The sequence below is a fragment of the Ascidiella aspersa genome, chromosome 3 (genome assembly GCF_963924565.1).
Source record: "Ascidiella aspersa chromosome 3, kaAscAspe10.2, whole genome shotgun sequence".
In the NCBI taxonomy this organism is placed as follows: Eukaryota; Metazoa; Chordata; class Ascidiacea; order Phlebobranchia; family Ascidiidae; genus Ascidiella; species Ascidiella aspersa.
In genome coordinates, this window is record NC_139449.1 from 38936773 (window position 1) to 39049631 (window position 112859).

The 112859-nt window shown below is 36.4% G+C and overlaps 12 protein-coding genes and 2 pseudogenes across 13 annotated transcripts; 5 read left to right on the forward strand and 9 right to left on the reverse strand.

Annotated features, from left to right (window-relative positions):
* Positions 1 to 5121: 5121 nt before the first annotated feature.
* Positions 5122 to 7639, reverse strand: LOC146162918 (microfibril-associated glycoprotein 4-like). The gene is made up of 7 exons (XM_083385335.1): positions 7567 to 7639; positions 7169 to 7314; positions 6701 to 6797; positions 6216 to 6312; positions 6092 to 6156; positions 5568 to 5743; positions 5122 to 5181 (listed from the first exon to the last, which is right to left on the reverse strand). Exons 1-7 carry the CDS (start codon positions 7637 to 7639, stop codon positions 5122 to 5124), a joined length of 714 nt encoding a protein of 237 aa, XP_083241461.1.
* Positions 7640 to 13372: 5733 nt separating this feature from the next.
* On the reverse strand, positions 13373 to 17189 carry LOC146162919 (microfibril-associated glycoprotein 4-like; annotated as a pseudogene).
* A 2959-nt stretch (positions 17190 to 20148) lies between these two features.
* On the reverse strand, positions 20149 to 29542 carry LOC146162920 (uncharacterized). Its single transcript, XM_083384590.1, has 10 exons — positions 29354 to 29542; positions 28906 to 29007; positions 28141 to 28257; positions 27877 to 27934; positions 27660 to 27783; positions 27193 to 27386; positions 26385 to 26548; positions 24275 to 24413; positions 22365 to 22503; positions 20149 to 21090 (listed from the first exon to the last, which is right to left on the reverse strand). Exons 1-10 carry the CDS (start codon positions 29495 to 29497, stop codon positions 20910 to 20912), a joined length of 1362 nt encoding a protein of 453 aa, XP_083240716.1. The 5' UTR covers positions 29498 to 29542; the 3' UTR covers positions 20149 to 20909.
* A 69-nt stretch (positions 29543 to 29611) lies between these two features.
* LOC146162921 (uncharacterized) lies at positions 29612 to 31629 on the reverse strand. Its single transcript, XM_083385731.1, has 4 exons — positions 31387 to 31629; positions 31081 to 31187; positions 30549 to 30888; positions 29612 to 30224 (listed from the first exon to the last, which is right to left on the reverse strand). Exons 1-4 carry the CDS (start codon positions 31616 to 31618, stop codon positions 29848 to 29850), a joined length of 1056 nt encoding a protein of 351 aa, XP_083241857.1. The 5' UTR covers positions 31619 to 31629; the 3' UTR covers positions 29612 to 29847.
* A 3836-nt stretch (positions 31630 to 35465) lies between these two features.
* LOC146162922 (peptide deformylase, mitochondrial-like) lies at positions 35466 to 36770 on the forward strand. Its single transcript, XM_083385549.1, has one exon. It carries the CDS (start codon positions 35551 to 35553, stop codon positions 36241 to 36243), a length of 693 nt encoding a protein of 230 aa, XP_083241675.1. The 5' UTR covers positions 35466 to 35550; the 3' UTR covers positions 36244 to 36770.
* Positions 36771 to 40671: 3901 nt separating this feature from the next.
* LOC146162923 (protein couch potato-like) lies at positions 40672 to 55068 on the reverse strand. Its single transcript, XM_083385478.1, has 11 exons — positions 54985 to 55068; positions 50164 to 50241; positions 48615 to 48668; positions 48482 to 48544; positions 48238 to 48370; positions 47574 to 47619; positions 45862 to 45928; positions 45298 to 45364; positions 44312 to 44447; positions 43711 to 43780; positions 40672 to 40785 (listed from the first exon to the last, which is right to left on the reverse strand). Exons 1-11 carry the CDS (start codon positions 55030 to 55032, stop codon positions 40672 to 40674), a joined length of 876 nt encoding a protein of 291 aa, XP_083241604.1. The 5' UTR covers positions 55033 to 55068.
* Positions 55069 to 69896: 14828 nt separating this feature from the next.
* Positions 69897 to 70049, forward strand: LOC146162924 (U1 spliceosomal RNA; annotated as a pseudogene).
* A 4437-nt stretch (positions 70050 to 74486) lies between these two features.
* Positions 74487 to 81126, forward strand: LOC146162925 (uncharacterized). The gene is made up of 6 exons (XM_083385336.1): positions 74487 to 74491; positions 75087 to 75238; positions 77842 to 78051; positions 78363 to 78456; positions 78622 to 79054; positions 79425 to 81126. The coding sequence occupies exons 1-6, from the start codon at positions 74487 to 74489 to the stop codon at positions 79728 to 79730; spliced, it is 1200 nt and encodes a 399-aa protein (XP_083241462.1). The 3' UTR covers positions 79731 to 81126.
* Positions 81127 to 83328: 2202 nt separating this feature from the next.
* On the forward strand, positions 83329 to 86284 carry LOC146162926 (uncharacterized). Its single transcript, XM_083385680.1, has 3 exons — positions 83329 to 83437; positions 84846 to 84973; positions 86015 to 86284. The coding sequence occupies exons 1-3, from the start codon at positions 83339 to 83341 to the stop codon at positions 86136 to 86138; spliced, it is 351 nt and encodes a 116-aa protein (XP_083241806.1). The 5' UTR covers positions 83329 to 83338; the 3' UTR covers positions 86139 to 86284.
* A 420-nt stretch (positions 86285 to 86704) lies between these two features.
* On the reverse strand, positions 86705 to 91802 carry LOC146162927 (programmed cell death protein 6-like). Of its 2 annotated transcripts, XM_083384601.1 has the most exons (7): positions 91733 to 91802; positions 90200 to 90346; positions 89801 to 89928; positions 88214 to 88363; positions 87447 to 87615; positions 86993 to 87057; positions 86705 to 86934 (listed from the first exon to the last, which is right to left on the reverse strand). In XM_083384601.1, the coding sequence occupies exons 1-6, from the start codon at positions 91745 to 91747 to the stop codon at positions 87010 to 87012; spliced, it is 657 nt and encodes a 218-aa protein (XP_083240727.1). In that variant the 5' UTR covers positions 91748 to 91802; the 3' UTR covers positions 86705 to 86934; positions 86993 to 87009. The 2 variants fall into 2 exon arrangements, with proteins under 2 accessions (XP_083240727.1, XP_083240728.1); XM_083384602.1 differs by lacking the exon at positions 86993 to 87057.
* Positions 91803 to 92042: 240 nt separating this feature from the next.
* Positions 92043 to 97066, reverse strand: LOC146162928 (isochorismatase domain-containing protein 1-like). Its single transcript, XM_083383395.1, has 6 exons — positions 95975 to 97066; positions 95215 to 95375; positions 94482 to 94643; positions 93622 to 93777; positions 92919 to 93035; positions 92043 to 92255 (listed from the first exon to the last, which is right to left on the reverse strand). Exons 1-6 carry the CDS (start codon positions 96036 to 96038, stop codon positions 92103 to 92105), a joined length of 813 nt encoding a protein of 270 aa, XP_083239521.1. The 5' UTR covers positions 96039 to 97066; the 3' UTR covers positions 92043 to 92102.
* LOC146162929 (adaptin ear-binding coat-associated protein 1-like) lies at positions 96051 to 97740 on the reverse strand. Its single transcript, XM_083383396.1, has one exon. It carries the CDS (start codon positions 97720 to 97722, stop codon positions 97072 to 97074), a length of 651 nt encoding a protein of 216 aa, XP_083239522.1. The 5' UTR covers positions 97723 to 97740; the 3' UTR covers positions 96051 to 97071.
* A 3690-nt stretch (positions 97741 to 101430) lies between these two features.
* Positions 101431 to 105491, reverse strand: LOC146162930 (uncharacterized). The gene is made up of 4 exons (XM_083385536.1): positions 105299 to 105491; positions 103129 to 103312; positions 102436 to 102651; positions 101431 to 101649 (listed from the first exon to the last, which is right to left on the reverse strand). The coding sequence occupies exons 1-4, from the start codon at positions 105486 to 105488 to the stop codon at positions 101601 to 101603; spliced, it is 639 nt and encodes a 212-aa protein (XP_083241662.1). The 5' UTR covers positions 105489 to 105491; the 3' UTR covers positions 101431 to 101600.
* A 1284-nt stretch (positions 105492 to 106775) lies between these two features.
* On the forward strand, positions 106776 to 111791 carry LOC146162931 (thioredoxin domain-containing protein 11-like). The gene is made up of 13 exons (XM_083384726.1): positions 106776 to 106944; positions 107242 to 107455; positions 107641 to 107738; positions 107959 to 108091; positions 108402 to 108489; positions 108575 to 108762; positions 108859 to 108969; positions 109785 to 110217; positions 110450 to 110589; positions 110814 to 111010; positions 111092 to 111262; positions 111408 to 111432; positions 111659 to 111791. Exons 1-12 carry the CDS (start codon positions 106841 to 106843, stop codon positions 111412 to 111414), a joined length of 1884 nt encoding a protein of 627 aa, XP_083240852.1. The 5' UTR covers positions 106776 to 106840; the 3' UTR covers positions 111415 to 111432; positions 111659 to 111791.
* The last annotated feature ends 1068 nt before the right edge of the window (positions 111792 to 112859 follow it).

Genomic DNA, 112859 nt, shown 5'->3' on the forward strand with positions numbered 1-112859 from the left:
TTTCTTATATAGCCTACATCGGACAGATGTGAATAATTACTAATTCGTTAGAAAACGCGACACATAACACGACTTAGGGAATCGGCCATTCGATGAACAAATTATAAACAACGCGACGGGAAATTAAAGTGACAGCATGAGCGATTCAGCCGGCAAGCTGTTCATAGAATGGACAGAGTTTACGGGATCACAGAGTTCCAAGGAATTCGCTACAGTTCCAACCAAAATTAACATAAAATAGGATTTTTGATTCACTTATCAAACAGATTCATAAGCAAAGCTGTTAAAAACTTTATAGCTGTCTATTTTTTTTCCAAAATCTCGAGTACAGCTAAGGAATGCAACCTATTTTGGCCCATAGACGAAAGCATTTGGTTCCTTACTATTTAAAGCAGTGGTTCCCAACCTGGGGTCGGACCCCTTGGGGGTTCGTGGGAAAGCATTTGGGGGTCCGTGATTACCTTGATGAATTTTTGGACAAAACGAAAAGCGATCGTTTTACTTTCATTTCTGTCTTTAATTGCACATGCGTCAAGCTTAAGCCAACGCATGTCGATTACTATCCAATCAGAATAGGCTCGTCTATTACGTAATAGAAAGCATGAGATTTACCTCAGGGGTCGGCAACCTACAGTCCGATCCGGCCCGCCGCCTCTTTGACAAACTAGACATGAGCCCATTTCAAATAGGCCTACTTTTTGACTATTTGAACCACGTAAGTGCGAAAAATTTCGCGCTTCGCTCAAATGATCTTTCTACGTCCAGTTCCTTTTCGTTTGATGCTGTCTTTTGAACTAGATTAGCGCTTCTTTGCCGTTGCGCCGTGGAAGGCTCCCCAGTGCGTCGCGAGTAAACGGAAAACGTAGCCTATTTACAAATATTGGGCCTATATTTTTGACCATTTTTTATTATTTATTTTCGGCAATGTAATAAAAACTTGAAATAAATTTAAAGTACACCAAAATAAAATCGTGCTCGCTACGCTCGCCAGGTGCCCCTGGGCATAAAAAGGTTAATAAACACTCACTAATAAAAGTTCTTGTGTTTCCTCAAAGTTAGGCCTACCATATGTCCTCTTTTAATAGGATTTGTCCTCTTAACTCAAGAAATGTGAATGATCCTCCGAGGACGCTCAAAAATGCCAAAATATCCTTTTTTTCGCATTTCGAGTTATTGCTTATACTTTCAACAAGACTTTCAGACAGGATGTTGTATTTATTTCCAAAAAAATATTGTAGCTTTGAAACATGCTGAATTGCTGTTTAAAAAGGGTTTTTCCAACAAATTGCTCTACCAGCCCTACCTTCGTGATTGTTATTGCAAACATTTTGCCTGAAAATGGCAACCGAACCTCACATGTAATAAGCCCAATTAATAAAACAAAAGTGTGTGATGTAGGATTTTAAATCGTCATTTATAGCTCTATTTGTAGCCGCCAACAGCAAAATCTTCGCGCTCGCAACAAATAGATCAATATTTGCGCTCGAGTCGGCCAGTAACACCAAATTTCCTATCGAAAATTAACCCGAGATTCCCAAATCAACCAAACATCCCGAAAATCAGCATAAAACATCATTTAACTCAAAAGTAACAATTCTACTTTCGTTTTACTTGCCGGCAAAAAATGTCCTCTTTTTGGGTGCTGAAAATATGGTAGCCCAACTCAAAGTAGTTTTATTACACTTTTCATTGGTACTATGGATGATGGCGTGTGAACTCGAATTTTAAACAAAAAAAACGCTTTTTTCGTGTTTGCGCCAAAACTTTACTGCCTCCTTAAATGTAATTAAACACGTTTTTTTAAAGTGCAAAAAGATTCGATGCCCAACTGAAGTTATTCTTACATTTCAATAACACAATTCTTAGATAGCATTTTGTGACCTTTCTAAGTTTTATAGACCTTTCTGAGTTTGGTATTGGTCCGCGAATAGAAAAAGGTTGCCGACCCTGGTTTATCTCATATTGGCGGGAACGACACCAGTGCTTGCAGCTGGAGAATACTGTTAGGCCAATAGATATGTACCGGTAAGCATATAGGTGAGTGGTATGCATAGTTAGTTAATATTTGAATGAAAACACCAGGATGTAGTTAAATAGATATGAGGCAGAGGACGAAGATGACATTCGTGTTGCATTGTCAAAAACTCAACCACAGATTAGTCGTTTAGTTCAGGAAAGGCAACAACAGCCCTCTCATTAAATTTGCTTTTCTCATTAAATTTGGACAAAGATGCACCCCTAATACAACAGATAGTTAGAAAACGCAAACACTTATTTTCATTCATAATTTTAAACACTAGAGCTACTTTGCTACTTTTGTTGTTAAATTGGCGTTCTTTTTGCAGTGCATCAAAATTAATCAACTTTCCAGGCAGTGATTTCCAGATCATCTGGGTAATACTAAAGCAAGGTTATTTCTTGAAATTTCCCCAGTAATGACAAACACTTAAAATTGTACCGCTTTCATCAAATTCGTGATATCGAGAAATTAATGTCTGAACAAAATTATTAGTCCCTGAAGCAAATTTGTCGCCTTATTCAAAGTCATTTTGCTATGCAGTGCCGGATTATAGTTGTATAAGACCGCTCCATTACGAATTTTATTTTTATGCAGTCAAGTAAACATTAGAATGCAGTAAAGAATAAGATCAAAATCGTCTGAATAAGCATAAATCTTCTGGTATAATCCTTAAATTTATCGGAAAGGCCTTAATTTCTAAAATAATTCCCGGAACTGTAGGTATAGCTTATGGGATGATCGTGGGCCGTCGGTCGGGCATCGGCCGTTATGGTTTGGACGCCCTAGTTTGACCGGTGCCGTGAGGGCTTCGCTGTTTTAGCACCGGATTTTTGTTTTTGTTTTGGGTTATTGGTGGGTATTGGTTTGGATAATAAAATGGTTTAGGATTATTAGGGAAGTTAGTGATGTATTTAGGGGTGAAGTTTGGGGTTGTTTAGGCCCGATTCTGACCTATATAGGTTTTATTCCGACGGATTTCGGACTTATTTCAATTCAGACTGTAATACGACTATTAAGTATTAGTCTTATTTTGGTCTTATTCCGAACTGTGTTCCATTCCGACGTTGATGTTGTTCTTAACTCGATCTTATTACTGGAGTCCGTGGTGATATCTCTAGAACAGCGGTTTCCAAAAGTAATATAGTACACTAGTGCAGTAACGATTCTTTCTAGAGCAGGGGTCGGCAACCTACGGCCCGCGTGTAATTCATCCGGCCCGCCGCCTCTTTGACAATTTAGACACGAGTTCGTTTCGCGCGACCTCCTTCTCCATCCGGTTTGTTCACGTTTTGATGTTGTTTTTTCACCTATATTAGCGCTTATTTATCGTTGAACAGTGGAAGGCCGCCAAGTGCGTCACGGAAAACGTATTCAAAATGTTGGACGTAAATTGTTAACATTTTATTGTTTATTTTTGGTAATGTAATAAAAACTTGCAAGAATTTAAAAGAAATGCCGGTATAGACCTACCAATAAAATAGCGCTCGCTTCGCTCGCCAGGTGTGCCAACACTAAGCTAGATTAACTTTAAATGTTAGCGCGTTCCCTCAAATTAGTTTTATTACATTTCGTTAATAGTATGTATGACGACGTGTGGACTCGAATTTTAAGCCAAACGCTTTTTTTCGCTCTTTGCGCCAGCACTTTACAGCCTTCTTAAATGTTATTACGATCCCCGGTCTGGCTGAGTCAAAGTTGTTTTAACATGAAAATAACACAATTCTTAGTTATTAATTTGTGTGGCCCGCAGAGATATTTCTGTTTGGTTTTGGCCCGCGACTAGAAAAAGGTTGCCGACCCCTGCGCTAGATGGTGATAAAGAGGTTAAATGTATTAAGTATTTCAGACACTAAACGGGCAAAACGTCATGGATCATTGCCCAACAATAACCACATCTACTTGACTTCCTATAGTAAGTTATATTTTTTGTTCGATTTGCTCTTAACAATCATTTTGTTTTGTTGCAAAGGGCAAGTAGTTTCGATACTGTTAAAAAAGTAAAAGTTATTCAAACCTAATCCATATGAACTATTCCTATGTTTATCGTCTTTGCAATTCTAACCTGATATCGAGGATATAAATGCTATCTTGCCAAGTTTGCCATTTTACCTCAGATAAACCAACGCCTGTTATATATAGGCGTGGATAAACAGCCGACTCAGCTACTTTTAAAGGCTTTAAGCCAGGGGTTCTTAAACTTTTTTCATCGCCGACCACTAAATTTTTTTTGCCTTGCGTGGACCACGGTCGGCAAAAAAAATCCAAAATGACATCATAAATTGACGTCACAGTATAAATAAACTTCATATATCTGCTGAGTTTAGTCCAAAAATATGAAAGTGAAACGAAGTCTAAATAGGATTGAGTGCAAAACCGTTTTATTTTAATCAAACGGTTTTCTTTAAAAAAAAGATTACTTCTTTTATATACACTAATATTTTACGTAGGCCTTTATAGACCCCCTAAAACTAGTTCGCGGACCCCCAAGGGGTCCATGGACCACAGTTTAAGAACCCCCGTTTTAAGCGGAGCAGTATCAATCTGCTGATCCATTAACTTTCTATTACACAGAAGTTGCACTCAGGCTGCAAACTTTTACAAAAGGCAAAGAAAGCACAACCAGGAATTGCTGCTTCCGTGATTCGGCCCTGATAGGAATTAGATAGGTCACGTCCGGCACCGATCCGATATATTTCAGATATGAAATTCAATAAAATGCAATGATTCTATCTTGAAAGTTCAATTGATAAAAAAGGATTACTTAACGACGTGAGGTTACTACACCTCTCAAGTGTGGGACTAACAACAAGATTGCTTTTCAGCTTATGAATTTGTCTATTTTGATTACTTGAGTATAGCAATGACGTCATTTGGTATCGGATCGAGATGGATATCGGAATAAATGCCAAGTATCGGATTTCCCTTACAGGAATTATAGATTTTGAGCTATTTTACGAAATCATCATGAAAACGGCGATAGATCACTCAAAAGGTGACCAAAGCCTCCATTATTCCTTGTTGTTGCACCCTTGTCACAAAATGGCTTACTGTACTTCAAAAGCGTTGATTTGACTTTGCGTTTAAATTTATTTCACATATTATCAAGGCTTTTCCACTTTTAGTTCAACAAGGACCTTAATATTTGGGATTTTTGATAACTCCTAAAACCAATAATTCTGGCTAAATATTTTCTTTAAATAAGATACAAGTGAATTATCCGCACATTTTTATTAGTTCTTAGCACAAATATTCTACAGCAACTACCATTTCAATCAATAGCAATTAAAAGCAGGCCACCACAGTTGGGGAAGGCTTAACATGTATAATAATATAAACACCGAAACCATTTTAACATAGCAATTTCCATAAAATTATGTTAACAACTACAACATTTAAACCAGAGATGGCTGTATTAACCAGCAGGACAATTACGGTTGCTGCTGATCTAATTATTTGAAGCCATTTTGTTTATTTAATATTTTTGTCTAACTTTAAACTCTATTGACTTAAGTGAATACCAAAGGTCATGCCAGGCAAGCCAATTAACACCATTTCCGTGTGAGCATTGTGGCCCACTTAGATACAAGCCGTTAGGGTTAGCGTGGAGACATTCATTATACCACCAACCCCCTTTATATTCCTGTGCACAATTTCGTCCACCAGTATCTTGGTCTTTATCTCTTGTTGAGAACTTCATTCCATTGTGGTAGTTCATGCTATCACCTGAGTTTAGAAAAAATGTGCATTTTTTTAACCGGAATTAGGTGAACGAATTGTTGCAATGTTGTTATTTAAGAAAAAAAGCGGGCAAATAAATTCTAATAATGACAAGATATTTGTATCATTAAATTAATTTTAATTGAGATAATAAAAAGGCTCAAGCTTTATAAATGAGTGTGATAAGTCATCCGAACTATTTTTATACTTAAGGACATGTAATTAAAGGGACACATTTCATGAAATAGCTCATGTGTGAACTGAGAAGTTAATTTTTTGTTTTAAAAATAATAATAAAATTTATTTGTGGGCAATTTATTCATTCTTTAAAGTATAATAATAAGCCAATCCAACCTGCATTGCCGTAATAACCTGACACGTACATTCTATAACCACTCCCTCCCTCCACTCTGAATGAACTAAAACACAAATTTATCACACAAGTGAATATATCTTACCAAATGTTGCGTTAATTCACCTGTACTTGGCGTATCTTGATTGACCTTCAAAATCTAACATGTCGACACGAAGTTCGAACTCTGCTTGTGAAAGTAGTTGGTGAAGGTTTTCAAGACCTTTTGAAGTAAATTAAAACATTAGCAAGATAACGCCTTAAATGTATCATAAGGAACGTCTTAATCAAGATGATGTCGATAAAAAATTAAAACATTAGCAAGATAACGCCACATAATGCTGACGATAAAAGTTCTAAAATTTATTAATAATAGCTTGAGAAGCGCACCGCTCCGAACAAAAATCAGTCAGCAAGGTCTAAAACTTTATTACAAATATGCATTTCGCCTATAAATGGCATCATCAGCAAACTGACATCAGCAAACTGATGATGCCATTTATATGGCGAAATGCATATTTGTATTAAAGTTTTACACCTTGCTGACTGATTTTTGTTCGGAGCGGTGCGCTTCTCAAGCTTTCACACCTAAATTAGTTTAATTTACTCACCAAGCCAATATTCATTATTTTTGTCACCGAAGCCGTTCACATAATCGTTCCAGTATCGATAAAAACCCTCTGAACCATCGGTTCGTTTTTGGAACACCTGGAATATTCAGCAAAGTGGAAAATGAGTTTAAAAATAGCTTTCGAATAAAAGATAAAATATTTAACGCTGATGGGTAGAAACAAATATTGCTTACAAAAACATTTACAAAACACTAATAATGAACTGTGCCAAAAACACATAGCTGTTTTTTCTCGCGATCCATACAGCTTTAAACATTTTATTTATGGTTTAATATTCTGACCTGTGTACATTATCTCCTAAACTGAATATATTTGTAAAAGTAAAATTGAAGAGGCACTATAGTACTGAAAATTGTTCAATCGCAAATTTAACAATTCATAGCGCAATTTTAGTCTACGTTTAATCATTTGTTGTCTGTTTGTTTGATACTGTATTATTTTACTTACAATCCACCCTGTTTGTGCATCACTGGTAAGATCACAAAACACTTCAAGAGGTTTGCATTGATCGGAGAAAGGATAAATTGTGTAAACTCCGTCACTTGTTTCACCGCTATTTAAAACATCTTCGCAGCTTGTGTACTTGAATAGCCCTGAAATAAAAATAAAAAACGATATAGAACGTTTTATTTACTCCTCTAAAAATGTACAAAAATGAACCAAAATAGTTAAAAAGATTAAAACATTTCAGCAACTGAAAATTGTCATTGGGCTATGCTAGATCTTTGAGAAAAGAAAATATGCAGGTAGTGTCTGTCTTGGCACGCAGGAGTGTTAAAAAAACAATAATTTGCAAATCTATTACAATATAGGCTACTGACAAATGTTAAACTCTACCTGAATACATTGAGTCGAGTTGAGTTTTGAGCGTATCATGATTACGTTGAAGGTCATTAAATCTCTTTTGAAGGTCACCATTTTCTTGTTGAAGTTGTTTAACATCCGAACAAGAACAATAGTTGTTAAATATGTTTTCGGGCTGACTCACACCGGGATTGGACGAAATCTCGCAAACTAAGCCAAGAAAAAAACAGGCATGTTGTTGGTTTCAACATATTTCTAATCGACGCTAACTTGTGTTAAATCTTGCAATTCGTTTTGAAGTATGACTTGCTAAACTTTTCTGATGCTATTTATAAGTTGCCCGTTGTAAAAATAACAACACTTGGCAGATGTGTCATGAAATTTACTTATTGCTTCATCTCTCGCAAATACACGATAAAAAAACACAAACACACAGAGAGGGCAACTTTAAACTAATTAAAAACTTTCAAGTGTTCGCTTCCAATGTCTTGGGAATTATCACAGGTGTCACAAGTGTTTAAGTTGTGTTTAAACTTGTGACAAAGGGAAGTTACTTACGAAAGGAGAGCGCTTATCGAGCTATTTCTAATAATTTGAAGGGCTTAGGGCCGAAAACAATGTCTTGGGAATTATCACAGATGTCACAAAATGTTTAAGTTGTGATAAAGGGAAGTCACGAACACACGAAGAGAGCTTATCAAGCTATTTCTAATAATTTGAAGGGCTTAGGGTCGAAAAACAATAGGGAATTATCACAGATGTCACAAGTGTTTAAACTATCGTGACAAACATGCCTTGTAATATAGAGGAGGCAACAAAATAAAACTTAACAAGAAACAATATATAAAGCAGAATAATCTATAATATATAGTATTGAGACCGACGATATAATAAAGCCAAATACGCAGTAATATCTACGACGGAATAAGATCTAAAATCGTCCAATTAATATTTAATCAAAGTTAAAAAAGAACCATATATTTGCCTTTCATAGAATTTTAATTTTTTTAAGGAATCTTGCTCAAATTTAATTTCAATAAATCGAAACTACTGCAGTCGGCGCCCAACAAAATTAAACGGCGGCACAAATTTTGGGTCGCGACCAATCTAGGTTAAGAAAAACACTGATTTAAATACAAATTACTTCCGTTCTATCCGCCAATCTATGTTATGTTGCTAGAATTTTTTATCCCATTTCAGTAAAAGGTTTTAAATCGTGGATCATCCCCTGGCCAGCACGAGTTAACCGATAATTCAAAAATGATTGTAACATAAACATGTCGCCAAAAAGTATCGTTACTGATATAACATCTTCGTCAGAGGGCTAATTACTGCGAAAATATTGTTTAAAATGGCCTAACTTCTTTACTTATGTCTAAACCTTACATGGCGCTAAACGTTTGGTAAATAGAAATTGCATAACGCGTGATCTGTATTTGACGATTTGTTATCAACAGTGAACATGTAGCTTACATTGTTAAACAGAAAAAGCGATGATTGTCCCTTGACTGTTGGCCGCTTATTGTGTCTGAAATGGTTTAACTCCGCCACAATAAGAATATCACCTTATTAGGACACGATCTGTGTAAAAGCAGCAAACAATCCAAACAAGTACCTAATTTCAGTGCCAGATCATTTTCGGAAAGCTTTAATTAAGAATCGCTAACGCAAAACGTCTCCAGTGAAAAAATTGTGACCCGTTTGTAAGTAACATCGTTTATAGGCGACCACAAAAACTCATGATTAGAAACACAATTTGCAAACTAACTTCATGGGAATAAACAGGGAAGCGTGCCCATAACTTACAATTAAGTCGCATAAATCAGCATTTTACCGACTAAATAACAAGTAGAACTGTTGAAATTCGTCGCTTGTTTCTCCATCTTTCCCCGTAGCGAGCATCGCTATTTCTATTAGTGATTTATATCGAGTTTGTTTCGCGCGTGTAGCCTACTCGAAAAGTTTGTTTAAAATTGTTCTCGGTATTTGTATTTTCCGTTTGCATCCAACCTACCGAGGTCGATCATTGACAAGATAATCCTTAACCGATTTGATTTTCCTGCGACGTTAGTTTTATTCGAATTCTGCGACTAGGAACAACGATATGAACGCTTTACTTGCTATAGACGCGTTTTACTGCGCTGAAAGCCATTTTATTAAAAGCGAACTATGCTGAATTATGTGAATGTACAATAAATCTATAAGCGACCTGACAGTATGCACTTTGAAATAGCATTTTATTTAGTTTGAACTTTGTGGAGTTCAGATAGTACGTTGGTCAACTGGTCATGTTTCCACGTTAAAATACCCCCCAACATATGATAAAGGAAGCCACAAAAACACACAGACAACCCTACCAAGCTATTTTAGAACATTTTACAAGTTAGGAGTCAACTTCCAATGTCTTGGTAATTCTCACAGATGTCACAAAGTGCTTAATTTGTGTTTAAACTTGTGACAAAGGGAAGCCACGAACACACGGAGAGAGCTTATCAAGCTATTTCTTATAATTTGAAGAGCTAAAAAATCGATACGGTATATTAACGTCGCACCGAGTTCACCCTTGTTTAGGGTTAGGGGTGTGTGATGGGCGGGGTGGAGCAACCGATATGTGTTTAACGGGACCCTTTTGCTTTGCCTGTTCCGCTGAACCCAAGGTAAACGGACAGACAAAAACGACAGGTTTCTTTTTGTCGATAGTTTCTTGCCCAGGTTATATGGTTGGGGACTCGCTAGATTAATAGTGTGCATAATTAAATAAATTGCTGGGTTATGGGAGTTGTCCAACGATGCAATGCGCTTCACAATTTGACAAATCAAGGGCATGACCCATCCTAAATCACATAAATCATATATCGGATTCTACCTGAAATGATTTAACAAACCTAAATAGGGAATAAGCAGGGAAGACGCGAGCTTGCCTAACTTACAATTAAGTCTTTTGTATTATAGCAACACTTCTCCCAACTAAAGCTTTAACAAAATAAACAAACTCATTGGTGTTCTTCAGATTACTTATATATGACGTCACGCTGAGACGTAATTTGCGTTATGACGTCACGCTTGAAACAGTCATGCCCCTAAACTAAAATCGTGGATCCGCGCCTGGCTAAGACGTCTTAATGCTGGTCTAGCGTCGCAGTAAGCCATAAAATATAAACCTTAAGGTGTAACCAAGTCGAACTACAACTTGGTGCATCCTATAATTTGTGGTCGCCACATTTACACCAAACGTTTTTTAATGAAATCGTACATCAAAATATTGGACGTTATATACGCTAGACATTTTTGTTTATTGTAAATTCAAAAAGATATTTGGCGGGGAGGTGCTACCATGCAGCGTAACAATTGCAGGATATTTCTGGTCATATTCAACGACAGACTGTTTGTTTGATTAAAGCGACAAAACACACATATATTGAGTTTATTGGTGATTGGCGTAGGGCGGTGTTTGGTTGTTGCATGTTCCAACAGGAAACACTGACCACCGGAGACTTTATTGAACCGAGACGAACAACCTGCGTATTGTAAGATTGCGGGTTCGATTTAAACTTTATTAATTTGGGGAATCACGCTTTGTAGGAATAAATTCAACATCGCGGTTCACCGCGTGCCGCATAATTTCCAACAATTGAGTCGAGGATTCCAGTTTAAGTTGCGACTGGGTTAATTCTCCCGAACCCAGCACGACAAACACGTCATAAGCAAACACATACATCGGTCGGTAATGTTTATTTTAATGCTGGTTGTATTAGTATTAGTGAAGAAAGAAACCAGAGAATATTGTCGCAGAAAATAGAGAGAAAGCATATGAGTGAAAAGAAACGAAGTCCTATTAAATAGAAAAGCGTCAGCTATTTAATGTTTTATGAATGATCATTTTCAATGATAGAAACGACATTAGAAAAATTTGAAATTGTAATAGGAATATTACATATAGGAGATTGTGGAGAAAGCATTTAATTGAAAACAAAAAGTAGGTGATAGACAAACTCGATTTCAAGTGATGTAGCTTCCGCTAGATGGTGATAAAGATGTTAAAGGTATTTAAGTATTTCCAACACTAAATAGACAAAACGTTCTGGACTCTAACACTTACTATTTTGCCCAACATTAACCACATCTACTTGACTTCCTATAGGCTGGTAAGTTATAATTTTGGTTAGATTTGATCCTAACAATCATTTTCTTCTGTTGCAAAGGCGTGTAGTTTTGATCTAAGTTTAAGTTATTCATACCTAATCCATATAAACTATCCCTACGTTTATCGTCTTTGCAATTCTAACCTGATATCGAGGATATAATTGGTATCTTGCCAAATTTTGCAAACTTAGATGGACAACCTCAGCTACTTTTAAAGGCTTCAAGCGGGCTAGTAGATATCTGCTGGTCCTTTGACTTTCTCACAGAAGTCGCACTCAGGCGACAAACTCATACACAAGGCAAAGGAAGCACAACCATGTATTTCTACTTCACTAATTTGAATAAGCACTGATAGAACTTAGGGATGTCCGATAATATCGGATCGCAAACGATACCTGATACCAAATGGTAGTATCGGAACTCGTCCGATACTGGGGTGGTATCGGTGCCGATCCGATATCAAATTAATATCGGAATTTCAGATATGAAATTCAATAAAATGCAATGATTCTATCTTGAAAGTTCAATTGATAAAAAATGATTACTTAACGACGTGAGGTTACTACACCTCTCAAGTGTGGGACTCACAACAAGATTGCTTTTCAGCTTATGAATTTGTCTATTTTGATTACTTGAGTATAGTAATGACGTCATTTGTTATCGGATCGCGATGGATATCGGAATAAATGCCAAGTATCGGATTTCCCTTACAGGAATTATAGATTTTGAGTTATTTTACGAAATCATCATGAAAACGGCGATAGATCACTCAAAAGGTAACCAAAGCCTCCATTATTCCTTGTTGTTGCACCCTTGTCACGAAAACAGCGATAGAGGACTTAAAAGGTGCTTTCAATTTGAGAAAATTTATCCGAGCGTCCATTATTATATGGGCCAAAATTTTATTTTTGGGACAGGACATGGCGTAGAGTGGTGGTTTCAGACATGGCGTAGAGTGGTATGAAGGTGTTGTGTAGAGGTTTATGAGGCTGCACCCCTAGGCACCTCCAATTGGGGGACAAAAAACAAAAGTGTTAAGTCATCATTTTAGTTCATAACAGCTATCTACTGCTATCTAGCGGCAAAAAAACTTCAATACAGAATGCTTTCATTCACTTGCTTTATTCAGCTCAAAAAAAAAAAATAAAAATAAAAAAAAAAAAATAAAAAAAAAAAAATAAAAAATAAAAAAAAAAAAATAAAAAAAAAAAAATAAAAAATAAAAAAAAAAAATAAAAAATAAAAAATAAAAAAATAAAAAATAAAAAATAAAAAATAAAAAATAAAAAATAAAAAATAAAAAATAAAATATAAAAAATAAAATTCCACATATTATCATCGCTTTTCCAATTTTAGTTATAAAACAAGAACCTTGATATTTGTGATATTTGATAACTCCCAAAACCAATTATCCTGATTTGATATTTTATTTAAATAGCATACAAGTGAATTATCCGTACATTTTTATTAATGCTTAGCACGGATGTTCCACAGCAACTACCATTTCAATCAATAGCAATTAAAAGCAGCACAAGCACAGTTGGTGAATGCTTAACATGTATAATAATATAAACACCGAAACCATTTTAACATAGCAATTTCCATAAAATTATGTTAACAACTACAACATTTAAACCAGATATGGTTGTATTAACCAGCAGTACAATTATGGTTACAACTGGTGTATTGCCTTAAGTTGAGTAATTAGTTTTGTCTAACTTTAAACTCTATTGACTTTAGTGAATAATGAAATCCAAGCCATGTGTACCAAACAACACCATCTGCATATGAAGAATGTGACCCACTTAGATACAAGCCATTAGGGTTGGTAGCGTGGCAAGCATTATACCACCAAGCGCCTTTATGGCTCTCCGCACAATTTCCATTGTATAAATCTTGGTCTTTATTTCTTGTTGAGAATTCCATTCCATTGTGGGTTGCCATACAGTCACCTGTTTGAGAAGCAGAGTTAAGGCTAAGGCATTCACATACATGTAATTAATTAAGCACAACATGCTTTAATTGGGTCCATACTATCACCTGTGTGAGGGACATGCAGACCGATGTGATACAACTACTTTGTTTAGCAATCACACGATGGCAGCAAAATAAATCCTAATATTAACAAGTTTGTTTTATAAATTACTTTTTTAAACAAGTGAAAATGAAAAAATCGAAGGCCCTGTTGATAGTTTCATATATATTATCTATTAGCTGTAAAAACTCTTTATCTAAAGCAGTGGTTCTTAAACTGGGGGGCGTGTGAGGTTCACAAGGGGGCGCGAAAAATTGACAAACTCTGTATGAATTATGACTAAACTTTAAGGTGAAGTGATCATTGAATGGACAACATCGAATCATATCACATTAGTTTTTTCTGTTATGTAGAATATTTCTGTTGTTTTCATGGCTATCATTTTCGTTTTGTGAGGAGATGATTCCACAAAAACTTTATGCTAACGCAATGATCACGTGATTAAGTTACCCGCTCTGATCGGCCATTCGAGGAAAACATGGTGTGTGCCGCAAGCACGTGCGCGATTTAAAACGATATTTGGTAATACCAAAATTTGTTTAATTTGTTGTACTGTTTAATACAGGGGTCGGCAACCTACGGCCCGCGAGCCGGATCCGGCCTGCCGATGTAATTCATCCGGCCCGCCGCCGCTTTGATGAATTAGAAACGAGTCTATTTCACATACTTTTTGACTATTTTAACTACGTAAGTGCAAACAATTTTCGGGCTTCGCGCGAACCATCATTATACAGCCGGTTTGTTCACGGTTTGATGCTCTGTTTTCACCTATAGATCAGTGCTTCTCTAACGTTGCGCCGTGGAAAACCGAAAAACTTATTCAAAATGTTAGACATATTTTTTTAACATTATTTTTCGACAATGTAATAAAAACTTGCAAGAAATTTGAAACAAATTCCGATATACCCCCAAAAAATCGCGCTTGCTTCGCTCGCCAGGTGTGCCTTCACTTCAAAATGTTAACAAACACTTTGCTAGATTAACTTTAGATGTTATCGCGTTCCTTCAAAGTTGTTTTATTACACTTTTCATTAGTAGTATGGATGACGGCGTGTGGATTTTAAACAAAACAAACGCTTTTTTTCGCGCTATGCGCCAACACTTTACAGCCTCCACGTAATCAAACACGTTTTTAGGTGCAAAAACGATCCGATGCCCGACTGATTCACATTTCTAACCTGAAAATAACACAATTTTTAGTTATCATTTTGTGCGGCCCGCAGAGATCTTTCCTAGTTGGTTTTGGTCTGCGACTAGAAAAAGGTTGCCGACCACTGATTTAATAAATAGCTCAAATATTCACAGAGTAACTCGCGAAGTGTTAACAGTGTTCATTGTTAGAAAATACCTACTGTGGAAACTTACTTGTTTAAAGTCTCTTTTGCCTACAGACAATTTTTTTATCTGGACAAGCTGCTGTTTATTAGCCGAATTGCTATAAAAAACATAATCTCATTAAAAGATCGACCGTAGTTTGGTAAGATCTTAAATTTACTTCTAAGAGAAAATGTAAATTCACGAGTGAAATACAAGTAGAATATCCAAATATCCATGCTTTAGAAATGGTAGAATTTAAATAAGAAGCAGAATGTTTAGTTTACAACCCGGGCACATATCTCAGTAAACAAAGGTAGCGCGAATTTAAAATCGCACATCAGTTCTGATAAACTTAATAAATTATGTAAATGCAAAAGCGCGAAGTCTATGTCTTGTGAAAATCAGAATGCGCCGTGCGTCTCATCGCACCATCAAAAATTAAAATTTGGGCAACTTAACTTAAACTACATACAAAGGCATTTTTCACGCAGCACATTACGTCACGTTGTGAAATAACTGTTCGAGGTCGTTTCCGTTTTTTAAGGTTCCTGATCTGTAGTTGGCCACTGAAACCGCGGTAAATTTGTCACCAATTCCGCGTTTCAAAATATGGCAACCCTATGATAGGCTGGGTTAAAAACAGATACATCCTTCGCATTAACGCAACTTACCTGGAAATAAATTGCTGTTATGCTTAATGTTTTTTTATTTTGAAACAAGGCGGGGCGCGAGTTTGGATATAATTGTAAAAGGGGGGCGTGTCTCAAAAAGTTTAAGAACCACTGATCTAAAGACTGAAATTAAAAGGAGACAATGTGGTTTAATTTGTGTTTTCGAAAAAGATATAAGTACTTTAACACGTGGTATGAAAAACAATTTCTTGTTAATAAAATTGGATCATTTTGTCAAAGTATAAAATCAAATCCAACCTGCATTTCCGCTGTATCCCGACACATACATTCTGTAACCACTCCCTCCCTCCACTCTGAATGAACTAAAACACAAATTTATCACACAAGTGAATATATCTTACCAAATGTTGCGTTAATTCACCTGTACTTGGCGTATCTCGATTGACCTTAAAAATCTGACATGTCGACACGAAGTTCAAACTCTCCTTGTGAAAGTATTTGGTGAAGGTTCTCAAGACCTTTTAAAACAAAATAATTTAATTGGAAACTAAACTTGAAAAGTTTCTATATTTTTGTATTCCTAACTTTTATTAATCACAACTAAACTAGTTTAATTTTAACTGACCAAGCCAATATTCATTATTCTTGTCACCGAAGCCGTTCACATAATCGTTCCAGTATCGATAAAAATCCTCTGAACCATCGGTTCGTTTCTGGAACACCTGGAATTAAAACGAACAGTGGCACGCGGGAGTCATTAAAGATTATATCAATGTTTATTATTTATAACATTTTTTCAGGCATAATCTAATGCGGAAACATTAACTTATATTTTAAACAAACTTAATTGATAAAAGTAATTGAGTGAGGAGCATAGCAAGAAAATCACTTGTTTTATTTCATCCTAAAAACTTTTTTGCTATTTGTACATTTGAGTCAGCTAAGTTATTTTAGAATTTGTCAGTTTTTGTATAATTGTTACTTACAATCCATCCAGGTTTGTCATCACTGGTAAGATCACAAAAAACTTTAAGAGATTTGCTTCGATCGGAGAAAGGATAAATTGTGTAAACTCCGTCACTTGTTTCTCCGCTTTTCCAAACATCTTTGCAACTTGTGTTTTTCAATCGCTCTTATCAATAAAAAGCATAGGTAAAGAGAAATAAACAACTTTTCTTAACAATAGATTAATGACTGCAATCATTAACAAAGCTGTCACTTTGTTGTCACTTTGTTTATATTGACTAACATTTAATTTACCTGAGTACACAGCATTCAGTTGAGTTTCAAGGTCATCATGTTTTTGTTGAAGGTCATCGTGTTCTATTTTAAGGTCATCATGGTTAGTTTGAAGGTCAACCAGCTCTTGTTGAAGTTGTTTAACATCGGGACAAGGACAGAAAGTTTTGTTGATGTTGTCAGGCAAACTCACACCGGGATTGGTCGGTTGGTTGCCGGGGACTTCACATTGCAACCAAACCGAAGAAATCTCACAAACTAAACCAAGAAAAACTAGACCTACGGTAAGTTTCAACATATTTCTAGATGTTGCTAACTTGTGTTAAATCTTGCAACTTGTTCTAAGGTATAATCAGCTAAACTCTTCCAACACTATTTATAAGTTGTTCGTGGTAAACACCTCTTTCTCCCTCTCTAAGTATGTGATAAAAGGCACAAACACATAGAGAGAGGAACGTTAAACTATTTTTAAACTTTGAAGTGTTCAGTAATCGCTCCCTTGTCTTGGGAATGCTCACAGATGTCACAAAATGTTTAAGTTGTGCTTCAACGTGTGATAAAGGGAAGTCACGAACACACGGAAAGCTTATCAAGCCATTTCAATACCTTGAAGAGCTCAGGGGCCGAAAAATAATCTCTTGGGAAATATAACAGATAACAAAATGTTTAAACTATAGACAAAATCGGCATTATAAGAAAGAGTAGGTAAAATGAACACAATAGGACTTATAAATCAACAATATTCAAGGCGGAATTATCTAAAAAAAATAAATTAAAACATGGATTGTCAAGCGTGGCCTTAAATTCCCCTGATGTCCAAATTTCTATGATCCGTTGTTGCAATGTTTTGGGCGATGTCCACGCAACAACCATGAACTACCTTGCTCACAAAATAAATGTTGAAAAATTTGCTTGAAGAGGTTTTGCGCTGAGGAGGCGCCTTTTACAGGGGCAAGTCGTGCATCTCTTACCAGCAGCAGGAAACACAAGCGAAACGCACAGCGGGAATGTTGTTTTGTTCGTTTGTTTTGTAGCCACTTCACTCAAAAACTAAATGGTTGGTTACCACATTAATATTACACACAATAAATAACCAATCTACACTTGGTATATCCGTATTAAAGGCATTCGAACAAAATAAGAAAATTGTTGAAATATTTTCAGAGGACGTTTTGACGTTATACACGAGTAACTTTTTGATTTTCGTAAAACCATTTTAGTTTATTGGAGCCAACGGCAACCAATTGGGCGATCAAAAAAGCGGATCACAAATGTCGCCAACGCTTCCTTCAGGTGAGACAACTTACATCGTTGAACGATCTTTGCATCTAAGATCACCTCATGGTTGCCAGTTAGGATTTTTTATTTACAGCAGTAAGGTTTTCACAGCGCAAATTTTCTTCGTACCAAAAGTCGACTTAGCATGCTTGCTTAACTTAGTAAGGACACATAGGTGTCTTCATAATGTTGCCCCAGATCACCCCAAAGTCTAAAAGGATTAAGTCGTGAGAATAAAATTCTGGAAAATTGTCCGAAAATTTGAAAATTTAGGCTTTTTTGAACCTCTTTGGATTTTATTTTTTCAAAAAAAAATCCAAATGAAATTTGGCTTTTTTAGGCTTTTTTCGTTTTATTCCAAAATGTCATGAGTGTTATGTTAAGAAGAGATCAAACTAACACAGAAAGAGAAAAAAATTCCAAAAAATATCACAAAAAGAGAAAAAATTTCCAAAAAATATCACAAAAAGAGAAAAATTTGCGAAAACAAAAAAAATTGCCAAGAAAAAATTCCAGAAGAGAAAAATATTTGCCGAGTAAGTTTGGCTTTTTTTATTTTTTTCATCTGGCAACCCTGGATCAGCAACAAAAAGTCGAGTTAAGTGTCTTTATATCGGCAAATAAATCTGGTGTTGTTGGTGGAAAAGACTTACCCTAGTTAGCCATTCACGAAATGCAAAACACACACGTAAAAGCAAAATAAATTCAAAATTACCACTTAATTGTTTACATCCCCATAAAAATTACGTAGCGGTTTCAAACACGACCTTTTTTAAAATCTTAAAGCCTATTTTTTTCAACGTCTGTTTGTTGGACTCACACAAAATATCACGATAATCTAAAACACAAATTTGATACACGAGCACCAAGGAAACAAAAAGAAGCAAATATATTTTAATATACTTCTAATTCTTGGAAGGGTTATAGATTCGTTCCAACTATACTCGAAATTATCACAGATGTGACAAAGCTTAGTACTTGGTTTATTACCAGACTCACTGAAGTGTGCAATAATGGCGCTAGGTATTTAAGCGTACGTGTAAGATACAATATTCTATTTGTGATCAGAAATATCTCTTTTGTGAGGTAGCCTACTAACTAGTTCTTCATAACGGTTAATAGTTCTTTTTGCAGAACAACAATGCGATGTTTCTACAAGTTCAGTGCATTTCGTGGACTGGGGTGTACAAGTTCTTCAGTAAACGTAAAAGTACGTGCCGCTTTAAATTAGGTTGACAAGCACTGTATTAAACCACACATGAAAAACTTGTAGTTTAACATGTGACTATAAGTCAAACTTGTTTAAGATCCAAAGTTAATGAATAAATGTTTTTAAACACACCATAAGGTTGTTCATAGTGCTGTTAAAAAAGAAAATTTTCTTTGTTTTAGCAGCACATTGTTTTTTCGATAATTTTTTTTACCTTTTCCCAGTATTTCAAAATATAAAACAATGAGACCTGGAACCTACCTGATTGTCAACAATATTCTTTATCTACATTTCTAGCGTTTAAAACCAACGAATAGACATAAAAGGTTCTTAAGAAACATAAAACACACCTAAAAACTATTGAGGTGAAAATAATGTATTTGGATGATTACAGGTTAGGGCGAAAGTTTTAAGTATGCAAAGATTAAAAAAGATTATTTTAAACTGCCTTAACCATCAAAACGGGGCTGTTTAGAAACTAAATGAACAACAAAAAAGCCTAACAAATTAAATTCGAAAACATGTTTTGGGCATCGCTCTGAAAAGCTGAAAACTATTCATTTGTGCCAACAGAAACGGTGGAGTGTAAAAAAAACTTTGAGAAGCGTTGCATGGAAGGGCAACTCCGTGTAAGGTTAAGCGGGGGTTTTAACAAAGTGCAAACATGGACAGATAAGAATGTGTTAACGAACCGCCCAGACTTCAACTGTTGCAATAAAGCTACAAGTTTGTTGCAATAAAGCGAAAAACAACTTTACCTTTCCACTGTTTATTGCACACGCACAAAATACCACGATAATAAAAACACATACTCCACAAATAACTTCTTAATGACGTCATTGGTTAGTGACGTAACACACGGTCAACAAGGAGACACGAAGAGACCAAGTATGTTTTTGTATTCGTGGACTAGTTAACTAATTAAAATGTTTTAAATGTTACAACAAAGCACTAAGCACCAATAAAACAAACACTTTGAACAAATAAAGTTAAAGGACTTCATTTAATTCACGTTCAACCACAAACAGTTTAGTTTTATTGTAAAAGTGGAATTTCTTTGCGACAAAATACACCAGACAGTGGGAAAAATTATGATGCAGAAATAAACTATATAGGATCGTAAAATAAAAATATATTAATAACATCAAGAAATACCTTTAAAACACTCAAGCGCCATGTTAAAATATACACGATGAGGATGTTTTCATCAATTGTTTGTTTGAACAATAATTCTCGCCGAAGTTTATCACATAAGTCAACATTTTTCAGGAAAGTTAAAACTTCGTATTAATTCCGGTTCGCGATATTTTTGAAAAGGGAGGCCGTCCGACACCAAATGACGTCAACAATGTGGTTAAACAAACAACAATGGTCAATGTATTTCTGATTAGGAAGATTACTTTAATTGTTAAATAACTATCTTCCGACAAATTTGGTTAAAGCAGGCTAAACAAGCTAACCCATTTTGTTTCGACACTCAACAAATTCAAACATCTCTCTCTATATATTTTAAAATTTCTCCAACTAGCTTCACGTGTTTTGTGGGCTGCGCTGCTCCACCAAGTGGTCATAGTTCCACTCGTCGTACCACCGACAACTTCCCGAGTCGAAGCGATCGCACGAAACACGTGGCACAAGGTCGTGTGACCTTGGGGGGACAGGTGGGGGGGAGGTCCGCTGACCCAGGGCCGGGAAGTTCTGGTAGTAGTACCTAGGATAAATTAAACATGGCTGTAGCGCCTAGGATAAGTTGTGCAAAGGTGTAAAAAGTTTTCTTGCTAAAAATACAGAAGCTTTAAACTAGGGATGTCCGATAATATCGGATCGGAACCGATACCCGATGCCAAGTTGTAGTAAAAGTATTTACCCGATAATAGGCTGGTATCGGTGCCGATCTGGTACCAAATTAAGTTGTGTATCTCAACCAAGATTTGCTTTCTAAATGAGCTTATTACATTCAGAAAGGTTTTACAAAAAGCAAACAAGAAATAAAGGTGAAGAAGTTTTCCAGCGCTAAAGCATTTTTTTTGCTCAACAACGACATAAAAACATTTTATTTGCACGAACTTTTTAATTTAATTAAATCATTTGTTTAAAGTTATATTTAAGTATTTTGAAGGGCATTTCCGTGTACAATTCATGAAGAAAATAGTCACTAGAATCAGGCAATATGAACTAAAAGTTTAGTAATATAGAAGAAGCAAAAGCAACCGCCAGTCTGATATTTGTGTTCAGGTGGCTCAAACCGTAACTTTAGCTTGTTGCGCATAGAACATGTCAGCCAAATTTTGATACAATCCTAGTCTAGATTTTTCCCAATTTGAACTTTGCAAATTTTGAAATAAACTATAATTGGGGGGTCGCGCAAGTTTCGGAAACTTAAAAAGGGTGGCGAGAACAGAAAGGTTGCGAACCACCGTATAGTGCGCTGAACATCACGATCGCACCATAAGCATAAGTGTGGTGGTTGTTTGCCAAACACCAACAAAAATTGCTTGTTGTGTAAATGTTAAGTGCGATATAGTGACGTTACAATCTTCGTGTCATGTCATGATATGTTGCAATCTATAAAGAGCCCACTTAAATTAACAATATTGCAAAGAAAACGGAAAAAAATAAATAAGACCAAAATAGCACTAATAACTAATAGTCGTAATAAGGTCCAAATCGGAATAAGTCATACAACCGTCGGAATAAACCTAAATGGTCATAATCAGGCCTAAACAACACTTGCCTAACCCCAAACCCCACCTCTACTCCCCTAATAATGTCAACCCTCACCCAATTTCTAACCACACCAATTCATACTATGGTTTATAGATTTTTCTGCTTTAGGTTTTTAGGTTCTATTGTGTGCTCCCTTCTCAAAGCCCGGTGATTATTTCACTATTTGCTGAAATAAACCGTAGGTTACTGGTTCTTCAAACAGATATTTGTTTTTTTAGCTTAATTTTATACACGAAAGCAAGCAACCATTAACCCCACCATCTTTGTAGAATATATTTCTTCCCTTTCGTAACAATGGCCGCTTGATGATGCGATGTGACGTCACAGTGGCCCTCATTGTCCATATTGTTCCACAACAATGCCATGCCTTTGCGCGGTTTAATCTTCACATCCAAGTCTAAAAAAAGTGGAACTTTAAAACACACACAATGCGAACTGGTTTGGGTTGAGTTTTGTTTTTCGGGGTGAAATATGTGACGTCACTTATGTATGACGTCATATTCCAAAGCACGAGAAACAAACATAAACAATTTTTTTTTTTTTATTTTAAACACCATATTGGCCGGCTGCCGCAATCTGCAGCCTTAACGCTTTCCAATGCAGGTTTTTGTTCGCGGCGACCTAATAAGTTATTTTGTTCGCGGAGTGCATACAAGTGCTACTTAAAGCCGCGCAGCGGAAGCCATTGCACACAAACTATACTTTTTTACAAGCCTTCGTGTTGCTTTTCAAATAAAAAAATTAATTAAATTTCAACATTAAACAATTAAACACGATTGAAAAACACTGACGAGCATTTTAAGGATGAAAAAAATATATATACAACTTTTTAAATACATTAAATCAATCTAAACGACATCTCTTCTAACTGCAGGAAGCATTATGTCCACTCACATGTTATTTACAAATATGAAAAACACTTTATTTACTAACTTTCAACTAATTGACAACAATTGCGAGGTGGCTTTCTATGTTTATTGGCGATCTGTTTGAAGTATTTGGGGCTTAAGTTTGGCTTAAATACACAATGTGGAGCGAATGGCTGTCTTGTGTGCGAACCATGAAACTTATTCCGCCACTCTCAGTTTAGAAAGCTTTGCGCTAGAGCGGTCATGTTCAAATGGCGGATCTCGACCCGGTTCCGGAACTTTTCAGCGTTTTGTGCGGATCTTCTAATAATCTTGAAAAAACAAACTTTCTACAGTGTTCTTATGTGAATACCAATTGTCAGTGTCAATGGATTTTGTAAAAAAATCAAGCATAGAATGAGACTCCCAAATGCTAATCTTTGTGAGCGTTTAAGGATATCAGTCAGCGACAAAAAGCCCCAATTCGATGATATTGTAAGACCCGAAGTATAAAACAGGGGTCGGCAACCTACGGCCCGCGGGCCGGATGCGCCCCGCCAATGTAATTCATTCGGCCCGTCGCCTCTTTGACAAACTAGATAGGAGTCCATTTCAAATACTTTTTGACTATTTTAACTACGTAAATGCGAAAAAATTTTCCCGCTTTGCGCGAATCATCTCTCTAAGCCCGGCTTGTTTACATTTTGATGCGGTATTTTGAACTAGATCAGCGCTTCGTTACCGTTAATAGAAAACGCATTCAAAATATTGGACACAATTTTTTAACATTTTGTATTTTCGGCAATGTAATAAAAACTGGCAAGAAATTTAAAAGAAATATCGTTAAATGTACACACAATATTACACAGTCCACACGTTTTTAAGTAAAAAAAACGATCCGAGGCCCGCCTGATTCACAGTTCTTCTAACATTTTAATCACACAACTCTTAGTTAGCATTTTGTGCGGCCCGCAAAGATCTTTCTGAGTTTGGTTTTGGCCCGCGACTAGAAAAAGGTTGCCGACCCCTGGTTTAAATCAACTCATCATTCTTCTTATTGAAACAATCTTGGTGCTGTAGCACAATTCACTTTTGACTTTTACAAAGTAATCAATATGTTGTAGGGTACATTTACATAAATAAAGCACCATCAAATTAAAGCGTGTCCTATATGTTTACTATTTATATTTGGTGGATCAGCATGTTGTCAGGTTTGGCTGTGGTGGATCATGGCAGAAATCATTTGAACACCCCTGCGCTAGAACATATTCCTCGGGCTCCAGGTGAAACATGGATCGCGTCTGTTGAACGGACACTCACCTGGGAACTCCGTTTCTCCACCTTCCACCACATCGTTCAAATACACCAGGATTGTGGCGAACCTGTCCCTAGGATCATCGCTACCAACTGTACAGTCGGTGTGCAGCTTGTAGCCAACATTAGTCGGGTATGACGTCACCTGTCACGTAATAACATTCGTGAGAGTAAGTTTGTGGTATGACGTCACTTGTGACGTGTTACATGCGGGTGAGAGTCAAACTAAGGATTGGCGAAAACATGATTTGTTTAAGCGTATAATATTGTGTTTAGGGACTTTGTCACCTGGTAATGCTTAAGTTTTTTTATTTTTAAAGTTATATTACTTATTGTTTAACGCTTAAGCTTTCGTATTCGTGCCAAACTGCCTTCAGGGATTCAAGTCGTTTTTAAGCCATAGTTATCGCTCTCTGAGTTAAAACAATATTAACCGAACCAGATTAACTTTTCACTACGTTAATTTATTATTTTGAATAAACAAAAGGTTAATAAATAGTTTTACAAAAAGCTTGGGAGCCAGCAACCATTGAAGCAGATTTATCCGATTATTTCAAGCAAGGCGAAATACTGGTTTCAAGTGAAAACACGTGGAGCCACTAAACAAGGTAATCCACGCCCAAGGCTGATTACAACCACTGATGTCTAAACATTACAAGTCCTTGTTGGTCGGAACAACCACCATTGCAGCCCGGCACTTTAAATGCGTGATTCTTGTATGTTTGCTTCTTGAAGAATATCTTAATATTTACATCCAATGACCCGCAAAATGTGGTTTTCATCGCTAAACCGCAGCTGATAAATTGAAAGCTACACTTGAGGCAGTATGTTATTATTCACATTTTTCAACCCTTGGTTTTACGTTTAAATATAAATCTAACTAGATGCGATCTGGTACCACGGCACTTCCCAAACTTTTCTGACGATGTTGTGTGGTGGACCCTTTGAAAAGATTTTGATATTTCGCGGCCCTATAGAAATTCAATGGTTAATTAATCCATGTTTCTTGTAGTACACTGGTGCAGTCATGATTATTTCGAATGTAACAACTTTCTAACTAATGCCAACGATTAGCTGATAACAGATACTACAGCATAATAGATGCTTTATGGTGTCACAAGAGACATAAAACACGCTATATGATCAAATATAAAGGCACAGCTAAAGATAATAATGATGATAGATAATGTTTAAAACATTGCGTAATGTTGGAAAACTTAATTCTCCTTCCTGAACCTCCAAAACTGCTGTACAGACCTAAGTTTGGCAACAGCTGTGTTAATAAACTAATTTGAGTTTTTAGTTATAAAGTACGATTTAACTTAACTACTGAAAATATAAATAGCTACGTTTATGCAAATTTTGGCCTAAAAAGTAAAAATATTTTCATCGTCCTTATCAATTCGACAAATTCTGCTTGTTAAAGCATGGTGATGACGTCATTTGGAACTTCGTATAAAGCAGGTGTGCTATTCAGGTATGTTTATTGTATCTTTTGCAGCAGCGACCAATGTTACGGGCTTAGGAGCGAGCTTATTTGTTCATTCGTTTTGCGAGTTTTAACGCATAACAGCTCAGTAAGGCACGAGGTGCTTTTCGCAAAAAAAAGTTTCAACTATTATTCTCATTATAAAAATTATCTTGCAGTTTTCAAAGCTACAAACACAACAATAGAGTTTTTGTTTAGTTTTTTTTTTAAGTCAATATGAGTAAAGTAGTATTTTCTAAAAACCACAGAGGTAAATAGGTAAAAATATATAGAAAGTCGCTTATCTAATGAAGACCCACAACAATTTGCCACACAACAAACTTCAAAACCTGGAACTTTTCGCCTATTGAGCAATAGAGTTTAAAAAAATAAGTCAATATGGGTAAAGTAGTATTTTTTCCAAAACCAAAATGGGGAACGAGGTCAATGAATATATAGAAAGCCACTTATCTAATGAAGAACCTTAACAATCTAACATTTCTAAAAATTAAAACCATGAAGTTTCCGTCATTCTTTGGGTGAACAACAAACCCGCTCCCGGTCTACTGTAGCCTTACAACGCAAATAAATACAATGAGCTTGAAAATGCGATTACCCCAACAAATTGTTTATAACCAACTCCCGAACCTGGAACTTTCCACCATTCCTGGGGCTGAGTCCGCTCGCTTTTTCAACCTTCTCGTCATACTGGGTCGAGAAGGGGCTTTCCCCTGGGTAAAACGAGGTGCTTTTGCTCCAAAGAAGTTTTCCGTCAAGTTGCGAAGACATAGACTCGTTCAAACAGAACGTGCCTGCAATAACAGATGAATTTAATGAAATTATTTTTTTGTCCATTCGTTCTGTAATTTTAAAAACAGAAGATATTTACAAAAGAAACAAAATCTGTTAGTTATTAATTTTTTAGGCACAGGGTATTTTGTTTTAAATTAAGAAAAAAAGTAAAAGTATGGTATTTAAAAAAAATAAAGGTACTTTTTTATATTATAGGTGTTTTTTTAACTAAGAATAAAACATTATTACAAGGCGAATATTACCATTAAAAAACGTTTATATAACAAATCAATTCAACTTAAGATAATGTACAAACAAGATTTAAAAGGTTATGGGAAAATACATTGTTATTAATATTTATATCACAACTCGCAGGATGAATATTGCCATCAAGCATTGTAATGGTAACACTCATAACAACTCTATGTAATATCAATAAAACAAGTGCAAAATTAAAATTAATTTGAGAGACAAAAAAAAAAGATATAACATTATATTGTAATTATCATACGTTAATTTTATTAAAAGTTATTAGAACATAAAATATACTGGCATAATAAAAAAGTTTAAAGGACAAATATATCCCAAAACAAAAACTATTTTCAATCCAAACGAAACTTGAGTGAATTTTAAACGAAATAAGAAGACATGAAAACCCAATAACCTGCCGTGAAATCATCCATGGTCACGTGACCAGCCCAGCTGACCCCTGATTGGTGGAGATACAACTTCATGGTTGACTCGCCGCTGAAGCATATGATCGGATGATGCTTTTCATGCTGCTTCACGTGATTCTCGTGAGCTTTCATGAGGCCGTCACATTCACGAGGGGAAAGAAAATTGTCCATTGTAAAAATTCTAATAAAAATTAGTAAAAAAAAATAAAGTTTACAAAAAGGTTAAGACTTCATACAAAACCAAATAAAAACATAAGATCTGACAAAACTTTTATGTTTAACAGTTAAAATAATTGGAGCATAATGGTTGGAGGTTGTTATAAGATGTAGTAAGAATATCAAGCCCATACAGAAGTAGGTATCATTTTGGACGTTTCAAATAACTCCTTATTGATAATATAACAAAGAAATTAACAAATTTTTAATTTTAAACAAATTAATAAATATTCTTTACCTTACTTTTGAAGTTGTGTTATTTTTTGTGTATTTCACCTCCTTCCATTTTTGCGAACCAGATTTTTTTGAAACTTTTTTCAAAGTGAAAGAATTTTGGATGTTTGGTTGAAAGTCTGGGAATCCTGGGACAAAAATATAAATTAATGTGAATATAGAAGCAAAAATCATAGCGAAACAGATATTGGTTGAATACTTTTTGCACAAGTACAACTTACCTTCTGCTGTGTGAGATTGTGTCGGGATTTTTCCCGTAACTTGGTCATCTTTAGCTTTCTATGAATTCACAACAAAAATAATAAATCTTGCAAAATGGGGTAAAATTATATTTATATATATTTTTAAAATCAATACCTGGGAAACACATTTGTCTAAAAAAATGTTTTTTAGGTTATTTAAAATCCATGTTTGCGAAATAAATTAGATTGAAGAGTTAATCGCATGTTCACCTTTACATTAACTATTTTCTGTATTAACAATACCTCTTGATTAATTTTTGGGCTGTTTTTTGCCTCTTTCTTCAAAGTTTTCGGAAGTTCAACTTTTTTGGCATCTTTTGCATAAGTTCCGAGAATTTCGTTTTCAACTTCAGGTGGAATCTGAAATAAATATTTAGAAACATTTTGTCGATAACATATTTATTTTGGTGTAAACCATTGTAAGCAAAGTGCCTTTCTTGTTTTACAACTGAGGTTACACAATTTCCAATCACCACAAAATGCAAACAATCATCAAATAATATAAATTTTTTATGCATGACAAACCAAATAAGAATAGCTTTTTTATACAATGATTGAGTAACAGCTGGAGTTTAAATTTTTATCTTCGGTCATACAAAATTCCCTAAATAACTACAAACTTACAATGCTGACTATTCTATGTTTAATATAAATGTTGTTTGTTGGTTAAATTTGGTATGAGTAATTACATGAAGAGAAAATTTATATAAGTCTTTAAGTGACAACAATGCATTAACATGGTCGCAATGATTCAATCAAAAAGTTATATATTAAACAGTGTATGAGATTAGCCTACATCATCAATTATCTCTAATACAGGTTTTAAATTCATTTGTTTCTGTTTTTTTAGTTTCAAGAAGGCTAAAAAGGTACAAGAACCACTGGTTTATATCAACAACATAAAAAAATAGGGTGATGTTCCAAATATGAACATGAGCTAATGTCATTAAAGTATTTTAATAAAATCTGTACAATAAGGAAAGTATCCAAGTTGCAAATTAAACTTACTTCCTGTGGAGATGAGACTCCTCTCCAGTAAAGAAAAGCTGCTCCGGCCAAAATGTAGATCACGACTGGCCAGAACAACTGGTTGCGGATCCGATTGTGCGCCTACGATACAACATTAGTTTAACACACATGTCATTAGTGGTATGCTTGTATTATATTGGCTGTTTTAAAAGAAAATAAATTTATCACTTTGCTGAAAAATCTCTGTATTTTTAAATTGGGAAACAAAATTAGATTTATGACCTAAAAAATTTACAAATTAAATATTTAAAAATAAACGTATTACTTGTCTAACTTAAAAAAAATATGAATAAACCTATTGCCACTTAAATTGTTTATTGACAAAAAAGATCACATTTGTAATTTTTTTCTCACAACTTATTTCTGTTTAAGTTTATCAGGTTAATTCAAAAAAGTTATTACAACTTATAACTTGAGCAGAGCTCACCGATTCTTGCGCGGCAAGTCCATGAAGTTTCTTGTTTCTTGTGTTTTTCTTTTTATTCACAGGTTTCTGTGTTTCTTTAGGTGCTTCCCCCACGGATGTAGCCCTGCGTGGAGTCGTGTTCTTCCGTTTGTTCAAAGCTGCCATTCTTACAAGTTTATTTTTATTTGTTTAGAACATTATAAGAACCATTCAAACCTAAAAAAAGATTTACAGTCAGTTTACTAAAAAGTTTGCATAAAGAAAACATTAAATGGCAGTAAATAATGCAGAAAGTTCGAAACAGATCAGCATTGGACTTAAAAACAAAAAATATAAACAAAAATGAAAAATAAAACGGTGTTATTTTTCATCCAATGGTAAAAAGACAATTGTAAATTGCATAAAATATTATTAACAACAATTCAAAGAAAGAATAACAAACATATTTGTCATTTAAAAGGTTCCAACAAAAATGTACTTGTATATGTATATAATTCATAAAAATTTTTTTTAATTTAAATTGAAGTTTGAACTTTAAAACTTTTGCTTGAGAGTAATTTTAATCCATCTTCGATGAAACTTTTAGTTTGAAGATTCGACTTTTCTTTCATCAAAGCCCGAAGTTCAAGCACGGAAGGAAATTCATTTTCTGCGCCAAAGTTTTTGTCGTTTACGTTGTCTTTTGTTTCTTTTTTGACGAGCTTGTTGCAGAACGAACAAGGTCCGCTCTGTGAACGACCGGCACAGAATTGTGAACGGTAAGTCGTCTCATATCGAGGTAATTCAGCCGGGGATTCGAAAACGTCGTAGGAATATCGCCGGTGGACTACCGAACAATTCACTGCATCCGAAACTTCATTTACACCACAGCAGACGTTCTTTAAAGATTTTTCTGGCAATAAAAAATAGATCATTTTTTATCAATAATATATTTTTTATAAATGTTGATGATCAGTTAGGATTATTCCTTATAAAATATGTAAAAACAAAATAAAATCTCAGATTCAAGTTTCTATTCACGATCTTTAAAATTTCAGTAATATGAGCTTTATATGTATGTTTTATTTTAAGCATGTGAACTTAATCCACCAAACAATCTTTTCAAGAAAGCGCTTTTTAAAAATAGTGGACTGTAAGCAATTATAACAATAAAAAAAAATACAGCTTAAGCTTCTATAATTTGAAAATAAAAAGTCTCTAAATTACTTAAACTTACCTGCAAAGCTGAGGACAGTTTTGATTTCATTTTTTGCCAGTGATGGCAATCTTGTGTCAAGAAGTAATCCAGCGACTATTATTTTGTACTGCAGGGAATGTTTGATGATTACTTTAATATCAGGGTCTTCAAACAACTTGCTGTAAATCGCAAAACAAATCCAGCCTTTGTATTGGTGCAAGATCCACCCGGAAGTATTACCAAGAACAGAAAAAGCATCAACAATATCCTCAAGTGACGAATAAATCCCACGTCGCTCTTTCAATGACTTCTTGTCAGCATTTAATTTTTTAGTCTTTGCTAAATTTTCCCTTTGTTCAGATTTTTTCTTCTTGGAAGCCTGCAATTAACACAAACAAGTCTACTTGAGATCTTTACCACAAAACATCTGTAATCCAGGATAATTGGTGGTTTAAATTTTAGCGGTGACAGAGTTTTCAAGATATTTGATTATACACTTGAATATCTCACCACACAAAGTGATGCTTATTTATACACGATTTTCCGGCAGTTTTCAGCAAATTTACTTCACCTTCTCTTTCTGTTGGTTTTTCTGGTTAACTTTGCTTAAAACTTGTGCTTTATAAAGTTTTAAAGTTGGCAGAGCTCCAACTTTTAATCTTCGACGTTTAATGACTCCTGCAAGTTTTCAACATTGTTTTACTCGATTTAAAAGAATAAGTAAAAAAAACACACATCACTCAATTTAAAATTATATTTTATAAATATTTAAGTGTTTTTTAGGGTATTTAATACAAAATGTAAAACTCCGATTTGTATAAAGATACTATCACTTTAAGTTTAAATATTTTTATTAACATTAATCATGGGTACGTACCACCCTGGTAGTAAAAGTCTGATTCCTTGAAGTGACGCTCGCAGATTCTTAAAGATTCTTTTTCGAGCAACTTTTTTGCAAACTCGTCACTTCGCAGTGAGAATATAATTTTTTCTAACTTTGTGGCCCATTCTTGTCGGGCAGCTGCGCAAAATCTTTTGTTTGGAACGAGATGAAGCGGACCCTTTTTATAGTGTGCGTTGCATCTTGGGATACAACATCGATTTGGCATTTTTTAGTCACACTGAAGAAACTAAAGTAGATAAAAAAATATTACATTAGCACCGCATTTTTCAGTTTTAATTCTATCTTCCAACTCTGTACTGGAAATTTTCAGTATAAACGCGGCTAAGAGTACAACTAAGAACAAATTTATTAACATACTTCAATCAACTTGTTTTTGAAAATCGATTTAGGACAGATAATGGTGCTGGTCTAGAATCCTACAACTTTTTTACAGTAGCATAAAAAAGTTGTCAAAAAATTCATTTGAAAATAAATATATACATTAATAATACTTGATCCAGCCAAACCAAACACTAAATCGCACCCAAACCCAAATTGTTGGCAATATAACACCCTTGGACAAAAATGTGGTAGGATTCTAGACCAGCGCCAAAATCTTTATATTTAGGTCATGTTACAATCTGATATTGGATTACTTAAACTAACAAAATTATCACAATTTGTTTATAGGGATGTAATAGAAAGCCCCAGTCTGGAAAGTATGGCAGATCTCAACGAGATCTCGCAGGTGCACGGTTGAAAAAGCATCTTGAGTGCACTTTATGATTTTTCGATGCACTCTTTATTGCACCGAAAATGTATGCCGATGCGATAAATATGGGTTTACAAGCGCTTTTTTTTTGGCAGTTCAGATTTTTTTCAGGGTGCACTTGCCATACTTTCCACAGTGGGGTTGCCAAAAAATATTTTCATTAAAACCTGAAGTTTAACTTAAATATTGGTAAAGTGAAATATTATTTTGCTAATGTTAAGAATTGTTGAATCCCTGAAATAGAAGTATTGCATGGCTTATTAGAACAAAACGTTCACTTTAAGCAAATGAATTAACTTGGCTTATAAATACGTGATTAAAATTATTTAAACTTTTGCAAAATACACAACAAACCATTAAATTACAATTCGAAACTTCATAAATTGGAAATTATTGCAATTTTACACTCACAGCATACAAGGACTTAATTACGCGAAATTACCTCAAAATGCAACTTGCAAATAAATAAATGCGCAGATTTTTTAACTTTCTTCCAAAGTTACTTACTTTAAAAAATGCAGCGAACCATGAAATAATAAAATCTATGAAACGACCAATCTTCGCCATAATAATTTTGTTCTTTAGCTATCTTTGTCAAACTTCGTTTTAAAATAAAGTGCTTCAGAGTTATTTTTCGTTATATTCGTATTTATTTAGAACGTAATACCCATCTAAGATTATTACCATCATAAGCGTATTAATAAACAAATTAAAACTACCTTCTGTTAAGACCTCTAAAAATGCACAATTGCTGTTTTCACTAAAACCACTCCGGCTTTCGTGTTTTGTGAAATTCTTTTAAAATAAGAAGAGCTTTCGCAGTAAAACGAAACCGACGTTCAAAGCAAGGCCATAAAGTTAAAATCGTGAAGGAATAAACCACAGACTCGTCAAATATCCTGTCTAGCCTTTTACATGCATGTAAATAAAGCGTGGCATATAGTCGTGGGCTATTTTAACTCCTTAATTGTTCCGCCTTTCTATATTTAACACGCAGAGTAATTCGATAAACGTGACAAGATTTCGTGATCGACCCTCACAATCTATTCGAAACAGCCGCAAAGTTTTCCTTTCGTCCCATTAAATGAAGAAACCAATGCTTAAAATGCATTTTACACTTGGATGATACGATAAAATAAAGAATTAGGGCTTTTATATTTGTTTAGGGCAAAAAATGACAAATTTGCACAAATAATAACGAATATACAACAGTAGATATGTTAATGCTGTAAAACAATTAAAGGTACTAATGAAGTAAATACGTCATATTTCAAAAATAATAGATATCAAGAAAATATATTTATATTGATAGTAGATATCAAGAAAGATATTTATATTGTGAGATATTTTTTTTTGAAATATGACGTATTTTGAAATAACTAATAAAATAAAACAAATATGTATTAAAGTAAAACTAAGTTGGGGATTTCCCTTACTACTAACCTTCCAATCCAAAACTTCATATTACGACAAAAAAATAATTTCAGAGAAAATAAAGTTACTGAAATAAAGGAACAGTTGCATAAAAGATTGCAAAGATATTAAAAAATATCGATTTCATACTAAAATAAAAAATACAGCCAATTTTGCCGAAAGACAAGATACGGTAGCATCCTTCTTACACTCTTCTCTTAACATCCACTAACAACATGCGTGGATTTAAATTCTAGAGAGACTTTGATTTTTAATATTTTGTTGAAATTTAAGTTTAACAAAATAAAATTAACTTCTGTAAGGGTTAAGATAAAATAACGGTAAAGTGGGCGAATCAACAAAACACAACATAAGATTGAAAATTGAAATTTCACTGTTGTTTGCTTTTCTTATGCAAGAATGTGTTTTCAAATATTGCAATTGTTTTGTAATCAGTTAGGAGTTAAATAGCTCTAGTCTAGAGCAATTATATTTAAACTGATAAGTCTTTAAGAAAACCACAATTTTATGTAGTTGATGCCACCCTCTAGCATACATTTAAGAAGAGGCATTTACCCGGACACCAAAATAATTGAAACCATAAATATCACTAACGGGTGCAAAGCGCATAAAGATTATTTAAAAAACTAACAAAAAATTTAAATCAATTTTTGAATAATGCATGGAAATTACGCAAAACTCTGGAATTTAAGTTTATTACTACTAGGGTTCCTCTCCGGGAATGTTTCGACGGGAAATTCCCGGGATTTCCCGCGAATTAACAATCCCGAATCCCGGGATTTATTTTTTTGAATCCCGGTTATTCAGGAACATAGCGAAACTTTAAAAAAGATTGCAAAACTTTGTGGTTTTTGACTGATATTAAGAAAAAAATATGACCAACCATGTTAAAGTCGTTGCCTAAGTTGCTTTATTTTCGCTTACCAGAAGCAAAACTTGATTAAATTTATTCTACCAATAAAAATGCGCCCTGTATGCGTTTTTTTTAAATAAAAACAAATAAGGGTGCTGACTTTAATACGAGTAGGCCTTGTAAGATTGCAGAACCAAGGCTACAGAACATAAATGAGCTTAATTAAATCTTTGGAGCCAATATAAAATAATTTTAAACATCATAATGACGTAATTTTAGGTATAATTTTTTCGTCGGGATTCCCAAGAATTTGCATTTTTCAATCCCGTTTCCCGGGAGTGAAAAAATCCGGGAAAAAGAGGAACCCTAATTACTACCACCACCCCAGCCTGCATTTCATGGTCTTTCACGCCGAGATGTCGGATGTGGAACACCGAATTTGGAGATGTACAGGTGTGCAATCATGTTCTTTTGCACACATTAGGTTGGTAATCCTACCACAATTTTCCTTGTTTTCTAAGTTTAATTGCGCATATACCAATTCTGGTGTGTACACAATTTGCTTCGGAAAAATTATCAGGTGTGCAACTGCCACAGAATGTAGACTGGCCACGACCCAAATCAATAAATAATAACGTATTGGTGCAAGCGTAAAAGAGCGATCCGGTCAAATAACCAATCAAGTTTTTGTTCAGAACTTTTAGAAAGTATATTTTAAATCGCAGTCATCCAGACTTTTTTTATTAAGTGAAATTATATTTTATTGAAATGAGGAATTTTAGATTTAAACTACTACTTTCGGTCATCTTTAATGGAAACATTTTTGATGAAAGATATTTAGTTTGTATTGGTGAGTAAGTCGTGGTGGGATTATGAAAAGTAGGTGCAAAACCTTGACTACACACCTGAACACCTAGAAATTTGTGGCACAGCCAAGATTTCGAGGAAAGTAGTAATTGGGAAAGCATATTTTATTTGCTATATTGTGTGTTTTATTTAAAGGTAAATATTTTCTTCTAATGTGTATGAAAACTTTTTCCACAACTTTGAGAATAAACCTAAAATATAAAATATTCAGTGAGAATATTATTGTTGAAAGATGTTTAAAACGATGCTGTCGACAAATCTTGTCCGGCCACTAACTCGCAGTTTTTACATTTACTCAAAAAATCACAACCGCCGAACAATACTTCAATACATCCGCCGCTTGTGGGCAGCAAAGACCCCTCCATACAAGCACGTCGTCCAGATCGGCGACCCCACACTTCGTATGGTTTGCAGAGAAATCCCAAGAGATGACATCACAAAGCCCGACTGTCAGAAACTTATCGCGCGGATGTTGAAGGTCATGAGGTCGCGGGGGCTCTGGTCGCTTTCGGCTCCGCAAATCGGAGTTCCTAAACAAGTGATTGTTGCGGAACAAACGCCGGATTATGTCAAAGCGAACTCGAAAGCCGATATTGAACGACTGGGTATCCACGAGTTTACGCTGAAAGTCTTCGTCAACCCCAAGTTGGAAGTCCTTGACGACACGGTTGTTGTGGAAACAGAGGGTTGTTACAGTGTGCATAGTTACGCCGCGAGCGTTCCTCGCTACAAAGCTGTCCGAGTTCGTGGCTTCGATGAGAAGAGCAACCCTTGCGAGTGGGTGGCCACCGGATGGCAGGCTCGGGTGGTCCAGCACGAACTCGATCATCTTGACGGGATTCTGTTTGTCGATAAAATGAAGCCGCGGAGTCTCCACGACGAAAAGTGGGCACTTTATAACGACCAGGGAAAATTATTCTGGTGATAAAATTAACTTTTGTTTTTTTGAATTTACTTTTAACAAGTTGTTTTACCAATGTTCCTATCTTGTTTGTTTCTTTTTACTGTTGATGATAGTAAATTACATACAAAGTTAAAATATTATTAAAATACTAACTTATGATGTGAAATAAATTCCATTTATAATACAAGAATTTTTTTCTAAATTTGGATTAATGCAAGTTATTGAGGAATTAATAAAACCTATTTGTAAAGATTAAACTAAGTACAGAACTTAGCAAACCGAAAATCAGTTTGTTTGTATGTTATAAAAAGATAAATATATTTCGCTATAAAGCATCATCAGTATCTTATTCAAATAGAAACCTATTTGCAGGTTTTTTATCTAAAATTTTTGGCTTGTATACAAATAACAACAGCAATATTAAAATAACAAGATTTGTTTTAATGGGTTTAGAATGATTAATTTACTGTGAAGCAATGCCTCTTCTGACAAAATTTATTTTGTATTGAGTATGAAATAAATTATTTTGCTTCTAAGAAATACTGCCATCCCTAAATGACAATTTTCTCTGTTTTAATGCAAAACTATTCTTTTAAATTTTGTGGATCACTATTAAGTTTTCAAAGTAAAAATAACATTTAAAAATGTATTTTTTTCAAATAAAGTTTAATCAGCAACTTATAATGTGACCTTTTCCAGCTAATAAAAGTTATTGAATGTTGGTAAATATTATTAAAAATTCCTGTTTAACTAAAAAAAAGGTTTTGCAGCTGAAACTATTAATAAAAAATTCAAAAAATGGAAGGCATTTCAAAGTGCATACTGTCAGGTCGCTTATAGATTTATTGTACATTCACGTAATTCAGCATAGCTCGCTTTCAATAAAAGAGCTTACAGCGCAGTAAAAACACGTGTTGCCAGTAAGGCGTGCATTGTTGACTGTCTCGCAGTAGAAAGGACACGACTAACGTTGCAGTAAAAGCGAATGCGTTGAGGATTAAAACTGGCCAGTTAACGAGCAGGATGCAGGGAAAGGAAATATACCAGAACGACTTAAACAGGCATTTAGCACACGCACAACGAACACAGTAAATAACAAATACAGACGGTGGGATCTCTACATCATTTCCCTCCCCCTTGGAACTCGAAAAAAGTTCCGAGCAGTTCGTTGGGCCGCGCTTCTTCTTTGAAATCTTCCCAGGATCCGATCACGAGTCGACCAGCAACCGCAGGACATCGGACACTTGTGCAATATCGATCCAGCACGTATTAAAAATCGTGGTATTCAATAGAGCCAAGAGGGGTCGCGAATTCCTTGTCTTGGCGGCCAACGAACAACTCCATGGGTAGCTGATTGTGCGACACGATGTAACGTCTGAAATGGTACCTAAAAGGCACAATAAACAACAATGCAAAACACTTTTGAATAGCCTATAATGCAGAAAATTTATATTATCGTCTTAAAACGCAGATCGAATTTCAAATCGCAAAACTGTAGTTAGTTGCTTAGAGTCTTTTGCTCTAGAATATCAATTAAATGGGGGTAAGATGCTAATCTCAGAAACGTGAAAACAAATTACATCGCCTAGTCTACATTAAATGGGTTCCCTAAATAGCAGACATAATAACCTTGGCGCAAAACAACCTCTGGTCATATCGAACTCCCGACGTCACAAATAATACGTCATAACGTGACGTAGTAACAAAACAGTTGCTTTAACTAGATAATTGGGCAGAGGTTGCATTTTGTAAATAGTTTAACGCTAGGTTGTGGACACAAGGAAAAATTACACAGGAAAATAACTAAAATATATCGGTGAAATAGACAAATCATAATATAAAAGCGAAAATTAGTATATGTACAGTTTGTGGCAGGGCTGCGGACTCGGGAATGGTGTAAGACCACGTAAAACTAACCGAGTCTCGAGTCCGGCGTGCGCATGCGCACTTCAAAGTTTGAAAAAAGATATGGCTGCTAACTGTAAATCGTAAAAGTGTATTAGCAAATGGTGGAATATTTTCCAACAATGTATCGTGAGTGAATGAATTATACGACACCCCTATAAGTGGATTGCTGAATATCCACGTTATTTTAGTTACGTAAATTGGCCGACTCGGTACTCGACGAAATCGCACATTTGATCGAATTCGGGCCGACCCCGTAGTCCTGGTTTGTGGAGTGTCCTCGTGCCACAGCCTGCCTGAAGTGGATGGATGTTGCACTTAATATGTGGTCATAGAAATCATCTTGACCCTTGCAAGATAAATGTCGACCTCAATTCCTGATCAGAAACAGCAAAATAATCTAGCAAAGCTAGCAATTCAGGTCAGACACCATATTGATGTTGATATATATATATATATATAGGCTTTATCGTCAGCAACGGCATCGTCTGCTTATCTTAATTCAACTAGAATGGTTTATTTATTAATCAGTGTTAAAAGCAAAACGCTGGTTGAGAATCCTACCACATTTTCGTCCGGTTTTTGTTGCCAACAATAATTAGGTTAAAGTGCGTGTTAGAGTTTAAGTTTGGGTTTGGGTCAGGTGGTATTATTTATATTTATTCTCTCATATTTATTTTAGTTTGCCTAAAGTATTCTGCTAAAGTGGATTATAGATATCGAACGAATCTGGACTCCACTCAAGTTGTTCGCGACTCTCCTAGCGGATATTTGTTGCAATAAATTTAGTCACTAGGCGGCGCTGTAGCTCCGCGTTTGGACAATATGTGTTGATTCGCGGCTCTTGCTTTTAGCTGCTTTATCTCTCGAGCAGATTACCTTTTTACTATGGAGCACGCAACATTATTGAAGGGAACTTTGAATTGGGGCCATAAACCCATTGGGGGCAATCGGGATATTAGTGGAACGTGAAGATATTGCAGGTGAATGCGGGGATTAGAAAGCAAGCGTAATATTATTGCGCCTTTCGTGAGTTATTCAAATAAATCTAATTTCAATCTTAGCACTGATATGTGCTTAACGCCACTGCACGAGTGCTATCGAATCACTGTTTTTTTATAGAACTTTGAGGGTAACAAGCCCAGATTTCATGGCACTTCACGCCGAGTTTGCGGGTGTTAAGCACCTAATTTTGAGGTATAGAAATGTGTTTTCCTGTTCTTTGCACACCTAGAGAGCGGCGATCTAGCACAACCCAACATTTTTATGAAATTAAAAGTGTGCAAGTTGCTAATTTATAAACAAAAATCACCAGTGTACCTGCCCAGCAGAATAGTGAAGTTAAGGAATTGGGTTAAATCACTTAAATATAACCAAATTAAACTAAATTATTTGTTAGTGATTGGCAAACTGCCCAAAACTGAATATTCAGGTTCGCTGATTTCTGCAGCAAAACGCCAAACTTGTTCGTAACATTCCTGAACGACTTTCGTGGAAACACAATTTCGTCTTAACTCCTTACATTGTTGACGTACAACTAGTTTACAAGCTCCTCGGAATCCTGACGTTTACTCCCACTTTGGATTGACGAGAAAAATTAATTTTTGACCAAATTTTGTGTTTATGGGTTGAACCGGACGCAAAATTTTTGTTTTTCCTAAACTTTTTACTTAATTCGCATGATTAATTTACTTTCTGTGCTAAAGCGCACTTTTAGGTAAATTACATGAAAATTTTACCTCATATAATCTCTACACGTTTTAAGATTGTTTGGTTATATTAATGATGCCGCAATTGGGTAGCGGATATTTTTAGGCAAAATATAGTAATAGAATATTAACTTCCCACATCTTTAACGAGAAACAACTATATCCTGGGATTCTGTTTCCTTTTAAATTTGAGTGTTTTCTAAACAACAATGACCTCACAATTGACATTATCAAACTTTGTTAAAGTCACAATATCTTTGTTGTCGCAGAAAATAACAAGGTTCCGCAGATCTTGGAACTAAAGAATACAAAAAGCACCAACAAAATAATCGGCCGTAGAAAAACGCTCCGCTCATGCGACGAAATAGGCAGCAAGAAAAAAGAAAAAGTTCTTCTTAAATTCGAACAAAAATGAAAAAGCAAATCGTTAATTTTCAACTTCTGTGTAATTCATGCTTGAAAGAATATTTTCCTGAAAATATAAAAGAAAAAAGAAAAGGTTGAAAATTGTGCGAGAGGTTACTAGAGGTTAAAACTAATGGTAAATAATAGCAATAATTGGTAAATAAAACTTGAGTGTTTTAGCGGAAACAAGTGTAACTCATAACAATGTGGAAAAAGACTAAACTACAAATCAAAATTTCAGCACGAATTTTAGTTAAAAATCAAAATAAACTGTGGAACATAATGGTTGGAGGTTGTAGTAAGACGTATAATGAATATTAAAGTCCATACAGAAGGTGGCATTTGGAACGTTTCGAATAACTCTTCATTCATTTTTAACATAAAATAATTTAAAACTCCACCAAAATATTTGAAATATAGGGGAATCACCTCAGTATCCGCCCAGATCTGGAATCGCTCTAGCGAAATCGATCCTCATCGCGCTTCGGTCGGAGAGTCTTGTTCCCTGGAGACTGTGGAGCGCGAAAGAAGCCGTTCCCACGTCCTGGCGTAACAATAAGCGCTTTGTTAACAACAATATAAGGAAATTTGCAATGATAAATGCAAGATACCAGGAGACGAAAACTAGAAAATAAACTAAATATGGTAGAAAATGGTGCAAAAAATGTTTCTCAAAAGGTGGTCCGTTGATATTTTAGGTTCTATGTATTTTTGGACGGCGGCAGTAAAATTAGGTTTTTCTAAAAAATCTTAACTAAAATAAGAAAAAATTAACTAAAGCGAAGATAGTTCACCAACCTTCCCAAACTCTTCATATAATCCTTGTTTTCATTTTTGTATAGAATGTAGGCCGTGGGCCATTAAACTAGGGGCCCCAACATAATTTGAAAAACGTTGATCATTGTAACGTTTTGCCATAATATCTCCGTTTATTTATTTTGAACTGCGAGAAATTTTATTGGGAATTTCCAGGAAAAATTCGTTAGGGCTTCAAGTTCTGCAAGAATTCGGGGATTTTATAAAAAATGGACAATTTTACAATCCCTGAGGAATTTAATAAAATGTCAAACTTTCGACAAAAAGCGAACAAAGTTGATTCAAACCCTGAGTGGATCATAAATGTCGCCAACGGTTTCCTCCTGGTAAGACAACTTACATCGTTTTAAATCCTAACGACATTTGCATCGTAAATCACCATTAATTTGCCATTATGACGACACACCAGTTGGACTGTGACATCACATATCGCGGCGGCAAATATTTATCGATTGTAAATCTTCCCGAGACGCTTATGTCGTCACAATAGCGACTTCGTTTCCACAAAACAAAGGGAGATAAAAGCGATTCGCGGCGCGCATTGAAACGTCACAATGGCTTGATTGAAGACGCTAAATTGCGGTTCTAGAATCCCACCTTTGTCAAACAAACGCGAAGATGGTGTTTGGGTTGTTTTATCTGCTGTGTCGAGGCAAGATAAGACTTGAATTTAAACGCAACTGGAAAATGCCGGTTTGTGGATTAAAGGGAAAGTAAACAGCAGAAAGAAACCCTAGAGACGCGCTTTGAACATTTGTCGCATGTTTAAATACAAGCTTTATTTTCTTACAAAACATCAAATCTAGCTATCAATGAAAATCAAGAAAGCTCGTTTGGCAATATTTTCTTTTTCTTTCTTAGTTTTTATCGAGCTAACCTGAAGTACAAATATTTACCAGAGAAGGTATTTGATTTTCACCAAACATCACGATAATGGAGATTTGTTGGTAAAATACAAACCCCTAAAGTTTAAATTTAAATTTGCAAAATGCTTTATCGTTCATTGTTTTCCAACATGATAACTTTTAAACCGGCAAGCGTTGTTAAGATCTGGCAAATAAATTCACATTTCACCGATGTTTGAAGAAAAAACAATAAAACCTGGATAAATATTTAAACGAACACGGGATTTCAAAGTTAAACTATCTTCAGCTAACGGTCCATTCTTACAGAATACTGTCATTACAATGTCGGTTTACTCTGAGAAGGATCAACGTAGCGGATATGCCTTGCCTCATAGGTCTGCGGTTGTTCTTGTGCAATTTACTCGATCGTTTGTTTTAATGAAATTATTTTACTTTTGAACTTTCTTGGACACATATTTATTTACGACGTAATAATAAAGTTACAAAATAATCACAAGGATTTCCAAAAGTTAATATATGTTTGAAAATTGTTTAATCCGAAATCTGGAAGTCTAGTGACAAGTTGACAAAAGTATTACAAAGCCGACAAACTCCCGCCCAACCGTGCCTTATCTAACACAGCGCTAGTGTATTAAGGCTTCAAGAGTCTTATGTACATTTAAAATACTTACAACACTAACCCTCTCGCAAGTTCAGTATTTATTCGTGAAAGTTATATTATATCATTGAAGCCTTAAATTGACATATAAACTAAAGTCAGCAGCTAACGCTAGAAAATAGTTTTTTAAATTTATTTTTAACTTAAAATTATTAAGACCTATTCATCAAAATGTTTTGTTTTTGAACCAGGTTGATAGCAGCAAGATTTAAATCAAAAAGTGGAAAACTGGCAAAAAGTTGAGAGCCACTGAACCGAAGCAAGCAATGTTTTATTCTCGCTATAAACCTAGGCAAGAAAACGCGGAGGTTCGCAGCAATTTTTGACCTTGGAGCCGGTTCAAGGTCGCCCTCCCACCCACGTCATCAACAATCGGGTTCCTGGAAGGCCTGGGGGAGGCCGCGCGAGTCGGTGTGAGAATAAGCGGTCTTTGGCGAATGGTTTCCGGGAAATTTAAAGGGAGGCAGTTTGTGAGGTTTTTGGGAGCAAAGGTTTGGATTTAAACTTGAATTTGCATCGAATTGTTATTTAAATCAGAACTAAGAATGTTGGCAGTTAGCGAGTGTCAGCAGTCTCTTGTTTTAAAAAAGTTAACTAAAAAGTTTTAATTTTATTTGAGATTTATTTTAGTTAAACACTAAAAAATGTGCCAATGTTGACAAAGTGTATTTCTTACAGTTGATAAGCTTCCGCACCATCGAGCGTTATCAGGTCAAAGCAGGAATAAAACGGTGGAGGCAAGTTCCATTTTGACAACATTGTATTTACTGCACAACTGTGCTTCATCAGCCTGAGTTTCTTACATTCGTCAAAAACGCCGCTTGTTTTTCACTTTTGGACTTTGATTATATTAAAAAGTTGATAATTTGTGGTTCTTTTCTGATATTATTTAAAATGTTTCGGTTTTGCAACAAAAGTTCTTAAGTCAAACAAAGTTCATTCCAGCATCATGGTTTACAATGAAGTAAATATCACATGAAAACTCTCAGGAAACAAGAAAAAAAAAATCCTAATAAGAAAAACATTATTTCAACGTCAGTTGTACAAAAAAATTAGGTCATTTGAAAACAGTGACTGAAGTGCACTTGAGCCTAGTTAATAAGTCATTCCAACACTTTTATCAACTCACTGTAAACTCGACAGCCGCGCAGATCAGCCCGCCTCTGTTGATCAACTTCGCTCTAGCGAAACCGTGGAACCTGGAGCAACAAACAATGTTACGTCACTATCCAACAATTGTGACGTCAAAGTTAAGCACACAGTAGCAAAAATGACTAGTTTTTTAAACTTTACACCAAAAGTATTTTAACTATACCTAATACTTGTGGTTGTATTTAGAGCAAACTTATAATGTAGAAACGTGCCATGATTTAAATTAGGTTCTCAGCTGCAGGACTTCAAAGCTAACAGGATGTCCTTATAAAGGTTCGTTGTTGGGGAGCAATAAAGCTCAGCTTGTTCAAAATCCCTTATGAAGAAATATTATCCAACTAGTAGTTGACCAATAAGCAGGCGCCCTTAGGGACTGTTAATGTTTACGCATGAAGGGTTGGAACCGATGTAGAAGACCCAAGTAATGTGGAACTATGTGAATGTGCAAATTGAAGTCCGTGCGTCTTTTTAATGCTTTGGGTAATTGAGTCCACAGAGTTAACAAAAAGGACAAAAGTGGAGAACTCAATGTTAACAGGGTTTATATTCATCCGCCACGCGCGCAGTGAGACACTGACCTTGAGAATATGTCCTTGAGCTCCTTCTCTGTGGTGGTCGGTCCAAAGTTGCTGATAAGTAGACACGAAGTGGCGGTAGAGGGTGTGCTTGCGCTCGCCATTTGTGTCCCAGCCGCCAGGTTTATCAGGGGGGTACCTGGGGTTCAAAGGGGGGTTAAAAGTGGGGGACTTTCGAATCGGGGCCGACACCCGATGCCAAGTTCCGGTATAGGTGCCGATTCGATACTAAGCACAGGCATTTGATCTGTGTTTGAAAACAAGCAGCGATTTCTACATGAAAGCAATTGATCAAAAATACTGGGGTTAACTTAACACTTGTTGGGAAAGCAAAATTTTGGCCTAACAGGGAAAATTACATTTAACTGTTTAATTTTATAAACAAAATATTTTATATCATCTGAATAATAAGGTATCAGATGAAAAGGCGGTACTTTTCCCGATAACTGAATATCGGAACGCGAAGTATCGGGACACGAAGTATCGGAACACGAAGTATCGGAACACGAAGTATCGGGACACGAAGTATCGGACAAATCACTATTTTATAGAAGTGTGAGCAGTTGTGGGTTGGGGAAGTCCCCGGAAAGATGTGATCGAAGATGGATTAAAAGTTAGCGGCGATGCCTTCTGTGACGTCACACAACAGAAGCGTTACGTCACAACTACAATTATTTGCGTTAAACACAAAACATCTAAAAAGGCGCCAATAATTTTTAAATTGAATGCTATGTTTTTAATGATCGGAAAAGTGTTTTACTAAAATATTTCAGCCACGACAATTGTGACGCGACAGAAGTGCAATATGACGACACAATACAGCGCTCGAGTTAAAATGAGGGACGTAACAACCTTACACACAACACTCGTTGTGACGTCATATTACGACGAGGGGTGACGTAATAATTGTGCAAATCACCTTCGAAACAACAGAGCGACGTGCGATGACGTCATATGGCAGCGTGACGTCATGCTGACGTAATAATTACCTGCTAAGTGCGTGAGAATAGCGCCATGGTGTGGTGAAGGTGCAAGGGGGTGGAAGGTGGGCGTGACCTGTCACGTGGCACACAAAATAAACAAAGTGGATTATGACGTAGTAATTATTAGATAAAGCACGAAACGCATGGCTGCACAAATTCACGCAAGAAGTGAAAATAAATGATTTCCAAAACTTTTATCATTTTTTAAACATTTTAAGTTTAAGTTTGTCGGACATTTGTGTTCCACACATCTGTTTGTAAACTCAACCCTTAAATCCTTTGATAGCTTCGTTTCCAGGCAATAACATTTAAAAAAAAACTGTGTAACTGTTGAGCCATCTTGACCAGGTAGGTTTGTGTGGATTTGTGCTCCAGTAATCTGTATGTCGCCTCTAAATACTTCCACAATTCCGGGAATTCCCCACAAGCGAACATGGTCACAAGAGGGGATTCCCCGCGTGTTCAGCCATGCGTTTCGAGGCTGTTTACTTTTAAATTTACAACAAGAAGTGTTGGATTGTTGCAGAAGAAAGGGTGAGTCGTGCACAATAGCTCTATGACGTCACATACCTGCATCTGTGCTTGCATGTGGGCGTGGGAGGGGTGTGTCTGGAATATCTCGGGCGAGGAAGCCAACCTAAGAATGAGAAAGTTAAAAGGAAATAATAAATTCTCTTACAAATTAAAAATAGTTTAAAGCAGTGGTTCTCAACCGCCGGTCCGCGTCAACTTTCCTGCCGGTCCGACAAATATATTGCAATTTTAAATCTCAACTACAAAATGCAAGATGTTAAAGGCTTGTCCATCAAATTTAAAACTTCGCCAGCTTCGTAATTTGCAACATTGTGACGTAACATAGAGTTAATGGTCTACTTTGGACTTTATAGTACGACACAATGCTGCAAGTGTTGTGCCCAACTGTTTAAAAGTCGGCTACAGATCGTTAAGTCTTAAATTTTAGGACCAGTTGTATGTGAAAAACTTTAATAGAACCATGTATAACACGTATGATATCAAAGAGACAGCAGCAAATTGCTCATTGAATTTAAGTTTCCATTATTTGCTTTTAAGTTGCATGCTTTTGTCATATTTGCATTTTGGGTTGATTTTGATTTTTAAAGGTTCACCGGTCCGCAAAATTTGTTTTGAAATTTTACCGGTCCGTAAGCTAAAAAAGGTTGAGAATCACTGATTTAAAGCACGAAATAAGCTCCGCAAAGCAAATCATGTTTCTACCAAACACCGTGAAAATAATAATTGTTGTCGCGCGCTTTGGTAAATACTGCTTATTTGAAAACACAGTTAGGACAAGTGAGTAGTAATGCTCGATACTTCCCATTTGCAAACCGATATTTGGGCAAAAATATCAACAACGACCCGAAAACAAATGACGTCATCATTATGCTCAAAAACCGAAGATGAAACAATTTTGACTTCGTATTTTGCCTACACTTTAAGACCAAAATGGACTCTGGCGTTCGAAAAGTTTAATCGTTAAATTAAATAATGGGACGATGTGTCGAATTTTAAATATGTTATGCAAATAAATATTTGTAAATTTAATAACATTCTTATTATCTTTAAGATTTATTCCAAAACCCATTTCCAGCATGTTGTTTTAAGGTTGAAATTTAATCTTAAAAATTACGACGCACAGTTTTAAGGGTTTCACTCAATTTTATCACTTTAAGCCTTTCAGAGAACTTTTAAATTTATTTTTTGCTGAAATGTTAAACGCGAGAACGTCATTGTGACCGAACAATCGAAAGTTTAACGACGCTTTGTGAATTTTCCTCCTTTGCCCGTTTGAGCGAAATCACTCAAAACTCTCAGCGGGAATCAATTTACCGAGAACTTTCAATTTAGCGCCGCATCGCGCTACGCCCTGTGACGTCATAATAGATTTCGGCGGGTGGGCCGATTTAATATTCTTGGCAAGGAAAAGATTGAGAACGTCAGCAAAATAATAAAATTTTGAAAACGTACAATTGGTAACAATAAGAGAAAACCTTGAATGTTAATTTAAATGTATTTGTTACGATAATGATTTAACAAAATTAAATGCTGTCAACCTTTAAAAGATAATTGGGTTTTTTTCCTGTGATTTACATTTTATTAAAAATAAGCCTTTCTTTGTTCAATTACCGAGAACATATTTGTTAAATACAATCCTTATCTGTATTTTAACAATAAAACTAGTTTTGTTTGCGTTTAAATTTTTGTTTTTGTTCAAATATTTAGTCAAGGGTTGATGATGAAGTGTATGACGTCACAATACTTACTGTTGCATCCAGAGGTCCCCCTGTAGAAGGCCGGTAGAACCGTATTCTGAAAGATGAAGATAAATGAGCTGAAATTTATTGATTTAAGAAAGTCGATCGTTAGAAGGTTTGATAAGAAATATATGCCGGGGGATGCTGCACGTTAAGCAGGGAGTTTCTTGAAGGTTTTTTTAAGGGGGTTAAGGGGTGTTTTAAGGTGTTAAGGGGTGTGTTAAGGGGTGTTTTAAGGTGTTATGGGGTGTTTTAAGCTGTTAAGGGGTGTTTTAAGGCAGTTAAGGGGTGTTTTAAGGGGTTTTGGCAGTGGTTTCCAGTCAGGGGGTTGTCTTCCATCAAGGTTGCAGAAAATAACTTGGATTATTGTGGTTTCTATATACATGTAAGCTTTTTAAAACAGTCTATCGTAACTATTCTCCCTATTGCGCACAGTTGATGTTTTAGCTTCGTTTTTTTTAAACACACATTATACAACCACTGAGCATAAAGGCTACAAGGATCCTGCATTGAAGTCATGCATGAGCCCATAAAACAAAAGGGCATCTTTGGTCGGTGTCTTTAAACACCAAGTCAATAACACAGACTTAAATTATATTACTCGTGTTTTAGTAAATTTGCCCTCAAGATGCCAACGTTACATTAAAGCTACTTTATTAACCAATCAGCTTACGGTGCGGTAGATATCCGATGATGTGATTGGTCAGGTCTTGGGGCGGGGTCGAGGGGCGTAACTTTACCTTTGTATTTGCTTTAGCGAACTCAAGTCGAAGTGTGTGGGGTAACTCGGGGTCAAACTTGATGCCCTGCAACACAAGGGGTCAAAGGTCAACATTAAGTGGACAAGAGGTTACTCGAGGTCATACATTTAAATACAAATTTAAACAAGCAATGGTTAGTATTGTTACGTCACAAACCTGCAGTGCGTTCTTGGCTTCGTCAGCTTCATTTCTCGAATCAAACGTCACAAAGCCGACGGGCTGCAACAATCGACACATAGTTACGTCACTCTACGTCACAATTAGCTGATATTTCAAGTAGGGTTCTTACCACAGGGGCTTTCCCGGGCTTGGTGGTGGTTCTGACGATTGCTCCTTCGTAACCCTGGCAACAAGAAAAATAAGTTACCCTGGCAACAAGAAAAATAAGTTACCTTGGCAACGAGAAAGGGGGTAAAAATGAAAATGGAGTTAAGAGGGGTCCAGGGTGAAGTATTTAAAAGCCTAAGGGTATTAGTGCTTTGTATAAACAAGGGTGATACCAGGTACAATTCAAAATAGAACAAAGGCCGAAAAACTGTTTTTTGTGGGTTGCGTGCTAACCTTGGTCATTGCAACATGTTTATAATGCGATATGCTCGAAAAAAATAAATCTAAGGTAAAAATGAAACGAACTGCATTAAGCAAAAACATTTGGTGAGATGCAAAAAAATCTTGTTTTTGAGATCCTGAAATACATTTGTCCGCACCTAACCGGACAAATGTTACCTCTGTGGAGTCGGGCTCGGGACCCGAGTAAGAGCACGGAAAACTACCCGAGTCCCGAGTCCGACGTGCGCATGCGCAGTAACCAAATTTTAAAACTGATATGGCCGCCAACTGTAAATTGTAAAGGTGGAATATTCTATAGTGGAATATTTTGAATTATTTGACACTCCTAAAGTGAATTGCTGAATGTCCACGTTATTTTAGTTACGTAAATTGGTGAAATACAGGCTGTAGAGTCAGGGCCGGACTCGGGACTCGGGACTCTGGTTACTTTTACCAGACTCCGCAGCCCTGCCTCTAGGGTCACAATAAAAGGTTTTGTTGGCGCGATTGTTGAAGGGGGTTAGGGGGTAAATTTGGTCCCCTGTTGAAAATGCCACTATCTAACGTTTGCATGTGTACGTTAAAGCACGATACCATAGATTATTATGGTGTAGATGTTAAAGTGAATTAAATTAACAATTTAAATTAATAAATTGTGACTTTGTAGCGCATTGCGTGCAAAGGTGATTGTCCGTCAACGATCGTCATTATGACGCGACTGGTCGTGGGATTAAGCACCTGGCTTCTCTGTGAAAATTTGAGTCAGTAATCCTTGCGATAAAAGCCGGGATTGGCAGTTATTGATGGTCGCAGGTAATTACGGGGCCGGGGGATAATTGGCTTCAACATAAAACCAATGAAATATGTTCCAAGCAACCAATGTATTGTGCGTTGTATGATTGTGGGTGATATTGTTGGCTGACGAGGCCGTTAAGCTTGTTATATTTATTAGATAGCTTTACACAGTGTTTCTTGACCCACGGTCGCGACCCTGAGTTGAGAAACATTACTTACCTGGTGAAACACGGAATGTTGCCGTGGAGTTTAGTTACGGAGAAGCACAAAAAATTGTTCCGCCTGGATATTTGTTGTTTTACGATTTAACTCGAAAACAGATCGATAGTTGTTTGAAAAAAATTTGGGTCCGCCTGAAAATGTTTCCTGCCAAAATTCGGTCCCGATTTTAAACTATAAACGAAACTAATTACCCTAAGGTTGACTGAGCCCTATATATATTACAGGGTGGACTACGGAAAGTGTTGAAACACGGAATATTGTTGCGGACTTACGGAGAATCCGTGGAAGAGGAGATAGAGTTCCCTCTTCTTGGTGTCAGCTGGGAGTCCGCTCACGAACAGAGTTCGAACCTGAGAATGGAAAGTAAGTGGGTAAGGCATCAAAGTCACTTTCAACCAAATATCTGCAGTAACTTCATTTTGCGTAAAATATTGCCGGTCTAGGTACTTTTCTGGCGAATGTATTGCATACTTTTTGAATTTTTAGGAAAAATATTTGTTGTGAATTTTTGGCAGCAAGAAGCTATAGAAATAAAGTGTGCAGTAGCTGGTGATGGTTTCCTCTTTCTGGGGTTAAGGGTAAAGTGCTACGTTGGCTCCCTTTCAGAACGTTAGATTGCGCCGAGTTATTCCACAACAGTAAAAAACTGCCGCCCTTATAAACTATTACAGAGCTACTATGTAAGAGCGTGAAAATAAACTGTTTTGTTGGGTGTTTTTTGGTGAACCTTACTTATTTTTTTGTCAATAGTATTGTGATAGGTTGAGTGTGCTATAAACAAAATGTGGTGGTTTCATTATCCAAAAGATAATTAACAATGAGGTGTGTCCACAGCAACAGTAACTTATGGTTGGTTAAAACAAATGTTTAAAAATGAAAAAAAATATGTTTTATTCTGCCTTATTTTTTAATATCAACACAAAATGTGGGAATTTTGTTAAAAAGCTAACAAAATAAAAAAAAAATAAAGAAATAAACTACAAAGGAGCAGAACTATGGAAAATAATTCGCTGAAACATTCGAGCGACGACTGCTGAATAATTCAGCGTGACGATCACTGAACCGGAACGCCATGATTATTACCTAATAATCCCAAAGCGTGACGTCACAATGGAGGGCAAGCTGCGCGCCGCGGGATTCGCGGAAATGTGTTTGTCGCCTAATAATGGCCGTGACAAGGACGTTTGTTTGTCGCTTATGACGCAATAATCTCGTGGGAGGCGAACGTTAATGAGAAATTGAAAGATCTCGGGGGAAATATTCGAGCAAATATTACACTTTTCTTCCTGGAAGCAAGTTCCGAAGCTCGCGGGTTCGAATCCCGCTCATGATCGAGGTAACTTGCAAAGCACCATATTTTTACGATATATTCGAGGTTAAATTTGCAGATTGCAAAACTATTTTTAAATAGTCATAAAAATACATTGACGAAAATATGCTTCTAGTTCTAACATCAATTTTTTATTTTGCATTTGCATTATATGGTGAAATCTTGTATGAAAAGGAGGTGAAGTGCTGCTCGTGAAGTGACCACCAAAGCAACAGGTTAGTAACAAGAAAAACTATTTAAATCCCCAACCCAACAAACACAGCACGTACAAGGGCGGGACGGTTTAAGCAGAAGCATGGTGGTAGGCTGTGGCCAAACTCGACAAAATTATAAAAAACGATCAGCTGTTTTACAAAGGTTTTGGTCGCAAATCAAAAAAGCGTTTTAAGTACGGGATTGTGTTCTGTTAATGACCAATATCAGCTGGCTGCAAAGAATTAAATGGGATCCGTTGATTCACACAATTCCAAGCAACAAATAATAAATCGGTAGAAATGAACTGAGGTGCTCGGGGAATAACCGTTCAGTCGTTCCAAGGTTTTAGTAAATCACAAAAAAAGCGTTTTAATATGGGATTCTTGTTGAGGCATCGCAATCAGTTGACTGACAAGGATTGAGTGTTTGTTACGTCAGTCAGCAACTCCCTCATCCACCGCAGATGCCCCCCTAAAGTGGGGGAGGGCGATTGTGACGCAATCGGTTATCTGTGAGGCACTTGTGCTTTATCTGGGAGAGACAGTGACTTACAAGAAGCATTCCTTGTGGAGTTCAGATAACTACACAACGTTACTTAACAAATGAGAATGCAGACTTTAAAGGTCGCGAATTAATTCCAAGTAGATGATTAAAACTATATAAACTGTTGCTACCAGGCATAATAATACTAATCTAAAAATAGCTTATCTGGTAATTGTAGTTGTCTAATTTTTTGGCAAACTATTTCTGGTGAAATTAACTCTGTCACCCTGAAAAAGGCGATTTGAAAAAGTGCATAAAACCTAGATATTTAACTAAAATTTGGCATAAGTTTTACAATCTGCATTTTTTAAGCTTTAGCACACTTTACATTATTAAATCGTGATAATATAAACGTTTTACTTGTTTGACCATTTCCAATATCTGTGGGTAGTTGGCGGATTACTTCAGCTCCACTAAAGCACGCTTGGTCATTGCAGGTGTAAAATCGACCAAGTCCCCCCCCCCCCCACAACATACCGGCACCCTGGTGGTCCGGATAGTGTACTGTGGTGGTCCGGATCGCCCCGACCTACTTTCCCGAGCCATCGCGGTTCACAACTATTCAAACAAACCAACCGCAAAACAATACACGGACACTCTCGAGCCAGTGTGAAGATAAAAGGACGCGCAATAAAAATTAATATTGACAAAACCGACGCGGGACTGTTTCGTCACAAAGTGGGCAAACAGAGGCCATTGTTTGCCATCAAACGATCGTTACGCTCACATCTCGACTAACGTCGTAAAAAATCTGCTTTTCGCGAAGAAACCCCGACATTTTACGATTTCCGGCGAAAAACATCTTCGCATTGTTACGACACAGCAGATCGCAAGGAGTGTGACGTCACATTGAGTCGATTGTGACATTTGCTCGGTGGTGTGTGACGCAACAGAGTGGTTTGTTGCAGATAGCGGTGGTATAAATAGGAGAGCGGTGATTAAGTTTGACAGGGAGGGCAAATTGTTGAGAGAACGCAGAAGCTGGGAATGATAAGAGGGGTTGGTCGATACAGGGGGAGGTAAATGGGGGGTTGGGGGGGGGACATTCTGGTGGGAACATACAAAATTAGCGGGGGGTGGGGGGGTACACAGGGGTGTTTGTTACTATCTGCGATCCTGTTAAAATACTTCAGTCCATGGTTATAGATTAGCCACATTTACGCTCCAAACGACTGCACTTAATGTTGTTGCGTTCTTGCTTTTCTGCACAATGACAGTTCTGGCAATATCTTGGTAATTTGGATTCGCTTGTGGAATTTGCTGAAGAACTATGGGTTTGACTTTGAAACATTAAAATTTGTACAAGAACCCTAATTACTACAACATTTATTCTAAGGTGGAAACAAGATTAATATTTTTCACGATTGATTATGACACAAATGTGAAGTGCAAAGCTAAAATTGAAACCAAGTGACATATTTGTGCCAAGATTCCACCCCCACATATTAACCTGCACCACCCGGGGTTCTAAGGGAGTGTTACAGTCCGCCGCCAGACTGGGAGGGAATTCTAGTAATGCTGTGGCGAACAACAGCGCATGAATGTTGCTGTGGGCAAAGTTATATTACATTTGTCTCGTTATACAAAAATATACAAACGGCATGTTTTTATAAGGTTATTGGCGTAAGAGTGTGTAATAAAAGCATTTTAACAGAGATGTTTCTTAAAACAAATCCTTTTAAGCCTAGATTGAGAAATACTAAACAGCAGTTTTTATATAAAATTGCCAAAACTACCTTCAACCGCCCAGCCTTAGCCCGATGAGTGGAATTGTTAAACAGCACAAATGCACTGTCTTGGTCATAATCCATAAATTCAATGTACAACGGTGTTTTTTTCAATATATTATTGGCATAAAAATGCAAAAGCTTGTAAAAAAGCGACTCTTATACAAACATTGATGGAAATGAAATATAGTTTTGTGCATAAATAAAGAACTCAATGCGGTAATTTTCAATTCTCATTAGAGATTGGTTATATTTACCGCGCAGCTGAATAAGTGAAGTAATAAACAGCACAAGATTTATCGTAGAGTCGCAATCAGTGAATCCTAACCTCGGCAAACAAGAAAGACAAACCTTCCCGCCTTTCGTAAATAAACACACCGTCTAAGTGACGTCACAATGCCCAGTATCGTGGTGACTCTGACGAAACACAGCAGGGAATTGTAAAGTGACAGTCAGAATATTGATCTGAGCCCGTTTTGTCGAAACGACTAAATTGAGTTTTAATTGACCATTATGAAGGAACTTTATCGAACGAAGCGCATCGCGCGGCCCATTGTGAGCAGCGACCCCTAACGGTGTCAAAGATTAAAGGTTTAACGTTTTTAAATCGATAATTCCTGGTCGATGAAAAACGCCACCCAATTAAAATAAATGGATGGCATCGCGCCAATTGTCAGGCACAATAAGCTGTGTTACGTAATAAGCGTGTATTGTGCGCACCTGTGGCAGCGGCGCGAGACCTTCCACAAATACGGGGGTCGATATTTGTAATTGGCCGACCGAAAACTGCGCCGAATAATGCGCGAAATCTCCACAAGGCGAGATCAAAGTGCCTCGGCGCTGGGTAAATGCTGGATATTGCTGCGAAGTGAGCCCTACTAGCGACGCATCTATAGCGCAGCAATATTTCCAGGGACGTTTTACATAGTTTTGAAACATAGGCTGAGAAAATTTAAGGCTAACCTACTTTTAAACTGACGCTTTATTCAAACTTAGAGCTATACTTTACATAAGTCAGAAAATGTCTTAAATTACAAATTTAAAAGGTTAGCTTTGACTAAATTCATTTTCACGCAAAATTTAAGTAAGTTTAAAGAAAACCGACTTTACACCTGCGATTTAGTTAAACCTAAAACTTTTATTATTATCTCACAAGCGACAAAAAGCATTGAGCTATTTCTTACGAAACTGCAATTCACCGGAATTTGACTTATTTTAAATTAGGTTTTACTCAAAACAACCAAAAACACTTGAAAAAAATGACAAAAACGCAAAAATTTTACTAGAAAACAACTTACTTCTTCCTCTTTGTCTTGCTGATTGTTATTCGCGTCGGGGTTCATCATCTTTATGACGTCACTATCGCCGATGCTTAGTTTCGATTCTTTCTTTATTTGGTCACAATGCAGTGATTGTTTTCGCTTCCTCGGGTTGCTGAGTTCTGGCATCTGGTTCATCTGGAAATCTCTCCCAGCCTCAACACAGCGAGGAACGTCGTGAAACTGCTCAAACAAACGCCTTCTTTTCGCAACGCGCGCGCTTCTTGCCACGCATGAGTGGGCACGGGGCAGAAGGTGATTGTTACATCACATCACGCCGATTGTTGCCCAACAGATGATAGTGATTTTTGAAAAATGCGATTTAGTTTCGGGCAAGTTGTGCTTGGAGATGTTAAGTGCTGGTTGCTGTTGAGTTACAGCTTGTTCGAATATTGTATTCTTGTATTAAAATGAAGTAACTTAAAAAACAAATGGAACTAACGAGACTCGCGAAATATCTTGGTTTTCAAATGTTGCAAAACACCAATGACTTCCTCAGTGGTGTATTGACTTAAGTCAACGACTTAACTTAAGTGCATTTTAAGTCAATTATTAAATGTAATGAATGTTGGCTTTATGTTCGGTTTTAATTGCTTTTTCAGCAAAATATCGCTCAGAATGAACACGTACATCGATTTTGTAAGTTTATAATTTATATTCGATGGAAATAAAGTGACAAGGACTTCTTGTTATTTATTTCAAAATGACTAAAATACTGGAATTCCTAAAATCAACATTTTCTCGATTGAATTGTAAGCTATTTCACTTACAGATGCTTCTTAAAGAAGCTAAACCGATGGACAAGATGCCTGCTTTTTAGCAGGTCATTTGGGTACGATACAAAAATGTTTTAGGATTAGGCAGTTAAAAGATCGTCTTAATATAAAAATAAAAGAACTATTATTTTTTTCTAATAAACAAGAAATAAATGATGAGTCAGCTAAAACGACGAATTGTTTGTCGTGGTTAAGTTTTAAAACAGGCAACAATAAGTTTGAGTATTGGGAAGTATTTTTGCATTAATAAATTAACGTTATTGATTCCCAACTATGATTACATGAGCCAAGTTATAATGTTTCCTTGCTTTGTTTTTTCAGTGTAAACTTCAACATCAAGGATTTTACAATTGGACTTGCGCCAATGAAGTGCTTTACAGTCAATATTCGTTTGTCAGCGTTTGGACACCAACTTTTTAAATAAAATTTAAAATCTCGTAAAATAAAACTTTGGACATACATAGGTTTTAAATTGTTATTGCGACTATTGAGACGTTTTAATTTTTAATCAGTAAAAGATGCATCTTAAAGAACCACAAAATTTCCAGAGGGTATAAATTGTTCGACAGATCTCCAAAAATAAAGAAATAAAATTGTGATTAGATTAACATTTCACGCTTATGCGACATCGTTAGTTTTGTAACAGCGCCCATTAATAAATTAAGATAAAAATTTTGGAATTTATTAATTATTCATAACCAATGAAAGATACACACATGTATGTGTTCAACAACTGTGATCTAACCATTCCTGAGTCTTTTGGACCAACGATTACGGCTTACGTATCATTAGTACACCGAAAGCCATCGCAGTGTGGTATTTATAACAACTTTCAACTTGATTTTTTTTTAGTTTCAATTGCTAAACACCAAGAATGGCGAATAAAATAGAGACCAACATTTAAACATTATTCCGTTGATGCGTAGATACAAACTTATAGTCCATAAAAGGTTTGATCAAAACCCTTGGGTTTCGACGCAGCTGTTTCAGGGGTTTGGCGAGAACGTCCTCTGAAACGTAAATGCTGTTATTTCAAGCTAAATTCGAATCTTTTATGTGTCAAGGTGGCATGTAACGATATACATTGGAAGTTTGGCCAATTTAACCTATATAAATGCTTATAATTTGATTATGCCCATTGTCCAGTTTCAGCTGCTGTGGGGAGGAAACGAATACTGAGCGAAATTTTGGGGTTCGACGAACGCTTGCAGAATAACATGTGGGTTCGGCAGGTTACCAAAGGTTAAGGACCACTGCTTTAGGTGTTTACAGCGCCACAATATTTGCGCAGATAAATATCTTCTTGCGCTTACGTATTAAAATATCTACTACAATTCACCAATTTGTTCAAAGTTTAAAAAGCACAAAAACAATATTAAGCTAAGTGAATTAAATGCGCCTTTTTCGTAATTCGGTAAAATTTACACGAATTTTAGACGTTCACCAAATATTTATCAACTTAAAATATTCATTCTCACAAAAATAACATTTGCTTAGTGTGGTGATTCTCAGAGTGGGAGCATACAGGCCGAAAATACCCTGAGTTGCATTATTATTTGCTAAAATTGTCGCGAAACAACATTATGATGGGTGGGATTCGAACCCGGGACCCGGAGTTAATTAGCTGGTGAGGTACAGTACAAATTTCACAGAAGGAGCAGTCGCAAAACAATTCTGCTTGAAACAATAGGCTGAATGTTTCGCAGGAACACGAACTTTCGCCCGGAAATTAAATTTAAACTCTGGTAATTTTTACGCAATGTTTAAATAAAAATCGTCGAAATTTTTGCTTAAATATACAAAGATCTACTTTTTGTGGTTAAAATCCTCTACCAAAGTATAATTACGCCCCACTTATCTGCAATGATTGTTTGGCTTCAACCAAACACGAGCCACAAGCCGAAATATTTTCAACAACAATTTGCAGAATCTTAACACACTTTATCGCCACCTAGCGAATAAACCTCCTCTAAAATTTGATCGCTTGAAAAGTTATGACTTAACATTTTAGGTAATTCAACTTACAGTTGTTGTTACGTAATTCAACGGAAATTAGGCACCTTATGACGTCATTAATACGTCACCGAGGTTAAAATGGAATAAAACCGAACATTTTATAACTTTTCGTTTTCTTAAAGTTGCTCTTTTCACATTAGAAGTGGCGTATTGCACAAAATCTATTAATAGTTCACTTATTAAGTTAAGGCGGCGTTTTTCTCGCTGGAAAATTTGTAAACAAGTAAAAAAAAATACATTCAACTTCTTTAAACGGTTGAAAAACTCGTGTTTATGTTTCAAAAAAGTTTTTATTTAATTTTACACTTTAAAAAAAAATATTTACAGTTGATACGCGTTAATTAGAATGCTCTCAATTTCCATTTTATTGCGAGACTAAATGTTTAATGAAGTGTGCCGAGGAAATCACTAGTTTAGGAATTTTATAAAAAACAATAAAGGAAATGATATCTGACCATAAAACACCTGGGAAAGTCCCCAAATGCGGCCACAACAATTTACTTGGCGGAATATTTTCTACCAGATGAACCGGCGTTGCCCAGCTCAAATATAAAGTATTTATAAGTTTACGCTAACTGATAAAAACGATAATGTACGAAGTCTATCTGGATTTTGTCTGGTTAAACAAAATGAAACAGTCTATCAACTGTGGCTCTTTGTAACTATTGCACATTACGTTGTAACATGTTAAACTGCTGGCCTCATGTTATCTACCATAATTGTGAAAAAAGTGTATATTCCCAAAAGGTACTGTAGGAGAGCGTAAGACCCTTGTCAGAGGCATAAATAATGAAAATTCTTATTCAGATTTCATAACAAATTTACCTGTGCCTAAACGTTTGCACAACGTGTCACTAAATGAAAATTTCAAATCATGTGACGTGTTTTTATGTTCTACGCGTAAATCAAAAGGCGTTAGGCGTAAACTGCAAAAAGCAAAGGCGCTGGCCGTCCCTATTCTGTTTTGACGTTAAGTGTGTCTGAAATCGGTTAACCTAATGCTTCCCCACAATCAGAGTAACACCCCACAGCCTGTGTGAAAGCGGCAATAATGCAATGGCGGGTTTAATTATGTGACTTATCTGCGTGGCTCTAAAGATCTAATTCTTGGTCACCGTGAATTCCCATTAATTTTTTCATTTGGTTAAAACAATCTAAAGATAAAAAATTAACGTATATCCTAAAAAGCAGTTTTGTGTCTGAAATAGGTCACTAAAGGAAAGTCGCGAACGCGCTGTGGCCGTATAATTACTAATTCGCGTTCTACCAGCACTGTATAAGCTTGCTGAAGCCGAATGTTATATCCGATGATTTAATAAAATATTTGGGTATGTAACATTAAACCAAATTACAACGTTGTATGTTTTTAAAATGGAGCCACACACAACCTTGGCTAAACACGTCTCGCATATTTTACGTAACGGAAGCCCGTGACATATATCGATCAAAAATCACTAACAAACTGAAAACCTTAAGTCGTAGCAGGATTTTATCAAATTGCGCGAAATTTAAGCAAATACCCGATAGGTAGCATACTGCATCCAACGTAAGATAATCCCGTTTGAAAAGTAAATTTGCTTAGTGTTTAAACCGCTGCAATAAACGCGATATTTTACTAACTCAGTCCAAATGTTGCGTAGTTTATACTCGGTTAGGGTTGCTGTAAGTTGTCTGTGTAAGTGTCTAAATACCTCATAAAAGAATGTTAAGGAAAGCGCTGCAATTAGCGCAATATTTTGCGAACTTAGGCTCCATTTACGTGTTTAAACAAATTGCAAAAAAGCTGTTAATCATGAAAGTAAACTTTGCCGCATGAAATTTTATTTTTACCAAGGCAATGCACTTGACTTGCTTTTTGCGACAAAGAAAAAGACAAAATCGATTTGAATGTTTGCCCCGGTATGACTATGTTTCTAATGGCACGATTGGAGTCAATTAGGTGTTTTAAACTCGGAAATAACCTAGTTTGTATTAAAAAATGTAATGACTTTTTGTTTTTGCCTTCTCTGATTTTCTTTCTCTTGAAAAGTTATGACTTAACATTTTAGGTAATTCAACTTACAGTTGTTGTTACGTAATTCAACGGAAATTAGGCACCTTATGACGTCATTAATACGTCACCGAGGTTAAAATGGACTAAAACCGAACATTTTATAACTTTTCGTTTTCTTAAAGTTGCTCTTTTCACATTAGAAGTGGCGTATTGCACAAAATCTATTAATAGAATAATTCAAAAACTAAAGTTCACTTATTAAGTTAAGGCGGCGTTTTTCTCGCTGGAAAATTTGTAAACAAATAAAAAAAATTACATTTAACTTCTTTAAACGGTTGAAAAACCCGTAATAACCTAGTTTGTATTAAAAAATAATGACTTTTTGTTTTTGCCTTCTCTGATTTTCTTTCTCATACTTTTGTTAAATGTGAGAAGATGGAAAACAAACACCTCATTGTTAAAACACCAACCAGCTATAGCATTACCGCGATAATAATTTTCTGTTTAACCGTCACCTTGTTACAAGCCTCGTTGTTACAAATTGCTCTTCACACGTGCGAGCTTAGTCCCCTACAACTTTGCGGTGAGTAATAATGACCTGTGTTGTTAGATAATAGATTAAAATAAACTTTTAAACCATAGGACAGCTTTTTAATCGCAAAGTTCTAACGATGGTTGCTCCTAACTTATGTACGCTCAGTAAAGTTCAAAATAATCATGTCTATGGTGGAACATTTAAGGAGCTTGCTTGGAGTGGCTCGCTTCTAAAATATGTTTTTTAAGCAAAGCAAAAATGCCATTCATTTAAAATGCTGTTTCATTGATTTTGAACAAAGCTGCGGAGTCGGTTAAAAGTAACCCAAGTCCCACAAAAAAATAATAATCAAGTAGACTCCGGCCAAAAAAAAATGCGACTCCGGCTCCAACTCTACAGTCTGTATATTTCATCCATTCACGTAACTAAATACGATGGATGTACAGCAATCTACTTATAGGGGTGCCATATAATTAATTCACCCGATGAAGCGAGACGTTTCTGTGTTGCTTCAAGTTCGTGTTCCGTGAAAAAGTGAAGACAGTTACACGATGCAGTACAGAGGAAGAGAACGAGATGAAAAAGGCAATATATCCGGTTCGGTGCAGTAATACTGTGTGCGTCGATAAACATAAAGTGCCGCTAAAATATCCACCATATGCTATGCCACAATACATGGTTGGGAAATATCCACCTATGCTATTCCACCTTTGCAATTGGCAGTTTGCGGCCTTACCAGTTTTGAACTCGAGCAATGCGCACGTCGGGCTCGGTGCTCGGATAATTTTGCGCAGCCCTGGTTTTGATGAATATAATTCCCTGGTAGTTCAGTTTGTTCTAAATTGATTATAATATGGCCTTTTTTCATTTTTCAAACTACTAACATATGTTTTGTTAATTAAGGAATGTTATGTCAATGCGGTTTTATGTGTTATTTAGGCTGTTTAGATCCAATTTCTGTTTTAGATATATACCGACAAGGTTAGCTCTCATGCCGTAGATCTTACTGAGTATTCGCTTTCAATATGTCGTTGGCCTTGATACAAATGGAAGTAGGCTATAATTTTGTTGCATTATAGGTCTTGTTGCAGGCCACCCTCTTAATCTTTACTATCTTATAGAAGTAGCCAGCAGTTTTTAACACATATAAGCTACTAGACGAAATACCCGGCGTTTCCCAGGTTAAATAGAATATTTATCAGTTATTTCAACTGGCTAAAAATGAATTACACCTACAATAACCATCATAATGTACGACTTCTACCTGAAATTTGGTTAAACAAAATGAAACAATCCAACATACTGTGGCTCTTTATCACTATTGCACATTACGTTGTAACATGTTGAACTGCTGGCCTCATGTTATAGTCCATGATTATGGAAAATAAATGAGGTAAACAGAATATACCCAAAAGGTAATGTTACGGATAGCGTAAGAACTTCGTGAGGCATAAATAATGCAAACATATTTTTTGTAATGTCATAACAAATTTGCTTGTGCCTAAACGTTTCTACTGCGTGTCACTAAATACAAATTTCAAATTATGTAATGTGTTTCAAACCATGGCATATCGGGTGTCTAAAGTCGGTTAACCTAATGCTTCCCCACAATCAGAGTAACACCCCACAGCCTGTGTGAAAGCGGCATTAATGGAATGGCGTGTTTAATTAAGTGACTTATTTTCGTGGCTCTAAAAATCTAATTCTTTGTCTCCGTGGAATCCCATTAATTTTTGCATTTGGTTAAAACAAAGTAAAATAAAACCTAACGTACAAACTAAAAAGCAGTTTTGTGTTTTGTGTTTGAAATAGGCAACTAAAGGAAAGGCGCGAACGCGCTCTCACCATTTAATTACTAATAACGTATTACCAGCATTGTATAACCTTCTTCCTGAAGCCGCATGTTAGAGCCGATGATTTAAAAAGTATATTTAACTTCAAACCAATTGCAACGTTGTGTTTTTTAAATGGAGCCACTAAACAGACAACCTTAAATACGTCTCGCATATTTTACGTAACGGAAACTCGTGACTTATATCCATCGAAAATCACTAACAAACGTGAAACCTTATGTCGTAGAAGCAATAATTCAAATTGCGCGAAATTCAAGGAAATACGTAATCCCAGTAGGTGGAATTCTGCATCCAACGTAAAAAAAATCCCGTTTGAAAAGTAAATTTGCTTAGTGTTTAAACCGCTGCAACAAACGCGATATCTTGCGAACTTAGTCCAAATGTTGCGTAGTTTATACTCGGTTAGGTTTGCTGTAAGTTGTCTGTGTAAGTGTCTAAATACCTCATAAAAGAATGTTAAGAAAACGCTGCAATGCACGCAATATTATGCGAACTTAGGCTCCATTTACGTGTTAAACAAACTACAAAAAGCTAGAAAACATAAAGGCAATGTACTTGACTTGATTTTCGCGGTCCGCAGGTTATTGCTCTATATATGTTTGGAAACGTTTTACCCTTATACGTCAAGACGTTTTGCGAGAAGTTGCACGCGCGCCCTTTGTATTTAACATGCAACCAAACTGCAATGCTGTGTGATGTTTTTGAAATGGCACGAGTAAATAATCGACTTAGCGCACAACATTTGGCTAAGCATGCAATACATCTTTTAAGTAACGAAACCTTGTAACATTTGTCAATTGAGAATAACTTTCAGACGTAAAACTTTAGGTTGTAGCAATGTAGCAGCAATTGTTTAGATCTGCTTAATAGCGTGATATACGTAATCCCGGTGCTAAACTGTGTCAAACGTGGGAAAAATCCTCATTGAAAATACAAATGCCTACTGTTCTGCTGCAATAAAAAACTCTGCCAAGTATTGCGTGGTTAAACACGTTTGTTGTTGGATGTCCGTGTAGGTTTCCTGATGTTTATTCTTTTATTTAAGTATGTTTGAAAAAAATTTAAAAATGATAAACCTTTGTACAAAACGCCAAATTAAGTTGCGTCCAACGTCAGACAAACCCTTAACCCGTTAAAAATATAAATTGCTTACTGTTCAAACTGCGAAGACAAACGCCATATTGTGCCAACTCTGCCTCAATTTGGCATTGTTCAACTTACGTCTTTACTTGGAACGTTGCACACGTTTGTTAACATGAGTTATAACATGTGATGTGCTTTTTACGTAATTCCGGTACCATACTTCTTCCAACGTAAGTAAAATCTTGCTTACAACTGGGTTACTATTAAAACCGCTGTAAGGATTAAATACCCAACGGCGAAGCACGTCAAACATCAAGTTGAAAACATTAAAATTTATTTTTCACGCGCGCGTCCGTGGAGAAGCGAGCAAACCGCGGGCAGTCGCCGGTCCTTTTGTTAGTCGATGACGACGTTGGTCTGCCAGCTACCGACCGGGCGAACATGTTGCCACATCTCACAAATCTCCTATATTATATATATAAAGATAACCATCCTTGAAATAAGTTTGCCATATTACATTCATCTCTTGTATGTCTTACCTGTCTTAAGTCCCTAAAGTTGTGCTTCCTTACGACAGCAAATTGGAGAACTTTTAATAACATTCGGTGAACGAAACGTGACGCCCTGACAACTGTGCGTTGATTTTTTTGCCCATTTTTTTTGAAACAGCAGCCCAGGTAATTTTGACGATACAAACCGAGGTGAATAATAAACGAAAAATGCCAATAATTTTACCATAAAATTCTTTACGGATTTTAAGAAATAGATAATCTGCTGTTTGGTCGCCAAATTAACGGATCTTGTTTGTAGTAAAGTAAAGCTTAACACAACAATGTCTTGTAAAACAGTATGAATTTGGAGTTCATAGTACATTTTTTTAACCAATTTTAGAATCGACAAAGTTATTTAATGATTACATTTGTTAAGGCACGGCTCTGTTTTAAATACTGGCAAAACACTTCCCGGTAAATAACAAGCATCGATATGCGTCTATAGACAGGAAGCTTTGATTGAAACGTAATTACGTAATTAGGAGTCCCTACTATGCTGGCGTTATGTCTCTGTGTTGAATACAAATGCGCACAATGTTTACATTTTGATTTATCACTACAATGATGGCTGTTGATCAACCTCGCTGTGATAAAATAGCAGTAAACAATGGCTTAAACCAGCGGTAGGCAACCTACGGCCAAACAAAGCAATTCACGCGGCTCGCCATCTTATAAACTGGTTCGAGGCTTTTCCTCGTATTTAACTACAAAGGAGCGAAATTGTTTTGCGTTTTTTTAGAAAAATCGTAGTTATATTCCGTTTCCATTGCAAAACACTCTAGTTTTATCCCCGATTAACAATCGTTGCGGTTGTATATTACGATGAGTAAAGTCTACTCTATACACAGTAAAGATTTAACCCCCGCAGAGACATTTTTAGGTTTGGTTTTGGCCCGCAACTAAAAAAGGTTGCCAACCCCTGGCTTACAGTTCAGTAGTTTTTTCCTATTCCTTGCACAAGGCATGCCAGACATTGAATGAAAATGGTCTTCGTTGAGAATTGTAATGCTTTCACCTTATATTTTTCTATGAGCCTGTGTGAAAAAAATCACAAGATTTTAAAATGTTATATGGTTATATTGTTAAATGCACACATCACACATATTGAATATAAAGGCTGCTACTTAATACAATTCAAACGACAATATTTACAACAAGCTCACTGATAAGCAGAAACATAAAGCGATGGTGAATATATATGCCATCAATTAGCATTGAAGATTTTCCAGTATTTAAATCTGTATGAGTGGTAATTCAGTCAGCTTTTGTGTGTTAATATACTCTCTTAATTCAAATGGTATTCAAGTGACCCATAATTAGTATATTATTTCTATTTCTGGAGTTAAAGTTGACTTTCTGCTATAACATTCCCTTCTTTATTTCTGCTTAAGGCAAATCTTACGTTTTTTAAGTTTCTTCAATCGAACAGTGCATCTGTCTATCAATGTGGAGTAAAGCAAGGGGTTCAATGCACTGTTAATGGGCAGCAAAATACCAGCACTAATAAGATAAACATCATTGGGGAGTGGAACACCAGAAACAACCAAGTAAGCAAGCACACACATTGGGATCCAGCAACAGAAGTCAGTAATAAGCAAGCGAGAAATACGTTTTTGCATTTCGCTATTGGGTTGCTTGTTTCTAGATTTAGCCATTTTGTTACTTCGTATATAAATAAGTATGTAAGCCACAAGCATGAAAATGAACAGCAGGAAGTTGAGTGTGATAAGAAACATAGAATATTGCCAAGAAGCGTCATTTGTAGAGGCGAACAGTCTGGGCATGCAAACACTAGTTTCACCATAATAACCAAATACTCCTTTTATCGGTTGGTTTGGGAAGGTTTTGCTTATTAGCTGAGTGACGTCATGCCAATGAAATGTTATGATATGTGGTTTTAATTTATCGGCTAAATCAACCATCTTCTGTTTAGGGACTTTATCAGTTTTGAAATATCTACTTGAAAACCAAACATGAGAAACAAAATATCCTGAACTGTAATCAAATAAAGGGAGAAGTGAAAATAAAATTGCAAACAGCCAAACACATGCACATGAAATGTAAATCCCCTTTAACTCCATTGTTTGGGTGATAAATGGTTTGTAAACTGTTGCAAGTCTAAACGCTGTCATGACAGCCATAGTACCCGAAGAGGCCATGGTAGCTACAACACACAACACCCCAAGAATGGAACAAGAATAACTAGTACGCCAAAGAGCGTCAAACGAGCAATAATCCCCTGAAAACTGTAAACCCTTTATGCTTATTGCAATTAGATAAATGCCCATGAGAAAATCAGCAGGTGCCAAACTTAGCAAAAATATGTAGGTGCTTTTTGTGAAATTACCTGCGTTATTGTTATTTACAATGTCCCTTATAGTAATAACGACAACCGCTAAATTCCCGATGCCAGCCGCCAACCCCATTAACCAGAAGAAGACTGTGTAAACAGGGTTGGCGATCATTTCCTTTTGATTTGAGAAAGTGGTACTTCGCTTACTTATGGGCGGGCATTCGTCACTTCCGTCCGAACATTGAGGGATTCCATCTTCAACCAAGTTGATGGCGACCGACAGGGGCTTTCCATTGCGACAGTAAAACCTCGTTTCGCTGCATCGCGACGTATTCTCGTCCGATCCGTCGTCGCAGTCTATTGTTCCGTCACAAAGGTTGTTGACATCGATGCTGGTGAACTTTCCACTGGCGCAATCGTGACGCTTGGGGCACAATCCACGTTCGTCGCATGGTGACCATGTCAACTTTACCCCTTTACATACTTCTCCAAACCTGGCTCTCCTACTAATGCACATATCATCGCAGAACTTAGGTCGGGGCTCACAACCTTCGCATTCGTCTTCCATGTTCCAACATTCAGGCCTGCCATCGCATTTCGTGGCACGTGCGGGGAATGATTTGTATTCAGGTCGGCAATACATGCGGTCTACTTCACCATCATCCTGAGCTAGTCCGCAATATTTCGTGCTGGATTCTCCTACACAGCTGACTTCTGTGTTGCAAAGTACTTTGTCCATATCCACGCAGTCTGTTGCACTTTGGCAATGCATTTTGTTGAGTGGGCAAGTGTGTCTAGCGTCGCCCAAGATATCATGGCAAACTGTTTGGTCGTCGCACAAACATTCATCAGAAAGATCATAGCAGTCTGGAACCCCGTCACAAACTTGCTGTTGAGAAACAACCAGTCGTTTGTCCAAACACAAGAAGCAAACAAATTGTCCATCAACGAAGCAAATATCTGACTTGTCAGCGCATTGAGCTTCATCGTCGTAGATGTTTATCTGCGGTAAAACGCAAATTCCTGTTCTGCTTGTTCCGGAACATTTAAATCCCAGCCCGGTTTGGATTTCATCGTCATTGCAATCAATGTGGTTGTCGCAATATTGATGGGTTGGAATGAGATTACCGTTACTGCATCGCGAAACATTTGTGTGCGTTCCCTTCTCACAAACCCACTGTCCATCACAAACCCTGTCTCTCCGCCCTTCACACGGCCCCATAAGATGGCGGCAAGTCGTGTTTCTGTGGATGGCTTCGAACTTGCTTTTGCTTGTCTCGTTAAAACAATGAGTTACCTCATTCCACTTATTATAGCCAACCTCCACAAGCCGATCATCGCAAGGCTCCTTTCGTCCGACGCACTCGATCCTACCGTCAGCCACTTGTTGCCGGCAAGCTTTGCAAAACCACTCGTCGCTACCGTCCGAACAATCGAGAAGACCATTACATATCAACCACTCGCGAACACACTGAAGCCCATCGTTGCAATGCACTGCGTAACTTCCACAACTGCTACAGTTCGTCTCATCACTCCTATCGTCACATTCTATATACCCATTGCACCACCAACTTGCGGGAGCACACTGCCTCCCATCATCGCACATCTTCGCTCCTGGTTTGCAAGTGGTGCAGTTCGTCTCATCGCTCCAATCGTCACAACCCTTTATCCAATTGCACCACTGACTTGCGTGAAGACACCTGCTCCCATCATCGCACATCTTCGCTCCTGGTTTGCAAGTTGTGCAGTTCCTCTCATCATCACCAGACCTACAATCCCTCCGCCCATCGCAAACTTCAGTTTGGTTGACACACCTCCCATCTGGATTCCAATATGATCTGCGACATTCCAACTGATCTTGGTCGCATCTTGCTTTAGCTCCAACGCACAAGGCGAGCAGCGCACAAACAAAAGTAAACATTCCCAACTGCATTTTACCAACTTACAGTGTGCAATATCTTGTTAAACTACGAATGTGCAAATATAGCGGTTTAATCGGGGTATAATATTAACTATAATATCAACAACAATATGACAATACTATCTCTTTGTTTTGTGTCGGGTAGTTTTTCGCATCAACATATTCCAAATTGTTGGAGAAATGAAAAGTAAATATTCAGCTTCCAAAGTCTTTCGAAAAAAAGCAAACATTTTGCGGGAAAAGCTTAATGGATAACCGTCTCTTATCTCATTTCCAAACAAGTTTAAAAATCAATTTATTAATAAATAATGGAACTCGAACTTTAGCTAAACAGAAATAAAAATACAACCTTAACCTGGAACGTTTTCACAAATCACTAATTGTCGTTTTGTAAATATTCATTCCTGACTGCAATTCTAAATGTGGTAAATTACGAACATAGTCGCATTATGAAAAGAGAAGACAGATAACAATTTTATGAAGTACATAGCGGCCAATATACAGGTTTAATTAGTAAATATGCTTAGATTATTTTTGTTATACATTCACTTTATGTTTATCAGCCCATCCTTGCGTAATTTCTTAAGTATAAAAATATAAGCAATAAGCCAAGAGAGAGTAAAATATTACTGCACAATTTTACGAAGTTTATTTTTACCTTATCTTTTTACATTTAAAAATATTATGACATCCATACATAATCTCCAAAGAAACTCATCTAACAATGTACATTATAAATTTAGGAGCAATATCTTATTTCTTGCTTTGTTTGCAAGATGTCAACAACAAACACCTCAGCCCACTAAAGACGCCGTTCAAATTATGGAAGAATGTTGTTCATTGTGACGTCACAAGGAAGTACACCTGTTGTTCCTTTCGCGTTGCGCGCAAGCAAAACGTTTTTTAATTAATTAAAGGAAATGCTGCAAGTCATTGACGTCATGGATTAACTCGGTCTTTAGGTTTATGGAAAGTAGAAGGGAGTTTGTCATAAATATATAAATATAAAAGATAAAATGGATATATATATTTTCTCTTATTTCAAAACCTAACACGTGATTATTTTTCTGCGCCCTCCAGTGCCTTTTGATCGAGTGAAAAGTCCTGAGCCATTCCGGCAGCACATTGCTTGCAGCTTATTGTTGGCCAATTTTAACCGTTACACTTTTACATTTCCTAAAATATACTTTTACTCAATGAAACACATGACGCTGCCCGGGTTAAGAACATTTACCAGTTAAGGGGGTAACCGAGTTGGCTGCAGCAAACACAATAAGTGGTTTACAAAATACCACCAACTCATGTATGCCATCCATCAAGCAACGAACATGCTTTCCCCTACACTTCACTTGTAGCTTGGGGCACGGGGGGATTAGGCTAGACATTAAAAAGCTGAACAGTGAAACAGAATATTACATGTTGGACCATTAGGTGTAAAGGAATAGATCTGGTGGTTTAATATCATTGGCGCGTTTAAATGCATTACTTACAAACAGGACACCATTCCATTAGAACTCGGGCGGTGTAAATAGAAATATGTTTAGTCTACACGAAGTAGGCCAGAAAGAATAAGCTGTTGGAACACACAACCTTAATAAATGTGTCGGATCAATGTTACAATGTAGCATTTAACTGCAATATTACGCGATATTGCCTAATTGACGTCACTATACACGTGACCGGAGTCGGACTCGGGACTCGACGGAGTCAGTTTATTTTGCTGGAGTCGGGTTAAAACTACACGAGTCCCGAGTCCGACGTGCGCATGCGCAGTACCAATTTTTTAAACTGATGTACCCACAAACTGGAAATTGCAATAGTGAAATATTATATGGTGAAATTTTTTCCAACCATTACTGTGAGTGAATGAATTCTACGCCACCTTTAACCGTGATCGCGAAGGCTGTTGGCCCAAGGCAAGGCCATTGCACTTCGGCTTGGTTGACCCTTGCGATTACCCCAAATGCGGGTAACTCGGCCGTATAATTTCTGTTAGCGGGGTGTGCGTTCGCGCAAAACCCCATAAAAAAAAAATTGACTATCCACCGTATTTAGTTCCGTAAATTGGCGGAATACAGACTGGGGAGTCGGAGCCTGACTAAGTTTTATTTTTTTGACCGGATTCGGAATCGGGTTATTTTTACCCGACTCCGCAGCCCTGAACTCTTTCAGCATGCAAAGCGCCAGGAAAAATTAATATAAGCGGTTCAGCAAAAAAAGAAAAAAATCGGCACACTTGATATAAAACAATAATATTCTTTCTTAGTGTTTAGCCTCAATACACAGCAAGGAGGTCGGTAAATAATAGAAATAATATACTAGTGGTAAACACTAAAATGTTATCAGTTCTAATGGAGTGTTCATTTAAGCCTCGTATTTCGCCTGTCTATTTGTGAAATGAATATACGTTATTTTGTAAAATTACAAAGTTTCGCGAAACAGAGTTTGAGAAAAAGTGCTTTAAATGCAAAAATTATTGCAAAATTCAAACTCGTGTAAAAATGCTTGAACACTCCAAAAACAACTTTCTTATGGGATGGGTTTCACCACTAGAGGCGTTGCGTGAGTCAGATAAACAGTCGACAGCTTCATTCTTTTACAATGCTTATCCTTGTTAATTCGTCGCTTTCTGACATGTGTTTTATCCCGCCTCTTTTTCCCATTAGCACTCGCTTTGTTGTGTCGTTATATAATAAGAAAAAACGAAGAAAGATATATATATATCTTTTACAATGGTTATCCGTGGTTTTGAATTACGTATTTTCACGCTTTGTTTTTGTAGAATCTTTTTTGGAGCTGATTGTTTGTTTTGAGCTAACTTTAATTAAGGTAAATAGAGTTCGACCATTGTACTAATTTCGTACCCTGTGTTTTGTTGTATTTGTTCAACGTATGGTGTTCGGGGAGGGATTCGAACTCACAACCTTTGGAATATTTGTTGCACACAACAGTCTAACGTTAAACTTTACGACGTGGCGATATGTTTAAGTTGGCGTATGATTTGCAATTCAATGCTTTCTGCTTTACAAGGTAAAATTTTCAAAACATAAGTTAACGACTGGAGGAAACTTAACTTCTAAACCAGGGGTGGGAAATTACTTTTAGCCGCGGGCCGCATGAGAAACTTACAATGCTGTTGCGGCCCGGGTCAAACACGCAATATGACGTCATACTCCGACGCTATAAAACATAAAGCTAACGAATTTGTTATTACGTTAGGAGTTGTGCGAAAATGTGTAATTTAGGTCGAATTTAGAGAAAGCCACTAGACCTTGCGAATTAATTGCGACTAATTTGTTTTAAGTTTAATTTAGATTTAGAAGGTGACGTGAAGCATTAAGAACAGACAAAAATAGTACATTGCTTGGTACATCGGCGTTTATTAAGTTGTGATACGCGTAGACTAAAAGTTAAGATTGAAATACTTGTTAAGATTGAAATAATTTGTACAAAAAACTTTTTTTTTATTGTTTTTAAAGCTTTAAGTTACCAATATGTTACTTGCGGTACAACGATCATATTGCAAATACGATATGAATCGGAAAAAACACACAACATCACATTAACTAAATTAGCAGGATTTAAAAAGCGGTCGGTATTTCGTTCGTATTTTGGAGATGGAATACATGCGACCGAAGCGCCAAAAATATATAAATATTTGGCTAAGTTTGTTAAACTTTCGTTGGAGATAGTGCCACAGTGCATTGGCTGCTATTTGTCTGTAAAGTTGCTAAAAATCGCGTGGAACATACGAGAAAGACAGGAGAGATTCGCGCAAAGAGCAAAAACAATTTCCGCTTTGGTATTTAAAACAGGCTGAAAATCGAAGTTGGCGAAATCTTGACTAGATCCGTCAACTCGCACTTGTTTTCGCTTAGCTTATGTATTTTAAGGGAAATAAGCCGCGGGCCAGATTAACTTGCTTGGCGGGCCGCGGGTTGCCCAGGTCTGTTCTAAACAGTAAAGCATATTTTAGACAAATACCATGGGAAAATTACCTTAAAACGTTTCAATTTAATCAATTCTAATCGGACTCAAGCAATTGTGCAAATTATGCAAAATTAGATTTTTGTTCCCCTTGAGCCATCTTTCCGCCTTAACTGCTCTAAATAATCGACCACCCCTGATTTATACGATGAGATAACGCTTCTAACAAAAAGCGGTTTTGCGAAAAGTATATCTACGACTCAGGTTTTTACGTGACACGTCCCTAATGCCGCACCAGCATCTCACAAAATGCCCCCGCCAACACAAGAGGGAGGGGGTGTTGGGGAGGGGGGGGGGTGTACGCGAGCAGCCAACAACAATAGCAAACAATCGCGATCGCGCGTGGAAATCAGTTGCAAAAGTTACAAAACTTTCACTTTCATTGATGCGATTAGACGCCCCATACTTTTGGGCTAAACGAGTTCACAAAAAAGGCTCAGAAAATTAAAAACATTATTCGACAGAAGCGAAAAAATATTTGCAGTTACGTAGTTAAAATAGGCAAAAAGCTGGTTGGGGTGAGGTGTACCCCTAGGTCCGCCACAAAAGGTAAACTTCAACCAGCAAAAGTTTTCTCAAAAACAGAGTCCAGAAACTTGTTGTTTATGACGTCATTATTGTTGGCGCCAGACGGCGATTGTTTAATCTGGCGCAAGAATTTTGAAGTTGGCAAACATCGCTTTAATCCGGAGCGCTTGGCTCAGGTTGGGCCCCGGGCTACAGCAGCAACTTACGATTAAGAACGCATAAAGACCATTGTCGCGTCATAATTAACGTGTATTGCAAATGCGAGAAACAGGTTTTTGAAAGATGCACATTATTGGAAACTTTATTAAGCGAGCTGTGCGATATTTTAGTTGTTCCACACTTACTCTTTGTGGATTTTGATTTTTGTCGCCTTTTTTTAATTTATACATTATATGCTTTTAATTTTTTCAACAATATAATCAAAATTTTCTTTCGAATAACTGAATCTGCCTGAATCCGAATTGTGAAAACAAACGATTCTGGTTGCACATTAATTGATAAAGATTAAACTAAGTACAGGACTTAATAAACAGAAAATCAGTTTGTTTGGTTGTTATACGATAAAAATATTCCGCTCCTAAAAGCGTCATCAGTGTCTAAATTCGAATAGAATCAGATACCTTCTTATATACTGATGCCCACAGGAGTGAGATATATTTATAATATAACAACTAAACAAACTGATTTTCGGTTTAAACTACTAAGTTCTGTGCCTAGTTTAATTTTTATTTTGCAATATTTTGTTTTTCTAACAACTATTATTAAGGTGTAGGCGTAGTAAGGATTTGTTAATGCTCAGGGCTATGCACTACTTTGTAGTTTACATGTAAATTGCTTGTATGTTTAGAATACCGCTGAGAAACGTGAAGCGTTGATATAACGACTATCAACAAGAACCCAGTCAATATTGCTGGATGTTGCTTTACAAATAACTAGAAAATTTGAAATTTTGCGTGCTTCAATATTTTTAAAATAAAAGATTCAGTCACATTTTAAGATTATGTTTTTGAAAGAAATAAGGCACAAATTTTTTGAAAATTTGCACAGAAAGAATTTAAATATTTTGACCTAATTAGCCGCATTTAATTCGAAACACCGCTGTTTAATTGTAAAGCGCCGTGTGTGTTTTTTGGAGCTGAATATCGCGGCTTTAGCTGAAGGAATGTTAATGAGCAGATCGACACTTCAACTAGGCTTGGCTCGTTTTAATTAAGTTCGCTGCGACCAAGAGTTTTAGAAATGCTTCTAAGAAAATAAGCGGCGCGTAAGTTGCGAATACGAGCTTGATGGTTGAGCTTGAAAAGTGTGCTTGAAAACATTGCTGGAATACGCTGGTTTTAACGATTTAAACAGATTGAGCGAAACATTAAGCTTAAATATTGAAAAAGTTATCAGACAGGGTGACATATATATAGTTTCATTAGTTGAATGTCAGTAAATATTTCACACACTGTCCGAGCTTTATGTTAAAGCAACTAATGTTTCAGGAAAATATAACTTGAGAATACTTTCGTATGATAAACCCCGGTACCGCGCCCCACATAACTCTATGGATCGTTATGGTCGTGCACTCATATTTGTGTAATGTGGTGGTATCTCTGGGTTGTAAAGTGGGCATTGTGTGGGTATTGTGAGCTTGCAATTTACACATTTCGTGCGCAAGTTAATTTTAGTTGTGCGCAGTATTGTCACTTTGTGTTATTTACTTGCGTCAGTTTGACAAAAGTAGAAGTTTTTGCAAATTTAAAATCACAGCGCATATCCATAGTTTTGCAAACAAGTCAGTTTGAAATCATTTAAGCCCAAGTCTAGTCATTCGTGAAGCAACCTAAGTCGAAGTCAAGTCTTTTAGAGTAAACAAAAAAGTCCCAGTTAAGTTTCAATTATAGCAAGTCATGTCCTTGTAAAACTGGTAATTCGTCCGATTATGAGTAATACTTCAAGTATGAAGTAAAATAAACGAAATTATATTAAAAAAAATAATGCTTAATAAAACACTCCGTTTCAATCCAAGTCATTAACTTTAGTTATTACAACACCGTATAGTCCTAATAAACGTGTTAATCAAACAATAAAATGAATCACTAAATGACGCAAATAAAACCGAATTTACCGAACATACCTTCGCCAGGGCGACCAAATATAACACCACTAAAAAAACTTAGATATATGCGGGTCTACCTAATAGTTACTTGAATAAAGCTGGAAGAAAGCTTCGGAAAATCGGTCGTTTTAAGCAAGACTATCGAGTTGTAGTCGCAGTTTTCGCTTGAGTATACGAGCCGAGAAAGATTATAGTTAGGGCTATCTGAGTCTCGAGTCCGACTTGCGCATGCGCAGTACCAAACCCAAACTGCAGCAAACTTTAAATTGTAAAAGTGAAACATTTTGTTTCCTCGCGGATAATGCTTGGGATAGAGAAATTCCCTTTTTGTTTTGGCCTTTTTTGATTAGGCTTTTCCTATTGAGAAGACTGTTCGTTGAAATTTGAGCTGGTTAAAGCGAATTGCTTGAGCAATTTTAGCCGTTTGTTTTATTGTTTCAGGAATTTATTAGAGATAGAATCGACCAATGATTTGATGCCTTCCCAACCATGCGTGACTGTTGCCATGACAAACCAGATCGCCACTTGCTTGTTGTTACTGTGTTACGTCACAAAGGTCCAGGCTTGGAAGTATTCCTACCAATCAGACGATGGTGAGTTTATGACGTCACAGTATTGAAATGTGACGTAACAACTTCAGTTGAATGAATATGAATCCACCAGGCCAAACGCTCTACACTTTACAATCCATTTGTATATATTTGCAGATTTAAATATACAATTGGTTTGGAAATATACATTTTATAACATAGTTATATTTTTAAAGTTTGGCACTTTATAGTATTAGTAACTAAGGTGTAATTATTTATCAATATGATCCCATCAAAAATCGCTAATAATAATTTTGTGAAGCCTTACTTTTGACTTTTTGTCAGCAGAACCGCTAAATTTGTTTAAATGTTGACACATATCCCTCAGCCCCTGTTCACTTTTATGTACGCAAGGCATAAGTAGGACATTACGAGATCGACAATGTTTGTTTTTTAATATCGACGCAAAATAATTTGCGATACTTTGTAATTTGACAATACCCGATAATTTGACAATAATTATCGCCATCAGCTTTATGAAGAAGCGAATTACAAAACATCCAACAAGTAAAAAGTCTTGTTTCCGAGCTTAAATAATGCGCGTCTTTGTAAATTTCGAACTTGCTTAATTTTCGGCGATTCGTCCAAAGAGTGACGAAGATAATCTTCCGCGAGTAAATGATCAAGATGTTTTATTCCGATAGCCGATATTTGTAGCAACGTTCGTCCGATCCGATATATTATTATCGGTTCGTTCACAAACTTCGGCTAGATTGCCATTGTCTGGTAATAAGTGCCGATACCACCAGTATCGGACGAACGCCGATAATTCATAATAAGCCACCTAGAAGCGATATTATCGGACAATCCGCCTCCGCAGCGCCACCGTGTGGCCACTCGTACCGGCGCTCGTTGCTTAGTAACGAGGTTTGCGAGCCGCACGAACCGGTGTGAAACGCCCCGGGCGTCCCAAGATGGCGACTTTTTGCCGAAACTTGATTTGAACGAACTTTTCGATTAATAATAATGTCGGAACGATGGAAGCGAGACACCAGCACAGATCGCGGTAATTATGACGTCATAATTGTGCTTAATTGTTGCTAACAATCGTTGTTTGTTACTAACAATTGGAGAAAGAACACTCGACAATAAACAGTGGCAATATGTCTTGTAAACAATAATATCAGTGACGTCACAGTGGAACTAATTGTTGGTTGAGTGGACGGTCGGTCGGTCAAAGTCAAGGTCATTTGTTGAGTCAAGGTCACAGAGTAGGTTCTTATTGAAGTTGAAGTTGTTTCAGAGTTTGTTTCAAAGTTGGTTAAACAAACTTTTGATCCTGGTTTTGTAAGGTTTTTGTTTTGTCATAAGTTTTACGTTTTAACGAATGTTTCAAGTTTATGGAACTTTTGTTTTTATTGCTTTTCGCGACTATAAAATTTTAGTTTAAAGTAAAATGGCGCACGGAACAAATGTGAGGCAGGAATCTACAAACAAAGGTAAAGAGATGATTTATTTGCAAATTGAAACAAGAATTCTGTTTTCGAGTTTCGGTTACATTTAATATTTGTGTTCTTTTTGAAAGTTGTCATTCCGTGAATATTAATATTGTCCAAATATGTTTTATAATGTTTGAGCTGTTGATATAACTTTCGTATGCTGGATTAATATGGGAGAATAAGTTTAACATGTAGTATAAAGTGTTAGTTATTCCTCAAATAACAACTATGATTAAAATATTATTTTTTGATTAAAAGTTAATATTCACAAAATAAATTTGAAGCATATTTCCTATATTCACCACATTAAAAGCAAGTTAATGTTACTCATGCGAATAAAATGGAGATTTTTGTTAGGTTTAATAGCGCCATTTTCAAGAAAAGTTTCAAGAAACATAGAAAGTGTAATTTTAAAATGTTTTACGATGTTTTTTTATTGTTAGCACTTCACGTTAAGTTTTTATTGCGTCGTAACAGTGGATTTGTGGTTGAAGTCGATGTTTGAGCGAAATACGCAGCAGTAAAGCTCCACGTAACAATGCTCGTTTGTTACGCCCCGGGCAAAGGCGAGACGTGGCTTACTTGTTACGTCACAATACGTGCTAACAATCAAGAAGAAGCCTACGTAACAATAAATATACGAATGTTGCAAACTTTAGGGAATTCTTGGTGTAAATAAAACGGCGCAATCCATGATCAGCTGGTTTGTCTTGAAACTTTGAATGTTGTGAAATATTGGACGAAGTTGGAAAATGTTGAAAACCGGTTTTTGTTGCGAGTTGATCGTTATCTCCAAACCTCGGTCGCGCGAGGAGTTGCAACATAACGTTCGCCACAGTCCGCTTTAATATTACTTCCCAGCAAAAAACTGACGTCATCATATATCCGGTTGCGCCATAACATCCCACTTCTAACCGAATAAATAATTTTTTTTAGTTTAGATTTATTTTTTTAAGAATCTTGTTTTATTTCTGGTTTTAATATCTTATAAAATGGTTCGGGTAAAATTATCTCGAAACTGTTTCATAAAATCCTCTACTATTCTTCCACAAATTTTCAAGGTTAAATATTCGCCGAACGATTCAAATTCGAAATCACAGTGTTCGATTGTTAACGACGCGATTGTATTGTTACCAACGCGATTGCATTGTTCGTCGATTGTTTCAGACCACAACGTGCTGACGATCTTCCTCCCGATCCTTGCTGTTGCGATCCTCCTCTGCGCGGTCGGATGTTGCTACATGGAGAAGAGGAGGAGGAAGAGGCTCAAGAAGAACGGAGGGGTAATCCCCGAGGTTGACGTCAGCGACACTGAGTCAGTGATGACGACATCAAGTTCAAGATATCGACCTTACCTGCTCCCCAGCACCACCACAGGTATTACGTCGCTTTTGAGTAGTGACGTATTCAGTGTAGAAAGTTTTGCTAAAAAATAATTACTGATAATAAAAAAAAACAAAAAAACATTTGAACTTGAGGCCGATATTTGACCTTGAGTCTGATATTTGCTTTTAATCCAAATATTTAGCCTTGAGCCCTATATTTAACTTTGAGACCCGGATTTAACCTTGAGTCCAATATTTGACCTTGAGTCCCAGATTTAACCTTTAGTCAAATATTTGACCTTGAGTCCCAGATTTAACCTTGAACCTGATGTTCGACCTTGAGCCCGATGTTTGACCTTGCAGGTCGGACTTACCGAAGCTCCTCTCGCACCGGATCAAGCAGAGGCGGTGGAGCGTACGATTTGGAATCCAACTACGGGGAACCCCCTCCTTACAAGTAAGTATAGAAAACAACATTTTTGACCTTAGAATCCAATATTTAACCTTGGGATCCAATACTTGACCTTAGGATCCAATATCTGACCTTGGCATCCAATATTTAATCTTGGAACCTAATACTTGACCTTGGGATCCAATATTTGACCTTAAACATTTGTTTTAGCGGAGCACGTGACTCGATGCACCGTTCCAAGTCGATGCTCGACGTACGTAACAATCAAGCGCCGCAAAATCAACCAATCAGAAGATCGCGTTCCTCGCTCAGCCTCAATCGCTATAATGACGTCACAAACCAGCAGCAGGGGAAGTCCCCCTCACCGGCGATGTCTGAGTGGTCGGTCCGGACCGCGCCCCCAGGGGAATTCCCGCCACGCCCCTCCTCTGTGAGGTCACTTCCTGTTGGCAACCGGAAGTCAAACTTACGTCGAAGCGCGTCACAACCGAACCTCAGCGGGGGGGCGCGGAGGACTGGGACTTACCCGCAGGGGATACTAAAGTCACGACAAATGGAGGATGACGTCAAGGCTACGTCATCGTACAACACATCACACACAGCTACGTCACAGGATTCGGGGATGTACGACAGAGATTACCAGGTGAATTATAAGTGGTAATAACTTGTATCAGAAATAAATGTAACATTTGTAAAACTAGGTCAGCGAAATATTTCAATCTACCAAGAAATAAAAAGCGGAAGATTAATAAATTGAACCTTGGCCAAATCAGTTGTTTTAAAACCTATAAACTAAAGTGTTTAACATCGCAGTTGATAAGCCACAAGTAACTTAATTAGCCTTTTTAACTAACAGATACTTTTTAAATATCTTTTAAGCCGCAAACCATTTAAGAAGCAATTAAACCAAGAGTTGCAAGTTTACAATTTAACCCACCGTAAACCCCCTATTTGTCCAAATATCCAAATATTTTCAATAATTTTGCGCTAAATAAACATTTTTCCGCTTCCAGGATTCGGTTCGTTCCCAATCGCGTCCCCAGTCGGCCTACGGGGGCTCGGGGTATTACCCGGAATCGTACCAGGGTGCTTACCCCCAACCGAGAAACCCCCCTGGGTACGATGACCAGCAGATCTACAGCGTGACCCGGGGCTCAAATTACCCCCCGTACAGCGGTTCCAGGGGTGCAGAGTGGACGGGGGCCTACACGGCCGGGTACGACCCCTACGGATACGGCCAGGGGCAGCCCCAGGGGCATCCCCAGCACGGATACTGGGACGACAGCAACTCTTATGCTTACGGGAGCGCCATCTACTGAGGTTAAAGTGTTTATTGTGGTTTGAGATGATTTTGTGGGTTCTGTGGCGACTTAATATTAGGAAGTGACAAAATATCGCAACCTTAAGCGAAACTAGCAAATATCGCGCACTATATCGGCTTTGGTATCGTTACTTGTCCGATACTTTAGCGGACGATACGATGCCAAAATGTGTCAGTTTCGCTTTGTTAGTGATTCAACGTTCGAATTAAAATACCATCAACTTGCAAACGAATAATTCATTCCACTGATGAAAGGTCTGGGTCCGCTCAGCCAAGGTTATCTACTTGCAACTAGTGATGTCCGATAATATCGGATCAAAGCCGATACCCGATACCATTTGTTAGTATCGGTATTCTTCCGATACTAGGCTGGTATCGGTGCCGAGTTTTATTTTTTGTTTTTTTTAAATGAAAGTAAAATAAGCTTCGTAAAAAAAATTTTGGCCGAATAGAAAACATACTATTACTTGTCCTTAATAATTTAAAAAAGTTTGCTTGTTTGAGAATTGAGCATAGTAATGACGTCATTCGGTACGGATCTCGAATAGCCCCACTGGGGATTATATTTCTTGTCTTAAAACACGTTTAAGCAACCTATTCACTCACCCCGATGAAGGCGGCTTGTAAAGGTTGCCGAAACCTTGGTTAACAATTATAATTACCAGAGGAATTGTTTATGATCAATACTTTTGTGCTTTGTAGCAACAGTTTAAATATGGGGCTTACTTTTGATGAACTGGGATCAAATCAACCTCTATTAACTTGTTGTGGTCATAAACATATGCAAGCGAACAAAACAGAGTCACACAAACATGACTTAAACAAAGAAAATCGAAATGTTTAAGGTTTTTAATCCGCCGATAAACCCCGAACCCAGCAACCACTTTCCCTGCAAATGTATTTCTTAATTGTTTATTTGGTCGTAAGCTTTTACTTCGCCGTCTCTTCTTCCGTTTGTTTGCGCTTCTCTCATCCGCTTTGATTCACATTGCCTGAAAGTTAATAGGAGTTAATTGACCTTGAGCGAATATTTGACCTTGAGCGAACATTTGACCTTGCTGTTGCCAATGATTTGTTCTTACCATCCCATTATTTTATTTAGCAGTAAATAAGAAACACTATTTGAGTATTTTAGTTTATTTGTTTTAATATTTTGGACAATTTTCGTAAACACATATATATAATGAAAATTAGAATAAAAGTGTGAAAAGTTTTTAACTAAACAATTTGCATTCTTCTATACTAATTGCACTTTCCGATATTTTTTATTTCGTTGTCACTCGGCGCTCTACTGACACCAGGCGGCTACGATTTGTAATTACAAGTTTTTGTTGAAACTTCGCATGTTTTTCAATCTCTCGGTGTTTAAATCGTTTGTCGCAATAAACTTTGTAGCAAAACTATATTTTTATTTGAACATAAAGAAATTTCGCGCTGCGTAGTAAGACTATAGTGACGTCACAAAGCAAACTGGACTGCTTATTGTTTTTGTTTCTATGAAACGACGCTGTCCGATAATATGGGGCCGATACAGGAATCCAAGGCACTCGTCCGATACTAGGGTGGCATCTTTGCATTTTTAGAAAATAAAATATTATTAATAAAGTTGACTAAGTTATGTAACGCTAAACCAGGGGTTCCCAAACTTTCTACGATCTCGTACCACTTGGACGCTCTGTAATGCCACGCGTACTTCTTGCAGATCAACTAAATTAATCAAATCATGTTTTTTTCTATTTTAAGCTCACATTTTTAAGCTTATTTTAAGCTACTAGCATTATTCAACGCTTTTTGTAACTTAAGTTACAAAACAGTAGATTATATCTATTAATCGACATGGCCTGTATTTTGAAGATCGCATTGTTTCGAAACAACAGGAATAGTTACGTAACAATAAGAATGGACTTCGCGGAATTTTTTTTATAATAAAACCAGAAAACAAAATATAAAGTTGTGAATCCAGGGTTTTGTGAAAAAAACGGAAGCTACTCTCGTACCACAGGTTAGGAACCCCTGCGCTAAAGCAACAACCCTGAAAACATTACGTTTTTTTTAAGTTTTTATCGCTTATTTGACAGAGTAATGACGTCATTGAGCATCGGGCCGCGATTTTTTTGTCCAAAATATCGGGTGTTGTATCGGAATAAACTCTAGTATCGTACACTCCTTCCATCAACAATTTGACACTGACCACTTTCCTATCGTGGGTGGCGAACTGCATTGTAGTTTTCCAGGGTGTGTTTGCAATAATGAAGCCCACACAAGCGATGTATATGAGCAGGTACAGTAGCAAGAATGTAAACAACATGGAAAGAAGCAAGTTTGGGCCCAAACCAGAACTTTCTATCAGCAGTATAAGTTGGTCGTACTCTATCTAAACAAAGAGGGCTACAGGAAGTTACTCTCAAAACATATAACGGTCTTGATATACCGGTAGTGTAAAAGTAATCAGTTTTTGACATATATAATTGCATTATTAACTGCATCTTTTTAACCTTATAAGACCACACTGAAAATTAAAACAAACTAATGCTAATAAAAGAATGAAAATTGTATTATTATTATTAGAGAAGTCACTAGATTAATTATACCTTTTTTGCACAAAACAGCCAAAATGTCACAAATACAATTATTGCCTAACCATAAAGCTAAACGTCGCCATATTGTTCGTTTACTTTATATGTCAAACCCGTGTTGCCAAAATAATAACTAAATTGACCCAATCTAATAAACAACCGTCGTTCAAATCATTTCAAGTGTTTTTTAGCTTTTAAACATTAACTTTATGAACCTCAAGTTAAATACACGAGACAAAACTTACAGCAGTCGTGTTGGCATTTCTTGTGATGTTTTCAACAAAGTATCCACCATTCATTTTGCTGTTATACTTGGAAATGTTAAAAAAGTTAAAATTTACTTAACTTTTGTGCAAAAACTTTAACCTAAGGTTTATTGAATAATGACGTAATGTTACGAAACAAACGTTTATTGTTACGTTTCGAAACTATTTCAAAGTTTTTAAAAATATATTTACTTGGTATTAAAAGATTTTTAATTCAAACATATGAAATAGCGTAACAACAGTTTGTATTGCAAACCCTGATGTAGCATTATGACAGTCCAAGTCAGTTATATTTCAACTGGAGCTGCGAATAAAAGTTTAGCCATAAACCCAATTTAAAATGGGTAAATTAAATTAAAACAAAGAAAGTGGAACCATTTTAATAAATTTCATAATGTGTTATTTTTCATTCGGACTTTATGTGGTGACGTTTATTGTTTTCAAGTTATTTGTATTGCAAGAATCATTGAATACGATCAATGAACTGTAAATCATAAAAAAACTGCACAAGGCCAAGAATGTTTTTACAAGTGGTGAAGAATAACATCCCCTACTTATTTGTTGCAATCGTTAATAATGGCAAGTTTGCTTCCTGATAATTAGTTATAAACAAGTGTATCGGTTAAACTGCTGTGAAAATTGCCCCTTTTCGAAATAATTTGATCAGTTGACCTTTGACCCTTCGCGTTGGTGGCTTTGGCTTGAGCTAGCTGTCGAGGACAATCGAGCATTGTTACGTGACAGTGGGCGCGCGAGCAGCAACAATGGCTTCCAGTTGCGGACCTTTCCATGCCGAAGCGCTGAGAAGACAAAGAGTGATCGACAAGAAACATGCTGCGAAACTAAGACTGGCTGCAAAACAGGTGGGTCGGGGGTATTTTGGGGGTTAGGGGTTATTAAGGGGGGTGAATGCAACATATGGTTGGAATAATGCACATTTAATTCAAGCAGAGCTTAGTTTGTGTTATTTAGGGGGTGGGGGTCGTTTATTTACAATCATCTTATATTGTCATTGCGCACCTGTTAGTTTACAAGAACTAGGTTTGTTTAAGTTTATTTAATCAGTAAAACACAAATAAATTAAATTATTTCTTAAAGACAAATAAGGTAATTGTATAACATCGGTCGGTTCTATGATACAAGGAGAGAACGACTTACCCAGCAGCAATAATATCACACTTGCGTTAATTTGCCTTATCTACGAATAAAACCTCAAGGTTGAGGGTTGAGTTTATAAATTATTTCTTTTCACTGAAATATTAATTTATCAACCCTTTATTAATGTCAGTTTCCACCCTGACAACAAAACGAACACAACCAGAGCAAGTTGTTTGGAGTTCGATCAAATAACTTTTCACGATTGCCGAAGCCTCTGCCTTTATCATTGTGACGTAATAGTAGAAAACGTATGACGTCACATTGCTATCTTTGTAAATATCATGCTTATTATTGCGCAGCAATTCCCATTTAAGTAAAAAGAAAGCTTTTTTGACAAATTTAAAACAAAATTTAAATCCCAACGCAATTTTAAACAACAATAACATATTCGACGATAACAAAGGGAGACAATGGTTGGTTGTTCGTCGACAATCGAACAATGGAATGCGCGAGAGATTATTGGATAAGTTGTAATGTTATACACCAGCAGTGGCGGATAGGGATTGTTTGTAACAATGAACATTGTTTGCGCAACAATGCTCGTCCTACACATGCCCTCCGACAACATAAGGAACATGGGGGTGTTGTGCGCATGCGCAGCAGAGATAACTAATGGTGACGTCACAATTGCAGCGAATTTTAACAATTTTCATAATTTCCCGATCCGTTTCCTCAATGTTTATTACTTTGTTGTCAACAACTGGTTAAAGCTTCACGCAATATCGAAATAGATTCAAGTTTGTCCGATACCCGATATTTTACTCAGAAAGTATCGCGTCCGATATCAAGTGACGTCATTAATATCGTCAAAGAAAATAATGATTTTTTTTTATATTAACCCAAAATTTGCGTTCAGAAGATTTTTAATTTGGCTTCGATTTGCAATTTACTATTTCTTTAGAAATGCACTTTTCAAAGCAAAAAACGTTAAATCGCAAAACTTTGGGAAGGAACGATACAGCTCTGGTATCGGGCGAGCACCGATACTATCGTTTGCCTTCAGGTATCGGCTCCGATCCGATATTATCGTACACCCATACCTCGTAGAAGGTTTAGTATTTACAATACTCAAAGTATGTGACGTATGTCATGACGTCATTGTTGATGACGCAGGAGGAGGAGTCCCAGATGTTGGAGGAGCGAGTGAAGATGGATGAGGAGATGAGGAAGCGAAGACACGAGGAGAAGATGCAGGAGCTCCAGCAACATCTCAGCTCCGTGAAGGAAGATGGAGGAAGAGGGTGAGAAAGATCATACCGGGAACCAATTGGTTTCGGGAGAAATTATTTTGCCAATTTTTTTGGCCAAAGTGAATTTTATGATGTGTCAGATTTAATGATTTTCACAAACTTTTTCGTGGACTATTATTTATTTTAATGAGGGCTTTACGCGTAATATCGGATTGTTGATTTGGTTAAAAGACAACCTTTTTGGTGTCTATTTTGCAGTGTTGTAAACAAGTTATTTTAAAATAACTTAAGTCCAAGCCAAGTCTTGTTGAACGAATAACAAGTCAAGTCCCAGTCAAGTCATAATTACAGAAAGTCAACTTCAAGTCATGTCCTTGTCATAAAAAATCAAACGTTAAACTACTAGAATTTTTAAACTCGCATGAATATGAACAATAACTGAACTAAAAAATAAGGAAAACGGAACATACAGCAAGTAATTTGTTTTTTGTGCCAAAATTTGAACAAATAGCTAACTTTTATAAATAAAATACTTAAAGAAATGCTTTATTTCAACCCAAGTCATTAGTTCAAACAACTTAAGTGAAGTGAAGTGATTTGTCCGAAAGACTTAAGTCAAGTCAAGTCATTTAAAAACAGTGACTTAAGTTTCAAAAACAGTGACTTAAGTGCAAGTCAAGTCATTGACTTAAGTCATTACAACACTGCTATTTTGCCTCACAAATTTTTTTTTTTTATTTTTTTCTAATTTAATTTTTTTTCAGGCCTTACTTAATGATTTCTTAGATTTAATATTTTTAGCAAACTTTTGCTTTGAAAATCATTCATTAATCATGTCTTTTGGCCGTAAAATCATTTCGTGAACCTTTTGACTTTAACCAGCGAGTCGAACTGAACAGGTCTATATGTCACCATCAGAAGCAAGGTGAAAAGTGTTGAATAATGAAAAGTTGCTCAAATTTACTTAAAACAGGGCCTGAACCAACGCAGCCCGGTGCAGGTTAAGCTATCAGGGCTGTCAATGGTGTTTTGCTTTACTTTAACCGCTGGTCATGTACTTTCGCCCACTTTGACCTTTGACCTACTTTGCAGCTCGAAAGCTTCTGTGATGGGGATTCCCCGTGACGTGTACAAGCAGATGAAGGCGAAAGAAAAAATGTTGAGGAACAACAACCTCAACATCGGCCACCCAAGGGCGCTGTGGGAGGCGCGATGATGACGTCACCAACTGGACGTGACGTCATAATAGAACCGCGGTGCAATGCAACAATGTTCTAAAGTTTTTTGTTTTATTTTATGTAGAAGATATCGTTGTTCATATTTTTGAGTTTTAGAAGAAAATTTCGCAACAATGTTGAGGCGATTTGATTTATTGTTGTGATTATGAGAAACTTATATTTTACTAGACAAAAGATAATTGTGATGACACACATACAGCACTACAGGGTTGCGCAGTAATTTAAAGGTCAATGCTGGACACAAACCATTCAACCCCAGAACAATGGCACATCGGAAAACTTTCGTAGATCGTTAAATTTATAAATATTTGCTCCAATAACTTACAAAAAAAGACGTGGACTGTTTGAGAGAATACCCCTTGTTACTCTCCTAAATAACAAAATGTAGAACACAAAGCGCTGAAGTAAGCAGAATCTCATTATATAAAAAATGATTTCTAAAATGTAAACCTTTTTGAAATCTATAATATAATAACTAACAAAAGACAGCGACTAATTTCTAAAAATACATCGTCACAAAAACCTACTTAAAATAAAATATTCAAAACCTGAAAAACAACGTGGGATATTTTTTTGTTGGTCATAATTTGCGAGGTCAGAAAGTTTATTACATCACAATATTAACGATAATAATTAAAAGGCTACCAGGGAATATACAATAATAGTGCAGCGCTTTATAACAAATAACAAACAATTGCGATCGGAAAAATAAAAGCAACATATTTAGGAGAATTAAACGACGTTGAGTGAATTATCCAGAACCATCTCGAGAAACTGGAAAGCAAAGTTAAGTGTGAGTAGAAGAAAAACAAAATACAACAAGGTTAACTACCTATAGTGGGCTTCTAACTAACTAGACTGTGGATCTTGGAACACATCCAGGGACATCTCCAAAAACTAAAACAAAAATATTATTCAATCTAATTATTTGGTGATCTGGTTGTAAAGAACAAAACTGGAAATTGTGGTTTTACTGCATTAAACATTAGGTAGGTTAATATCTCATGTTGGTAATAAATTTACTTTTTAATTTCATAGAAAATAATTTTATTGCACAAACTAAAAATCGACTGCCTCATCAATAAAAAAATCTTACTAATGTCTGTGAAAACTTTTCTTGTGTAGACTTTTTAAGGGTTAATGAACAAAGTTAAACAAAAACAAAATTCTAATGTTTTTTAGGCATTTTAGTTCGAGTAGCAACAATATGTAAAAACAAACTCAACTCAAAAGGAGCAACAATAATAAAATTATATATGTTTAAGGAAAGTTTGCATTCCACGAACCTGCTCGTACGAAAGCTGGATGTTTCCGTTCTGGTTTGTGTCTTTCGCTCGAAACTTGTCGGTCAACATCCGCAACATCACGCATACTTGGATGAAATCATCAAAATCAATCGAATTCATCGAAGTTTTGTCAAAAACTCGAACGATCATTCGGCAAAAGTCTATCGATCTAAAATCAAACAAAACTTGTCTTTAAGGAAATTAATTACAACAAAAACTGGTATTGGAATTCATAGAAAATGAAAAAAACTCAATGTGATTATGTAGAAAGGTTTGAAAAAGTGTTGTCTGGGGGATGAAGTTACACCAAAGTGATGTATGGAACCCGATGCTGTTTTGCCCATTTTCAACTATAGTCAAACTATTGCCTTTTTGTGATAAGTTACTGAAAACTTAAAAATAAACGCACAAGAAATGTCCAATATCTTGATAAATTCACCGCTTCGAACAACAATCACTCAGCAAGGTCGTAAACTTTTAATACAAAGCTATGCTTTTCGCCGTATATATCAATGGCATAGGAGCACATCTGTACAAATAAATAGTAAAAAATAATAAAAACGTAAAATAAATAAATAAAATAAAAAAAAAGACTGACATGGACAAAGACAAGTTGCATTCAATGCAACCACTTGAGTAAAAAATATTTTTCTTATATCTATTATTAGAAAACCATAAAGTTATAGGACTAGCTGATGTAACAAAACACACATGAAGTAAATAATACTAATAAAGTTTTCCAATACAAATGCTGATGTTTCACTTACAATCTGTATCCGAAAGTGCTGAATGCTTGGTGCAGTTCCTGGTGGTCGATGTTCCCCGATCTATCTCGGTCGAACGAGTCAAAACATTGTCTCCATTGCTGGATATAGTTCCATAATGCTGAGAATTCCTGAAGGTTTATCGTCCCATCCCTGTTCATGCAACATTATTATTTGCGAGGTTTAGGTTGAAAAAATTACAAGCTAAATATTAAAGGAATAATGCAAAAGTATGATACGAACATTACTCACAGAACTATTAGATTTGTGCTCTAAAATCAAATACAAGTTATAATGGACATAATCCTGGAATTAGTACACAGACATGTATTTCCTCTAAAACGTGTATTTTCCTTCTAAAAATTTAACAAATCAGACCTTTTAATTTAAATTAACTTAAGTAGTCAGTACAAAGCATGTTCTTGAACTCCACTAAGGTATTTTTTGTATTAAATGTCACTGCATTTGTCAAGATTTCGCGATGTTTTGTTTTATGAATACGTTGCCCGTGGCCCCCCAGGGGTGGCGAGGACCACAGTTAAGAAACCCTTACATATATTATAACAGGGTGGTCCAAGGTTGACAGCATCGCGGGCCACAAAATTTCTTGCATATTCTTTGTGGGCCGCAAACATAAGGTTACATCCGTATGAGGGCGTGAAATGTTTAAAACTCGACGTCACAAATAATTGGCCAAGACATACAAGTTTCACAAACTTGCTACTATCGTCGAACTTGTGCGCAATGAAATCGTAGGGTATGAGACTGTGGAAAATGGTGCGCGCGAAAATTTTTGTGTATTTGACAATACTTTTCAGTTAGAACACAGCATTTTATAAACCTACAATGTTCACGGAAACAAAAAAAGTAATAGAGATGTCTCATACTACACAATCGCCAAATACAAAGACGTTTTCGTTTTGCACAAAAAGGTATTAACCAGATCATTTTAGCTGAAATTTCATCTTGGAATGGGTCAGCGCGTTAGGGTAAAGGCACAGTGAAAACCACATTTTTAGAAAAGTTTCATATAAGACGCACTGCGACTCAAACCGGTCATTAGTTATAACACATACCAAAATTAGGCATCCGTGCTACTCCCTGCTGCGAATTTGGTGAGCGATAGAAATCTGGTTTATTTCATGGTATAACTGGAAAAATGTAATCATGACCAAACAATTACAGTATTCTTACTGTTCGTTTGTCACTTAGATTCCTTTGAGTAAACAGTCAACGGTACGCATTGCAATAATTCACAGTGCCCGAGGGCCACGAATGGCCCGCGGGCCTGGGTTTGGACTACCCTGTATTATATCATGGCTCTAGTTCAAAGTGTTGGCGTCAAAAATAGATTATGTAGACATAAATTAATTATGTAACAGCAACTTATTACGTACTCGAAGACATCGACTTTTATTTATCAGAATAAAGCTCAAAATCTTCCGCTAAACTTGGTCGTCACTAAATGCCAGATGAAAATTTTACTGAAAGGTTTATTATTTTTATCATTTAGGGGTCTGAGCACCACAAGTTTCTGCTAGGGGTGCTCGGAGCATCGTAAGCACTCAAGAACTCCATTCTTGCACTTACTTGTTGCGGTCGAACATCCCGATCATGAGTCGGCAAGTTTCGTGGTTGAATTGTTTCATCTTATTGTTCATCAGCGCCTTTCGCAGCTCGTTTGCCGTTATTTTGCCTGAGCGATCTTGGTCGACCGACTGAAATAATAATAAAACTTCAAACACTAGATGGGGATAAAGGTTCTGTAAAAATAATTTTTATCAACTTACTGCTAAAGACAAAAATAATTTGGGTGAAATAAATGCTACAAATATTTCCACATATTATTAAAAGTTGGATTTAAAGAATGACAATATTCTGATTAAAGAAGATTTTAAAGCACTTTTATATTTTCCCAAGCAGCAAGTGTATATTTATAGTTTGTACATTTCCTGGCACTTTAAAAGTGCTCAACACAACTTAGTTTACCTGAAACCAGTAAAACACAGTTGGGTCGATTCCAGGGGGGCATGCGGGGGGTTGTTGCTGCTGATAATACCCCCCTTGTTGGGGGGGCGGAGCACCATATTGCTGCTGACCATACGGTTGCTGTTGCTGGCCGTAACCTTGCTGTTGCTGGAAACGAAATATTTTGTTTGAATTGACTAAACAACATCTAGGTAAGAAGGAAAGGAACTGGTGTTAACAAAATTTATGTGACATCGCTAAAAAAGGTTTTAAGATGTTCTCTGGTCTGTTCATTGGATACGGGTTTCGCCCCGGAATTTCCATGAAACCACTTTATACGATTGCAAGCAAAATCTCAACCCTGTTCAATGGTAAGTGTTTGTATAATTCCTAATGCACAATTGGTGGGTTTGGTTGAGAATCCCTGATAGCAGTTTAGTTCAAGTGGATCAAAAAATAACCATAATTCTCTGTTGCTGAGATCTTGGGTTTGTAGCTGAACTTACAGCTGGACCAGTCTGCATTTTATGGTAATTTCACTGAGATGTTAGGTGTGCAGTAAAATATTTGAGTGGTTCAGGTTTGCAATCATGTTTTTTCACACTTCCTGTTTGGAATTTTACAGCAACTCCAACTTTTTTAAAACGTGGGGGTGCAATTTACAAGTGCACAAATATCTTTAACAAAAATTATAGCTATAAACTGGACGCTATATTGGCGAAAATATTGAAAAACTTCGGGTAAAATTTTAAGCACAAACCATATCGGAAACTTTAGACATTGCATGTATATCGGCGATGCACGTCTAAAGTGTTAACAATTTCCCTCAATTACCTTTTCTTTCTCATCTGTCTAATCCTGATCCCTAAGTCAGTCGTTTTTAAATATTTGTGTTTTACAGGGTGCGTTCTGCTTTGCTGTGAATTGTAGTCATTGAAAGCGCAGTTATGAACACGCCTAGCATTCTTACAATATGCACTTTTGTCAAGGTACTTTGTTGAAATTCAGTAGAGCTATAGATAGTATGGTGGTTAATGGCTTCTCTGTTACAGCTTAAGTTCGCTTGGCTGGAAATGTATGAGCACAAGCGAGGTTTTAGGTTTGCGCTGGTTGGTGTTCAACTGTACGGCAGATTTATTGAGGCCTAACTTTTCAATGTTGGACGACAATAAGCTACAGAATGCAGACTGCGTATTGCACATAAACAGTAGAAGAAAATACGGCGCTGGTCTAGAATCCTACCACAGTTCTAAAATCAACGCACAAAATTTGAGTTAGGGTGCGGGTTAGCGTTCGGGTGTGGGTGGAGGTCTACTGCATATTGTACATAAACAGTAGAAGAAAATACTTTCTAACACCACGCCACATTATCCTTTAAAGCTCATTAGCCAGGGACTACAACGAAAACGAACTTATAACGTATTAAGGTGTAACTTTTTGTAGTTTTATTGATGTTCGATGCACACAAATAAATATAAGGTAATTTAAAAAAAAATCGACAACTTTTAATTCATTTGTAAAGAGTCAACATAAATATAACTTAATAACACTCACATAAGGATACGACATCTTTAACTTGTCGCAAAAAATCAAAACATTTCTCTATCAATTTGACCAATATAACGTCAACGACACAAGAAGCTACGCTTGACTGGGTTTTATAGGCTTTAAATACATTTCTAAACTCCCTAGAAACTGAACGTAACTTTTGGTTCATTATTAGCTCTACAGCGGCATCTAGTGACCACTATGACGGCGGATTTCGATTTTTTTCTAAAAACAAACTTTAAATCATTTTGATGACAATGTAGGAATTATTTATAAATAACTCAGCCCACGAAATAGAATCTTGAGACAATAACGTTTCACGATAATTTTATTTTTAAATTGCACAAAAGTAATTAAAAAGTAGGAATTAAGTTGATTAAATGTTGCTTTTCAAGAGGAGCCCGGTTTCTGGGGGGGATTCCCTGATGAGCTTCTGAATTTCTTTGAACTGGGGGTGGTTCTTGTCGGCGACCCACTGGAGCAGAACCGTTTCACATGACGTCACAAACCCACCGAGATGACGTAAGCTCTGCAAAAACAGGAAAAATATTGTGCATGCCACGCCCTGTTTTGCAAAACCACGCCCTCACCAAGTAATAACCCTCTGTAGCAACAATGCGTTGACATTTTAAGTTTGTACTGCGTTAATTGTAGCTAAATGTTAATTATTTTGGTTTAATATTGAGGTAAAAAATGTTTGAACTCTAATGCTTTTGATAGAAGCCTTCATACATTCGTCAAAATCCACATCCCAACATGATCTCAATATTTCTGTTAAGTATCGTGATCACTATGGTAATATCAATGTAACTTCCTGTTACTGCTGGTCCTATCGTCACCATTTATTTTCTTCTTGTTCATTTCTTAATTGACATGAATAAACAAGTTTACACACTTAATGTTTATTTATCCTCCTCAAAAGGATGCTTTTCATGCTGTTGTCATGCTGAAGGTAATCTGCAATCTGGGCAGATTTTGACACTGCAACTTACCGTGTATATATTAAGGTAATGGTTTTCATAAAACATATTCTAAATTGAATTCTAAGTTTGGCGGTAAAGTTTATACATTAACAGATTTAAAAGCGTGCTTTTGTGTTGATGTTTACTTTGTGTAAAATTAATGCAGTCCTCCTAGCACTAATTTTTTGCAAGCCCTGTTTCACTAATAGTACAATATTGTGTGATTTTACCTGGAAAGCAAGATGTCTGTCGGAGAGTGACCTTGATGAAGTTGCATCAGCGACGATGTGGACGTCGAATCCACTCAACATCAGATCGTGAGCTGTTTGTTGGACGCATACATGAGCCTGTTGAGAAATGAAGCAATATGTCAAATTAAGCTTTCTTCTTATTAATTTTCTTAGTTGGACTTTTAAAAATATAATCAACTGAGATATTTGTGTTTTATACCAAGGTAAAAATTCTTAACAAACTGGCATTACATTTGTTGAATAAAATAAAGACCCTAAAAATTACTGATAAAATAGGAAAATTATTAACTTATAAAGGCATTTTATTTTGTAGGTGTCACATTAAGGTTTACAGACTGTTTTTCTAACTGTTTCAGTGGTCGCATAGCCCTTTCTAGTTTTGCAAAATCTATGCGACCAAAAATTTTGTGTATTACACATAATCCAGGTTATAATCATAAGTTGGCAAAATGTACACGTTTCTAGACGGATTGTTTCAAATTTCAGGAAGAATATTAGCATTAATGCCAAAAACATTAGTAAGGCACTTTTCTTCAGTAAACAGTGGTAAAAATATTTGAATATAAAACTTTAGGCTAAATTATAAAAATAAGTTTCAGTTATATGAAAACATAATTAATTTGCTTCTCAACAACTTTAAAGATAAATAAAAGTAGTGGCTAATGAAAGAGTTTGTACAAACCTCGACGCCAAACAGCACAACTGACTTAATATGAGGATTATTCTCGAGGTACGATTCAACTTCCGGCGTTTCCATCGAGAATCGCGTTTTCTCAGCAACCAGTGATGCGTGACTGATGTCAATTTCAGCAACTGTTTTACCGAGACCTTTCGGATACTGGACAATAAATGTACTGATTGTCTGATAGTATTCTGAAACCTAATAGCATTATTTTGGTTTATAATGTGCAAAAGAGAAGCTTTCATTAAAAAGGTCGTTCGAAGTTCTTGATTTTTATTATTGTTCCATTTTCTCTGGTTGTAAAGCAAGACACTATTTGGAGAATGCAGCAGACGTACATTGGATTGAAATTAAATGACATGAAAAAAAGATGAGATATTCTCGGTCAAATATAAACCTGTGTAGTTTTTTCTAGTTTGTAACAAAATAAATCCACTTTCTAGTTTGTAACAAAATAAATCCACTTTTTTATTTGGTAGTTTCAAACGATGCTGGGTAGAAAAAAAAACAATGCTGGGTGAAAATTTAGCAAAATGCATTTAAAACAAATTTAAATATTTCCCATAAAACTTCAAAATAAATTTATTATTGCAATTACTAGCTCTGTGATGTATTCCACTAATTTATTTTCACTAATCAAATCAATCTAATAACCTGTAAAAAGTATGGAAATTATGTGGACTCTTTTATTGACAAACTTAGACAACCAAGCTTATGCAAGTCAAACGAAAAATAAAATGAATAAAAACACACAATGACTTCCTAATTTCCAGATTTAGAATTAAACAAATACGGCTACTAACAAATATTCATAAAAATATCTGACAAGCTTCAGGATCTTGTTTCCTGGTGATGATTACCTGCTCAGTGACAATCAGTGGAATGTTAAGCAACTTTGAAGCTTTAGTGAGCCGATCGCCGACTTGAGAAATTTCATCGAAATATTTGATCGCCGGCTTAAATCGCTCTTGCATGTCGCAGCAAAACACGACGCTCGTTGAAGGGTCCAGGTTTCCAAACGACTGCAACATCAATTACCATTTAACTGACATTCCTAATTACCTCGTCTTTAATTAAGGTTGGCAGTTGTGAAAACTGTCATCGAACAACAAAGTTGAAACAAACTTTTATAAAAAACAATCAAAAATTTTCACTTTTCTAAATAAAATTCTTGAGGTTCCTAAAATCGAATCACTCATCATGTTTTTAGAATTTAAAAAACAAAATACTACAAATGCGTTCGTCAACACAATAACAAATAGTTTAAAGATTGTTAAGCATGACTTAATATTTTTTCAGCATCTATCTATGAAAGGCCGGATATGCAAATTTTTTAGTTGGGTAACTTTAAAAAAATGATAAGCCTAACATTTTTTAAGATGTCTGTATCTAAAACAAGGTTGGGAACCTTTTTGAAGAGGCCAGTTCAGTTTAAGTACTTGTAGATAGCTTGTTTTAATCAAGACTTTTGTATTTATATGAGATCATAAAGGCATGATGTGGTGTTTGCAGCTTCTAATACTTCAGGGATTGAAACCTTATCGATGCAATTCTATTAAATATCTGCTGAGTAACTTTTCAACAACTTTTCACCTTTGGTGCGATTCCTCGCATTTTTGTTGGATTCTGAATCACAAAACTTTTTTCTGCATTAGACCAACATTTCCATTCATTGTCCCATTGTTGTAGAACAGTAATCTGTCTGTTGCAGAACAACCTTTGTAATGTCACAATCACATCATCATAACCACAACCTGCAAGAATTTGAACAATAACAACAATCACCACAGGGAATGTAGGGTTAAGGCCACACTATAAATCCATGATCTCACAAACAAATAACTGAACAATCTAATTGAATAAGTACATTTATTAATGGGCAGATTTAAAAAAAAAATGTGATTTATTTTAAAAGAATTGGATTAATATAAACTAAAACATAGGCAAAAAAACTGATTTATTTAAAGGGTTAAAAGTCATTCTGTTCATAAATACTTTGTTGTTTACTTAACAAAAAATTGAAAACACAACTTAATTGCTTTAATGGAACAGTTTGTCAAATAGCGACAACACACATTGCTGTAATTACATGCTTACAGCATGTTTACTAAACTTTACATTCTGTTTAAATTCAAATCTATTTGTATTTAAACATTAGCAGACAACTAGCAGTGTTTTTTAATATTTTAGACAAATTAGGAAATAATTTAAAAAGCACAACAAATATTACAAAATTACACAACAATTTTGTGTGAAAGTCATTTCTATAACAAAGTTAAAATTGCGAGTTTAAATTATTCAATCTATATATTTAATTTATATAAAGAATAACCAATTCTATATTTAAACAAACCTTGTTTTAGATTGTGTTGATGAGATTGGTCTCCGAACACCAACAAGCATTTCACATCAGACATTATCACATCAAACTTATGTAATGGAAGAAAATACAGTTGGTTATTGTCACAAATATCAACTAAACTAGCATAACGAGGCAAATAATTAGGCTTGGACCAACATCTGGCTACAGTTTGTAGTTAAATTTGTGTTTGAGGAAAGTTATGAAAGGTAGAGAATATATACACTTGAAGTACATAAGTTTTCACAGACTAAACAAATGAATATGAAAACATAATATATTACAAAATATTGGTAAAACAAAAACCCATTACAAATCAACAAATATTCAAGTGTTATTACAAATAATTACGATGGTAATTGCACATGTTTCATGTATATCAACAATACACAATTTACAAATATAGTGGTTTTGATATAATAGGTGAAAAAATATAATTTGATAAGCTGTTCTTTTTAAAAAAATATTGGCAGTTTTAGTTTTGCAATCAAACACGTTTAAAATATTTAAGTTGATGCAAATAAACAGAAAACAATGCAAAGCACTTTCTAAAACAACTACAGTGCAGCTCGTTCATTATTTCGCCATTTTAAACATGTTTTACATAAGTAGATAATAAATTTGTTGTTTTTTAAATCAAACTAACAATTGAATCAATTGAATGCCGGCCAAAATAAAATTCTTCGGAACAACTTTATGTTTTTATTCTTTAATTTTGGCTTCTGTTTAAACAAAGTGTTCATGAAACTATGAGCCTCGAGAGATTCTAAACTATGACGCTTTTTGTAATTGTATAAAATGTAGTTTGGTGTAGAAAAGCAAGCATTCTAGACCTAAATGTACAATATTCATCGGATAACTAATAATATTGTGTTTTTACTTATATTTCTATTGTTGTGTCGATGATTCTGTTTATTATTAAGTTATAGATTGTGATATTATTATTTTGCAAAAACGTGCTGCAAATATTTATTTTGGTGGCCACAAAGTTTGTGAACGCCTTCATTGTGACAAATAAATTGAAGATCGATTCAACCGCGATGTCAACCAACATAGATTGCCTAAAATAAAGTTAAATGTGTCAAACTTTGTTAAAACTGGACCCAGTCGTTTCCCCCCGACGTTGAACTCGAGAATTCTCCCCACTCACTATTGGAAGTTGTTTCCTTGGCAACAGGAGCTGTGCTGCCCCCTACTGGTGGCGGAGGGAGCAGTCCGCCGGGGAGAGGTTTAGCTTTTGTTGCTTTCGGTTTAGACGTCGCAGTGTTCCCAAGTTTAATCTTGAAAGTTTGACCTTCCTTCAGCCCAAGGTCAAGGTTCGGTTGAACTTGCGGTGACCTTTCGATCTCCTCCTCGACCTTTGCCCTCTTGAAGTGATCCTGGAGCGCGACGTTGAAGTCGAACGCGTCGCCCCGGTCTGCAAACCCGGCGCCGATGAAGGCCGACCGACCCGAGGGGTCCTTGATCCTTAGGACGAAGTACCGCGACGAATCGGTGACCGACTCGACGGACACCCCCGGGTGGCTATCGACCGGGGCCCTCGCAAAAAGTTGCCCGCTTCGATCTTCAAGTTTTATCGCGAGATCTTCGTTGACGACGACGACCTTGAGACGACCTGTCCACTGGGGCTTGTCGAGGCCCCAGTCGGCCGCTTTGTACCCCCGGTTGGAGGGTCTTGGGGGGAGCCGGTACACCAAACACTCGTTTTTAACGAGCAGGATTCGCTCGTAACCATCAGTCATTGTTGTTTTGATTAATTATTAGTTCCTTGAAACAAAACATAAATTGAAAACTTATAAAAGACAGAAACAACCCAAACAATAATTTATTTCAAGAAAAATATTTCAGTATAAAATCAAATTTTAAAATGGAAAAGGCCATTAATTCGGATACTAAAGCAGTTTAATCGACATATATATATATATATATATATATATACACTAGGGTTCCTCTCCGCGAATGTCTCGACATCAAATTCCCGGGATTTCCTGCGAAATTGCGAATGCAGGGAAATTTTTTATAATCCTGGGTATTCGGCAACATAGCAAAAAAATTGTCATTTTTAAGTGATATAAAGAAAAAAATATTAAAATCGTTGCCGGAGTTGCTATATTTGCGCTTACCAGCGGGAAAAAACTTAATTATATTTATTCTACCAATAAAAATGCGACCTGCATGCGCTTTTTAAAAAAACAAAAACCAATAAGGGTGAAGCTTTTAATACAAGAAGGTCTTGTAAGATTGCAGAAACAATTTACAAAATGTTTGGACATAAAATAAAATAATTTTAAACACCTTAATGACGACGTAATTAGGTATAATTTTTTCGTCAGGATTTCAGGAATTTTTATTTATCAATCCACTTTTCCGGGAGTGAAAAAATCCGGAAAAAAGAGGAACCCTAATATTCACCAAGGGGTGCAAACGTAAAAGAAAGATCCGGTCAAACAGCCTATAAGCACCTCCTGAAGCTTTCTTATCTTCAAACTTAATTTAACCTGATGGCTTATACCAGTCTGAAAACATTAATTGATTTCCTAATTAGCGCTAGAAGTTTATTTTTCGCCAGAGGAACTTGCTCCAGAGGAACTTGCTTTCATTTTGTTGCAACAACTGGGCGTAATGTATCGGAAAATTGGCGCCATTTTTGGTAAATTACTCGCAACTTGGTCCTGTTTTCATTAAAAAAAATTAAATTGTGATTTTAAAGTGAAAAATGCATTTAGGTAAGAAATTTACGAATAAATTTGTATTCTATTTCTATTTATTTATATATTACACGCAATAATTTTTAAGATTAGGTGTTTTATGATGTAGCTTTGTGACGTCATTCGTTTCACGTAGTGGTTAATAGCTCGTGAAAGAGCATTTTGTTTTGCTAAAAAAAGTTTGCCGACCACTGGCCTATACAGTCACAGATAAATCCTGATAAAAATGCTTTTTAGTAGACCGATATATTTTGTCGATAATTCATTTTAAAGTGTCAAAAATATTAAATAGGGTCGTAGCCATGGGCGCCCGCAGGGGGGGCAAGGGGTGGCACTTGCCCCCCACCCCCCTGGAATTTCAAAATGCGATTATTAGTATTATTTATAAGTGTAATATGTAGCCTATTAAAATATTATCCAATATCCATTGCCCCCATTGGCGTATTCAGGTGGGCGGGAGTTCTTACCCCCTTTTTGTAAGTGATATTATCGTTTTTTGTTCGTTTTTGTCATGGTTTAACAAACTGTTCGAAGCGCGAAACCAAAATCGAGCGCAAAACGCCGTTTTTCGTCTTTTGTTTGGTCGACCGTAAACGCTGGAAGATTTTCTCTTTCTTTATTTGTTTAGGTTGACTGATTAGCAAGTTTGTATTCGACAATTGACAACGCTAAGTCAAGCCTTCTTTCTTTTTTCTCGCTAAAAAACGTCGAGTTATACGCAGTAAGTTCCTCGCTGTTCGGTCTCTGCGCTAATATCCGATGTTGGTGTAACATCGACATTTAACTGAAGCAGATTCTTAAAAGGAGGTATAATGGTGACTGTCGTGCGCGTTTTAAAGTCTCCATTTTTAAGTAATGATGTTTAACGCAAAATTATGCTCTTTTAGCATACTGTACTCTAAGACCACGTGCTAAGTTTGCAATGGACACAACTTATTTCCCCTCAACCGCAGCTTGTAATTTAGCCGACTTTGCACACAGCTCGGCGCAGATGTTGCGCTAATCGTGGCATAATGACACCCGGTAAAAACGATCTTCGTTTAGTATTGCAGGTGGTGAAAGACGTGCTTGTAATTTAGCGCTCGTTCCGTTCATGGAACTTGAAAACTGCGCTGCTGATAGTCGAATAATGTGTGATTCTACCACAATTAATCACACATATTTCACGGTCTTGGTTTGTTTTTTTGCTTGAAGTTAACGATTGCACACTAAGCGGTTTCGCAGCTGGCGGCTGACAGGATTGTCGACGACGCACGTGCTCGCTTTGCTGGACATATTTGGCTGTTTCTGATTAGTTTTCTTATCACGTTTTGCAATCACCATTCTATGACGTCATGCTGTCACTGTTTTATGACGTCATTATTTATAAACGTCAGACGAAAAATAGGGGAATTCCCTAAGTTGAAAATTTAGGACCCCCCCTTTTTTGATTTTCTGGTTACGCCCCTGATTGCCCCCCCCCCCCCTGGAAAATTTTCTGCGGGCGCCTCTGGTCGTAGCCTACTTTCTTTGTTAGATTCTTTACATTAAAAAACGGCCTGCGCTTCCCTTAAACCGGCCTAGCACATTGCAAAAAATAGGGTTCCTGCAACTCCTTAGATCCGAACTCAATAGACGATAGGGAACCGGTTTATTTAACAGAAAAAAAACAATGATAATAAACTAACATTTATTTAACATTCGCCCGTAACATGCGTGTAGCCAGCACATCGGGATTTATAATTATGATTATAACGTGTTTGTTTCGCGTGTGGAAAGGAAACCTTGTTTAAAGCCTACTCACTTATTCTATGTATGGATTCCTGCTTACTTCAGTTGGCAACTGACCAGCTAATCCCAAAATTCTTACTAAACACACGAGACTCTACTATTTTAATTCTATTTCAATACTTCCACGACGTTCTTTGCTGCGCTTTCGTGAACTGTATTCATTGAAAGTGCAGTTAACGCTAAATTTTTCGATTGTAGGCTGCAGTAGCCATACCGATCTGACAATATGCACTTTGATTGGACCGGGCAAATTTTTTTAGTTTGGATTTAGTGGAGTTAGGCTAAATAGTGTGGTGGTCAATAAAGCCTTCCCTGTTGAAATATAATAGTGGGAAAAAGAAAATATAAACAACTGCATGTTAAAATCAACATATTTTTAACGTTTTTTTCAATAAAAATAACTTTTAATTTTTGCGCTGTTAGGACCGTCGGAGATGGAATCCAGTAATCATTCCGTGCTTATTTGATATTTCTAAATACAGCAGTGTTTGTAGAAAAACTAAAGTGCTTATTTCTTAGAAAACTTGCTTATTTTTTAGTTCTGTGTACGTTACTTATTTTGGTTTAGTTATTTTTTTAAATGTTTTTCAACTACTTATCCTATTTATATCAACAAATTATGCCACTGAAACTATTATTTCAAAATTTGTATGTTTTGATAAAAGAGTTGTTAACGCTGGTTGTTTGTTATAAGTTCACCTTTCAAGGTCGATTAAACCGTTGGACCAAACCTCGGCTGTAACTCTGAAACCAAATAAGTATTTAAGATTCTACCCAAGTATCGAATGACTATCGATATTGCCACAGCATCGAGTATCGGCTCCGATCTAAAATTATCGGACAACTTGCCTATTAATTCAATTCAATTTAAATTCTGTTTCAACTTGTTTGAAACTGTTCATGCAAAATGGATCCAAAACCGCTTCATATCCGATTAATGGATCAAACATCAAACTTTCTTCACCACAAATACCAGGTTCATAATTTATTTACATTTGTAAAACCCAAGGTCTTGAGGTGGATTCCAAGTTGTTTAAATGTCCGTGGAGTTAGTATCAAAAGAAGCACATTTTAACGTTTGTTGTTGCAATAGGGTTAAAACAGCAGCATGCTTAACACGCGGTGTGAAGGTCACTTCAAGGTTAGAAGAAGGATTCGCGTTCTTCAGCGACGCCGCCCTTTTTATGGATCCTGGAACAAAAAGGACAAATAAATGCTGAGGTCCCGGGTTCGATCCCCACCGGAGACCATTAGGTACAAGTCAATTTACAAGTGCTCGCAAGTTATGACAAAAATATAAATTATGCAGAGAGTTTCATCGAATTACTGAACGGTTTATCGCGTTATTATCAATAGTTGAGATTTCCCGCTTTAATGAAGTTTCAATTAACCAAGATAGCGGTGACGTCAGATTGAATTGAACGATAATAATGCAAATTACATTCTCCAAGTCTTCGATATTTAATCGTCCGCCGCCTCATTTGTAAAATAGTCACGAGGCAATTTACACCCGATATTTTGTCTATTTCACCAAAACATTCTCGCTTTCATATTTACAATATGGCCAGAATATAAAGTAAGTGACAACCTTCCCGAGTCAAAGCAAGAATTTCAACCTTAACCCTCAGTTTTCATGCTTTACCACAAATCTGTACAAGTTCTGTGCAGCAATACATTTATGGGCCAAACAATTTGTTTTATTTTTTCCAAATACATTTTTCGCTAGCTTTCGACTTTTCTCAAATGCATACAATCATCGCATATTGCTATTTACATTAGATCTCGATTCAAAACGGGCCTGGTCGTTCAATCGCAGTAGCCACGTCCCACCTTATTTTATGCACCTTATATTACACAGCTCAAAAAGAAAAAAATAATAAAAAGAAATACGTCAATAGGGTAGGACCAAATAAACTACTTCGCATTTAGTTTCTATTAAGTGTTCGCATTAACATGCAATAAATCAGTGGAACTTACACTGCGTACATCCCCTCCCTGAAGAGGACAGTGACCCCGTTACTGAGGCCAAGGGCCGCCTGGATCCTCGTCAAGCCCCTCGGTTTAAGGAAGTTTGTGAACTTGGCGTAATCCTTGAGCAACGACCTGGTGCAAGTTGACCTGAACACTCCGCACTCGAAGATCTCCTTCTTGAAGATGAAGTTGGTTCCAATCACCTCCCTGCTCCCGTTCACTCTGCAACAAACTTTGTCTCACAAACTACAAACTGTAAATCCACCAACAACTCACTTTGTTTTTAAAGTCCTTCAACAACTCATTTGTTAACATGCTTTTCATGACTCAAGAAAGTACGTACTTTGGCGCTCTACTAGAATTCTAACACTTTTTGACAGTACCAAAACGAGTTGTCAAAAATAAAATTGCAAGAAAGAAAGAAATTTGTGAGAATAAATATAATAATAATGCTTAAAATCCACCCAAACTCTAACTTTCACCTTAACCCAAACAATGTTAGCAATATAAGACGCCAAGAACAAAAATGGGTTGAGAATCCAGACCAGCGTCTACTTACAAAAAAGTGGCAAATGTGTTTTTCTCAAAATGTTTGAATAATAAACCGGAACTTTATATAAACATAAAGATTAAACAAATCTAGCTGTCTACTTTCTCTTCCCACACTTAACGAACTTTTACAGGGCCGTTAGAACTCACACGCTGAATGCTGCGTCGACTTTACCGGGCCCGTTGACGAACAATTGTTTGACGCCACCCGGAACTTGGTTGAGTGAGTTTCCGCTGAGGTGGAAGATTCGTTTGCCCTTGAAGAAGAAGGTCTCATGGTCGATGTTCTCGATCGGAAGAATGTAGGAAGCTGCTTTCACCTGGCCTTGGTATTCTGCAACAATTTTGAAGCAATATAAGTGATTGTGATGCTGGACGCAAGTAGGGTTTATCAGGTCAGAGGAAGAATGTAAGGCAGTGGTTCTTAAACTGGGGGCGCGGGAAATTGACAAACGTATAAGCTATGACAAAACATTAAGGCAAAGTGGTATTTCCTGCTACTAGCCATCCAATTGAACATTTTTGGTATCCAAAAAACAGTTACATCCTTCGCATTAACGCAACTTACCTGAAAATAAATTGCTGTTCTGCCTAATATTGTTTATTTTGAAACAAGGTGGGCGCGAGTTTTGTTAAAATTGTAAAAGGGGGGCGTGTCTTAAAAAGTTTAACAACCACTGATGAAGGCGATTGTAGGGGCGCAACTGAACAGAGGACATGTTCTAGAAGTTCAACACACACAAGCAACACGTGGGCCGACTCTATCACGTGTGTAGCATGTTCTGGTGCCCACTGGCCAGACCTGGCGTGTGTAACGATGACGGCTGTTGGGTGGATGTCAGCAGACGTTCGTCTGTGGAACTGTGAGTAGTCACAGTGACGTGCTCCATATGGTTAAAGTGACATAGTATTAGAACTTACAATTTAAAACACCAACTTCAACAACGCCTGGTATTTCGTCCATTTATTATTATTTCTTGAACGTCGTTGCTTTTTGTTGGTGTTTTAAGTCGCAATAAATTCAATTTCAATATTAACTCGACCTCATTTGAACCACGCCTTAACCACGCCCCCTTTTCAACCGCCCACCGACCGCTACATTTACTGATCACACAATGTTACTTATGTCACAATGCTGGCGCTATTGGTTTAAAAGAAGTTTTAGACTTTTTTTTTACTAGACCTCTTTTAAAAAGTTGTTTGTCTTCCGACAAACCTAGAGATCGGAATTTCACAGAATTTTACAAATATGTTATTTACATCAAAGCTAATATTCAATTGCTATATTTTTCGTAACAACAACTTGAATGTAGATATCAGGGAATAATAATACCTGTAAGCATTTTTACCCCAATTGTGTTTAGATACGAAACGTAATGATTGTTGGGACGCCAAGTATAGCGACGCACCAAGAACTAAAATCACAACTTGAGAAGTTCCCGTTCCACGAAACGCAAAATTAAATGAACGTGTTTGTTGAACTTTATTGAGTGTTTCTGATTCACAGGAAATCCTTGCTGACCACAAAACCACAAGCCCCGGTTGTGTAAGGCCCCTGCAACTAATTGATACCGTACCTTCAGCAAACCGCCAATCAAGCGCTTGGATCGGTGACCTTGAAGTCACCGGAGCTCTATATTTACCTCGATTTGTTTAACTTATGCACCCGAGGCCAGGTTCCTACAAACACGAGCGGCCTGAGCCCGAGGCAACATCACCGAACCATGTTATCGCACATTATCTCACTTTTCGGCTTCACTTGGTCAAAATTTCACGCAAAACTTGTGTTATAAATTGCCGGGTTGTTATTTAAGCCCGAATTCTCGCCGAACCGGTTCTGTGGGTTTCACACTTCCCTTGAACAAACATGGCCGACATTGCGGGCGAGGGGGTTTAAAACGATGTATTTTCCCCGAGGATTATTATTATTATTTAATGTTGCCATGATATCTTCGCTCCACGACTGAATACAACTGAAAGTTTTGTTCGAACTATAAACCGACGTTTCGGCAGCAGATACCAGCTGACCTCATTAGGGTTAATAATCACCACAAAAATCACCAGAAAAACGCCAGTAGAATCGTAATATTCAACGCGTTCACTTGCCCCTAATCACACTTATAGTTGCTTGACGTTGTAGTTAGACATACAATTAATATCAAAGCCCATACAGAAGTAAGTGTTATTTTGGCCGTTTTAAATAAATGAATAAATATTATTTGAAGCGTTAAACATATTATGGGCTTTGATATTTTTTTTTCTACGCATTAGCAGAAAGAATATGTTTTATTCATTTCTCACTATTTTATTAATCTCTCACTTGTGTCGAAGAAAGTCCTCCTCGGGAATTCCGCGTTCCTCGAGAAAGTTGTTCCGTTGACGTCACAAAGAAGGTTTGTTTCGTTTGTGAAGAAGAAGGCGAGGTCTGGAAGGATTGAGAGGGCTGCCAACAACTCGGCATGAGCCCTGACCACCACAAGCAATATCACGACTATCAACTGCAACTTCATACTGACGCGGTAAAATGACATTGTCGCGTCACAACGCAGCCTTATATGACAAAACAAGCGCCCTGCCTCGGGGCTTTGGGCTATATTTAGGCTGAGGACTTTTTTCGCCGTCGCTTGAGATTTAAAATTTCTGAACAAAACACAGAAAATAAATCACGAGACTTGGGGAAACTACAAACGCTTTGGGTTGAAAACTGTAAATTGAAATCTTAATGTCCTTACGTTTTACAAAGGTTACAAACTTTTGCAAGGAATAAGCAACATTCCACTAAGTTTTAAGCGACATATTCATTTTCATCACATTTATCAACAGAACGCGTAAAGTATGACAATGACCCCTCCTTTAAGCATAAACATCGATATCAATTACCGGTACATATTTTGGTGAACCTGTTTGACTGGAATTTTGTTAACTTTAAATTTGTAAGGTGGTAACCAACGAACACTGTTATGGCCGGTTCCATTTTACCAGCTTGTTCAAATTTGGAAAGTAATTCGCCAACTGAGTTTCTGGGTAGAACCACAAGCATCAAATCGCCAATACAAGACTAACCAATTGTGCTGGTGTCGGTTCGTATCTTGATGGAAAACCTATTTTGCGGCGACAACCCTAGAAACTAAATCCGCCAAGCTCACATCACGGGAATTAAAAAAAGTCAATACAAGGAAATTATGGCCTTAATCGTGCTGGAAAACTTCATTGAATTTGAAGTATTCCTGCTTTTTGCACTTCGTGTGAACTTTTTACCTGATTTTGGTTCAGCCATTCAGGTTGGAGATAATATATAATGCTATTTTTTTTCACGCAACCCTATGCGTCAAGTTTTAAATGTTTTTTCCAACTGAAACCAAATAAACGCTTGCATAATTGCCCACCAGTCTATTCTGGAACAGCTCGCTTCTTTTGGTTACTTGAATTATGACGTAGTTTGTGACGTCATGTCTAATTTTTTATGCAAGCCAAAATAAAATCCTGGATCCGCCCTTGCAGCTTCTGATAAATGAATGAATACCGTTTTGGAATATGAATAGGTTATGACTCGATGTACCTAACGGTCGTTCGCTGCCCCCTGGAAACTCAGACCGTGATTTTTGTAGCCGTGTGTTGTATAATGGTTTAATTTTGAGTTCGAAGTTCCAAATAAATACATCTATCCTATCCATTAAAAATATTTTGAGTCACATATTTTGAGAATTACTGCAAACTCTTGGGAATCCCCTATTGCATGGGATATTTGTGGTTACGTATCAGGGGATTTTATTTTTACGCCACGGTTCAAGTTTTAAGAAACAAAATAAAAAATGTTTTTTTGCAAAATGTATTTTCCTACAAATCCATGACTTGATAAGCGATGAAGCGAGGTATTTTAAAACTATTTGTAATCATGAAGCGTCACCCCGAATCAATTGTCCTCTTCCTCTCTTTTTCTTTGTTATTATTTCGTCTTTGGTCCAGGTAAGATTTAATGAACCTTAAGTTATACTTTCTATATTTATCCCTCGAATTTTTCGGGGCTTAGGGTAGGTTAGGTAATATTATTAAATATAAGCACTAACCGACACCCTAAATGTTGTGCGTTGCTTTAAAAATTGCTTTAATGCTGTGCAGCTGTGCTGGTAGGATTCTAGACCAGGGCTTTTTTTGTTCTTCTTTTAAAAAAAGTTTAAAAGTTCAAACTAATATGCAGTGTAATCAACATAGATAAGCATTATTTGCCATTCTTTAAGTCCACTATTGTTTTTTATCCTCAAGTGCAAACGGTTCTATTACTCGAGCTGCAAAAGTGCCTGAAAGAGTTTCTTCGTCAAAGTTTGTCACCGATATTTTTTCGGGAAGTTTATACGATCGCGACCGTTTGCTCTGGATGTCTGAAGTGTCGCTCGTGTTTTACTACGCTCCTTGGTGCAGAAAATCTATGAAAGCGCTGACTCAATTTGAAGAAACGGCGCAAGAACTTCGCCAACAAGTAAGTCTAAAGTACGTGATCAAGCTACTTCTGATCATTAGCTATCCAGTTATTCTTTCTATAATGAAGCGAGTTGTCAAAATTAAAATTGCAAGGAAGGAGTGAATATCTTATAATACTTGGCCCACCCTAACCAAAATAGGATTGTAGACCAGCGCACAACTTGATTGTATTGTTATTTGCAGGTTTCTTTTATTGCCGTAAATTGCTGGTGGTCTGGCGGCGAATGCAGGGCGGGCAACAAAAACCAACATTTTCCACAAATATTTCTGCACCACAAATTGTGAGTGAAAAAATAAATTGGGTTTTAAGTGATTTTAAAGTAACATTTTAACCATAATTTTTATTGTTTTTGCACAATATTGCAAATAATTTAAATTTATTGTTAATTTGAAATATGTTTTTAAATAATGATAGTTATCATGAGGTGAAACTGTTTTTGACAAGATAAAACTTTAGATGAGTTATTATTGTAATTTGTAGGAACTAATTACATTTCCTAGATATCTGACGCCCGTCTACTACAGCGGTCCTCTACAAGCAAGTTTTATGACAGACTTTGTTCGCAAAAGTGTAACTCCCCTTAGTTACCTGACTACTATCCAACAAGTCCAAGAGTTTTTGAAATCTTCACAAGTAAGTTAACGTTAGTGTTTAAGGCAATATGGAGTATGTTTGTTTTTAACAGTATTTCAAAACTTTACTATGAATTTTAGAATAGCACTGAAACTATTAAAGAAAGTTCTCAATAATGAGTTATTTAATAGAAATATATTTTGCCAATATTCAATATTTAATCACTGAAACTTTACTATAAAGCTCTACAGTGATTGGTCAAGACATTTGAATATACTTAAAATGTTTTTCCTATGAATTTTAAACTTTCAGCCTATAGTACAACAGCCCTTCTGAGCCTTGTATCTCATGTTGTTACTTCTTTTCTCAGATCACGGTTGTCGGTCATTTTATCATCCCTTCTTCAACTTTAATTATGGCAAAGTTCATTCAAATTTATCTCGCACAACTTCAAAATTGTAAGTTTGGGCACAAGCAACCGGGCTTTATATTTGTAGCAGAAATTGTACTATAACTTTTGTATACTCAGCCTTTGTTTTTTAGTTCCATCTGGTCATTGTGAGTTTGGTGTCATCACAAACAGCATTGTTGCATCACAACTTGGTTTGTCGGATGGTTTTGCTTCAAAATACAACCGTCTGTTTGGTGAATTTGTTGAAACCGATTCGATGAATGTAACGAATGCTACGACAGACTCTGCCAAGAATTGGCTGGCCAACGACAATCATAATGTGCGTAGAAATCATAAAAAAAACAAAAAACAATAGATAATGCCAAAGATATTTTAAAAAGTTTTTAAGTAGTTCACATTTTACTATTCTATTCAGGTTGTCACATATCTTCACAAATCTGGTGAAAAGTCAAACGTTATTTACAAAGTGATGCGGAAAGGACCAACCTTGATCGCGATTGTGTCAGAACCAAAGAAAGAAAAAATGGTAGAAATTAAAAATAGCTTCTGCTATCCATGTGTGGTGAATGGTGATTAGAGAGGTCATTTAACTCCGTGGTCGGCAAACGCCGGTCCGCAAGGAGTTGGTTACCGGTCCGTAGCAGGGTTGTAAGATTAAAATTTTGTTGAAAAACAAACTTAAATATCCTTATTTTGAGAAGCTGGTAGGAATATAGGAATTGGTAATTGTGTTATACCAGTGTAATTTAAGAAAAATACATATAAAGTCCTAAAAGTTTTATTGAAATGAGCCGCGTGCTGGTTTAAAGTAAGTTGTTTGGCTGGCCGGATGCCGCTCGCGGGTTTCAGTAAGTTCAATAATTCTTAGATGTGAGCATTTCTTTGCGGCAAAACAAGCATAAAGTTCGCATTGACAGTTGTAATAAATTTCCTTTCCTGAACATTTGTTGTTTTTCAAGGCCGGTCCGCGACAAAATTTTAGTTTTAAACCGGTACGCAGTGCAAAAAAGGTTGCCGACCCCTGATTTAACTGACATGTTATCCTGTTAGTTATACTGAAAAAAAATCAGATACCAAATGATGGGATTATTATGCTTAGACAAGCAAATACATGAAATTAAAATGTCCAAATGTACTTCTATCAGGTTGTTAATTTGATAAGTTTAGTTCCAGTGGTTATCTCATTTACTGGTGAATTGCAAATCACAGCTGACAGCCAAAATCAAATGTGTGTTGAATTGGTATCCGGCCTATTTGATATTATATGCCATACTGTCTAGTGTTGAGTGGGTCACTTTTACACAATGTTCACCAAAGGTTAAAGTGTGAGTGATGTTTCAGGTTGAGGATGCCGCGTTGAAGTTCAACAAACATTGCCACAACCTTCCATTTTGTTGGTCGTTCGATTCTCGACAAATCTGCCTCCGTCCGAACCCACGATCAGCATCCTTCGCACAAACTCACTTCCAAAAGCTCACCGAACATTTTGCACAGCATAGAAATCGCACACATTCTTTCTCCACACAATCATGGTATGACTCAGCACGAACACGACTCAGCATCTTTTACCAGCCAACAAACAATGATTCAGCAAATATTTCAGGACGGGCTTGCCGGGGAAACACGACTTTGCAGTTTCTGGTTCTAAATCGGCAGCAGTTTAGCAACGTTGCCATGGAGATAGGGTTGTTGCGCAATGAGACGGTGGCCATTGTTGATTTAAAAAATGAACGCGAATTCCAAATGACGACAATCTTCAACAAAGATAATTTGGGTAAGTACTTTAAATTCCTTGACCTATTTTCCTCATCACCTAAATATGGTTAATAATAGTTTATCAGTTTTTTTTCGAAGCTTACTACAATTTTTGTTGCATACTTATCTATATTTGCTTCGTTTGATGGCAGTTAAGCTAATAAAGTTTGGTGCAAAATTTAATGAAAACATTTTGTGACAAAAAAGCAACAATTTCGAATTGAATGACTAATGTGATTTCACATCTGTAGAGAACTTCATCGTTGGTTATTTGAACAAATCGTTGGTGCCAAGAAAAACTTTCCAACAACAAACATCGTCGGACGATGAGTTTAAAATTGAAATTCTGGATCCGAGACTCTTGCAAAGTCAGATTATCAACAGTACAAAGGTAATAAACAACCCATTGTGTTGTAACTATTAAACAAACAAAACCAACAATATAAAGAGAAACTTAAAACCCCAAACTGTCTAAAAATGTCTGGACAGGAATTGAGTTGGGCGCAACAAAATAAATCACTTTTGACATTTCCAAAGTTGTTCTGGCAGAACTAAACCAAAATATGTTTACATAATTTCTCATTGGCATAATCTCATTTAAAACATATTTTTCAGGATGTGTTGTTGTATTACCATTCACATTCCTGTGGTTTTTGTTCGATCTATTCACACATTATTTCAACTTTCAAAATGAGATTTCCTCGACTCGAAAACATCAAATTAATTCAGGTTGAAGAAGAAAATATGAAAGAGTTGCCGCCGCATTTAACGACGCACTTATTTCCAACAATCATTATTTTCCCAGGAAATAGGTAAATCTATAGTTGTGTCGTTTCATATAAAATATCAGAGTTGATCTTGCATTTATGTTGGTAAACTAACATTTTGTCCAGAACTGCAGACTCTGTCACATTTTCTCGATCCACGAAATTCACACTGGCATCGCTCATAGAGTTCTTACTACACCACTCATCTCCAAATGTACGAGCGGAACTCATCACACAAGCGTGTGGTGATGGTGATGACAATTATGCTGTCTGTAAGGTTAAGGAGCTAAGAATGAGGTAAATTATTTATTATTTCAAATGTAAGCATCATATTCACAATAAATAAATATTTCATTTGAAACATTTTCTGATTTGGTTTAGTTTTAAAAACATAATAACTTTAAATTTCAAAATGGTATTCGTTTATGTTTGTTGTTTTTAGAGTTTGATTGGAAATAGATTCCCAGGTAAAATTTGGTGTTCAGCATGGAATATTTTGATTTTGTTTTGACAAACAATCAGCTTTTATTTCTAATCTTTTGTTATTGATTTACTTTCCATTTTAATTTTTATGTTGCCTGGATTTTGATTTAATTTTTATTTTTAATTATTTACAAACATTAATCCAGTTTTAATTCTTGGTGTTTTTGATTTTGTTGATAAACTTTTATTTTATTGTTAGCTTTGTTCCAGATTAAAACAGGAATTAGCTTCGATTGAAATTTGGAAAAAGTTGAAGGCAAATGCAGTTACATTATTGGATTACAATTTGTCAACTATGATGTCACTATCCCGAGGTCATTCAAGGTCATCGAAGTGGGGTCGCAAAAAAATGGAAATAATTTCCAGGAATCATGGTATTCGTCGAAGCATATCGCTCGCTCATGATTATATTTCAATGTTAAGTACTTCTTTTGCTTCTATATCCCATCATTTGTCAAACAAAGACGAATTATAACTTCCAGAGCTGAGTTTTTGCTTTTAAGTTTAATTGCAAGTAAATTTGATGAGAAATACTCCAGCTTTGTTGAGTGCTGCGATATGCAATCGTTTTATTTCTACTTTTTGTACAGTTTGTATGAAACCAAACAATCCAGGTAAAAAGTTCGCAAACTGCTTTATTAGGAAACTATTTTTAATTTATTGTGTCGTGAGTACAAATTATTTTTACTGGTGCAATAAAATTTATTATCATGAGTTTTTGTCCTTAAAGTTTCACGTTTTTTAATTAAATCTGTTCATAGCACTGTTACGTGTTCATCAACACTTAAACACCTAAATTAATTAATTGCCATAAGCCAAATCTTAGAGTTCATTAAGTGATTTTACGATGTGATAAATAGGGCTTTAGATTACGCGTTTCAGCTTTCGTTTGCCAAATATGTTCTTCAGTTACAAGCACCAAAGGTTTTAATGAATGTGACCGGCCACCTACATTTTGTTATAAGGTTTTTAAAAGGACTCCTGCCATAAGACCAAGATAAGACGACATCAACATTGGAATAAAACACAATTCGGAATAAGGCCAAAATAGAACTAATACCTAATGCTATTGCTACCGTCTAAATCGAAATAAGTCCTAGATCCGTTGGAATAAGACCTAAAAGGTCAGAATCGGGCCAAAACAACAGTTTGCCCCAACACACCCAAACAAAACCAAAAATCCGATGCCAAAACAGCGGCGCCGGTCAGACTAGGGCGCCAAACGTAGTCCACAAAAAGGCCGATGCCAGACCGATGGCCCCCGATCGGACGATACCCTCTACGCACAGGTTCGGGCGTTATTTTGACCATTTAGGCCTTCTTCCGATGGATTTAGGCTTTATTCCGATGAATTTCATGTTTTGCTGTATTGGATATTACTGCTGTATTATGTCGTTGGTTTTAAAGATTT

What these genes read in the sequence shown, in the direction of transcription:
- LOC146162926 (XM_083385680.1), top strand. Translation starts at nt 83,339, where the DNA reads ATGGCTTCCAGTTGCGGACCTTTCCATGCCGAAGCGCTGAGAAGACAA. An exon ending in TAAGACTGGCTGCAAAACAG is followed by an intron (nt 83,438 to 84,845) that starts GTGGGTCGGGGG and finishes TTGATGACGCAG; the next exon opens with GAGGAGGAGTCCCAGATGTT. An exon ending in AAGGAAGATGGAGGAAGAGG is followed by an intron (nt 84,974 to 86,014) that starts GTGAGAAAGATC and finishes CCTACTTTGCAG; the next exon opens with CTCGAAAGCTTCTGTGATGG.
- LOC146162922 (XM_083385549.1), top strand. Translation starts at nt 35,551, where the DNA reads ATGTTTAAAACGATGCTGTCGACAAATCTTGTCCGGCCACTAACTCGC.
- LOC146162918 (XM_083385335.1), bottom strand. Translation starts at nt 7,639, where the DNA reads ATGGTGACCTTCAAAAGAGATTTAATGACCTTCAACGTAATCATGATA. An exon ending in AAATAATGAATATTGGCTTG is followed by an intron (nt 6,313 to 6,700) that starts GTGAGTAAATTA and finishes TTACTTCAAAAG; the next exon opens with GTCTTGAAAACCTTCACCAA. An exon ending in AGGTTATTACGGCAATGCAG is followed by an intron (nt 5,744 to 6,091) that starts GTTGGATTGGCT and finishes TTCTAAACTCAG; the next exon opens with GTGATAGCATGAACTACCAC.
- LOC146162929 (XM_083383396.1), bottom strand. Translation starts at nt 97,722, where the DNA reads ATGACTGATGGTTACGAGCGAATCCTGCTCGTTAAAAACGAGTGTTTG.
- LOC146162920 (XM_083384590.1), bottom strand. Translation starts at nt 29,497, where the DNA reads ATGGCAGCTTTGAACAAACGGAAGAACACGACTCCACGCAGGGCTACA. An exon ending in GAGTCTCATCTCCACAGGAA is followed by an intron (nt 28,258 to 28,905) that starts GTAAGTTTAATT and finishes TATTTATTTCAG; the next exon opens with ATTCCACCTGAAGTTGAAAA. An exon ending in GCCCAAAAATTAATCAAGAG is followed by an intron (nt 27,935 to 28,140) that starts GTATTGTTAATA and finishes GTGAATTCATAG; the next exon opens with AAAGCTAAAGATGACCAAGT.
- LOC146162921 (XM_083385731.1), bottom strand. Translation starts at nt 31,618, where the DNA reads ATGCCAAATCGATGTTGTATCCCAAGATGCAACGCACACTATAAAAAG. An exon ending in AAAACCAACAGAAAGAGAAG is followed by an intron (nt 30,889 to 31,080) that starts GTGAAGTAAATT and finishes TGTTAATTGCAG; the next exon opens with GCTTCCAAGAAGAAAAAATC. An exon ending in AACTGTCCTCAGCTTTGCAG is followed by an intron (nt 30,225 to 30,548) that starts GTAAGTTTAAGT and finishes TTTTATTGCCAG; the next exon opens with AAAAATCTTTAAAGAACGTC.
- LOC146162931 (XM_083384726.1), top strand. Translation starts at nt 106,841, where the DNA reads ATGAAGCGAGGTATTTTAAAACTATTTGTAATCATGAAGCGTCACCCC. An exon ending in TTATTTCGTCTTTGGTCCAG is followed by an intron (nt 106,945 to 107,241) that starts GTAAGATTTAAT and finishes TTTATCCTCAAG; the next exon opens with TGCAAACGGTTCTATTACTC. An exon ending in CTTCAACAAAGATAATTTGG is followed by an intron (nt 110,218 to 110,449) that starts GTAAGTACTTTA and finishes TCACATCTGTAG; the next exon opens with AGAACTTCATCGTTGGTTAT.
- LOC146162927 (XM_083384601.1), bottom strand. An exon ending in GGGATGTTCGACCGCAACAA is followed by an intron (nt 88,364 to 89,800) that starts GTAAGTGCAAGA and finishes TTGCATGAACAG; the next exon opens with GGATGGGACGATAAACCTTC. An exon ending in AGCACTTTCGGATACAGATT is followed by an intron (nt 87,616 to 88,213) that starts GTAAGTGAAACA and finishes GTTTGATTTTAG; the next exon opens with ATCGATAGACTTTTGCCGAA.
- LOC146162925 (XM_083385336.1), top strand. An exon ending in TTCCTACCAATCAGACGATG is followed by an intron (nt 75,239 to 77,841) that starts GTGAGTTTATGA and finishes CGATTGTTTCAG; the next exon opens with ACCACAACGTGCTGACGATC. An exon ending in GGGGAACCCCCTCCTTACAA is followed by an intron (nt 78,457 to 78,621) that starts GTAAGTATAGAA and finishes CATTTGTTTTAG; the next exon opens with CGGAGCACGTGACTCGATGC.
- LOC146162930 (XM_083385536.1), bottom strand. Translation starts at nt 105,488, where the DNA reads ATGAAGTTGCAGTTGATAGTCGTGATATTGCTTGTGGTGGTCAGGGCT. An exon ending in GTCGACGCAGCATTCAGCGT is followed by an intron (nt 102,652 to 103,128) that starts GTGAGTTCTAAC and finishes AGTTTGTTGCAG; the next exon opens with AGTGAACGGGAGCAGGGAGG. An exon ending in AGGGAGGGGATGTACGCAGT is followed by an intron (nt 101,650 to 102,435) that starts GTAAGTTCCACT and finishes TTTTTGTTCCAG; the next exon opens with GATCCATAAAAAGGGCGGCG.
- LOC146162923 (XM_083385478.1), bottom strand. Translation starts at nt 55,032, where the DNA reads ATGATGAACCCCGACGCGAATAACAATCAGCAAGACAAAGAGGAAGAA. An exon ending in CATCGGATATCTACCGCACC is followed by an intron (nt 47,620 to 48,237) that starts GTAAGCTGATTG and finishes TTCATCTTTCAG; the next exon opens with AATACGGTTCTACCGGCCTT. An exon ending in CTCAAGGACATATTCTCAAG is followed by an intron (nt 43,781 to 44,311) that starts GTCAGTGTCTCA and finishes TTGTTGCTCCAG; the next exon opens with GTTCCACGGTTTCGCTAGAG.
- LOC146162928 (XM_083383395.1), bottom strand. Translation starts at nt 96,038, where the DNA reads ATGTCTGATGTGAAATGCTTGTTGGTGTTCGGAGACCAATCTCATCAA. An exon ending in TCAACACAATCTAAAACAAG is followed by an intron (nt 95,376 to 95,974) that starts GTTTGTTTAAAT and finishes AAATTCTTGCAG; the next exon opens with GTTGTGGTTATGATGATGTG. An exon ending in TGCGAGGAATCGCACCAAAG is followed by an intron (nt 94,644 to 95,214) that starts GTGAAAAGTTGT and finishes TTGATGTTGCAG; the next exon opens with TCGTTTGGAAACCTGGACCC.